Raw genomic sequence first — 116,655 nt, 5'->3', positions numbered from 1 at the left:
ACCTGTAGTATATAGTTCGGGGGTCCTGGATACCTGTAGTATATAGTTGGTGGAGGTCCGGTATACCTGTAGTGTAAAGTTTGGGGGTCCTGTATACCTGTAGTATAGAGTTGGTGAAGGTGCTGTATACTTGTAGTATAGAGTTAATGGATTTCCTGTATATATGTAGTGTATAGTTTTGTGGTCCTGTATACCCGTAGTATAGAATTGGTGGGGGTGCTGTTAACCTGTAGTATAGAGTTGGCGGAGGTCCTGTATACCTGTAGTGTATAGTTTTAGGTTCTTGTATACCTGTAGTATATAGTTTGGGGTCCTGTATACCTGTAGTATATACCTGTAGTTGGTGGAGATCCTGTATACCTGTAGTGTATAGTTTTGGGGTCCTGTATACCTGTAGTGTAAAGTTTGGGGTCCTGTATACCTGTAGTATATAGTTGGTGGAGGTCCCGTGCACCTGTAGTGTATAGTTTTGGGGTCCTGTATACCTGTAGTGTCCTGTATACCTGCAGGGTCGTATTTACCATTAGGCACCCATGGTCTGGTGCCTAGGGTAGCACCTTGCAGAGGGGCAGTACCCTCCCGTTCAGATTTGCCAGAAAATCTGGTGTCTTTTTGAGGGGGGGTATTGTGGTATCAGTCAGGTCTGTTATGGCAGTGTTATCCAGTCACCGTATGGGGGTATTGGCCAGGTCTGGTATGGCGGTGTTTTCCAGTCACAGTATGGCGGTATTGGTCAGGTCTGGTATAGTGGTGTTATCGAGTCACAAAATGGCGGTATTGGTCAGGTCTGGCAGTGTTATCCAGTCACAGTATGGTGGTATTGGTCAGGTCTGGTATGGTGGTGTTATCCAGTCACAGTATGGTGGTATTGGTCAGGTCTGGTATGGTGGTGTTATCCAGTCACAGTATGGCAGCATTGGTCAGGTCTGGTATGGCGGTGTTATCCAGTCACAGTATGGTAGTATTGGTCAGGTCCGGTGTGTCGGTGTTATCCAGTCTCAGTATGGCGGTATTGGTCAGGTCTGGTATGGCGGTGTTATCCAGTCACAGTATGGTGGTATTGGTCAGGTCTGGTAAGGCGGTGTTATCCAATCACAGTAAGGCGGTATTGTTCAGGTCTGGTGTGGCGGTGTTAAATGTGACGCCTGGAGCTATTACCTACCAATTCTAATGCTAATTGGTGAGTGAGGATGGGGCGTCCTCAAGTTTAGTGCTTAGGGCAGCAGCAGTTGGTAATACTGTCCTGTATACATGTACTGTATAGATGGAGTAGGGGGCCCTGTATACATGTACTGTATAAATGGAGTAGGGGGTCCTGTATACATGTACTGTATAGATGGAGTAGGGGGCCCTGTATACATGTACTGTATAGATGGTGTAGGGGGCCCTGTATACATGTACTGTATAGATGGAGTAGGGGCTCCTGTATACATGTACTGTATAGATGGAGTAGGGGGCCCTTTATACATGTACTGTATAGATGGAGTAGGGGGCCCTGCATACATGTACTGTATAGATGGAGTAGGGAGTCTACCAGTTATTTCTGTGGATGTTGTGAGGCAGCTTCCCTAGCAACCATTCAGATTCCAGCTCCCTATGAAAATGAAAGTAGTAATCCTATTGGTTGCTAAGGCTCCCAACTGCCATTTCCTCTGGGCACCTGTGTGTGCAGTGTGAAGATTTTACCATTCATTTCTATGGGGTGCTCTTCCCCCTCCCCCTCCCCTCCTGTACATCTGGCGGGGACGGGACCTTAGATAAAACCTTCCCGGGCACCCGAAGTATCTGTGTGCCAAATTTGGGGTCAAACGGTTCAGGCGTTTAGAAGTCTATACGGGACAGACGGACAGACAGACAGACAGACTTTCATTTTTATTATACAGATATCAGTGATGTCATGCAGGGGGTGGGGCTGTGACTACCTTTCTATACACATGATATGCAGGGGGCGGGGCTGTGACTACCTCTCTATACACATGATATACAGGGGGCGGGCTGTGACTACCTCTCTATACACATGATATACAGGGGGTGGGGCTGTGACTACCTCTCTATACACAGGATATACAGGGGGTGGGGCTGTGACTACCTCTATACACATGATATACAGGGGGCAGGGATGTGACTACCTCTCTATATACATGATATACAGGGGGTGGGGCTGTGACTACCTCTCTATACACAGGATATACAGGCTGGGTGTCAGCAGTAATAGATGAATAGCTGTTCCTGTAGTATAAGGTGTGTAGATCTCATGTCTGATCACTTCATTATATTACATTCTGTCACAAAAGAATATATGCACCCTGACGAAATCGAGCCACAATCACGAAACTCGTCAGGAATGGAATCTGGTAAGAGATATGCAAATTTTGATGCCGATGAGACAAGCGTAAGAGGACTATGTGCATATGAGATGGGAGAGTTTAAAAGCATGAGCACTGGCAATGGACGGCTACTTAAACTACTCTGTCACCATGGATGGACGGTTTTGTGACCAGAGATTCCCGTGAGACGTAACCGGCGGCAGTATGAAGAGTTGCCAGGCTGAGAGGGGCCGTATAGTAGTCCTCAGAAAAGCAGTTTGGTTGAACAGGCCTATCAGCCGCCACCTCAGTCTGAGCGAGATGGTGGTTGCTTCGTGTCGGCAACAATGGATCATGGACGTGAGAGTCTACCGTCACGGAAGGTCAGGACGTCCCAGGAACACAAATGAGCGTGAGGAGCGCACAATCATAAGAGCGTCCGCACCAACAGGGTCGCTAGCATTGATTCATCGCCATTTACCCCCTTCCAGGCATCCGGTGGTAACCAGGGAAACCATTCAGAGACGGCTGGCCGACGCTGTTATGAGGAGATCTGGAGTGTGATTTCCTGGAGGTGTGTGATCTTCAACGATGAATCCTGATTTAGTCTCCATGATGCTGATGACCACCGCACATGCGTGTGGAGGTGGCCAGGCCAGCGGTCCGATCCAGCATTTGTTGTCAAGCGGCATACATCGATTACAGAAGGTGTGACAGTGTGGGGAGCGCTTGGTTGGGACACATGACCACCTCTAGTCGTCCTGTGGTGCCCACTCACGGGAGTATGGAGGTAGGAGGTCACTTGCCAGATGGTAGAGCGTGAGGCCACTACGGTGGGGGTTGGCTGAGATATAGCCGGGCCCAGAGATATTATGCCATGATGCCAGTGCCGGTTCGGCACACAGGTATGGTGGCACACCTGCTTTTAGTTTAAAGGGCTGGTTGTACCTTGCTCCCCTTTGGTCAGTGACCTGCCGAGCTGCTGCGGGGTCCCTTGGGTTGTTGTTACGGTGGTCCAGAGTAGAATAGCGATGCACCCAGACTATTGGCACTGCCACCAACAGAAAGGGGAGATGACCCAAGGAATATACATGTACTGTGTTGGTGCTTAACAAGGAATCACAGAGTCTCTTTATCATAAATAAAGTCTGCTTTACTCTGAAAATACTTGAATGCAGCAGATCATACAGCTTTGCATTGAAACAAGACTTTACACTTAATAAGACACTTAATAGTTTAGAATCCGGATCTGTAGTGAGAATATAGAAGGTAGTACAGTCATGCCGACTGAGTTGCATGCTGAGAGTAGAAAATGAGAAGAGAAGAGAAGAGGAGGATGTTGTAAGAGTCCCAAGAGTCCCAGGTACTGTGCTCTGCCGGTAGGTCAGAGGTAGAAATAGAAAAATACTTGATGAGAGAGAGAGAGTATTTTGACTCTCTTGTTCGTCGCACCACCTATTGCCCTACCAGTGTCGGGGCACCCGTGCTAGTGGGTGACACAAGCCTCAGACCTTGTTACCTGGGGCGAGCGGAATGCTAAGGGTTCCCTGTCCATAGTTTATAGGCTTCTAGCAACTTTGCTCTATCCGGTTCAGTTCCTTTACTTTTCTTTATGGATACTGTCCTGCAATGTGACTCTCCTTATCCACGGCGTGGATTGGGATGATCTCTGACTTCTCTAGTGAACGGTTTAGCACAGCATAGTGTTAAGTGAAGTTACTGGAGAAGAGAATGTAAGCTGCATGTGCAGACTAGGGACCTGCCAGAGCGCCAGGGCCCAACTGGACCGGCATAGAGAGTGTTCTGGCTTGTGTGCTTCCTCTACAAAGTCCAATGACCAAAGACCACTACACTTCCTCTACTCATGTGACTTCCTATCTACAGCTATAACTAACTTCACATACTTACAATAGCAACATCTTCTGGCGAAACTTTAACATTACTACATCACCACTTACATATAAAAAGTACAGGCTTTTGTGAAGGGTGTAACTGGTAGCAACACCTGTGGTGGGACACCACAGTCCTACAAGGTACCATGATAGCTCGCAGTTACCTGGACAATATTTTAAAGCCGACTGTACTGTCTATAAACTTCAAAAAGAGAAGACGCAAAGCTTAATAAATAACTAAAGAGCCGGTACTTCAATGCCAACATACACAAAACGACACCAACCAACTGGAAACAAGGCATGTACTGTATGTCAATGAGGAAGTGGTACACCAAAATATACCGGCAAAATAAAGTCTTTAGTCACCAATCAATCAATACAAGGAAGAAAGCTTAAAAGATTTTAAAAACATTTAAAAACTGCTAAACCAAGAACCTATCGATGAACTTATCCCAACAATGTCTTCAAGGATGTGATGTACTCCCATGGCCTGCCAGGTCACCTGACCTCCCGCTAATAGATCACGTCTGGGACCTGCTGGGTAAGGCGACAACAGCTGTCCCGGAATATGGTGAATTAACTGCCCAGGTGAAATATCTTCTGCAGGGGTGATAGGTGACCTAATTGATTCCACGCCGTGTTTCGTCTTGTATAGCTGCCAGAGGTAGCCTTACTACTTACTGTCTTGTAACCTTTTTCTTTTTATTTGTAATCATTTGCTCAACTCCTCATACACTACATACATGGGAAGTTTCGGGATAGTAGCTCCATTCCTTCTGGGTGCATATATATTTTGTGACTGTGTATATCAGTGATGCAAGGATATAAAGTTAGGTTGCCCGCAGCAGTAGAAGAATGACACAAGGCATATAACTTATTCTTTGGCTTTATTGGTGGTGCCCACCTCTGTGAATGGTTATGGGCACAGAGGCAGGGGCTGGGGGCTGTCTTCTCTTGTCACCTCATCAACACAGAACTTGTGCCTAAAAAATATAGAAAATGCATATAATACATATCAGTTTCGGTCCGAACTTTACTAAAAAGTAAGATTAACACAAATCTCAGGCAAACCAGCTTCCATTAACATAATGCTGGCTTGCTGTCAGCTGCCACATGGAAGATCTGTGGTAATACGGTGGAGAGTAAAGGGAAGTATGTTTTTTTTTCTTCTAGCTAATTTTTTCTACTAACTTTTCAGTTTTTTTAAGGAGAAAAAAAATTACAATATGGGACAGACAGTAACAGGCTGGTATTACTTGGCTCCCAGCAGTCTAGCAACCTGCTAATACCAGGATACTGCTGTCTTATTATTAAAAACAGGAAGATCTAGTAAAGATTTTTTTTTTTTTTAAATATTACATTATTTTCTATACCCAACAGATACAAAACCAAGTAGCATCAGCCTGGCATTACTGCAATAGCAAGGCCATGTATTTTTACTATTACCAACCTAACAAACCAGCCCCTACAATCCAGATCCAGACCACCATTTCTTCACAATCCAGACATATTGCACTTGGCTGTTCTGTTGCCGGGGTTATAGGGTTACAATTTGGGGTCAGCACTGGCCATTTTAAAGTTAAGCCCTGACTTAGCAATGGATGTCATCTATCAGTAGGCTTCCACTACTGCATGAGCTGTCTCTATGATCAGCATGGGTTGTCTCTATGATCAGCATGGGTTGTCTCTATGATCAGCATGGATTGTCTCTATGATCAGCATGGATTGTCTCTATGATAAGCATGGGCTTTCTCTATGATAAGCATGGGCTTTCTCTATGATAAGCACGGGCTGTCTCTATGATAAGCATGGGCTGTCTCTATGATAAGCACGGGCTGTCTCTATGATAAGCATGGGCTGTCTCTATGATAAGCACGGGCTGTCTCTATGATCAGCATAGGCTTTCTCTATGATAAGCATGGGCTGTCTCTACGGTATGCATGGGCTGTCTCTATGATCAGCATGGGCTGTCTCTATGATCAGCATGGGCTGTCTCTATGATCAACATGGGCTTTCTCTATGATCAGCATGGGCTGTCTCTATAATAAGCACGGGCTTTCTCTATGATAAGCACGGTCTGTCTCTATGATAAGCATGGGTTTTCTCTATGATAAGCATGGGCTGTCTCTATGGTATGCATGGGCTGTCTCTATGATAAGCACGGGCTGTCTCTATGATCAACATGGGCTTTCTCTATGATAAGCACGGGCTGTCTCTATGATAAGCATGGGCTTTCTCTATGATAAGCATGGGCTGTCTCTATGATAAGCACGGGCTGTCTCTATGATAGGCACGGGCTGTCTCTATGATAGGCATGCCAATGATCATTGTGTTTCAAACCATGTGAATGAACCAGTGAGGATTCTATCAAGATGTAAGAAACTCCAGAACCTCTGGGCACACCCAGTAATCAGGATACGTACTCAGATCCATCATTCCCATAGGTCAGGCTCACAGACTCCGCCCACAAGGTTCTACTAAATAAGAGAAGAAAATTTGTCCAGGTAAAAGTGACCCGAGTAATAGGAGGAGGGAAGAGGCCATCGATGAGTGTGGAGTACGTCCTGCCGCCAACTATAGAGCCGCTGTGAGTGCAAGAGACAGAGAATTACACCAAACACATAGGAGGGAAGTTATACTGTGCACTGTCCATATACACTAAGGATTACACCCAGCATACAGGAGAAGAGAAGTGGTACTGTGCACTGTATATATATACTGAGGATTACACCCAGCATACAGGACAGGAGAAGTGGTACTGTGCACTGTATATATATACTGAGGATTACACCCAGCATACAGGACAGGAGAAGTGGTACTGTGCACTGTCCATATACACTAAGGATTACACCCAGCATACAGGAGAAGAGAAGTGGTACTGTGCACTGTATATATATATATATATATATATATATATATATACTGAGGATTACACCCAGCATACAGGACAGGAGAAGTGGTACTGTGCACTGTATGTATATATAAATATATATATATATATATATATATATATATATATATATACTGAGGATTACACCCAGCATACAGGACAGGAGAAGTGGTACTGTGCACTGAGGATTACACCCAGCATACAGGACAGGAGAAGTGGTACTGTGCACTGTATATATATATATATATATATATATATATATACACTGAGGATTACACCCAGCATACAGGACAGGCAAAGTGGTACTGTGCACTGTATATATATACTGAGGATTACACCCAGCATACAGGACAGGAGAAGTGGTACTGTGCACTGTATATATATATACTGAGGATTACACCCAGCATACAGGACAGGAGAAGTGGTACTGTGCACTGTGTATATATATATATATATATATATATATATATATATATATATATATATATATACACTGAGGATTACACCCAGCATACAGGATAGGAAACATGGTACTGTGCACTGTATATATATACTGAGGATTACACCCAGCATACAGGACAGGGGAAGTGGTACTGTGCACTGTATATATATATATATATATATATATATATATATACACTGAGGATTACACCCAGCATACAGGATAGGAAACATGGTACTGTGCACTGTATATATATACTGAGGATTACACCCAGCATACAGGACAGGGGAAGTGGTACTGTGCACTGTGTATATATATATATATATACAGTATACTGTATGTTTTGTGCAATAGTGTTTTAATTACCTGTATATTTTGTGGCTGCCGTAGAAATCAGACGAGTTATATAAAGTAACACTGATAGATCCATAGGTGTTTGTGGTACCGTTAGTCTTCACAGTCACATTGTATCTCCATCCTGCAGACATGGAGCGGACATGTAAGAGCTATACATTTACCCTCAGTGTGTGTGTGTGGGGGGGGAAGGCTTGGAGTACAAGGCCTAGGATCTAGATGCTTCATCCAGTAGAGATGTGGGGAACCTGGCCGACCACCACCCCGGTCTCTCTGAGCTCATTGTTGTATGCTTTTTTTTTTATTAAACTGCTTGCTGTTTGCTACTAACATTCAACATCCATCATGTACTACTTATCATCATCATCATCATCATTATCATCATCATACATCATCTACTACTCCTACTGATAAACATCATCATCTTACTAGTATAAATATAATAGCTAATAATACCCATCACCATCACCACCATAGAAATACAGATACAGACGTACGCTCGTAGTTGAATCGCGGTCCAGTGTTCAGGTAATACAGCTGACAGGATGACGCATCTCCGGGTTCTGTGTAATAGCCCATAAGAGAACAGCTGCCATTAGAACAGGGGAATCCAGCGCCCTGGTGAGGGGGAGGTATGAGTTATATCATTACTATGATCTGATGATCGCTGCCCCCGGTGGTGGTGGGAGGTATGAGTTATGTCATTACTATGATCTGATGATCAGTTTCCTTGGTGGTGGAAGGACGTATGAGTTATATCATTTCTATGATCTAATGATCGCTGCCCCCGGTGGTGGGGGGAGGTATGAGTTATATCATTACTATGATCTGATGATCGCTGCCCCCGGTGGTGGTGGGAGGTATGAGTTATGTCATTACTATGATCTGATGATCAGTTTCCTTGGTGGTGGAAGGACGTATGAGTTATATCATTTCTATGATCTAATGATCGCTGCCCCCGGTGGTGGGGGGAGGTATGAGTTATATCATTACTATGATCTGATGATTGCTGCCCCCGGTGGTGGGAGGTATGAGTTATATTATTACTATGATCTGATGATCGCTGCCCCTGGTGGGGGGAGGTATGAGTTATATCATTACTATGATCTGATGATCACTGCCCCTGGTGGTGGGGGGAGGTATGAGTTATATCATTACTATGATCTGATGACCACTGCCCCTGGTGGTGGGGGGAGGTATGAGTTATATCATTACTATGATCTGATGATCAGTTTCCCTGGTGGGTCAGGACTTACCTCCTGGAATGAGTCGTAGCTGGGGGCGCAGTAACCCATAAAGCCTCCAGGATTATGGATCGATTCTGTGTAAACATAGTAACTGGCAACGTGGCTACAAAAGGCAAGATCTCGAGCCGCTGAGAGGATACAGGAAGATAAAGACTTATTATCAGTTATGGTTATTCTGGGGTGGTGGAAGGAATAGTAGTAGGAGTAATAGTAGTAATAGTATTAGGACTAATAGTAGTAATAGTAATAGTAGGTGTAATATTAATAATAGTATTAGGAGTAATTGAAATAGTAGTAGTAGGAGTAATAGTAATAGTAGTAGTAGTAACAGTAGTAATAGTAGTAATAGCAGTATTAGTAGTAGGAGTAATAGCAGTGATTGTAGTAGTAGGAGTAATAGTAGTAGGAGTAATAGCAGTAATAGTAGTGAGAGTAATAGTGGTAATAGTAGTAGGAGTAATAGTAATAATAGCAGTAATAGTAGTAGGAGTAATAGTGGTAATAGTAGTAGGAGTAATAGTAGTAGGAGTAATAGCAGTAATAGTAGTGGGAGTAATAGTGGTAATAGTAGTAGGAGTAATAGTAGTAGTAGGAGTAATAGCAGTAACAGTAGTAGGAGTAATAGTAGTAATAGTAGTAATAGTAATAGCAGTAGTAATAGTAGTAGTAGTAATAATAGTAGTAGGAGTAATCGTAGTAGTAGTAGTAGTAGTAATAATAGTAGTAGGAGTAATCGTAGGAGTAATATCAGTAATAGTAGTAGGAGTAATAGCAGTATTAGTAGTAGAAGTAATAGTAGTAGGAGTAATAGCAGTAATAGTAGTAGGAGTAATAGTAGTAATAGTAGTAATAGTAATAGCAGTAGTAATAGTAGTAGTAGTAATAATAGTAGTAGGAGTAATCGTAGTAGTAGTAGTAGTAATAATAGTAGTAGGAGTAATCGTAGGAGTAATATCAGTAATAGTAGTAGGAGTAATAGCAGTATTAGTAGTAGAAGTAATAGTAGTAGGAGTAATAGCAGTAATAGTAGTGGGAGTAATAGTGGTAATAGTAGTAGGAGTAATAGTAGTAGTAGTAGTAGTAGTAATAATAGTAGTAGGAGTAATCGTAGGAGTAATATCAGTAATAGTAGTAGGAGTAATAGCAGTATAAGTAGTAGAAGTAATAGTAGTAGGAGTAATAGTTGTAATAGTAGTAGGAGTAATAGTTGTAATAGTAGTAGGAGTAATAGTGGTAATAGTAGTAGGAGTAATAGTGGTAATAGTAGTAGGAGTAATAGTGGTAATAGTAGTAGGAGTAATAGTAGTAGGAGTAATAGTGGTAATAGTAGTAGGAGTAATAGTAGTAGGAGTAATAGTGGTAATAGTAGTAGGAGTAATAGTAGTAGGAGTAATAGTGGTAATAGTAGTAGGAGTAATAGTAGTAGGAGTAATAGTGGTAATAGTAGTAGGAGTAATAGTAGTAGTAGGAGGAGTAATAGCAGTAACAGTAGAAGGAGTAATAACAGTAGTAGTAGTAATAGTAGTTGGAGTAATAGTAGTAGGAGTAATAGCAGTAGTAGTAGTAGGGGTAATAGTAGTAGGAGTAATAAAAGGAGTAATAGTAGTAGTAGGAGTAATAGCAGTAATAGTAGTAGGAGTAGGAGTAATAGTAGGAGTAGGAGTAGTAATAGCAGTGGTAGGAGTAATAGTAGTAGGAGTAATAGCAGTAAAAGTAGTATCAGTAGTAGGAGTAATAGTAGTAATAGAAGTAGGAGTAATAGTAGTAGGAGTAATAGTAGTAGTAGGAGTTTTAGTAGTAATAGTAGGAGTAATAGCAGTAATAGTAGTATAAGTTATAGTAGCAGTAATAGTAATAGTATGAGTATTAATAGCAGTAGTAGGAGTAATAGTAGTAGGAGTTATAGCAGTAGTAGTAGGAGTAGTAGTAGGAGTAGGAGTAATAGTAATAGAATAGGAGTAATAGTAGTAGTAGGAGTAATAGTAGTAATAGGAGTAATAGTAGTAGGAGTAATAGTAGTAGGAGTAATAGCAGTAATAGTAGTAATAGTAGTAGGAGTAATAGTAGTAGTAGGAGTAATAGCAGTAATAGTAGTAATAGTAGTAGGAGTAATAGTAGTAGTAGGAGTAATAGTAGTAGTAATAGTAGTAGAGTAGGAGTAATAGTAGTAATAGTAGTAGGAGTAATAGTAGTAATATGAGTAATAGTAGTAGGAGTAATAGCAGTAATAGTAGTATGAGTAATAGTAGTAGTAAAAGTAATAGTAGTAAGAGTAGTAGTAGGAGTAGTAATAGTAATAGTAGTAGGAGTAATAGTAGGAGTAATAGTAATAGTAGGAGTAATAGTAGTAAGAGTAGTAGTAGGAGTAGTAATAGTAATAGTAGGAGTAATAGTAGTAGGAGTAATGGTAGGAGTAATAGTAGGAGTAGTAATAGTAATAGTAGTAGGAGTAATAGTAGGAGTAATAGTAATAGTAGGAGTAATAGTAGTAGTAAAAGTAATAGTAGTAAGAGTAGTAGTTGGAGTAGTAATAGTAATAGTAGTGGGAGTAATAGTGGGAGTAAGAGTCCATTTACACAGAAAGATCATCTGACAGATTATCTGCCAAAGATTTGAAGCCAAAGCCAGGAATGCATTTGAAAAGATGACAAATCTCAGGCTTTCCTTTATGACCTGATCTCTGTTTATAGTCTGTTTATTGGCTTTGGCTTCAAAACTTTGGCAGATAATCTGACAGATAATCTTTCTGTGTAAATGGACCCTTATAGTAGTCATAGTAATAGTAGTAGGAATAATTTTAGTAATGATAGTAGCAGTAGGAGTATGAATAACCTGCAGTATTTTTTTAATTACTTTTTCGGGTTTTATTTGAAGTTTTCTACATATAATGAAATCTTCTACAAGTATATAATGTATGCATCTCTGTACTATATATCTCAGTCCCACCACTGCTATTTGAGCAGAGCGGTGGTCGGTAACCTAGACAACGAGCTGTCCACAATTGGAGGGAAGGAGAGAAGTTGGCTAAATGGATTTTGTAAGAATATAGTATACTTGAGGAGTCGTACAAGTACTACGATGCTAGAGGAGACTGAAGTGGCCCTTGAAGGGGTGATGCCTGTAGTCCCTATTCAGGACCAGCGATGTGTTATCTGGTTTTGACCTTCATACACAGCTGATAGCTCATATCATTGGCGTATGGTGCAGTTACCTCCAACAAGGGTGGCAGCCTTCCCCAAGTCCAGGATCTGACTCCCAGAACATCCCGGCATTTTTTTCCCTCCATTTAGATAGAAATCCTTGTGACCAATCGCCTTCCTCATCCCCAACCCGATGGGACCTGGAGTAACCGAGACACAAGAGATTAAGCTGGACCTTTAGGGCAGAGAACCGGTAACTTCTGCTGGAGAATCTCCTCAGATTTCTCATGACTCCATTGTGGCCGTCTACACTTTGGAGTCCAATGGCTTGGATTAAATGATGATTCCCCCATAATGAGAATGATTTAAGATTCGGCAACATTCTCCGAACCCGAACGCTCTGCTCTTGACTCCTGGCATCTGGAGAAGTTAGATGCCTCCTGAGGGAGTCCTGGAAAACATGGATACAACTTATGGCCTATGGAAATATTCATGTTTTCCAGGACTACCTAGGGCGGCATCCAACTTCTCCAGATACCAGAAGCCAAAAGCCGAGTGTTTGGGGTCGGAGAACTTTCCAGAACCCTGAACGGTTCCGCAACTCTGCTCAACACTATGCAAGATACCTGGGGGTCATTCTCACACTTCTCAGCCCTGTAATTTTGAGGTCATCTACACACATTACTAGATGGTCCTACTGAATAATAATGACTCTACCTGCACTAGTGTGAACGGCTACAACAAAATTGGCATCAGTAGCATCCACTGAGACTTCATCAGATTCTCCCTCGAAACCCGGATAAGCCGCATCAAGACCTGTACAGAGAACATCCGGAAAATACTGCATTATAGTAGTTATATTCCTGTATATAGGAGCAGTATTATAGTAGTTATATTCCTGTATATAGGAGCAGTATTATAGTAGTTATGGTGAGTGCAGTAGTTTTTTTCCCATTCTGTTTGCTGCAGCTATGGTGAGTGCAACACCTCATCCAGACTTGTGCTGCTTGGGGGCGACCTTCTCCGCCGGCGGTGCTGGCTGGGTCTTGGTGTGGTGTTTTTGGGTCTGGTCCTGTGACATGGGGGTCGCAGCACCGTCCCATGGCCCCCGTTCCCTGGCTGTGCACGCCTGCGGGGTTGGTGGCCACTGACTGGCACGGTGTGGACTTAGTGTAGGGACCCATGTGTATCAGATACCGGCACGAGGTACATGGGGCAGTATGGCTTGATCAATTCATACACAAAATTCTGATGTGTTTTTTATTTAGCCTAGCGGCACTAGTATCAGCCATAGGTGTGAGGTGCAGCACTCTGTTTCTTCCCTGAACCGCATTATAGTAGTTATATTCCTGTATATAGGAGCAGTATTATAGTAGTTCTATTCCTGTATATAGGAGCAGTATTATAGTAGTTATATCCCTGTATATAGGAGCAGTATTATAGTAGTTATATCCCTGTATATAGGAGGCAGTATTATAGTAGTTATATTCCTGTATATAGGAGCAGTATTATAGTAGTTATGGTTCAGGGAAGAAAAAGAGTGCTGCACCTCACACCTATGGCTGATACTAGTGCCCCTAGGCTAAATAAAAAACACATCAGAATTTTGTGTATGAATTGATCAAGCCATACTGCCCCATGTACCATCGTGCAGGTATCTGATACACATGGGTCCCTACACTAAGTCCACACCGTGCCAGTCAGTGGCCACCAACCCCGCAGGCGTGCACAGTCAGGGAACGGGGGCCATGGGACGGCCCTGCGACCCCCATGCCATATAGTACTTATATCCCTGTATATAGGGGGCAGTATTATATTAGTTATATCCCTGTATATAGGAGCAGTATTATAGTAGTTATATTCTTGTATATAGGGGCAGTATTATAGTAGGTATATTCTTGTATATAGGAGCAATATTATAGTAGTTATATTCTTGTATATATTATATATTAATATATATATAATGAATCTGGATCAGAACTTACAAGTTATCTTTGCAATTCCCAGTCTCCTTTTTCCAGCTTCACCTGCCACGTGAGCCCCGAGACTATGACCGATTATGTGTATTCCAGACAGCGAACAATTAAATTTTTCCTAAAGTCAACAGTACGTGATATTGATGATTTCAGGCTATTTGGTCACATACAAGATAAGTCACGAGAGTCCATAAAGATGATTCTTAATGATACGAACCTGGTAGGTTAGATACTCTCAGCAGTTGCATGTAGTCTCTAATGGAGATTGATATACCTGGTATTATGTCAGTGAGTACTCACCACAATGGTGTTAATAAAATAAGCTACTTCAGCTCCAACAACCTGGACATTGTTCATTGCCTGGAAATAGATGGCGCTGGATCCTCCGCTCCAGTCCACGCACACACAGTTGACGTCTTCTACTTTTAAAATTGCCTGAAAGAAATTTTTGCAATTCATTCAATTCATTTTTGCAATTCATCTGAAAGCAGCTTCGTCTTCTTAGAATCAATCAATTAAATGGTTTTCTTCTTATTTGTGGGGAATATTTACTGAGCTTAGATGGGGTTCCCAGAGTCGACCCTGGCAGAGGAAGAATAAACTTCTATATTCCTACAGAACCCCTAGTAGGATTCGTCTTTCAGCCGTAGTGAAGTGAGACTATAATTCTCCTCGCTTAGCACAAAGGGGGGGGGGGGGGGGATATTTTTAAAAAAATTTGCTCAGGTTGCTTTTTGCTCAGAAGATGGTAACGTTATCAGTGAGACCAAGATTTGGTAGAATTTTTTATGTCTTTTAAAATTTCACCCATATTGTCTTGTTTCCCATGTATTTGATATTTCTATTCTTTTTCATCTGGAGGAATAATTGATATCGATTTATGTATAAAAAACAGTCTTACCATAAGAAGCCGCTATAAGAGCATCCTTTGGGGAGCAGTATTTTTTATTTTTTAAGTACGGTCAAGCATAGTCTCAGTCTCAGTCTTGGTCTTCCAACCAATGTTGGACATTTGTAGCTGTTTGACATGTCACATTGTCAGGCTAGAAGATCCAATAAAGCCCGTAGTTGGGGCCCAGTAAAGATCGCAAGGAGACTCTCCCTCATGAGGTCAGATGTAGAGGCCTAGATGTAGAGTGTGAACATTGTTTCTACTCCATTTTCACAATCAAGGGGATTTAGGAGTATGCACCCACCTGGCACATGTTCACCAGCCACTGGTCACCACCGCCCTCTGTGTATCCATGGATAATGAACACAGACTTCTTACTGCAGTCAAAATGTGATTGTTGGATGGAGGAAAGATTTCTGGCACTGACAACCTACAAGGAAGGAATAGAGACTTCTCTATGGTAATACATCCAGTAATATAGGAAGTTGTCACAGACAATGATCTTAATAAGAGAGCCGGCAAAATTAGAATATCAGAGTACAGAAGAAGTGGATGCTGCCAAGCTGTATTTTTCTACAAGTCCCTGCAAACCAAGCCATGGCCTGCTAAACTAATGAAGACGTAACTACCCCAGACGAGGAGGTCCCATACCTGTTCATGTTGCAAGGATTGTCATTTTCAAGATTCTCAGGGTTCTGACATTTTAAACAGGACTATTCAGAAGTGGTTGGAGAAGTGCGAGTGGCCAAGGTACCCTGCTGACTTTTGCTCTTTTTTTTCAGCTTAAAGAAACTCTGTCAGTAGGTGTATACTGTCCTATCTCAGGGTAGTATAAAGAGAAGCTGAACAGGACTATGTATCTGTCAGGAACGGCTAGGGAGGAATCAGACAGTGCGGTCCCTGATGCTGAACCCCCACCAACTGTCCCTACCTACTTTCCGCACTCTGCCCTAGGTGGCAGTGGGCAACTGGGCGGCGTTTCCTGTACTACAGAAAGTGGTAACGAGACAAGACAATACAAAGCACAAAAAGGGGTGGTCAGCGGTCCAAGTCGGCAACGTACGGGAAGCACAGGTACCAAATCGGTATCCGGAAGAGTAGTCGAGGTCACAAAAGCCAAAGGTCAAAATTCACAGGATAGTCAGGTCCCAAACGATAGATCAGGGAGGCACTAGGGAACTAGGCTCTATAATAGGCAAGGAGCATGATAAAAATACAGCTACTTATGGAGCCTGGAGTTCCAGCCCAAGGCTTGATTGGGGCTGCAGCTCTAGGTCCTGCCCAGATACTGACAGCTAACTGGTGAGTCAGCTGTCAGTCAACAATCAGTGAACACACCACACCTAATGCTGATCAGCCAGGGAGAGAATACTTGCCCTGCTACAACAAGGAGCAGCAGAGCAAAAACCTAAGAAGCATTCTGGCTGCTATGGACGCCGAGCCGAACGCACGTCCCGAGTTTTAACACGACCTAAGTTCTAAGACAACCCCTGACTTTTAATGAGATTGTCAGGGATTCACTTTATACGCCAGAAAATGTTAACCCCTGCCTGACCGCAACCCTGCTGCGGTCAGACAGGGGTTAACTGCAGCTAAACTAATGAAAAAAACAAACAGTTAACTCACCCGGGCCCGTTCCCGGCCTCCGCGCATCTTCTCCTCCGCTCTTATTGCCGGTGCAGCCAGTGTGACGTACACTGACTGCGCCGGGGATGCCCGAAGCTCACCAATTAAAGGCTCGGTTGCTCGGGAGAGCTTCGGAAGAATGACAGAGGCTTCAGGTACTTCCGGAGCATCCCGAAGCTTCTTCCATTCTTCCGAAGCTCTCCCGAGCAGCCGAGAGTCTCCGATTGGAGCTTTGGGCGTCCCTGGCGCAGTCAGTGTACATTACACTGGCTGCGCCGGCAGCGGGAGCGGAGGAGAAGACGCGCAGAGGCCGGGAACGGGCCCGGGTGAGTTAACTGCTTGTTTTTTTTAAATGGTTGCCCCATACGGTGGGGATGCGGGCCATATTTGAGTCCCCCCACTGTATGGGGCAACCATACCCGGCGTTTAAGACGACCCCCAACTTCTGACAAGATTTTTTGGGGTTAAAAAGTCGTCTTATACGCCGGAAAATACGGTAGTCCTCTCCATTATGTGCATGAGCCCAGTAGTTCTGGATATTCATGAGAAGCAAAAAACTCTGCCCACCAGCTGCTGATTGGCAGTTATCTATCCAGGCTGTGTATAGGCAGTTAACTGTCAATCACCAGCTGAAGGGCGGGGGGAGGGGTGTGTGCAACTGGAGCGAAGGTTATCAGGATCCACCAACAGCCACCACCAACCTGCCCCAGTATCACCTCAAGAACAAATTGTCACTGAACTATCAGAAAATTTGCCACCCCCTCTTAGGCTATGTTCACACAACGTCCATTTTATAAAAAGAACGGCCGTTGTTTTAATAGTAAAATGTATTGCATTAAAGTCAATGCAAGCAGCAATTTCGATGTAACAAAGGCAGTTGTTTTTGAGTATCAAATAACGGCCGTTGTCCTACCTTGTGTGAACATAGCCTTAAAAAAAATATGGCAAAGCTACTTCTCAGACGCAAAATGCACCTGCTAACCTGAGCCTTAAAAAATGCACTGACCCGAGTCTTTAAGAAAACTGCCTTGTAAATTAAAGGAGAAGTCACACCAACTATGAAATCTGCAGGCGGGGGTGGGTGGTAAAATAACAAACAAGTTAACTCACCTCTCTTGCGGCGCTCTTCAGTCCTGTTTGCCGCAGCCGGGGTCCTGCAGCTCTGCTAGCTGCAACATCCCGACCCTGGCTGCCTGCTCAGCCAATCAGTGACTGGGGCGGGGCTGGGCAATCACTCAGTCGTGCCGTGATGTTTGTTGCTGCAGGAGATGGGCACGTGATGTACCTGGTTTTATGCAGAAGATGATGTCTGACAGTGGTGAACGAGACCTCGGCAATGGCGCTGAGAGGCACAGGGACGGGTGAGTTAACTTACGTGTTATTTTTACCCCCACCCGCCTGCAGGTTTCATAGATGGTGGTGACGTCTCCTTTAAGGTGTCCTGGACTCTTTCCTAACCATCACCACAGAGAGGGAACACCGGCGACAACCTTTTAACAAGTGTGTGTTAGGACTAAGGGAGAGCTACTACCACCCCGAGCCCCGTGACAAGTGCCGCTACATCAGCTCTTACATGTACCATCTAGCACCCCTGGGTCACCCCCTCAGCCACTGCTCCTCTGTCTCTGTGTACAAGCTCAGCTTCTCTCTTTCTCGCATCACAACACCCTACTATGTGAGAAATCCACCTATGGGAGTCGCTCACAGACAGTCACATCATGTGGCATCACTGCAGCACAGAGTATTTCAGGAATAGAATGTGCTGATCTAGAGACAAATACTAAGGATCTGGATCACCTTACCTGATATTGGTCTGTGTTATTCACCGTGAACAGGAAGAACCGAGTGTTAATTTCTTCTGGAGATTGTGGAAATATAGAGATCAACCGGGTTGGCGATTGGAAGGGGGGATCATTGCTGACACATCCCATGTCATCGTAGCATCGCATTTCACCTTCACGGGAGAGGATAAGAGATGTGTTATATATACTGTGAGGTACGCTGTTATATACACGGGTCACAGCCTCAATCTAATGCCCCGACCCTTGTACTGATCCTCCAATCACATCCAGAGCTGTAATCATAGTTCTGCTGAATTATCTACACTCTAGAAGACTTATCAGGCCAGCTATCTGGGGAGGTTGGTGAATGGTCTCAAATTCTAAATTCAGGAATTCATACAGTCCGACAGTGGGGGTTTACCAGGTGTCGCTAAAATGTTAATGCCAGGATACTCTGATTTCTCTGGACATGCTGGGAGTTGTAGTATCTGGATGATCACAGGATGGAGACCACTGCAGCAGAGTAATGAGAATCCCCCAGAATCCAGCAGCTCTCTTACCTTGTACACATACCGCCATAGCGAGGAAGATCAGCACCGCCACCAACATCTGTAAGAGGAAACACTGATGGTTACGTCCCTGGTGTCCTGGAGGCTTTATCGGCTTCTCTGAGCTGTTAGGAGGTTGTGCTGGATCCTTCTTGCCTCCTGCCTGGTCATATATGTCAGATACCTATCGGCTGAAAGCTCCCCCCCCCCCCTCCGTATGAGTATTATAGGGTTATAGGGTCTATATGCATTATGAATAGGGATCAAATAGAAAGCTACTGCCAGACTCCTCTCTTATCTCCAGACTCCTCTCTTATCTCCAGACTCCTCTCTTATCTCCAGACTCCTCTTATCTCCAGACTCCTCTTCTATCTCCAGACTCCTCTCTTATCTCCAGACTCCTCTTATCTCCAGACTCCTCTTCTTATCTCCAGACTCCTCTTCTTATCTCCAGACTCCTCTTATCTCCAGACTCCTCTTATCTCCAGACTCCTCTCTTATCTCCAGACTCCTCTCCTATCTCCAGACTCCTCTCTTATCCCCAGACTCCTCTCTTATCCCCAGACTCCTCTCATATCTCCAGACTCCTCTCCTATCTCCAGACTCCTCTCTTATCTCCAGACTCCTCTCTTATCTCCAGACTCCTCTCTTATCTCCAGACTCCTCTCCTATCTCCAGACTCCTCTCCTATCTCCAGACTCCTCTCTTATCTCCAGACTCCTCTCTTATCTCCAGACTCCTCTCCTATCTCCAGACTCCTCTCTTATCTCCAGACTCCTCTCTTATCTCCAGACTCCTCTCGTGTCTCCAGACTCGTCTCTTATCTCCAGATTCCTCTCTTATCTCCAGACTCCTCTCTTATCTCCAGACTCCTCTCCTATCTCCAGACTCCTCTCCTATCTCCAGACTCCTCTCTTATCTCCAGACTCCTCTCTTATCTCCAGACTCCTCTCGTGTCTCCAGACTCGTCTCTTATCTCCAGATTCCTCTCTTATCTGCAGACTCCTCTCATATCTCCAGACTCCTCTCCTATCTCCAGACTCCTCTCTTATCTCCAGACTCCTCTCGTGTCTCCAGACTCGTCTCTTATCTCCAGATTCCTCTCTTATCTGCAGACTCCTTTCTTATCTCCAGACTCCTCTTATCTCCAGACTCCTCTCTTATCTCCAGACTCCTCTCTTATCTCCAGACTCCTCTCCTATCTCCAGACTCCTCTCCTATCTCCAGACTCCTCTCTTATCTCCAGACTCCTCTCTTATCTCCAGACTCCTCTCCTATCTCCAGACTCCTCTCCTATCTCCAGACTCCTCTCTTATCTCCAGACTCCTCTCTTATCTCCAGACTCCTCTCGTGTCTCCAGACTCGTCTCTTATCTCCAGATTCCTCTCTTATCTGCAGACTCCTTTCTTATCTCCAGACTCCTCTCCTATCTCCAGACTCCTCTCCTATCTCCAGACTCCTCTTATCTCCAGACTCCTCTTATCTCCAGACTCCTCTTATCTCCAGACTCCTCTCTTATCTGCAGACTCCCCTCTTATCTCCAGACTCCTCTCTTATCTCCAGACTTCTTTCCTATATCCACACTCCTCTCGATCTTTCTAGAAGGTCCCATAAGCCCTGACCTATCAGGTACTGAGTTACTGCAGGCTGCTCTCCTGCAATAGGCGGTAGATCCTAGCCCTGGTTTATACATAGGTAATATAGGTTTATATATAGGTAAGGGTCAGCCATGTGGGGTGATTATTTGGAATTGTTTCCTAGCTAAGTTCCTGAGAAGACCTACATGTATCCAGGGTTCTTGAGGGAGTCCTTTCCAGGGCCTGGCCCAGTGGCCAGGTCCCTGCATCATAAAATACTGTGTCCAGATTTATGGTCTACAAGCACCTACGCTATGGGCTGCTAAACTACCGGGGGCACAACTACCACTTTAGGACCAGGACAATCCCCAACAACATAGATGGGTTAGATCCCCTTTAGGCTGGGTTCACACTGCGTTTTTGCAATCTGTTCTTTTCATCCTTTTTTGCAACAAATGGATGAAAAAAAAATGGATGCATTTCTGTGCATGCGTTTTGATCCGTTTTTCCATTGACTTCCATTGTAAAAAAAAAACGGATCCATTTTTTTTAACGGACACAAAAATAGTGTCAAACAGCAGTGTGAACCCAGCCTAAAGGGGATCTAACCCATCTATGTTGTTGGGGATTGTCCTGGTCCTAAAGTCTACATGTCTGAGCTGAGACCTATCTTATACCTATCCTGCTGACTACTGCTCGGTCCACTCAGGTAATCTCCAGGGATTAGCTCCATCCGGACGTGAAACACCAGGGCCTGTACTACTGCATCTATAACTGGGATACAATAAAGTCGGTCTTTTAACGTGTCTCAGTAAGTGCTGCACTGCATTGTTTTCTATCTGCTGAGAATTGCAGAATCTGTGAGAGGATGTAGACGAGGATCTCACAGCTCATGATTAGGCCTCAAACCTGGCCTAGCATCCCTGCAGCCCACATGCTGCATATATTGTGATGAGTTGCTCCCCACAGCTGGGAATTACAGCACCAGGTTTGTGCACCTCACAGCTGGGAATTGCAGCACCAGGTTTGTGCACCTCACAGCTGGGAATTGCAGCACCAGGTTTGTGCGCCTCACAGCTGGGAATTGCAGCACCAGGTTTGTGCGCCTCACAGCTGGGAATTGCAGCACCTCGGTTTGTGCGCCTCACAGCTGGGAATTGCAGCACCTCGGTTTGTGCACCTTACAGCTGGGAATTGCAGCACCAGGTTTGGGCACCTCACAGCTGGGAATTGCAGCACCAGGTTTGTGCACCTCACAGCTGGGAATTGCAGCACCAGGTTTGTGCACCTCACAGCTGGGAATTGCAGCACCAGGTTTGTGCACCTCACAGCTGGGAATTGCAGCACCAGGTTTGTGCACCTCACAGCTGGGAATTACAGCACCAGGTTTGTACACCTCACAGCTGGGAATTGCAGCACCTCGGTTTGGGCACCTCACAGCTGGGAACTGCAGCACCTCGGTTTGTACACCTCACAGCTGGGAATTGCAGCACCTCGGTTTGGGCACCTCACAGCTGGGAATTGCAGCACCAGGTTTGTGCACCTCACAGCTGGGAATTGCAGCACCTCGGTTTGGGCACCTCACAGCTGGGAATTGCAGCACCAGGTTTGTGCGCCTCACAGCTGGGAATTGCAGCACCAGGTTTGTGTGCCTCACAGCTGGGAATTGCAGCACCAGGTTTGTGCACCTCATGGCTGGCTTGATATTCAGAGAGATTGAAGAGACATATGATCCCAGCCATCGTCCACCTGAATCTAAGCCCTGTGATTGCTGATGGCTGAAGGATAGCTGCAGTCTCAGCAAAGTTGCCTTGAAACCTGAGGACTACCACTCCCAATGTCCAGCCACCACACCACACTATTTCGAGGGGTTTTGCATTGGTGTGGTTATTTTATAGATGTATTATACCTTTATCCACAACCTCCTGGATCTTCCTCAGAGAGTGTGCTGCGGCCTATAAGAAGAAAAGAGAGAACATAACATTCATCTATGTGTATCTATTGATGAAGTCTTACATTTCCATACATTAAAGGGGCGGTGTCACACAGAAAACGAGGCCTATACTGATGTCTAATGGTATATGATACCTATTACCAATGTACAGGCATTTCTTACAATGTATCATTTAGGAGATATAGACTCTCTAATGCCCTCCCCCCCCCCATGTGCTGATTAGTTTCCTAACCTGTTGCCATTGGTTACGGCCGGCCAGGAATGCACTTTATTGTGTCGCACATGCTCAGTTCAATCGCAGTCACATGATCTCACCCATTAGTACTGGCAGTTGCTTTTCACTTTACATGCAAGCAAGGGGGATTGTGGGAAAGTGTCTGCACTGTTGCCTGGCAACCGCAGGGTCACAGATCAGAGAAGAAACCAGGAAGAAATCAGATGCATAGGGAAAGGAAATGGTGCTGTATCTTTACTAAATACAGAACGTGTTCTCTATTATATGTATATATATATATATATATATATATATATATATATATATATATATATATACACATACATATATATGTATTACACATCTGATTTTACCCCTTTAAGGTTTAAGTTATTAAAGCCCTTTGTCTCTCTTCCTCAGATGTTATAGTTCTAGCACCTTGTTCTGGCATCTGATAGGCTGACTGACGTCATGTGACATCCTAAACCAGGATGTCAGGGTCTACTTGCCTCCTCACCTCCTCGCTTGCCCCCTGCCTCCACCAGTCTGCCAGGATAGTCTCCAGCTTTGAGGGGGACTATTAATAATAATAATAATAATAATAATATTTATTTGTATAGCGCCAACAGATTCCACAGCGCTTGTTTAAATATATACATTACAGGTTATATATTAAATTATGCAATGAATTAAAATGACGAATTAGAGACCTGCTCTCAAGAGCTTACAGGCTACGATGACTGGGAGTAACACGAGAGGCAACAAGTGCTTGGTCAATGTTCCAGTCATTGTACATAGAATCTCTAAGTGCCTGTAGGTGATTGGGCGAGCCAGTTACCAGCCATTTTCTGAGCTCAGATAACAAGGACAGTGTAACTAGCAACGAAGAAGTTATAGAGAGGATGGAGAAGGGATAGCAGAGGGAGATGAGATAACGAAATGTTATAAGCCTGAAGAGATGGGTCTTTAGGGCACGCTTAAAACTGGGGATGTTGGAAATAAGTCTGAGGTCTTTGGGTAGGGAGTTCCAGAGAACTGGTGCAGCACGAGAGAAGTCTTGGAGGCGGGAATGAGAAGTTCTGATTAAAGAAGAAGTTAGTGTGAGGTCATTAGCAGAACGCAGAGCACGGGAAGGATGGTAGGTGGAGATGAGGGAGGAGATGTATGGAGGGGCAGAGTTGTGGAGATGAGGGAGGAGATGTATGGAGGGCAGAGTTGTGGAGATGAGGAGATGTATGGAGGGCAGAGTTGTGGAGATGAGGGAGGAGATGTATGGAGGGCAGAGTTGTGGAGATGAGGGGGGAGATGTATGGGGGGCAGAGTTGTGGAGATGAGGGAGGAGATGTATGGAGGGCAGAGTTGTGGAGATGAGGGAGGAGATGTATGGAGGGCAGAGTTGTGGAGATGAGGGAGGAGATGTACAGAGGGGCAGAGTTGTGGAGATGAGGGAGGAGATGTATGGAGGGCAGAGTTGTGGAGATGAGGGAGGAGATGTATGGAGGGCAGAGTTGTGGAGATGAGGGAGGAGATGTATGGAGGGCAGAGTTGTGGAGATGAGGGAGGAGATGTATGGAGGGCAGAGTTGTGGAGATGAGGAGATGTATGGAGGGGCAGAGTTGTGGAGATGAGGAGATGTATGGAGGGGCAGAGTTGTGGAGATGAGGGAGGAGATGTATGGAGGGCAGAGTTGTGGAGATGAGGGAGGAGATGTATGGAGGGGCAGAGTTGTGGAGATGAGGGAGGAGATGTATGGAGGGCAGAGTTGTGGAGATGAGGGAGGAGATGTTTGGAGGGGCAGAGTTGTGGAGATGAGGGAGGAGATGTATGGAGGGGCAGAGATGTGGAGATGAGGGAGGAGATGTATGGAGGGCGAAGTTGTGGAGATGAGGGAGGAGATGTATGGAGGGGCAGAGTTGTGGAGATGAGGGAGGAGATGTTTGGAGGGGCAGAGTTGTGGAGATGAGGGAGGAGATGTATGGAGGGCAGAGTTGTGGAGATGAGGGAGGAGATGTATGGAGGGGCAGAGTAGTGGAGATGAGGGAGGAGATGTATGGGGGGCAGAGTTGTGGAGATGAGGGAGGAGATGTATGGAGGGCAGAGTTGTGGAGATGAGGAGATGTATGGAGGGGCAGAGTTGTGGAGATGAGGGAGGAGATGTATGGAGGGGCAGAGTTGTGGAGATGAGGGAGGAGATGTATGGAGGGGCAGAGTTGTGGAGATGAGGGAGGAGATGTATGGAGGGCAGAGTTGTGGAGATGAGGGAGGAGATGTATGGAGGGGCAGAGTTGTGGAGATGAGGGAGGAGATGTATGGAGGGGCAGAGTTGTGGAGATGAGTGAGGAGATGTATGGAGGGCAGAGTTGTGGAGATGAGTGAGGAGATGTATGGAGGGCAGAGTTGTGGAGATGAGGGAGGAGATGTATGGAGGGCAGAGTTGTGGAGATGAGGGAGGAGATGTATGGAGGGGCAGAGTTGTGGAGATGAGGGAGGAGATGTATGGAGGGGCAGAGTTGTGGAGATGAGGGAGGAGATGTATGGAGGGCAGAGTTGTGGAGATGAGGGAGGAGATGTATGGAGGGGCAGAGTTGTGGAGATGAGGAGATGTATGGAGTGGCAGAGTTGTGGAGATGAGGGAGGAGATGTATAGAGGGGCAGAGTTGTGGAGATGAGGGAGGAGATGTATGGAGGGGCAGAGTTGTGGAGATGAGGAGATGTATGGAGGGGCAGAGTTGTGGAGATGAGGGAGGAGATGTATGGAGGGGCAGAGTTGTGGAGATGAGGGAGGAGATGTATGGAGGGCAGAGTTGTGGAGATGAGGGAGGAGATGTATGGAGGGCAGAGTTGTGGAGATGAGGGAGGAGATGTATGGAGGGCAGAGTTGTGGAGATGAGGGAGGAGATGTATGGAGGGGCAGAGTTGTGGAGATGAGGGAGGAGATGTATGGAGGGGCAGAGTTGTGGAGATGAGGGAGGAGATGTATGGAGGGCAGAGTTGTGGAGATGAGGGAGGAGATGTATGGAGGGGCAGAGTTCTGGAGATGAGATGTATGGAGGGGCAGAGTTGTGGAGATGAGGGAGGAGATGTATGGAGGGGCAGAGTTGTGGAGATGAGGGAGGAGATGTATGGAGGGGCAGAGTTGTGGAGATGAGGAGATGTATGGAGGGGCAGAGTTGTGGAGATGAGGGAGGAGATGTATGGAGGGGCAGAGTTGTGGAGATGAGGAGATGTATGGAGGGGCAGAGTTGTGGAGATGAGGGAGGAGATGTATGGAGGGGCAGAGTTGTGGAGATGAGGAGATGTATGGAGGGGCAGAGTTGTGGAGATGAGGAGATGTATGGAGGGCAGAGTTGTGGAGATGAGGGAGGAGATGTATGGAGGGCAGAGTTGTGGAGATGAGGGAGGAGATGTATGGAGGGGCAGAGTTGTGGAGATGAGGAGATGTATGGAGGGCAGAGTTGTGGAGATGAGGGAGGAGATGTATGGAGGGCAGAGTTGTGGAGATGAGGGAGGAGATGTATGGAGGGGCAGAGTTGTGGAGATGAGGAGATGTATGGAGGGGCAGAGTTGTGGAGATGAGGGAGGAGATGTATGGAGGGGCAGAGTTGTGGAGATGAGGAGATGTATGGAGGGGCAGAGTTGTGGAGATGAGGGAGGAGATGTATGGAGGGGCAGAGTAGTGGAGATGAGGGAGGAGATGTATGGGGGGCAGAGTTGTGGAGATGAGGGAGGAGATGTATGGAGGGGCAGAGTTGTGGAGATGAGGGAGGAGATGTATGGAGGGGCAGAGTTGTGGAGATGAGGGAGGAGATGTATGGAGGGGCAGAGTTGTGGAGATGAGGGAGGAGATGTATGGAGGGCAGAGTTGTGGAGATGAGGGAGGAGATGTATGGAGGGGCAGAGTTGTGGAGATGAGGGAGGAGATGTATGGAGGGGCAGAGTTGTGGAGATGAGTGAGGAGATGTATGGAGGGCAGAGTTGTGGAGATGAGTGAGGAGATGTATGGAGGGCAGAGTTGTGGAGATGAGGGAGGAGATGTATGGAGGGCAGAGTTGTGGAGATGAGGGAGGAGATGTATGGAGGGGCAGAGTTGTGGAGATGAGGGAGGAGATGTATGGAGGGGCAGAGTTGTGGAGATGAGGGAGGAGATGTATGGAGGGCAGAGTTGTGGAGATGAGGGAGGAGATGTATGGAGGGGCAGAGTTGTGGAGATGAGGGAGGAGATGTATGGAGGGCAGAGTTGTGGAGATGAGGGAGGAGATGTATGGAGGGGCAGAGTTGTGGAGATGAGGGAGGAGATGTATGGAGGGGCAGAGTTGTGGAGATGAGGAGATGTATGGAGGGGCAGAGTTGTGGAGATGAGGGAGGAGATGTATGGAGGGGCAGAGTTGTGGAGATGAGGGAGGAGATGTATGGAGGGCAGAGTTGTGGAGATGAGGGAGGAGATGTATGGAGGGCAGAGTTGTGGAGATGAGGGAGGAGATGTATGGAGGGCAGAGTTGTGGAGATGAGGGAGGAGATGTATGGAGGGGCAGAGTTGTGGAGATGAGAAAGGAGATGTATGGAGGGGCAGAGTTGTGGAGATGAGGGAGGAGATGTATGGAGGGCAGAGTTGTGGAGATGAGGGAGGAGATGTATGGAGGGGCAGAGTTCTGGAGATGAGATGTATGGAGGGGCAGAGTTGTGGAGATGAGGGAGGAGATGTATGGAGGGGCAGAGTTGTGGAGATGAGGGAGGAGATGTATGGAGGGGCAGAGTTGTGGAGATGAGGGAGGAGATGTATGGAGGGGCAGAGTTGTGGAGATGAGGAGATGTATGGAGGGGCAGAGTTGTGGAGATGAGGGAGGAGATGTATGGAGGGCAGAGTTGTGGAGATGAGGGAGGAGATGTATGGAGGGCAGAGTTGTGGAGATGAGGGAGGAGATGTATGGAGGGCAGAGTTGTGGAGATGAGGAGATGTATGGAGGGCAGAGTTGTGGAGATGAGGAGATGTATGGAGGGCAGAGTTGTGGAGATGAGGAGATGTATGGAGGGCAGAGTTGTGGAGATGAGGAGATGTATGGAGGGCAGAGTTGTGGAGATGAGGGAGGAGATGTATGGAGGGGCAGAGTTGTGGAGATGAGGAGATGTATGGAGGGGCAGAGTTGTGGAGATGAGGAGATGTATGGAGGGGCAGAGTTGTGGAGATGAGGAGATGTATGGAGGGGCAGAGTTGTGGAGATGAGGAGATGTATGGAGGGGCAGAGTTGTGGAGATGAGGAGATGTATGGAGGGCAGAGTTGTGGAGATGAGGGAGGAGATGTATGGAGGGCAGAGTTGTGGAGATGAGGAAGGAGATGTATGGGGGGCAGAGTTGTGGAGATGAGGGAGGAGATGTATGGAGGGCAGAGTTGTGGAGATGAGGGAGGAGATGTATGGAGGGCAGAGTTGTGGAGATGAGGGAGGAGATGTATGGAGGGGCAGAGTTGTGGAGATGAGGAGATGTATGGAGGGGCAGAGTTGTGGAGATGAGGGAGGAGATGTATGGAGGGGCAGAGTTGTGGAGATGAGGAGATGTATGGAGGGGCAGAGTTGTGGAGATGAGGGAGGAGATGTATGGAGGGGCAGAGTAGTGGAGATGAGGGAGGAGATGTATGGGGGGCAGAGTTGTGGAGATGAGGGAGGAGATGTATGGAGGGGCAGAGTTGTGGAGATGAGGGAGGAGATGTATGGAGGGGCAGAGTTGTGGAGATGAGGGAGGAGATGTATGGAGGGCAGAGTTGTGGAGATGAGGAGATGTATGGAGGGCAGAGTTGTGGAGATGAGGGAGGAGATGTATGGAGGGGCAGAGTTGTGGAGATGAGGAGATGTATGGAGGGGCAGAGTTGTGGAGATGAGGAGATGTATGGAGGGGCAGAGTTGTGGAGATGAGGGAGGAGATGTATGGAGGGGCAGAGTTGTGGAGATGAGGAGATGTATGGAGGGGCAGAGTTGTGGAGATGAGGAGATGTATGGAGGGCAGAGTTGTGGAGATGAGGGAGGAGATGTATGGAGGGCAGAGTTGTGGAGATGAGGGAGGAGATGTATGGAGGGGCAGAGTTGTGGAGATGAGGAGATGTATGGAGGGGCAGAGTTGTGGAGATGAGGGAGGAGATGTATGGAGGGGCAGAGTTGTGGAGATGAGGGAGGAGATGTATGGAGGGCAGAGTTGTGGAGATGAGGGAGGAGATGTATGGAGGGCAGAGTTGTGGAGATGAGGGAGGAGATGTATGGAGGGGCAGAGTTGTGGAGAGCTTTATGGGTGAGGAGTTTGAACTGTGTTCTATATTTAATGGGTAACCAGTGCAGTGACTGGCACAGAAGGGAGACGTCGGTATAGCGGCTGGAGAGGAAGATGAGCCTGGCTGCTGCGTTCAGGATAGACTGGAGAGGGGAGAGCTTAGAGAGAGGAAGACCGATTAGTAGAGAGTTACAGTAGTCAAGACGGGAGTGGATCAGGGTGACAGTCAGAGTCTGAGCGGTGTCAGTGGTGAGAAATGGACGGATTCTGGAGATGTTTTTGAGATGTAGATGACAGGAGCTGTAAGAGCTTGGATATAGGGAGTGAAGGATAGATCGGAGTCTAGCATGACCCCCAGACATCGAGCTTGATGCACAGGAGTGATGCTAGTACCACAGACTGAGAGGGAGATGTCGGGTTTAGGTTTGTTAGAGGGCGGGAATACAAGAAGTTCAGTTTTAGGCCGGTTTCACACGTAGTAACAGTGCGGGCGTTAAAATTTCTGTCCCGTACATCTCCGGGTGGTCTGGCGGCTGTATTTGAAAACCACTTACGGTCTTATCGTAAGAGTCCGGCCGTAGTGTCATGATGTGTCTTGGCTTGTTTGGCCCCGCTCAAAAGCATGTATTTGATTCATGAATCTGCCCCCGGGCCAAATAAGCACACCCACATCCCTATAAAATCTCCGCCCACTCGCGAAGTACGCCCATATGCTTGTAGTGTTTTGAATGCCAAAAAAATAAAAAAAAAGATGTCTGATGGCGCTAATAATGCGCCCTATGGGCCAGCCCGGCGTATGAGGCTGCGCCGCAAGCACCAGCTCGTGGTGCTTTCGATCCTGTGGAAGATGCGTAATTATTACCAGCGTTTGTGTGTAAGTCTCTATATATTTTTTTTTTTTTTTTTTTTTTTTTTTTTTTTTAAAGCTTTATGTAACTTATTTCAAACTAGCCTTACAAACTGTTTAGGCTTATAATCCGTAAAACATTGATTTAAATGTATTGTTTATGCAAGCTCCCTTAAGTACTGTTGACCAAAGGTCCTTAAATGCAACTGTGTAATAATTTTGTGACTAATTGAGATGTCTTAAAAATAATAAATTTAATTTTTTAAAAATTCTTCTCAGAGGCAAAAAGACGCAGAGCAGCGCCGTCTGCAGGAGGTGGGACGGCGATATTGGGTCCACCCCATCAATGTTCGGAGGGAGACCCGGGGCCACATTGGTTGCCTGTATGATGATTTGCGACGGTATGTCGATTTGAATACATCAAAGTCGTCAAATCTTTGAATGTAATATTGCAAATGTAAAGGTTACTGTCCACAAATGTTTACCCCAAAGTCCATAATTTTATTATGTTTTTTGTTTATCCTTACAACGTTTGATGTTAATTTCAACATTTGTAAACCGTATGACATCTTCCTATGATGTGTGTTTGTGTGTAATATTAGTGATCAATATTTTTCTTAATTTGTTGCAGACATCCTGACAAGTTCCAGGACTTCGTGCGCCTGCCTATGGAGGCCTTTGATAATTTACTTTCCATTTTGACCCCACATCTCCAGAGACAGGACACCTACATGCGGAAATCCATCCCTCCTGTGGGACGTCTGCTCATAACGTTAAGGTGAAGATGCTTTATTTTAATGCGAACTATTTGTTCATGTAATTGTAGTGAAATCTAATATAGTGTTAAAATATGTAATAATTTAATATGTAGCTGAATGTGAAATAGAATCATAAAATACTATTTTTCATTTTTTCACAGATTCTTGGCGACAGGGGAGAGTTATGTCTCGTTGCACCTCCAATTCAGGGTTGGTACGTCCACCATCTCTGGAATTGTGAGGTGCACGTGCGGCGTGATCTGGGAGCATTTGCAGCCCATCGTGATGCCCAGTCCGACCCGGGAGATTTGGTTGCAGTCAGCAGCAGGCTTTCAGTCTGTGGCCAATTTCCCCAACTGTATAGGGGCGGTTGATGGTAAGCACATACGTGTGAAGCAACCACCGCGATCAGGATCACAGTATTTCAATTATAAGAAATTTTTTTCTGTGGTCCTGATCGCGGTTGTTGATTCCACGTATCGTTTCCTTGCCATCGACGTCGGCTCCTATGGCAGTACTGGGGACTCCCGGGCGCTACTGAGATCAGAGTTTGGGCGGCGCATACTCTTAGATCACGTGACTCTACCTCCTCCCACTCCTCTTCCGGGTACCACGCATCCCGCTCCATTCGTCATGGTAGGGGATCAAGCCTTCCCTTTACTCAACAACCTGCTGCGCCCTTACCCACGGAGAGGGCTGGATGAACGGGGGAGACTATTTAACCGGAGGCTGAGCCGGGCACGTAACTTCGTGGAGTGCGCCTTCGGGATCATGACTAGTCAGTGGAGAGTGTTTACCACTGCCCTGCAGTTGAAATTGGCCACAGTTGACATGGTCATTAAAGCTGCCTGTGTTCTCCACAACTACCTTCGGGACTATGCTCCCACCCCGGAGGTGAACGTGGAGACACTGCCAGCTTTTAGTGCCCCTATCAACTATGGCCAAGGGAGACAACTCAACCGCGGGATAGTGGTCAGGAACCTCTTTGCTGACTACTTCATGACTCCTGAAGGCGCCGTGCCCGGGCCCCTTTCACAGCCTCCCTTATGAGCCACGGCCACAGGACTGATGTTTTCCCGCATGTATGTCACCTGTCTCTGGGATGTGTGTTTTTTTATTTTCTTTTGTTGTTTGAACCCGATGTATTGGTTGATATTTAATTTTCATTCTCTTTTTACTAAAACAAAAAATATATTTTCTTATTCGACTAAACAATGTGTCTGCCTTTTCAATGTATGTAAAACATGTTGTGTGTTCCCACATAGTAGTGTTCGAAAATACACATTACCTCACTCGATATACTACTGGCCAGTAATTATCGAGCATGGTCACATCATGCTAATGTTAATTGTATAGTCCTTTGAACCTAGTGTGCTGAAAGATTGATGTGATCAAAACATGTGCATTTCCTATGGAGTGACCAGCAGGGTGCGCACTATATGTCTAACTTTCTAGTGTGGGATATGTAACAGGATCTGATATCTTCTAGTGCCACAGTCCATCTCACTTCTTAACAATCACTATTAACACACCACATATATCCCTCCACACATCACCCAGGTGCGCCAGCTGGATGTGGTCTACTTAGGTTGCGGTTCAAAAATATTATTTTATCATCCATTTTTTTTTCTGTAAAACACAGAAGAGTGTATTCAAAGATTAGAAATCTCGCTCTTTACTTGATCACCTGTTCCTTGTCTACAGTCATCTCCTGGATTTCTTATCCAAAATCCATCACATCAATCTGCCAGTGTAAACGCTACATTATGTAGTTTATTGTGTGTACGTTTATATATCCTCCACTTTGTACATAATGACCACATGCTGGATGTCCTGCAGGAGGAGATTTCTACTACCATCGGACATAGAGCTCTATGTGGAAATGATAGTGTCATGATAATAACATTAATGTCCCAAAATATGTTAGTGCTCATCACAAGCCTCTCCTGCTCTGCCCACTTCCTGCCTTGGCTACAGATGTCAGCATAGAGCAGGCTCAGACCTCAAAAAGAAGGAATCGCAGCATTCACTACATCTTCGCTAGTGGCTTCACAATACGTGTATTTCACTCAGTATAGCTAACAAAAACAGCAGTGGATTCTAAACACCCAAAGGATCTCGACACAATGTTGTAATGTTGTGGATGTGCGCCATTAAAACACTAAATAAGGACATTTCCAAATAACATCCATTCTTAGAAAAAAAATTAGCAATATTTCACTTTAAATGGCGCACAGCCACTCTATTTCTACATTGTGTGAACACAGCCTTTGTGTTTTTAAGCCACTACTGGTTTTGTTAACAATACTGACCAAAATATACTGACTCAAATACACGTATTGTGAACCTACTACGAACATGTAGTGAATGTTGCGATTCCTTGTTTGTCATGTATGACAGTGCTCTCTGCTGCCATCTGTGGCCAAGGCAGGAAGTGGCCACAGCAGGAGAGTGTTGGCCTGATAAATGAAATACTTAACTACATTATAATATTTCCTATCATGACACATTCATTTTAACACATACAGCAATGTCTCACATATGATTAGAAATATTCTCCTGAAGGACATCCAGCATGTGTTCATTTTCTACTAACGTAAAGCATACAACAAAATTTTAGAAGACACAATAGCAACATTCAATACAGCTTTCTATGCAAACAAAGTCCACTAAGTATTTTGAAGCGTATTTCGTAGTTCCTTAGTGGCAGTCAATAATCATTTGTTTTTTTAACCCTTAAACACTAAAACATAAACAAGTAAAAAATAAGATTTCGGGAAACAACAAGATATGTCGCAATGGATTTATTACATGTCAAAAAATAAAACATTCACATGATAGTGTGTGTGGGTGGATGTGGGCGAGGGTGTGTGGAGACTACTTTGGACCATGTTGACAGAAGTTAGAATAGTGTGCAGAGGCAATAGTGTGGGCAATATGTGAAGGACACAGCCAGCCTGACTGTATTCTGGCACCACAAAAATAAAAGGGACATCCCAATCCCCCCAAGCTGTTATTGTCATCCCTAGCTAATGTGATGCCAGACCTTCTAAACAGTGTGTTATTGATGTGGTCCTGGTGCACACAAATGTTAGGAAATTATTAATGCTAGTAAGGCGCGGTTGGCACTAAGGCCCTACAGTGTAGCAGACAAGGGGTGGTGTTGGTGTAGCTGAGGAGAGGGAGTGCGGAACAAACACAAATGTTGTTGGACGGTCAAGGCACATGTCACTCTCTCTCGCCAGGCTCCACAGGACCCTCTTGACATCTTGGTGGTGGAGTCCTGGCCAACCCCTCTGCCAGATTAGGTTCTTCATTCTCTTCATCCGATGAGGCCTCTGCTGGTTGCTGAACTACTTGTGGTCTGAGGAGAAAACAACACTGGTCACTATCTAAGATGGCACTTTTGTTTAAGGACATATTTAGCCAGATAACTAAAATGGAGGCATCCAATGCAGGATTACACTCTGCCTGCTTTCACACTATTTTCTATGTACGAGGTGCCACACTAGAACTTTTTACAATATATTCACACACTGTTGACCCAAAATGTGGGTCTTCACAAGGCCACCCGAGTGGAACATTAGTTTACTCTATGGACACATTGCGTACATTGTTTAAACATTATGAAGACAGTCCACGCTATTGGCATAACTGCCATTTCATGTTCTGGATTAGATCCTGGAGGGATCAAAAGCTGTTCCCAAAGCGGTTAGGCCAGGCTGCATTTGTTAGTTATCTGGTGTCCAGCAGGGGGCGCATCATCTTCCCGAAATCGAGATTACTCTAAAGTGTTCACTAAATATACTGCTCCCCCTGCTGGAGCCTCGATGTATACAATCTATATAAATCTAACACATGTCTATGTCTGCACACATAAGACACTGAGCTACTTCCATCATCATCTGCTACTACCATGGACACATGCAATTAACACACACACTTACCTGCGGCGTCTGGGGGAATTCAAAATGAAACGCAGCATTGGGGCAAAACGCAAAGCGGCCAGTTCTTCTTGGGCGGCCCCACGCCTGATCAGCTGCCGTCGCTGCCTGATGAATCGGTCCCTCACACTGGACCACCTGGTCTCCACATAGTTAGCTTCAAGCAAAAGCATCCACACATTAGGAATATATCAGCGTCAGGTGACCATAACACTCGAGTTAATGGTTTGCCACAGTGGCTAAACAACTTACCAATTATCCATTGCTGTAATCTAGTATGCTGGTCCCAATCTGGGTATACAATCCGGGCAACCTCCCTCCATGCGGCACTCCGTGTTAGCCGGCTTCTGTACCCAGGCGCAGGGCCGTCCCATAGCACTGGCCGAGCATGGACCTGAAAATCCAAAATAATTACAGTAACGTCTTAGAAATTATTAGTCAATAAGGTCATAGCTACTACACCCATGTCACATGCTACACGCCATGTTTGATTGTAAATAGTACGTCACTTATGTGGGTGGGGTCTCCAGCTTCACCTGCAGCCAACTCCCTCCCTCCATGATGTTTGCTGGCGCCACATATCATATACACAGTACACTACTAATCACATCATGTCCTCATAGTATTTGCCCTAAATATATGTGCTTACTACTAGGGAATGGAAGGCCACAATCCGGCGCGGGGGTCTGGGATCGGATAGCGACACGGGGGGACACGCCTCCTCTCTGTAGTCTCGCCACCTCAGCACTGGGCGTAGCGGGGGTGGGGGGGGGTTAACTATTGCGTGTCGTGTGCTCGGCGAATTGCTATGTGACACCATGTAACGATGCTCAGCTTACCCATTTCTGTCCGGCATTGTCACGTCGTAAGCCGCTGCACTACAAGTGCCATAATGGTCGGCCACGCCTCTTTGAACGTGGCTGCTGCGGATTGTGTGTGCTTCCGACGTTACAACGCCTGACAAAGTACAAAGCAGAGCAGCGCTAAAAGCCAAAATACTCATTAGCCGAGCAGTGAACAGAATTAGCACAGCACACCAAACACTCCGGCTAAACAACAACCCCGCTACGCACACTGATGACGTGCATGTACTACAGAGAGGGGGCGTGTCCACGCTGTGTCGCTAGCCTATAGCATCATCAGCCTGCGCCGGATCTTGTGCGTGATTTGCGTACTATTTAAGCGACCTCCTTATGATGACACTATCAGCACATTATATGGTAGGATTTCTACTATGTATGTGCCGCCAACAACCATCATGGAGGGAGGAGGGAGGAGGGAGGAGGGAGGAGGGAGGAGGGAGGAGGGAGGAGGGAGGAGGGAGGAGGGAGGAGGGAGAAGGGAGAGAGTTCGCTGCACGGCCATCTCGCTAAGAGCAATCCTAAGTCACGCCCTGTTTGCCCAACAACATGTGCTATTACAAGGACAATTCCTCGACCAGCCATTACTTACAAATCTCGCCTAAAATACGATGTGCGTTACATGGTCCGAAAGAGCTAACACATTCACAGATTTGGAGGAGACACACACATCTGAAAAGACTCATGCAGTCATTGCTGGATTTCAAGCGCCCCCTGATGGCAAACACATAGGAATTACACACAATCGTACTTACATAAACTACTCGGAGCGATGTATCGTGCCACTAAATGACTATAGACAATCGTACACATAAAATAAATATTATCTAGCATCTATTGATCATTACATAATCGATTTGTTTTCACTAAATTATTTACCACTTAAACAGGATGCAATTACAGATGTGACTTTTGGACATCACAAAAAGCGATATAAAAGACAAGACTTGTAAATTACATGTATGTAAATGTGACTCACACAACAAATGACAGTCATACATTAAGTCACGGCCACACAACTATCTTCTCCGAGTCCAAAGGACGATCGAAATCTTTCTATCGATGATCTTATCTTTGTATAAAGCACTCCCAACAGCTCCAGAAAATACTTACTTCACTGATCAGCTGGCCGACGGCTATAACAGACCGATCAGGATACATCTCGGGCTCCATGAATCACTCCGGCTTTGTTGTCCAAATCACTTCTTCTTCCAGCGACGGTTTTCAAAGTGCAGATTCTTACAATGCAGACACATCCTAAATAACCTTGGCTTCTACCCATAGGAACTCAAAATGATACATTTGTTATCTCCATCCAGTCACGGACACGGCCTAGGTGAAGCCTGGACACAAACAGTTGTTACATTCATCCCTGTATTTTGAGTTATATTTAAAAATATACAAGGACAATTACAAAATAAGACCGTGAGAAATGTGTGGCAAACAATATTTCTCTCATGGCTAAGCTTCAAATAAATAATTCCTTTCTTCTATCATCCTATGTCAAGGCCAAATGGCAATCCTGCTCTCATCACACAGGTGCAACTAGCCACAGTGCAGGGTGGCACTCAGATACATGCACTAACAATGCTATATAACATTTGGCCACTTCTCCAAGAAATGGACCACAAACACAACATTCCTTTCCCTTCCGGCCCAAAAGGCACCTGCAAAGGTCCAGGACACATGTCCACTCTCTGACAAGGCCGAGAGCACACCTGTACCAACGATACCTCATACCCAGCCCTCAGGCCAGGCACTCACTGGTCGTCAGTTAACTGCAAACTAAGGTGTAATCTCCAGAAGGAGAAAACTGGTGCTCAGCCATGAAATGACCACAGAACAACACGTTTGTTATTCCTAGATTCATTCCTTACACCCCTTTGTTTGCACCATGTCGTACCTGCTTGCCGCTTGGGCCCCACGATTTCTGTGATCCATTCTATATTGGAGCTACCGAACCGGTGGATCAGCCCAGCCACTATCTCCATATGTGAGCGAACACACTCATTTACATATGCAAATAACCAGCCCTTGGCGGCAAAGGCCACTGTTGACTAGAAATCAACGTTAGTTTTCACTTTGGTTACTGACAGGGTTACGAAATTTTGAATTACCATATGAAATAGAGGCTTTGTATTCAGACTGATAAAGTGTTGCCATCTGTATACATGGCTAAAATAGGCATGTCGCATTAATGCAAATCATTACGCGAAACAAAGTGCACAACCAGCTAAGCTTTTTCTGGGAGAGGTGAAAAAATGAGAGATTATATAAATACACAAGGAATTTTATTCAAAAACATTCTCAGACTTGCCAAGCAATATGATGTCACAATAGTAAAGTCAAAGTTAGATTAGGACAGAGGGGGAAGGGCGCATGAAGCTGCAGCTTACTGCAGACAGATCATTGCATTCTGCTGCAGGCTCCCAAAGGCCGATCTCGTGGGCCAGTCTAGGAGCAGACTATCAGATATTCATCCAGCACACACTGAGTCAATGATTAGCGTAGTGACACAACATGTTAATAAAAGCCTGAGACTTGTGGGAAATGTTACATATATATCGTCAACACATCCATTAACTGCACTATGTGCAAAGGCCAAACCAATACAAACATAATAATGGTTAATTTTTAGCTTTTTAAACTGAAAACATGTGAATAGATCCTTGATGTATCCTTGGCAAGGCTTTAGGCCTCTCCATGTGTGAAAATGTGGATTATATTCTAGGATACAGTACATTGTGTAAGCGCGCGGTACTTTAGTAACCTTGAGCCAAATCACTACATTACACCTCCCAATCGAGAGAGAACAACGCAGATGTGTGTGGAAGAATGTCAACTATTCGACTTACACACACACACAATGTAGCATTGTTTTCTCCAGGCCAAATGTAGTTTGGATTTTATTGTTGATCATTAAAATACTTATAATGTTGAATTAAATATTATATCTAAAATAATTTTACACCAAACTCTGCATGTTCTGTATGAAATATCACATTAAACCCATTATTGTGTATAAAGGTTAACAAAAAGGATACATTTCACAAATCAACCTTCTGTGCAAGATGCTGAGTCAAACATAGGCAACAAAAGTCAGTAATGGATGTAAAAACCGGACACATCAGACACTTGCATTTAGGAACTCATCTATTTGTATGACAGTCCTTTTTTTTCCTTATTGACGTTTAAATGTAGTGACATATTGGTTCTGCTAACAAGGGCCCCTACACACAAGAACCATTCGCCCTGGAGATAGCTAAAGGAAAGACATTATGATTTTACTTTTTTCTATAGATTCTTTTAAATGAGGATCTTAGCAAACTGTTTTTTCAAACAGAGTGTACCATGTCACCCCGGTAAGGTGTCCTCAGGGACATGGACCCTACTCTACCCTAACACAAAATGACCTCTCTGGGCCTGAAAAAGGAGACCACTTGCCATAAACCAAAAAAAAAAAAAAAAATATAAAAAAAAAAAAAAAAAAAATAGAAAAATTAAACCAAAAAAATATAATAATATTATGATGTATTGCCTCATACATCACATAGTAGAAATCATAAACGTCGTGGGTAACGAGATGTCCGAGAGCGCCGTCCACGCCGTGGCTGGCGCCTAGGAACGGCCCTAGTACCCTCAGATGGAGGGGGCATGGCACCAGGTGGCTCTCGGGACAATGCTGGGGGGACAAGGGGGGAGAGAGGTGGGGGCACAGGTGGGGGCGCAGTGGTCTCGGGGAAAAGAAAGCCCTCCGGCGGGATATGTGGCCTCCGTGAGTGTAACCCATACACAGATTGTAGGAGGACGCCCACATAGCAAGGGTCGGGGAAAGTATCGGGGTCAATCTGCTCGTGACACGACAGCAGCACTTCTGTAACCATCCGCGCACTACGTGCCAGATTAGTAGGGAGATTCCGTAAACGGACTCCCAGATAGTAGCAGAAGAAATCATTCTGATCATCTCCTCCATCAAACCGCCTGACAAAGTTGACGACAGATTGATCCAACTCACTCAGTGCTGAATGAGCTTCTTCTTGCTCCCGACGCCTCCTGGTGGTGGTAGTAGTGGGCCTCGTGAGTGGCTGACGTGGCCGAGCTGCCAGGGGCACACCACTAGGACCTGCACCAGATGTTGATGGTGCTGCAGCCTCCTCCTCTTCGTGCATGGAAGTCGAGCCAGAAGGTCCTGGCATCGGCTCCGTGCCCTCAGAAAGAGTAGGACTGCCAGGCTCCTGTGATGGCGGTGGCGTGGCACTATCCCCCTCCTGCTGGGATGCTGCAACATCAGAACCAGCAGCATCCTGTCCTCCCGGTGGGTCTGAGAAATTGCCACTGGTTCTGTGGAGAGACAGAAAGGTTAGCTAATATGGACACATTCATAAAGGTACTTCATATATCGAATGTTTAAGTTTTGATAACATACAGTATGTCGAAATGTGTGTTTTGGTAACACGAAGACATTATGTAGTACTATGCGCATCCTATGTTAGGACATACAACTATTTCTATTAACTCATTCACATTAGTGTTTTCTAATAAACTTAAACAAAAAAACATTAGCCAAAAATGTTCCCCGTTCTGAGTGTGGAAACAATGCTCTCATCTTCAGGGCATGTTGTGGGCATGGAACCATTCTGGTGACAACACAACAACAAGTGTTTTTTAATGTGGCCCAGCAGGGAGAGGAGCCTGAGTTAGTCATGTGACCAGATACACAAGCGGCCAGTAAGAGGCCTGTGTACCTGTCATAGATCCCCGCAGGCCACACTGAGACAGTGACAGAGCAGCAGGCCGCCCAGCATTGAGTATAAAGGAAGTGAATAGTGTGGGCCGGAGAACAGCTCTCGGACTGCTTAGTACTGTAGGCCACTAAATATAAAACATTATCCGCTGCATAGAAACAGCCATTTCATTCACCATGCTTACTGGCTCTGCCACCTACAGCACACGCTAAACAACTGAGGGAGTGACCGTGATCTGCAAAAATCACGAGATGTTGTTCTAGCGCCATGACAGAAACTAACATATTTTAGAGAAATGACAGGATGTTGAAGCACGAGTCAGAGTGGTGTGTAAGCATTTGTTTGAGTGTGAGCAAAGGGGACTATTGTGATTGGTCAGGATACATTAACCCTCTCTGGACAGTCACATACACCAGCATGAAGGCTAACAAACATGACACAACTAGGGCCTTATAAAGAATGGCAATAGTGTATGTAGTCAAATTATCGGGATACATTAAAGATAATTGTCTGCACATTCCTATAAAACATATACATAAAGAGGCAGATTGGTGAAATCGGATGAGATTATCTGCTAGTGAGTATGGACCAGGTTCTGCTGAACAACCAAAGGCAGAATTAAAATTCATTACTCCCATATAACATTTTATCTCATGTATTACATATTGTACACTATATGATACTATATACATTATGGAATAAGAAAAATATACTTACTGCCGTTGACTGCGGCTCGGGATAAAATCCAACAAAGGCGCATAGCGCATGGAGATCGGCTCCCCACCCCTCTCCTCCGTGCGTATCGCCCGTTGGTACTGGTCCCTGACACTAGACCAGCGTGTCTCCACTGCTCGGACTGACAAAAGCAAAGATTTATTAGAAATAGATAGATTGTAATAATTGATATATATTTCGAGGTCTTGGTAGAAATATCGGACATTGTTCTCACAATTTTATGTCATACATTATTTGACTACACGACATACCCATCCGCAGCTGCTCGCTGTCCGTCACATCGCCCCACTGTGGGACTACCAGAGCCGCTATACTCTCCCACGTCTCGCGACGCAGGACGCGGTCGTGGTAGCCACGCACAGTCAAGTCCCACAAATGGGGACGGGACCGCACCTGAAAAATTATATAGAAAGACAGAAATCACTAGACATCTCCATCTGACTTCACCTCTCTGTGTGTCTACATCGATTAGAATAAGAACATGTTTTCCATTATGACATTACATAGAGTGGTGTTGGGATTCCAACAGACCACCTGTGTAATCTAAGGAACACAACCTAATAACCACTGAGCCAAGACTCACTAAACCAAGGAATGCCAGAACTCTTTGAACACACTTCTGAAAACATACCAAGATTGGTGTCTAATGATTGAATTTAGGAAAGGCTTTGGATCTTAACTAGCACTAATTAGTAGGCCACAAGACCAGATCAATGCCAGCTTTGCATTCACACCTGATGAAAGAGCAAATCCACATTGTTTAGAAAATACATGAACACATGTGCAAACGAGTGAAGCTAACTATTTCACTGCTGCGGTGTTTGTTCTGGTGTGTGTGTGGTGTTTGGTTATCTTAGTGTGTGGATAAAACATGTCCCAACGACTATGGTTAGAGATCTCGACATTTTGTAATAACTATGGTCAACATTTATGTATTAAACAGTCGCTGATATAGAGTGACAAATATATTTTAATAATTAAATACATGTAAGGTTAGGTATAGCATTAGGTCGAACATTCTGGGAGGAGCACACAATAACATGAAACTACGTGCAAAAACGAGCTACATGAAAAACGCATCAAAAACACAACCTTGCTCGACTCGATTTGCTCAATATTCCACAAACATTACTTGACTATACTGTGTACTGTGTAGTGCGCACGCTTACTCAGATTCACATGCACTATATCACACAAAAAACGCATCAAAAACGCAACCTTGCTAGACTCGATTTGCAAAAGATTCCACAAACATTACTTGACTATCCTGTGTACGGTGTAGTGCGCACGCTTACTCAGATTCACATGCACTATATCACACAAAAAACGCATCAAAAACGCAACCTTGCTAGACTCGATTTGCAAAAGATTCCACAAACATTACTTGACTATACTGTGTACGGTGTAGTGCGCACGCTTACTCAGATTCACATGCACTATATCACACAAAAAACGCATCAAAAACGCAACCTTGCTAGACTCGATTTGCAAAAGATTCCACAAACATTACTTGACTATACTGTGTACGGTGTAGTGCGCACGCTTACTCAGATTCACATGCACTATATCACACAAAAAACGCATCAAAAACGCAACCTTGCTAGACTCGATTTGCAAAAGATTCCACAAACATTACTTGACTATACTGTGTACGGTGTAGTGCGCACGCTTACTCAGATTCACATGCACTATATCACACAAAAAACGCATCAAAAACGCAACCTTGCTAGACTCGATTTGCAAAAGATTCCACAAACATTACTTGACTATACTGTGTACGGTGTAGTGCGCACGCTTACTCAGATTCACATGCACTATATCACACAAAAAACGCATCAAAAACGCACTATACTGATTTGTGCAGAAAAATTGTCTACATTTGTACACATGTCACTGTTATTAAATACAATTGATACATGTAAGAAATCAAACAACCCTACACTCAATAGGGATACTAAATTCGACATATGTAAGTAGTGGTTTTATATGGGAACTGCACTAGAAATTAATACTATAGCAGATAAGGAAACACATGACGATACTTTGTGGTTTTTTGCAGGCCACATTCCCACGCCCGTGTCGCATGACTAAAACGATTATATTTAAGACCACTAACAGTGTTGACATTCATATGTGTGTTACATGTGGCTTAGGTGCGTTTTGGTTGGCCGAGACGACCATGTGCATTTCTAAGTCCAAGTAAAACATTTTAACACATCACATAAATATATTAACAGAGATATGTATTTGGGTTCGCATACATTACATATTATTAGACATATATTTACATAGATATATAGATAGAGAGAGGGATAAATAGATACACAGAAAGAGACTACACATCCTATTTTCCAAGTAAAACCATTCTAGAAAGATGAGTGTAATTCTTCGATCAAACTTACCTCTGCGATCAGGCGTGGAACATCAATGTCCCGCTGCCAGGAACCACGTCGCCCACGACCAGCACCACCATGCTCCGCTCGCCGTGCCATCGCTCCAGATCGGGACACCTAAAAGGATGGTCACCTATTGAAGCCCATTCACTTGGGCCTTTTAAACTGAAGGGGCGTTACGCATTGATGAATTATTCTAATGAGAATCCAGATTGATCCGGCAGTAATCAGAGGTTCCGCCAGGCCCGAATGTTACTTCCTACGGTCGACTTGGACCATTTCGGCCCGGAAATAATGGTCTTGCTCATTTTTTACGGACCCGGATACAATCAGGCCAGAAACTCATACGGAGTGTGCACTGTGCAGCCGCATATCCTATACTTCCCAGCATACACACGAAACATCAAATATACGGCCTCACTATTACATCCGTACATACGGACGCACTATTACTACGTGTGAATCGAGCCTTAGAGAGATTAAGTTTGAGGAACAGAGAGGTCATAGTGTTAGAGAGAGCAGATAGGCAGTCACTAGTATTTTGCAGGAAGGCAGAGGAGATGTCACGGGAGGAGGTGTATAACTGGGTGTCATCAGCATAGAGGTGGTATTGCAGGCCAAACCTGCTGAGGGTCTGTCCGATGGGGGCTGTATAGAGGGAGAAGAGGAGGGGACCCAGGACTGATCCCTGGGGAACCCCAACAGAGAGAGGTAAGGGAGAAGAAGTAGAGCCCGAGAAGGATACACTGAAGGAGCAGTCAGAGAGGTAGGAAGAGAACCAAGAGAGAACAGAGTCCTTAAGACCAAGAGAGCTGAGCATGGAGAGGAGGAGCTGGTGGTCCACAGTGTCAGATATTACAGATAGAGCTGAGCATGGAGAGGAGGAGCTGGTGGTCCACAGTGTACAACGCTGCTGAGAGATCCAGGAGAATCAGCAAGGAGAAGTTTCCTTGTGACTTGGCCTTCTGCAGATCGTTTGACACCTTGGTGAGAGCAGTTTCGGTGGAGTGAAGGGGTCGGAAACCAGACTGTAGAGGGTCAAGAAGAGAGTTATCAGAGAGATAGCGGGTTAGGCGAGAATAGACAAGACGTTCCAGGAGCTTAGAGATGAAGGGGAGATTGGAGACAGGCCGATAGTTGGCTGCACAGGATGGGTCTAGAGAAGGTTTTTTCAGCAGTGGGGTTATAACAGAGTGCTTGAATGAGGAGGGAAAGATACCAGAGGAGAGGGAGAGGGGGAATATTTTGGTGAGGTGAGTAGTGACAGCAGGAGAGAGGGACTGGAGGAGGTGTGAGGGAATAGGGTCACTGGGGCAGGTAGTAGGACGAGAGGAGGAGAGGAGCTTGGAGACTTCTTCCTCTGTCACTGGATCAAAAGCAGAGAGTGAAGAGAAGGTGGGAGAGGGGATGGGATCTATGGGAGAGGGGATGGGATCTATGGGAGAGGGGATGGGATCTATGGGAGAGGGAATGGGATCTATGGGAGAGGGAATGGGATCTAGGGGAGAGGGGATGGGATCTATGGGAGAGGGGATGGGATCTATGGGAGAGGGACTGGGATCTATGGGAGAGGGGATGGGATCTATGGGAGAGGGGATGGGATCTATGGGAGAGGGACTGGGATCTATGGGAGAGGGGATGGGATCTATGGGAGAGGCACTGGGATCTATGGGAGAGGGGATGGGATCTATGGGAGAGGGAGTGGGATCTGTGGGAGAGGGGATGGGATCTATGGGAGAGGGGATGGGATCTATGGGAGAGGGACTGGGATCTATGGGAGAGGGGGTGGGATCTATGGGAGAGGGAGTGGGATCTATGGGAGAGGGGATGGGATCTATGGGAGAGGGAATGGGATCTATGGGAGAGGGGATGGGATCTATGGGAGAGGGGATGGGATCTATGGGAGAGGGGATGGGATCTAGGGGAGAGGGGATGGGATCTATGGGAGAGGGGATGGGATATATGGGAGAGGGACTGGGATCTATGGGAGAGGGGATGGGATCTATGGGAGAGGGGATGAGATCTATGGGAGAGGGACTGGGATCTATGGGAGAGGGGATGGGATCTATGGGAGAGGCACTGGGATCTATGGGAGAGGCACTGGGATCTATGGGAGAGGGAGTGGGATCTATGGGAGAGGGGATGGGATCTATGGGAGAGGGGATGGGATCTATGGGAGAGGGACTGGGATCTATGGGAGAGGGGGTGGGATCTATGGGAGAGGGAGTGGGATCTATGGGAGAGGGGATGGGATCTATGGGAGAGGGACTGGAATCTATGGGAGAGGGACTGGGAGCTATGGGAGAGGGGATGGGATCTAGGGGAGAGGGGATGGGATCTATGGGAGAGGGACTGGGATCTATGGGAGAGGGACTGGGAGCTATGGGAGAGGGACTGGGATCTATGGGAGAGGGAGTGGGATCTATGGGAGAGGGGATGGGATCTATGGGAGAGGGAATGGGATCTATGGGAGAGGGAATGGGATCTATGGGAGAGGGGATGGGATCTATGGGAGAGGGGATGGGATCTATGGGAGAGGGGATGGGATCTAGGGGAGAGGGGATGGGATCTAGGGGAGAGGGGATGGGATCTATGGGAGAGGGGAAGGGATCTAGGGGAGAGGGGATGGGATCTATGGGAGAGGGGATGGGATCTATGGGAGAGGGGATGGGATCTATGGGAGAGGGGATGGGATCTATGGGAGAGGGGATGGGATCTAGGGGAGAGGGGATGGGATCTATGGGAGAGGGGTTGGGATCTATGGGAGAGGGGATGGGATCTATGGGAGAGGGGATGGGATCTAGGGGCTTTGGGGCTGGGATCTATGGGGCTTTGGGGCTGGGAGGTAATGTCAGAACAGATGGTGTCAATTTTGGATTTGAAGTAGGAGGCCAAATCTTCAGCGCAGAGGTCAGTGATGGGTGACTGAGCTTTGGGCTTGAGAAGAGAATTAAAGGTGTCGAAAAGGCGTTTTAGATTGTTTGACAGTGAAGAGATGAGGGAGGTGAAATAATATTTTGTTTGGCGAGGTGAAGGGCAGAGTAGTAAGATTTGAGGGTGAATTTGTAATGAATGAAATCTGCGGAGGTTCTCGATTTCCTCCACAGACGTTCAGCCGTCCTAGAGCACCGCCGAAGAAAGCGAGTTTCCGGGGTGTGCCAGGGCTGCCGGCATCTGTGGCGGGGTGTGCGGAGAGTACACTGTGAGCCCCATTTACTAAGATGCCGCCATTTTCTTCCTGTGTTGTATTACCGGTATTTCCGGTCTAATTTAATAATGTGTCTCATTGTCCTTAGTGAATCTGGTGGATTTTGCACATGGCAGATAATTCACAAAACTAAAACCTTCCGGGTACACTAGCAGTGGCTGATATTTAGGATGGAAAACATATCTCAAAAATGATGTTTTTTTTAAAGGGGTAGTTTACAAAAAAAAAAATCTTTCAAATCAACTGGTCCCAGCAAGTGCCAGAGATTTGTAATTTACTTCTATGAAAAAAAAAATCTCTCTCGTCTTCCAGTACTTATCAGCTGCTGTACGTCCTGCAGGAAGTGGTGTATTCTCTCCAGTCTGACACAGTGCTCTCTGCTGCCCCCTCTGTCCATGTCAGGAACTGTCCAGAGCAGCAGCAAATCCCCATAGAAAACCTTTCCTTTTCTCTAGACTGAAGGAATACCACTTCCTGCAGGACATACAGCAGCTGATAAGTACTGAAAGACTAAAGAAGTAAATTACAAATTACTGGAACTTGCTAGGACCAGTTGATATGAAACACCACCACACCATCATCTCTCCACACGCCACCATCTATCCACACACCACCACCATTTCTCCTCACGCCACCATCTATCCACACACCACCACCACCATTTCTCCTCACACCACCATCATCTCTCCTCACACCATCATCTCTCCACACACCACCACCATCTCTCCACACACCACCATCTCACCTCACACCACCACCATCTCTCCACACACCACCATCTCTCCACACACCACCATCTCACCTCACACCATCATCTCTCCTCACACCATCTCTCCACACACCACCATCTCTCCACACACCACCACCATCTCTCCTCACACACCACCATCTCTCCTCACACCATCATCTCTCCACACACCACCACCATCTCTCCACACACCACCATCTCTCCACACACCACCACCATCTCTCCACACACCACCATCTCTCCACACACCACCATCTCTCCTCACACCATCATCTCTCCACACACCACCACCATCTCTCATCACACCACCATCTCTCCACACACCATCATCTCTCCACACACCACCACCATCTCTCCACACACCACCATCTCACCTCACACCACCACCATCTCTCCACACACCACCATCTCTCCACACACCACCATCTCACCTCACACCATCATCTCTCCTCACACCATCATCTCTCCACACACCACCACCATCTCTCCACACACCACCATCTCTCCACACACCACCACCATCTCTCCACACACCACCATCTCTCCTCACACCATCATCTCTCCACACACCACCACCATCTCTCCACACACCACCATCTCTCCACACACCACCACCATCTCTCCACACACCACCATCTCTCCACACACCACCATCTCTCCTCACACCATCATCTCTCCTTACACCACCACCATCTCTCATCACACCACCATCTCTCCACACACCACCATCTCTCCACACACCACCACCATCTCTCCACACACCACCATCTCTCCTCACACCACCACCATCTCTTATCACACCACCATCTCTCCTTACACCACCACCATCTCTCATCACACCACCATCTCTCCACACACCACCATCTCTCCACACACCACCACCATCTCTCCACACACCACCATCTCTCCTCACACCACCACCATCTCTTATCACACCATCATCTCTCCTTACACCACCACCATCTGTCATCACACCACCATCTCTCCACACACCACCATCTCTCCACACACCACCACCATCTCTCCACACACCACCATCTCTCCACACACCACCATCTCTCCTCACACCATCATCTCTCCTTACACCACCACCATCTCTCATCACACCACCATCTCTCCACACACCACCATCTCTCCACACACCACCACCATCTCTCCACACACCACCATCTCTCCACACACCACCATCTCTCCTCACACCATCATCTCTCCTTACACCACCATCTCTCCACACACCACCATCTCCCCACACACCACCATCTCTCCTCACGCCACCATCTCTCCTCACACACCACCATCTCTCATCACACCACCATCTCTCCTCACACCACCATTTCTCCTCACACCACCATCATCTCTCCTCACACCACCATCATCTCTCCTCACACCACCATCATCTCTCCTCACACCACCATCATCTCTCCTCACACCACCATCATCTCTCCACACACCACCACCATCTCTTATCACACCACCATCTCTCCACACACCACCACCTCTCCTTACACCACCACCACCACCACCTCTCCTCACACACCACCATCTCTCCTTACACCACCACCTCTCCTTACACCACCATCTCTCCACACACCATCATCTCTCATCACACCACCATCTCTCCACACACCATCATCTCTCCTCACACACCACCATCTCTCCTTACACCACCATCTCTCCACACACCATCATCTCTCATCACACCACCATCTCTCATCACACCACCATCTCTCCACACACCACCATCTCTCCTCACACACCACCATCTCACCTCACACCACCATCTCTCCACACACACCACCATCTCTCATCACACCACCACCATCTCTCCACACACCACCATCTCTCCTCACACACCACCATCTCACCTCACACCACCATCTCTCCACACACCACCACCATCTCTCCACACACCACCACCATCTCTCCACACACCACCACCATTTCTCCTCACACCACCATCATCTCTCCTCACACCATCATCTCTCCACACACCACCACCATCTCTTATCACACCACCATCTCTCCACACACCACCATCTCTCCTTACACCACCACCTCTCCTTACACCACCACCACCACCACCTCTCCTCACACACCACCATCTCTCCTTACACCACCACCTCTCCTTACACCACCACCACCACCACCTCTCCTCACACACCATCTCTCCTTACACCACCACCTCTCCTTACACCACCACCACCACCACCTCTCCTCACACACCACCATCTCTCCTTACACCACCACCTCTCCTTACACCACCACCTCTCCTCACACACCACCATCTCTCCTTACACCACCATCTCTCCTCACACACCACCATCTCTCCTTACACCACCATCTCTCCTCACACACCACCATCTCTCCTTACACCACCATCTCTCCACACACCATCATCTCTCATCACACCACCATCTCTCCACACACCACCATCTCTCCACACACCACCATCTCTCCTCACACACCACCATCTCACCTCACACCACCATCTCTCCACACACACCACCATCTCTCATCACACCACCACCATCTCTCCACACACCACCATCTCTCCTCACACACCACCATCTCACCTCACACCACCATCTCTCCACACACCACCACCATCTCTCCACACACCACCACCATCTCTCCACACACCACCACCATTTCTCCTCACACCACCATCATCTCTCCTCACACCATCATCTCTCCACACACCACCACCATCTCTTATCACACCACCATCTCTCCACACACCACCATCTCTCCTTACACCACCACCTCTCCTTACACCACCACCACCACCACCTCTCCTCACACACCACCATCTCTCCTTACACCACCACCTCTCCTTACACCACCACCACCACCACCTCTCCTCACACACCACCATCTCTCCTTACACCACCACCTCTCCTTACACCACCACCACCACCACCTCTCCTCACACACCACCATCTCTCCTTACACCACCACCTCTCCTTACACCACCACCTCTCCTCACACACCACCATCTCTCCTTACACCACCATCTCTCCTCACACACCACCATCTCTCCTTACACCACCATCTCTCCTCACACACCACCATCTCTCCTTACACCACCATCTCTCCACACACCACCACCATCTCTCCACACACCACCATCTCTCCACACACCACCATCTCTCCTCACGCCACCATCTCTCCACACACCACCATCTCTCCTTACACCACCACCACCACCTCTCCTTACACCACCCACCACCACCTCTCCTTACACCACCACCATTTCTCCTCACACCATCATCTCTCCACACACCACCACCATCTCTCCACACACCACCATCATCTCTCCACACACCACCATCTCTCCTCACACACCACCATCTCTCCTTACACCACCATCTCTCCTCACACACCACCATCTCTCCTTACACCACCATCTCTCCTCACACACCACCATCTCACCTCACACCACCATCTCTCCTCACACACCACCATCTCACCTCACACCACCATCTCTCCACACACCACCACCATCTCTCCACACACCACCATCATCTCTCCACACACCACCATCATCTCTCCACACACCACCATCATCTCTCCACACACCACCATCTCTCCACACACCACCATCTCTCCTCAAGCCACCATCTCTCCTCACACACCACCATCTCTCCTTACACCACCATCTCTCCTCACACACCACCATCTCTCCTCACGCCACCAATTCTCCTCACACACCACCATCTCTCCACACACCACCATCTCTCCACACACCACCATCTCTCCTCACACACCACCATCTCACCTCACACCACCATCTCTCCACACACCACCATCTCTCCTCACACCACCATCTCTCCTTACACCACCATCTCTCCTCACACACCACCATCTCTCCTTACACCACCATCTCTCCTCACACACCACCATCTCACCTCACACCACCATCTCTGCCCACACCACCATCTCTCCTCACACCACCATCTCTCCTCACGCCACCATCTCTCCTCACACACCACCATCTCTCCTCACGCCACCATCTCTCCTCACACACCACCATCTCTCCTTACACCACCATCTCTCCTCACACACCACCATCTCTCCTCACACCACCATCTCTGCCCACACCACCATCTCTCCTCACACCACCATCTCTCCTCACACACCACCATCTCACCTCACACCACCATCTCTCCTCACACACCACCATCTCACCTCACACCACCATCTCTGCCCACACCACCATCTCTCCTCACACACCACCATCTCTCCTCACACACCACCATCTCTGCCCACACCACCATCTCTCCTCACACCACCATCTCTCCACACACCACCATCTCTCCACACACCACTATCTCTCCTCACACACCACCATCTCTCCTCACACACCACCATCTCTCCTTACACACCACCATCTCTCCACACACCACCATCTCTCCTCACACACCACCATCTCTCCACACACCACCATCTCTCCACACACCACCATCTCTCCTCACACACCACCATCTCTCCACACACCACCATCTCTCCTCACACACCACCATCTCTCCACACACCACCATCTCTCCACACACCACCATCTCTCCTTACACCACCATCTCTCCACACACCACCATCTCTCCTTACACCACCATCTCTCCTCACACACCACCATCTCTCCACACACCACCATCTCTCCTTACACCACCATCTCTCCACACACCACCATCTCTCCTCACACCACCATCTCTCCTTACACCACCATCTCTCCTTACACCACCATCTCTCCTCACACCACCATCTCTCCTCACACCACCATCTCTCCACACACCACCATCTCTCCTCACACACCTGACTGCACTATTTCTATCAGGATACATTGAGCAAAATTCCCTAAACATCTCCCAAGTCAATCAAAGTAAAAGGTAATGTTACCAAATTCTCCCCACATGTATGTAAACTGCTGAGAGTCCACCAATCTGTCCATCCTCTCACCTGTTACACACCCGGTGGCGGCTGAGCTGTGGCAGTGACAGGAGGACATGGGGGTGACGCACAATATATATGAGCATTGCCCAGATATGAAGCAATCGTATGTACACATCCGCATAGTAGAGCAGGTCAGAATGTTCTACAGAAAAAAAGGAAGATACTGAGCCTGCACCTACCGACAGACACAAACAACCGTGCTGCCAACTTCCTCCTGTAAAAGTGCCAAAATGCATGGAAAAAAGAGTCTTCTCTTACCATGATAAAGCTGATAAGTGATGGGTGTCTATAGGTCAGATACTGATAGGATGAAGCTGATAAGTGATGTGTAGAGGTCAGATACTGATAGGATGAAGCTGATAAGTGATGGGTGTCTATAGGTCAGATACTGATAGGATGAAGCTGATAAGTGATGTGTAGAGGTCAGATACTGATAGGATGAAGCTGATAAGTGATGGGTGTCTATAGGTCAGATACTGATAGGATGAAGCTGATAAGTGATGGGTGTCTATAGGTCAGATACTGATAGGATGAAGCTGATAAGTGATGGGTGTCTATAGGTCAGATACTGATAGGATGAAGCTGATAAGTGATGGGTGTCTATAGGTCAGATACTGATAGGATGAAGCTGATAAGTGATGGGTGTCTATAGGTCAGATACTGATAGGATGAAGCTGAAAAGTGATTAGTGTCTATAGGTCAGATACTGATAGGATGAAGCTGATAAATGATGGGTGTCTATAGATCAGATACTGATAGGATGAAGCTGATAAGTGATGGGTGTCTATAGGTCAGATACTGATAGGATGAAGCTGATAAGTGATGGGTGTCTATAGGTCAGATACTGATAGGATGAAGCTGATAAGTGAGGGGTGTCTATAGGTCAGATACTGATAGGATGAAGCTGATAAATGATGGGTGTCTATAGGTCAGATACTGATAGGATGAAGCTGATAAGTGATGGGTGTCTATAGGTCAGATACTGATATAATGTAGCTGATAAATGATGGGTGTCTATAGGTCAGATACTGATAGGATGAAGCTGATAAGTGATCAGTGTCTATAGGTCAGATACTGATAGGGTGAAGCTGATAAGTGATCAGTGTCTATAGGTCAGATACTGATAGGATGAAGCTGATAAGTGATAGGTGTCTATAGGTCAGATACTGATAGGATAAAGCTAATAAGTGATGGGTGACTATAGGTCAGATACTGATAGGATGAAGCTGATAAGTGATCAGTGTCTATAGGTCAGATACTGATAGGATGAAGCTGATAAGTGATGGGTGTCTATAGGTCAGATACTGATAGGATGAGGCTGATAAGTGATGGGTGTCTATAGGTCAGATACTGATAGGATGAAGCTGATAAATGATGGGTGTCTATAGGTCAGATACTGATAGGATGAAGTTGATAAATGATGGGTGTCTATAGGTCAGATACTGATAGGATGAAGTTGATAAGTGATGGGTGTCTATAGGTCAGATACTGATAGGATGAACCTGGGGGGGGGGGGGGGGTTAGTTCTAGCCATTTTATAAGTTATTTCTAATCTCTGGCTTAGTAATGGACATCATCATCTATCAGGTGGTTTCCGTTACTAAACTTAAACGAAGTATTAGCGCACAGCAAAAATAAATAAATAAAACAAAATCTATTGCAATGGAAAGACCTGAGACCCCCTGTTTACTTACATTTGTTGATTTGACAAAGTCCATTGTTACTTTCCATCATCAGGACCCACCGATCAGCATTTTTGCTTGTGTTTTGTTCAGTTGATCATTGGTTGGACTCTCATAAGCAGGGCTGCGGACCATCCGTTCATTGTAATAATTATTTTATGGTTTGTTGTAAATGCTTTTAATGTATTGATACTGTATTTATATTCTCAACTAGCATGTGACAGCCTGGTAATATTTTGGCAGTAACAGGCTGGTAATATTTCGGCAGTAACAGCCTGGTAATATTTCGGCAGTAACAGCCTGGTAATACTTCAGCAGTAACAGCCTGGTAATATTAGGCTGGGAAGTTCAAAAATAAATTTCCTTTCCAATTCTTGGTAGGACACCAGCGCATCTCCCTCTACCTGTAGTTGGCAGATTTCCTAGATGAGTCCTCAGATATTACTATGAGGAGCGAATCCATCATACTGGGCATGCCTCTGCCTAGACTAGCAGCACATGCTCAGTATAGGACTATGAAGAATAGGCATTTCTTCCCACCTCCCATGTGATGTATATGTACATTGTCCCTCAAAGCATGCTGGGTGCAGTGTGTGTGACACAAGTGGAAGAAGGCAAAACTGGAAGAGTAGAGCCATGTGACCACAGGGAATACAGCACTTTGTGAAATCATTTACTTTAATTATTCTGTCTAATGAAATGGGCTTTTCACAGTCAGGTACCCCCCATTAAAGGAGAAGTCCGGCCAAAATTAATTTTTGATATGTTGTTACTTATGAAAAGTTATACAAATTTCTAATGTACATTAATTATGGGAAATGCACATATAGAGCTATTTCCCTTAATTTAGTAGATCAGGAAGTGTTAGAAATATCTCTGAAGAAGTGACGTCACGACCCAGGGTGTAATTCCTATGGAGTGTCCAGCAGGGGGCGCTCTCTATATAGAAGTCTATGGGACTTTATTGTTTCTATGGGTTTCTATGTAATGTAATGTAATGTAATGTAGTGTACAGTGCTTTATTGAATGAATACATCTATGGAATACTTTGGGGAGCAAGTGTCCTTGCTCCCCAAAGTATTGCATAAATGTATTCATTCAATACATTCAATACACAGTAAGCCCGCCGATCCGCCGCATTTCCGCCGCATTCCCGCCGATCCGCCACACGCTGATCCGCCGCATTCCCGCCGATCCGGACCATATACATTGAACTACAGCTCCCATCATCTGCTTATAGTATGAACAGGTGATGGGAGCAGTAGCTGGGTAATGGATATGACATGCCGCTGGGCGCAGGGGGGAGCCGCTCAGTACACAGGAGCGCTCCCCCCTCCTCCTCCTCCTCCTTCCGTGATAACTTCCGCCTATAGCAATGCTGAGTCCCTGCCTGGCCGCCGCTCTCCGCTCTCCCCCCCCATACATACCGGCTCCCGATGCATCCTGGTGTCCGCGCTGATGCCGGGAGCCGGTATATGAGAGCGGAGAGCGGCGGCCAGGCAGGGAGTCAGCATTGGTATAGGCGGAAGTTATCACGGAAGGAGGAGGAGGAGGGGGGAGAGCTGCTGTGTACTGAGCGGCTCCCCCCTGCGCCCGGCGGCATGTCATATCCCTTACCCAACTACAGCTCCCATCACCTGTTCATACTAGAAGCAGATGATGGGAGCTGTAGTTCAATGTATATGGTCCGGATCGGCGGGAATGCGGCGGATCAGCGTGTGGCGGATCGGCGGGAATGCGGCGGAAATGCGGCGGATCGGCGGGCTTACTGTGTATTGAATGTATTGAATGAATACATTTATGCAATACTTTGGGGAGCAAGGACACTTGCTCCCCAAAGTATTCCATAGATGTATTCATTCAATAAAGCACTGTACACTACATTACATTACATTACATTACATAGAAACCCATAGAAACAATAAAGTCCCATAGACTTCTATATAGAGAGCGCCCCCTGCTGGACACTCCATAGGAATTACACCCTGGGTCGTGACGTCACTTCTTCAGAGATATTTCTAACACTTCCTGATCTACTAAATTAAGGGAAATAGCTCTATATGTGCATTTCCCATAATTAATGTACATTAGAAATTTGTATAACTTTTCATAAGTAACAACATATCAAAAATTAATTTTGGCCGGACTTCTCCTTTAATGGGGGGTACCTGACTGTGAAAAGCCCATTTCATTAGACAGAATAATTAAAGTAAATGATTTCACAAAGTGCTGTATTCCCTGTGGTCACATGGCTCTACTCTTCCAGTTTTGCCTTCTTCCACTTGTGTCACACACACTGCACCCAGCATGCTTTGAGGGACAATGTACATATACATCACATGGGAGGTGGGAAGAAATGCCTATTCTTCATAGTCCTATACTGAGCATGTGCTGCTAGTCTAGGCAGAGGCATGCCCAGTATGATGGATTCGCTCCTCATAGTAATATCTGAGGACTCATCTAGGAAATCTGCCAACTACAGGTAGAGGGAGATGCGCTGGTGTCCTACCAAGAATTGGAAAGGAAATTTATTTTTGAACTTCCCAGCCTAATATTACCAGGCTGTTACTGCTGAAGTATTACCAGGCTGTTACTGCCGAAATATTACCAGGCTGTTACTGCCGAAATATTACCAGCCTGTTACTGCCAAAATATTACCAGGCTGTCACATGCTAGTTGAGAATATAAATACAGTATCAATACATTAAAAGCATTTACAACAAACCATAAAATAATTATTACAATGAACGGATGGTCCGCAGCCCTGCTTATGAGAGTCCAACCAATGATCAACTGAACAAAACACAAGCAAAAATGCTGATCGGTGGGTCCTGATGATGGAAAGTAACAATGGACTTTGTCAAATCAACAAATGTAAGTAAACAGGGGGTCTCAGGTCTTTCCATTGCAATAGATTTTGTTTTATTTATTTATTTTTGCTGTGCGCTAATACTTCGTTTAAGTTTAGTAACGGAAACCACCTGATAGATGATGATGTCCATTACTAAGCCAGAGATTAGAAATAACTTATAAAATGGCTAGAACTAACCCCCCCCCCCCCCCCAGGTTCATCCTATCAGTATCTGACCTATAGACACCCATCACTTATCAACTTCATCCTATCAGTATCTGACCTATAGACACCCATCATTTATCAACTTCATCCTATCAGTATCTGACCTATAGACACCCATCATTTATCAGCTTCATCCTATCAGTATCTGACCTATAGACACCCATCACTTATCAGCCTCATCCTATCAGTATCTGACCTATAGACACCCATCACTTATCAGCTTCATCCTATCAGTATCTGACCTATAGACACTGATCACTTATCAGCTTCATCCTATCAGTATCTGACCTATAGTCACCCATCACTTATTAGCTTTATCCTATCAGTATCTGACCTATAGACACCCATCATTTATCAGCTTCATCCTATCAGTATCTGACCTATAGACACCCATCACTTATCAGCTTCACCCTATCAGTATCTGACCTATAGACACTGATCACTTATCAGCTTCATCCTATCAGTATCTGACCTATAGACACCCATCATTTATCAGCTACATTATATCAGTATCTGACCTATAGACACCCATCACTTATCAGCTTCATCCTATCAGTATCTGACCTATAGACACCCATCATTTATCAGCTTCATCCTATCAGTATCTGACCTATAGACACCCCTCACTTATCAGCTTCATCCTATCAGTATCTGACCTATAGACACCCATCACTTATCAGCTTCATCCTATCAGTATCTGACCTATAGACACCCATCACTTATCAGCTTCATCCTATCAGTATCTGATCTATAGACACCCATCATTTATCAGCTTCATCCTATCAGTATCTGACCTATAGACACTAATCACTTTTCAGCTTCATCCTATCAGTATCTGACCTATAGACACCCATCACTTATCAGCTTCATCCTATCAGTATCTGACCTATAGACACCCATCACTTATCAGCTTCATCCTATCAGTATCTGACCTATAGACACCCATCACTTATCAGCTTCATCCTATCAGTATCTGACCTATAGACACCCATCACTTATCAGCTTCATCCTATCAGTATCTGACCTATAGACACCCATCACTTATCAGCTTCATCCTATCAGTATCTGACCTATAGACACCCATCACTTATCAGCTTCATCCTATCAGTATCTGACCTCTACACATCACTTATCAGCTTCATCCTATCAGTATCTGACCTATAGACACCCATCACTTATCAGCTTCATCCTATCAGTATCTGACCTATAGACACCCATCACTTATCTCTATACACAGGATATACAGGGGCCGGGGCTGTGACTACCTCTCATTGTTATGACCTGGAGATCTCCCACCTTGTGTGTATTTAAGTCCTGCTGCCTCACACATGTACCTTGTATGTTTTGCAGAATTTCTGACTCTGGGGAAAAAAGGAGGAGAAAGTCCAGACATAATGGCTGTTCAAAGTGTCAGCAGCCATTACCTGACTCATGGGAACATTCCACCTGTTCTATATGCATGTCTGCAAGCTCTACTGAACAGATGCGTCCCAATGATTTTCTGAAATGGTTTAAGGACCAATTAACAGATACCTTTCAGGAGGTGAAAGCTGCAATGACCTCTCAACCTCCTAACAAAAAGGTCTGCCCCTAAGCCTTCAACCTCCTCTGCCTCTGATGTGTATCCACCCTCTGAGATCAGCTGTTCTGAGGACTCTGATTTAGATGTGGATGAGAATATGTTCCTATTTCAGAAGGAATCTATCTCCAAACTTCTCTCTGCAGTAAAGGAGACACTGGTAACCCTCAGAGATGCGTCTTAGAAGCCTAAAAAGGACCAACTGTTCTATTTTCCTCCCAATAAAAATAAAGTCTTTCCCTCACATCCGCTGATAAAAGACTGGTTTAAGAAGTCCTGGCCTAAGCCAGAGAAGTCCACATATAGGCTTGACAATGACACTACTAATGCCTGGTCTGTTCCTCCTATAGTTGATTTGCCTGCTGCTCAGTTATCTAAAAAATCTTTCTTTCCTTCTGAGGAGTCCTCCCTCCTTTCTGATCCTAAGGAAAGGAGGGCGGATTCCCTGTGTGAAAAAGTGTATACCGCTGCAGCCTCCTCCTCCAAGATCAGTATGTCCACTATCCCTGTGGCCAGAGCTCTGCGTCTGTGGCTTCGCCAAATGCATCATGAAATTGAGGATGGTGTCAGAAGAGAAGAGCTGCTTGACAACATGGAAATCATGAAGTCTGCCGCAGATTTTCTGTGTGATAGCCCTCTAGACAACCTCAGGTTTACCTCTAAGGCTATGGCTCTATCCAATGCTGCCCGTCGCACGCTATGGATGAAGCAATGGAGCGGTGATGTTCCTTCCAAAAACCATTTTGTGTGTCTGCCTTTTGATCCATCTTCATTATTTGGTCCAATAAGTTAAATAGGAACAAGTCACCAAAGCAGCTGGAATCATCCATGCCAATATGTCATCAGCTTAAGATAGACCTAAAGTGGTGGCTTACTCCATCTCGTCTTCGGATGGGAAGGAGTCTAATCTCTCCTCAGATGAATATCCTCACCACGGATGCTTCAAACTCCGGTTGGGGTGCTCATGTTCAAGAGCACTATGTCCAGAAAAAATGGTCTTCAACAGATCGCCATCTTTCTTCCAATATGAAGGAGTTGAAAGCAGTCCGGTTGGCCCTATTACACTTTGCCCACCTCCTCCGATCAACGGCAGTCCAAGTTCAGTCAGACAATCTAACATCGGTATTTTATATAAACAAACAGGGCGGAACTCGGAGTCCAGTCCTAGAGAAAGAATCCGGTCGTCTCATGAGATGGGCAGAAGACAACCTACTCTCCTTAACAGCAGTACACATCAAAGGTACCTTGAACACCAAGGCCAATTGGCTGAGCAGGAAGTCAGTTCACCCAGGGAAATTGGAACTGAAACAATCCATCTTCAATTAGCTAGTGAACAGAGCTGGATGTGATGGCTACTCGCCGCAACACCAAACTCAAGAATTTCTGTTCACTCACCAAATCAGATCATCCGACAGCAGTAGACGGCCTCTCAATCTCTTGGAAAGGGACTTTTGTGTACGCCTTCCCTCTAATCCCTCTAATCCCGAGGGTTCTGAAGGAAATCCGGGACGAGAAGGTGAGAGCAATTGTGGTGCTCCCGTACTGGCCCCGCAGGGCCTGGTTTCCGCTCGTGTCCAGCTTATCGAACAGGGACTTCTGGAAACTTCCCCTAGACCCAGATCTCCTACAGCAAGGAGAAATATATCATCCCAATCTGCTGAATTTATATCTAACAGCATGGAATTTGAACAACAGTTTCTAGAAGGACAAGGTTTGTCTCCAGAGGTCATTCAGACTCTATTAGCTTCCAGAAAACCCTCTACTCTAAAAGTCTATTCTAGAGTATGGAACATATATATCTCCTGGTGCGAACGAAATAATATGGATATGAAACAAGTTCCAACTGTCCTTCAGTTCCTCCAGGAGGGCTTCCAAAAGGGGTTGAAGCTTAATACGCTTAAAGTTCATCTGACTGCCATCAACGCCCATCTAAATGGCATCTTTAACAGAGTTCCATTGATATCTAGATTCTTCAGGGCAGTTTCCAAGCTAAGACCTACCTTCCATAGTCCTGTGCCTTCATGGGATCTGTCGATCATCCTAAAATGCCTATCTGAAAGCCCTTTCGAGCCAATCTCATCTGATCTGAAATGGTTATTGTGGAAAACCTTGTTTCTGACAATGTCCTTCTAGACTGAGGTCACCGCCGGAAAACTCCAGCGCCTGAGAGATTATCGATGCGGTCTCTCAGGCGCACAGGTAACCTTCAAAAATAAGCTATTGTTGCCTATTTTGCTGTCTGTGGGAGGTAAAAGTATCAATGGGTACGCCCAGATTGATTCTGAATCTTCCGCAAATTTTATTAATCCTGTGTTCTTTTTTGGTTTGGAAGTATGTCCCCTGCTGCTCCAGCGTTCTGTTAATGTCACTGGAGCAGACTCTGCTCCCTTTGCCCAGGGGGACGTGCGATATCTGACCCCCCGCCTGGAGGTTAAGGTGGGGTCAGTCCATGTTGAAAGTCTTGATTTTCTTCTTATGCATAATTTGTCATCTGACGTAATTCTGGGGTTATCATGGTTGGAAACACATAACCCAGTTTTTGATTGGCCCAGCAGAGAACTGGTGCGGTGGGGGTCTGGGTGTGATTCTCATTGTATTGCTGTGTCTCTCGCGGAATGCTCCCCGGGGGAAGGAGAGATTCCGGAATTTTTGTCGGACTATGCCGATGTGTTTGACGAGAAGGCGGTAGAGGGGTTGCCACCCCACAGGCCGTATGACTGTGCCATAGATTTAGTTCCCGATGTCAAATACCCGCGAGGTCGCATTTTTAACTTGTCCTGCCCTGAGAGGGAAGCTATGCGGGAATACTTTAAAGAGAGTCTACGCAAGGGTCACATCCGTCCCTCCTCTTCCCCCATGTGGGCAGGGTTCTTTTATGTGGGCAAAAAAGACGGGGGTCTCCGGCCTTGTATTGACTATCGGGAACTGAATAAAATCACGGTTAAGAATCAACACCCTCTGCCCCTAATCCCCGATTTGTTCAACCAAATTGTGGGCGCTAAATGGTTTTCGAAGATTGATCTGCGGGGGGCATACAATTTAACCCGCATCAGGGAAGGTGATGAATGAAAGACCGCATTCAACACCCCAGAGGGTCACTTCGAGTATCTTGTCATGCCCTTTGGGTTGTGCAATGCCCCGGCGGTCTTCCAACACTTTGTTAACAACATTTTTTGAGCATTTGTGAGCACCTTGGACGTTTCCTTGTGGTATATCTTGATGATATTCTAGTTTTTTCCTCAGACTGGTTGACCCATTTGCAGCATGTTCGTATGGTAATGGAGCTTCTGAGACAACATAAACTGTGTGCCAAGTTGTCGAAGTGTCAATTCGGGATTCAAAAAGTCTCGTTTCTGGGTTATAATATTACCCCCGATTCATTTAGTATGGACCCCATCAAAGTAGCAGCCATTGAGAATTGGGAGCGACCTAGCAACCTGAAGGCCCTACAAAGGTTTTTAGGTTTTGCAAATTATTATAGAAAATTCATTAAAGGTTTTTCTATCATAGCCAAACCTCTTACAGATTTGACCAAAAAGGGGGCGGATCTGGTACACTGGTCCACAGAGGCTATCAAGGCCTTCGACACACTTCGGCACTGCTTCTCAGAGGCTCCAGTGTTGATTCAGCCAGATTTCGAGCGCCCATTTATTGTTGAAGTGGACGCATCCGAGGTAGGGGTGGGCGCAGTCTTGTCCCACGGATCAGACACCCTTACTTACCTCCGGCCAGTTGCGTACTTCTCGAGGAAATTCTCTCAAGCAGAGTGCAATTATGATATTGGTAATCGGGAATTACTAGCCATTAAGATGGCCTTCGATGAGTGGAGGCATTTCTTAGAAGGTGCCAAGCATAAGGTGACTGTACTGACTGATCACAAAAATCTAGTGTATCTCGATACTGCTAAGCGTCTTTCTCCACGTCAGGCACGGTTTGCCTTATTCTTTGCTAGATTCCCCTTTGAGATTACCTATCGACCTGGTTCTCGCAATATCAAGGCTGACGCCCTCTCCCGCAGTTTTGATCTCGAAAACAGCTCCGAAAATCAGGTCGATACGATTTTAAGACCCGGGGTTGTGGTGTCCGTCCTACAACCAGACCTGGTGACTCTAATCGTGCAGTCACAAGACCTAGCCCCCCATAACACACCTGAATCTCTCCTGTTTGTACCGCTGAACCTTCCTCTCCGAGTGTTGGAGGAGATTCATAGTTCCGTGTTGGCAGGGCATCCTGGTGTTGCAGGTGCCAAGTACTTGCTCTCGCGTCACCTTTGGTGGCCAACCTGGACTCGAGACGTTAAATCATTTGTTGAAGCCTGCGAAGTCTTTGCTAGATCTAAGGTTCCCCGTAGACCACCAGAGGGCCTGTTACACCCCCTGCCGGTCCCTACGAGACCTTGGACGCACTTGTCTATGGATTTTATTACGGACTTGCCCGTGTCTAGGGGTAAAACGGTCATTTGGGTGGTGGTGGATCGTTTTTCTAAAATGTGTCACCTCATCCGACTACGTAAACTCCCCAGTGCTCGCTTATTAGCCACGCTGTTTGTTAACCATGTTCTGCGCTTGCATGGGGTACTGAAGAACATTGTTTCCGATAGAGGTGTCCAGTTTGTTGCTAGGTTTTGGAGGGAATTTTGTGGTACCGGGTTGTCCTTCTCTTCTGCCTTTCACCCCCAGACTAATGGGCAAACTGAGAGGGTCAACCAGTCACTGGAACAATTCCTAAGGTGTTTTGTGTCGGATACCCAGGACAAATGGCGTGAATTTATTTCCCTCGCCGAATTTGCAATCAATAACCATGAGCAACGTGCTACTAAGATGTGGCAATTTTTTTGTAATTATGGGTTTAATCCCAGATACTCATCCGTTCACTCCGCCGAGTCTGTAAACCCCTCTGCAGAGGCTATTTTCTCGAAACTGTGCACAGTTTGGGCCCAAGCTCATCAGAGCTTGGTTAAAGCCCAAGAATCCTACCAAAAGTATGCTAACAAAAGACGCATATCTGGCCACCAATATGCAGTAGGTGATAAGGTCTGGCTCTCTACCAAGAATCTTAAAATAAGGGTACAATCTGGGAAACTAGCACCCAAATACATCGGGCCATATACCGTTCTGGAAATCATCGATCCAGTTACTTTCAGACTCAAACTGCCTACATCTTTAAGAATTCATTCTGTGTTTCACAAAGCACTGTTAAAAAAATATGTGCCGCTAGTGTTCCCATTGCCTCCTCCTGCCCCACTTGTCATCCAGGGTGAGTTGGAATATGAGGTGGAGAGAATTCTGGACTCCCGTTGGGTTCAGGGCTCGTTACAGTATCTGGTCCACTGGAAGGGCTTTGGACCAGAAGAACGTACTTGGGTGGCGGTTAGGGACATACATGCTCCTCATTTGGTCCGACGATACCATGCTCAGAACCCGTCTAAGCCTGGTCCAGTGCATAAGGGTCCTGAGGCCCCTCATAAGAAGGGGGGTAATGTCAGGAACTTACCTCACCGGGTTCCTGTGGCGTTATCTTCTTGCTTGGTTCCGGCGGCCGGCTCGGGAGCGCTTTGTCGCTCCGCCCGCCGGAGCCGAGTGACATCACGGAGACCCGACGGCGTCCCTGACAACCAGCGACGCCGCGGTCATGTGACTGTCAGCCGGCCGCCACATCAGCTGAGCGGCGTTCTTGCAGGCTGAGTGACGGATCGCTCGGCCACTCGGCCTGCAGTACCGCAGCTGTGGCATGGCTGGATTCAGGAGGACGGACCAATCAGTCTTTGGTCCGGGCTCCTGATCCAGTATAAGTGAAAGTCAGAGCCAGCTGGTAATTGCTGGCTATTAGGTTCACTCCTGGTCCCAGCTCCCCTTGTCCTACTCCCGCGAACCCCGTCCTATTCCTTTTCTGCCTGACGTACCCGTGTTCTGACCTCCGCCTGACTTTTGACTATCCCGTTGTGTTGCTGATTTTGTACTTCGTTGCCCGTGTGGTTTGACCTGGCTTGTTCCATTACTCTTTATTGTGTTTGTATGTCTGTACTGTTCAGTGTGTTCACTTACATAGCGTAGGGAACGTCTCCGTGGTTTTCCGCGACCGCCTAAGGTGACAGTGGGTGGGTTCAGTTCAGGGCCCACTGTCTGGTTGTGTTTGTCCCTTCTGACATCATCCTTCCTGTGGTGGATGAATCGCAAGATCCAGCTCTACACATTCTGGATATTAAAAGGGCAATTTCTGCTTACCTCGATACAACAGCTGGAATTAGAAAATCTGAAGCCCTATTTCTACAGTTCCAGGGTCCCAATAAGGGAAATAAGGCCAGCAAGTCAACATTGGCCAGATGGATTAAAGATCCAATATTACTATTCTGCGGAAGGTCTGCAGTCACCAATCTCTGTGAGAGCCCACTCTACAAGATCAACGGCTACCTCATGGGCCGAGAGATACCATGTGCCCCTGGATCAAATCTGCAAAGCTGCAACCTTTGTCTTCTGCATCCACATCTGTGAAGCATTATCGCCTGGATCTTTCAGCATCCGAGGGGTCAGCCTTTGGTCTGAGCGTACTTCAAGGAGCTATTACCTAACTGTCCCTCCCTTTGTTTTTTGTCATTGCTTTAAATGTCCCATTTGTGTGCTGCCGAGGACGATCAGGAAGTACTAAATTTACCTTGAAATTTGTATTTCCTTGAGTCCGAGGCAGCACAACTTACCCCCCCAATACATTTATTGCTGCATACAATACAAGGGTCTGTGTCTTCCTTAGGCCTCTTATAGGGGATCACCAGGTGCAATGCATTATTCTTTATGTTTCTATTGCTAGATTAACCCTTCTGCTCCATTAACCCCATTTGTGTGCTGCCTCGGACTCAAGGAAATAAAAATGTCAAGGTAAATTTAGTACATAGTTTCTTCCCTGTATATTGAGTAATTATTATTAGAGGTTTATCCTGAATTGCCTAAGGGCCCTATTCCACCGGACGATTATCGTTTGTATAATCGTTAACGATTAACGATCTCAAACGACCACTATTGCGAAAGACCTGAAAACGTTCACTCATTTCCATGGAACGATAATCGTTACTTATGATCGTAATTGCGATCGTTTCTTCTTCGCTATTTATTCGCTATTGCGTTCGTATCTATTGCGAACGACCGAACGATGTCTTATTCAATGTGAACGATTTGCGAACGAGCAACGATAAAAATAGGTCCAGGTCTTATAAAGCGATCAACGATTTCTCGTTCGGTCGTTAATCGTTAACTGCATTTCAACCGAACGATTATCGTTTGGATTCGAACGATTTAACGATAATCTGAACGATAATCGTCCAGTGGAATAGGGCCCTTATAGCTAGGCAGACTTGTTAGAGAAGGTTGTCTGGTTCCATATTGCCGCGGGGCCTGTAGTTATCCTGCTGGACATAAGTTATGGCCGCCAGCCAGGACAATGATTATATCCCCTGAACTGATCCTGAAAAACAGGTAAAACCATTGCCCCCCCACTACTGGGAGAAAGCAGATACTCTGGTCCTGAGCCTCTCATCAGGGTACAGTAGAAGCTTTATGGGGATCAGACTGTAAGATCAAAACTGACTGCAACTCAAGCTCAGCTTATCTATGGGAAGTAACAACAACACATAACACATATAATGATACAATGATAGACACATAACATGTATAACACAGTGATAGACAACACATAACACGTATAACACAATGATAGACAACACATATAACACAATGATAGACAACACATAACATGTATAACACAGTGATAGACAACACAACATGTATAACACAGTGATAGACAACACATAACACATAACACTGTGATAGACAACACATAACATGTATAACACAATGATAGACACATAACATGTATAACACAATGATAGACACATAACAAGTGTAACACAATGATAGACACATAACATGTATAACACAGTGATAGACAACACATAACATGTATAACACAGTGATAGACACATAACACGTGTAACACAATGATAGACAACGTATACAATGTATGACACAACAATGATACTGAGTTATATCTGTACATTTCCCCAGGGAGGCAAGCTTACGCAGCAAATATCATTTACCAGAACGTTGACATTTTCTCACCTGTAATTTTCATTTCCTGGAGTCCATAGGCAGCACATCATCGGTTAACTGGAACTCATCCACCCAGAGAGAAGAGGAATTATTCCTAGCAATACATAATAGAATAAACCTATAAACCTCTGCTGGCACCAGAGAGACAGGTACAGTATATAGCAATGGACACCATGGGCAGTCTCATTGTGCTGCCTACAGACTCCAGGAAATGAAAATTACAGGTGAGAAATGTTGAGTTTTCTGATGGTCCTACTGCAGCACACCATGGGAATACAAAGCAATGAAGAGGGGGTGGGGTAACATGAAGTAACCCCTTGGATCACCCCTTTGCCAAAGTCTGATCCCTTAGAGGCAAAAATGCTTGTAATGCTTAATGAAAGTGTTAACCGTAGCGGCTTTACATCTCTCCCCCAATGGAATATTGTCCCTTACCGCCCAAGAGGTAGCTGATTACCTCATACAATGTGCTCTAGCAAAACACAACAATCCCTGAGCTCCAATCCAATGGAGTACTCTTCCAATAGTACTCGACCAATGGAGACTCTTGAACAACTATTCCATTGGGTATTTTTTTTGCTTATTCCCTCTGTGATTGTTGTGTTTTGTTGGTCTACTATTCATTGCCCCGATAGCTAGAATCCTTCTACTCACTGACGAGGGGCAATACCCCGAAACAGCTGTGGATGGATGCCTGGCTTTAATATTTTCTTTGTCACAATACTCTCAACTGAGTTATGGGCCACCATGGTATTTCCCTATTTGTGTCCCTATACTCGCAACCGGATACGTATCAGGGTGGTTTGGTGATCTCCCCCCTTGGCCGCAGCCTCCTTCCTTGGAGGGAACCCCGCTATTCCCGTGTTTTGAGACTCATAACCGAGGCACCACTGACCCTTTTTTTGTGTAGAATGTGCTTTGATGGAGCGGGGACCTTTGGTTGTGTAGCATAATCTAGTAAGGTCCTAGATCCATCTGGATAGAGAACTTACTTGTCCGTACACCTTGGTTGGGTCCTGAAAAAGAACAAAAATGCTTCTGTCTTCTGGAATTCTGCTGTTTTGTCTAGATAGATAGATAGATAGATAGATAGATAGATAGATAGAGAGGGAGAGCTTCACGCCCAGATATAGTTGCTTGTCAGGGTCCTATTATATGGGCAGACTATGGCCCGAACATTTTAGTAAACAAGTGCCGATTTGCTAGATCGGCACTCGTTTACTGGACCTATTAGGCGGTCTGATAATCCGCTTGTGATTGGCTAAGTGGCCGGTCAGCTGACAAGTCACTCGGACGCTGCAGCCGTGGGGACCGTGAATCTGCGGAGCACAGGAGAGAAGACCGGGAGCGGGGAGAGGTAAAGTATTAGGTGCTTGGGCAATTGTCAGCCATCAGCGACGCATCACTATTACACGTAGCAATGCGTGGTCGGCGCCCAAAGATTTTAGGTCCAAACCTAAAAACCCAAAGCTGATCGTTGTCCCTATTACACGGAGCGGCACTTCTGGACATAAGCAGTTACAAAATTTACTTTTATTCGTGCATCTAGAAACTTTTAAAGTGCATGATAGGACCTACGCATTTCAGGCGGCTGTGCTTAATCATGGTGACACCATAGAAGTTGTCTGACTGGACCTGGATGACCTGATGCTTCAGATGATTGAAGTGCATCAAGCCAGCCTTATTGCCATGAGCTCCTTGGAGGAAAAGGGGCTTCTCTTCTTGGGACCATTTGTGTTGTACCCACTCTGTCCCTACATGGGCACTACATTGGACGCATCCATCACTAACCAAAGCTGTTGAACCAGGGACTTCCCCCGATGCAGCTGAGGAGTAGATAGCCACCAGAGAAGACTTTCTTTGACTGCTGGGATAAAAGGCTTCAGGTGATCTAGTCCTTTTCTTGACTTGTCCCAGAAGTGGAGAAAGTCTCTGAAGGACACGAAAGTGAGAGGTACTCTTCTGTGCTGCAGGTTAAGAAGTCTAGAATCTTGATAGCTGCTCATACTGCAAGATTTGCATCTATGATGTAACCTAGAAATTGTATTCTCGATGATGGAATGAGAGACAACTTCCTGACGTTTATAATGAACCTGTGGGAGCGTAATGTCCTGGTGATGAGACAGGACTTCTTCCAAGGATGATCTCAGCAACCGTTCATCCAAATATGACGGTATGAAGATCCCTTCCATCCTGATGTCTGCTGATGCTAGGACCACTGCGACTTCTGCGAACACATGAGAGGCTGAGCTGATGCCTTCCTTGGCTGTCTGCGAGGTGAACCACTGGCCCTGCCGAAGGGCTTTTTTATTTGACGTCTGCAGAAAGTTGACTCCTTTATCCTCATTCAAAGATTTCAAGATGTCCTTCAACTGAGGCCCGAACAAGGAGGATGGATGGAAGGGGAGGGCACAGAAATTATGTTCGGGTGTGGTATCCCCCGATCACTGCCTCAGCCACATTAGAGGTAGCCATAGACCTGCGGCATCCCCGGACCACTGCCTCAGCCACATTAGAGGTAGCCATAGACCTGCGGCATCCCCAGACCACTGCCTCAGCCACATTAGGGGTAGCCATAGACCTGCGGCATCCCCGGACCACTGCCTCAGCCACATTAGAGGTAGCCATAGACCTGTGGCATCCCCAGACCACTGCCTCAGCCACATTAGAGGTAGCCATAGACCTGCGGCATCCCCAGACCACTGCCTCAGCCACATTAGAGGTAGCCATGGACCTGCGGCATCCCCAGACCACTGCCTCAGCCACATTAGAGGTAGCCATGGACCTGCGGCATCCCCAGACCACTGCCTCAGCCACATTAGAGGTAGCCATGGACCTGCGGCATCCCCAGACCACTGCCTCAGCCACATTAGAGGTAGCCATGGACCTGCGGCATCCCCAGACCACTGCCTCAGCCACATTAGAGGTAGCCATAGACCTGGCGGCAGACTCCTCGTATTGTAGCTTTGTAGGTCTTGCTGTGCTCTGACTGGTTATAACTAATTATTCTATTACGTATTGCTATTCTATCCGGGTAGATGAGTTCTCTGTAACCCATGGTGTGCTGCCATAGGACCATCAGGAAATACTGTACCATATACCAGCACATCCCATATACTATATATCAGCACATCCCATATACTATATATCAGCACATCCGATATACCATGTACTGTAAACCAGCACATACATTATACTATATATGTCAGGATGGTATCTCTGCAGAGCATTATGCGCCCCTCTGCTCGTGCTGTTCGGCCGAGAAGGCACTGATTTTCTTGTATCCTGTTTCTGTGTTTTGTTTTGCTGTGTGTGAACTCTGGTTTATTGCTCACCTGGGTTGGGAGACACACCCGACTTCACCTGCTGAGTTCTGTCTGGCCATGTCAGGGTTAATCTGTGTTCTGGTTCTGCTGTGACTGACAGGTCTTCCTGCCAGTGATCTGGTTTGTTCTCAGCTGTCTGTGCTTGGAGTTCAGGGGGATGGTCCAATTATGTTCTGGATCAGAACCCTGGCCTCCTACATAACTACCTCAGTCTTGGATATCATTGCTGGTTATTGAGTCTCTGCCTGCTTGTGGATTCTGTTTCTTTGCATCTCCTGACTACTGCTTTGTGTTCTGACTATCCTTGCTAGCCGCCTGCCCCTGACCATATCGCTTGTTTGTTGACTCTGATTATAGGATTGTGATTTTGTACTGTGCTGCCCGATTGTTGTGACCCGGACTGTCGACTATTCTTTATTGTGTTTTGTCTGTCTGTCTTGTCTTTGTGTCCCACCTAGCCAGTGCAGGGACTGCCGCCCAGTTGCTCGCCGCCATCTTAGGGCGGATTGTGGCAAATAGGTAGAGGACAGTGGGCGGGGCTGAGCTTGGGGCTCACTGACTTGTCTTGTCCTGCTGTCCGGTTCCTAACAATATACCAGCACATTCTATATACCATATACTGTATACCAGCACATCCCATATACCATATACTGTATACCAGCACATCCCATATACCATATACTGTATACCAGCACATCCCATATACCATATACTGTATACCAGCACATCCCATATACCATATACTGTATACCAGCACATTCTATATACCATATACTGTATACCAGCACATACCATATACTGTATGCCAGCACATCCCATATACCATATACTGTATACCAGCACATCCCATATACTGTATACCAGCACATCCCATATACTGTATACCAGCACATCCCATATACTGTATACCAGCACATCCCATATACCATATACTGTATACCAGCACATCCCATATACCATATACTATATACTAGCACATCCCATATACCAGTGATTTTCAACGTTTTTTGAGCCGCGGCACACTTTTTATACCAAAATGGCACAAATGGACACTACAACAGTATATATTATACATATAGTTAATAATATAGATTCTAAATGTATTTATACTCACTCAGTGTGAAACCTGGGCCTGTTTTCTTCTTCCCCCTGTGCTTCTCTCCACCATACTTCTCCCCCCTGCTTCTCTCCACCATACTTCTCCCCCCTGCTTCTCTCCTGTGCTTCTCCCCCCTGCTTCTCTCCTGTGCTTCTCTCCACCATACTTCTCTCTCCACCATACTTCTCCCCCCTGCTTCTCTCCACCATACTTCTCCCCCCTGCTTCTCTCCTGTGCTTCTCCCCCCTGCTTCTCTCCTGTGCTTCTCTCCACCATACTTCTCTCTCCACCATACTTCTCCCCCCTGCTTCTCTCCACCATACTTCTCCCCCTGCTTCTCTCCTGTGCTTCTCTCCCCCATGCTTCTCTCCACCATACTTCTCTCCTGTGCTTCTCTCCACCATACTTCTCCCCCCTGCTTCTCTCCACCATACTTCTCCCCCATGCTTCTGTCCTGTGCTTCTCTCCTGTGCTTCTCTCCCCCATGCTTCTCTCCTGTGCTTCTCTCCACCATACTTCTCTCCCCCATGCTTCTCTCCTGTGCTTCTCTCCACCATACTTCTCCCCCTGCTTCTCTCCTGTGCTCCTCTCCCCCATGCTTCTCTTCCCCCTGCTTCTCTCCGCTGTTTCTCTCCCCCGTCCCCAGGTTTCTCTCCCCCCCCCCCCTTCCTTCTCACCTCCTCCGAGATGGTTGCCACTGCTGTCCGCCTCACCTACTTAGCCGCCCGTAGGGCCCAGACGTGCTCCTCCAATAAACGGAGACTGGGAGCGTGGTGCGCGGGCCGTAGCGCACACGTTGATTGGATGCGTGCATTGCGGCCCGCTGCAGCGCACCACGCAACTGCCCACAATATAATCCGCCACTGATCGCTGCGCATTGCCGGGGAACAAAACACAGGGGCACCATAGTTTGGGGAACTTTCCCTGCGGCACACCCAACCATGTGTCGCGGTACACTATACTGTATACCAGCACATCCCATATACCATATTGCAGCACATCCCAGATCTCACATATAGTGTGCAGCTTATAAGTGTAAGTGTCCAAAGGTCATAAAGTCCTATAACTCAGGTAAGGAATAGTGATGAGCGAATACTGTTCAATCGAATATTCAATAAATATTCGATAAGCGTTCAACTCCCCCAGCTTCTGGTTTTTACCTCCAAGTGGTCGAATAGATGTTTTTCAATAATCGAATACTTGTTCCCATTGACTTTAATGGGATCGAATATTCGATTGAATATTTGAATATTCGGGAGATATTCGTACGAATATCGAATATTCAAATATTTCACTATTCGCTCATCACTAGTAAGGAAGAAAGATTCAGTACAGGTATATACAGTCTAGGTAGAGAGCAGGTATATAGAGTGCAGGTATATACAGTCCAGGTAGAGAGCAGGTATAAAGAGTTCAGGTATATACAGTCCAGGTAGAGTGCAGGTATATAGAGTGCAGGTATATACAGTCCAGGTAGAGAGCAGGTATATAGAGTACAGGTATATACAGTCCAGGTAGAGTGCAGGTATATAGAGTGCAGGTATATACAGTCCAGGTAGAGTGCAGGTATATAGAGTGCAGGTATATAGAGTGCAGGTATATACAGTCCAGGTATATAGAGTGCAGGTATATACAGTCCAGGTAGAGAGCAGGTATATAGAGTACAGGTATATACAGTCCAGGTAGAGAGCAGGTATATAGAGTACAGGTATATACAGTCCAGGTAGAGAGCAGGTATATAGAGTGCAGGTATATACAGTCCAGGTAGAGTGCAGGTATATAGAGTACAGGTATATACAGTCCAGGTAGAGAGCAGGTATATAGAAAACAGGTATATACAGTCCAGGTAGAGCAGGTATATAGAGTGCAGGTATATAGAAAACGGGTATATACAGTCCAGGTAGAGAGCAAGTATATAGAGTGCAGGTATATACAGTCCAGGTAGAGTGCAGGTATATAGAGTACAGGTATATACAGTCCAGGTAGAGAGCAGGTATATAGAGTACAGGTATATACAGTCCAGGTAGAGAGCAGGTATATACAGTCCAGGTAGAGAGCAGGTATATAGAGTGCAGGTATATACAGTCCAGGTAGAGTACAGATATATAGAGTGCAGGTATATACAGTCCAGGTAGAGAGCAGGTATATAGAGTACAGGTATATACAGTCCAGGTAGAGAACAGGTAGATAGAGTACAGGTATATACAGTCCAGGTAGAAAGCAGGTATATAGAGTACAGGTATATACAGTCCAGGTAGAGTACAGGTTTATAGAGTGCAGGTATATACAGTCCAGGTAGAGTGCAGGTATATAGAGTGCAGGTATATAGAAAACAGGTATATACAGTCCAGGTAGAGCAGGTATATAGAGTGCAGTTATATAGAAGACAGGTATATACAGTCCAGGTAGAGAGCAGGTATATAGAGTGCAGGTATATACAGTCCAGGTATATAGAGTGCAGGTATATACAGTCCAGGTAGAGTACAGGTTTATAGAGTGCAGGTATATACAGTCCAGGTAGAGAGCAGGTATATAGAGTACAGGTATATACAGTCCAGGTAGAGAGCAGGTATATAGAGTGCAGGTATATACAGTCCAGGTATATAGAGTGCAGGTATATAGAGTACAGGTTTATACAGTCCAGGTAGAGTACAGGTTTATAGAGTGCAGGTATATAGAAAACAGGTATATACAGTCCAGGTAGAGCAGGTATATAGAGTGCAGGTATATAGAAAACAGGTATATACAGTCCAGGTAGAGCAGGTATATAGAGTGCAGGTATATAGAAAACAGGTATATACAGTCCAGTTAGAGAGCAGGTATATAGAGTGCAGGTATATACAGTCCAGGTATATAGAGTGCAGGTATATACAGTCCAGGTACAAAGCAGGTATATAGAGTACAGGTATATACAGTCCAGGTAGAAAGCAGGTATAAAGAGTGCAGGTATATACAGTGCAGGTAGAGTACAGGTATATAGAATGCAGGTATATACAGTCCAGGTAGAGAGCAGGTATATAGAGTAGAGGTATATACAGTCCAGGTAGAGAACATGTACATAGAGTACAGGTATATACAGTCCAGGTAGAGAACAGGTAGATAGAGTACAGGTATATACAGTCCAGGTAGAGAGCAGGTATATAGAGTACAGGTATATACAGTCCAGGTAGAAAGCAGGTATATAGAGTGCAGGTATATACAGTCCAGGTAGAGTACAGGTATATAGAGTGCAGGTATATACAGTCCAGGTAGAGAGCAGGTATATAGAGTACAGGTATATACAGTCCAGGTAGAGTGCAGGTATATAGAGTGCAGGTATATAGAAAACAGGTATATACAGTCCAGGTAGAGCAGGTGTATAGAGTGCAGTTATATAGAAGACAGGTATATACAGTCCAGGTAGAGAGCAGGTATATAGAGTGCAGGTATATACAGTTAAGGTATATAGAGTGCAGGTATATACAGTCCAGGTAGAGTACAGGTATATAGATTGCAGGTATATACAGTCCAGGTAGAGTACAGGTATATAGAGTACAGGTATATACAGTCCAGGTAGAAAGCAGGTATATAGAGTACAGGTATATACAGTCCAGGTAGAGTACAGGTTTATAGAGTGCAGGTATATACAGTCCAGGTAGAGTACAGGTATATAGAGTACAGGTATATACAGTCCAGGTATATGCTGTCCAGACTCTATATAGACTCTTAGGTATCTCAGGTGACTTGTCCTTCTATACACAATGACTATGTTTGGCACTTGATACCCAGAATGCAGTTCTGCTGCCCTGACCCCTGACCCGCCAACCTGTCACATAGATTGTTACATTGTGTCCAGTGGGATGACAAGAAGAAATAAAGTGCAAATAATTGATCGCTGACAGCTGTCCATCTCCGGGCCGGAATTACTGGTTTGTGAAGAATTATCTGTTCTATAATATTTGACCCCTGACCCCGTTATTATTAGGATCCTCTCCAGACATGACGCCCCTCCCCATGTGAGGACTATATGAGGGCGACTACCCCGGCTCCCTGCACCTCACCGGCACTCAGGTGGCGTCCACTACAAGGTGAGTCCTGATAAGGAGCGATATTGGCCGCACATTGGCCGCACATTGGCCGCACATTAGTAGCACATTGGCCGCACATTGGCCGCACATTGGCCGCACATTGGCCGCACATTAGTAGCACATTGGCCGCACATTGGCTGCACATTGGCCGCACATTGGACGCACATTAGCCACACATTGGTCGCACAATGGCTGCACATTGGCCGCACATTGGTCGCACAATGGCTGCACATTGGCCGCACATTAGTCGCACATTGGCCGCACATTAGTCGCACATTAGTCGCACATTGGCCGTCCATTGGCCGCACATTGGCCGCACATCAGCCATACATTGGCCGCACAATGACCGAAAAATTAGCCGCACATTAGTCGCACATTGGCCGCTCATTGGTCGCACATTGGTCGCACATTGGACACACATTGGACGCACATCAGCCATACATTGGCCGCACATTGACCGAAAAATTAGCCGCACATTGGCCGCACATTAGCCGCTCATTGGCCGCACTTTAGTCGCACATTAGCCACTCATTGGCTGCTCATTGGCCGCACATTGGTCACACATTAGCCGCACATTAGCCACACGTTGGCCGCACATTAGCCACACATTGGTCACACATTAGCCACACATTGGCCACACATTAGCCGCACATTAGCCGCACGTTGGCCGCACATTAGCCGCTCATTAGTCGCACATTAGCCATACATTGGCCGCACATTAGCCGCACGTTATCCGCACATTATCCGCACATCGGCCGCACATTGGCCGCTCATTGGCCGCGTGGCTCTCCAGACACCTAATGCTTCTGCTTCCTTCCATCTGATGGTGGTCGTCCTCATGTCTGATATCCGGCTCCTGTTTTGCAGATCATGGCCGCCCTCCCTGTTCTCGCTTTGCTCTCTGTTCTCTCTGGTGAGTGATGATTTACTTATATTACCGATGTATAATGCACAGGCCTGTATGTGCCACTAGGGGGCAGCATCTACATGATAAATAATAATAATGTAACCAGAATTATTTTTGAGAATGGAGAAAAAAATTCTTTCTCCTTTGGTTGAATCTACATGGGTCAATGCCGATGAGATATTTAAAGGAAGCGATGGGTGAAGCTGTCTCCTCTGTGTGGTGAAGTTAAAGGGGTAGTTCACAAGAAAAACTGGTGCCAAATACTTGTAATTTACTTCTATTGAAAAATCTCCAGTCGTCTGGTACTAATCAGCTGCTTTATGTCCTGCAGGAAGTGGTGTATTCTCTCCAGTCTGACACAGTGCTCTCTGCTGCCACCTCTGTCCATGTCAGGAACTGTCCAGAGCCGGAGAGGTTTTCTATGGGGATTTGCTGCTGCTCTTGACAGTTCCTGACATGGACAGAGGTGGCAGCAGAGAGCACTGTGTCAGACTGGAAAGAATACACCACTTCCTGCAGGACAAACAGCAGCTGATAAGTACTGGACGACTGGAGATTTTTTAATAGAAGTAGTTTATATATCTCTGGCACCAGTTGATTTGAAAGAAACATTTCTTTTGTAAACAATCCCTTCAACTGGGCTGTGAGTGACCCTGGTCACAAATAGACTAAAACTCACCAGGACGAATGGCCAATCATCTTAGCGTTTGTCTGTGTGTGATATGGAATGATTAAAGGGAACCCGTCACCATGAAAATGCTACCCCAGCTACCCCATCATGTTATAGAGCAGGAGGCGCTGAGCGGATCGATATATAGCTTCATGGGGAAAGAGTCAGTAGAACTTGTCATTTATTGATTGAAGTCTCTGATGTTTCCTTGGTAAAGAGTCCAGTCCATTGAGTGACTCCGCCCACTGGACTCCTTATGACAGAATGAGACGGCTTTCAGTTATACTGACTGTTTCCCCATAAAGTTATATATCAATCTCTTCCTGCTCTATAACCTGATGCTGATAGATTAGATAGCGATGTCTTGGTGAAGGTTCCCTTTCATCTTTTGGAATAGTTACAGTCATACATCTGAATAGTTACAGTCATACATCTGAATAGTTACAGTCATACTTCTGACTAGTTACAGTCATACATCTGAATAGTTACAGTCATACATCGGAATAGTTACAGTCATACATCTGAATAGTTACAGTCATACATCTGAATAGTTACAGTCATACTTCTGACTAGTTACAGTCATACATCGGAATAGTTACAGTCATACATCTGAATAGTTACAGTCATACATCGGAATAGTTACAGTCATACATCTGAATAGTTACAGTCATACATCGGAATAGTTACAGTCATACATCTGAATAGTTACAGTCATACATCGGAGTAGTTACAGTCATACATCTGAATAGTTACAGTCATACATCTGAATAGTTAGTCATACATCTGAAGTTACAGTCATACATCGGAGTAGTTACAGTCATACATCGGAGTGGTTACAGTCATACATCGGAATAGTTACAGTCATACATCGGAGTAGTTACAGTCATACATCTGAATAGTTACAGTCATACTTCTGACTAGTTACAGTCATACATCGGAATAGTTACAGTCATACATCTGGATAGTTACAGTCGGCAGCTTGTTTGGTCTTGTACAGCCCCCTATAAGCCAGGCCCTGATTTCAGCTGATGGCAGATCCCCTGCAGATTGGGTTGTGCATTTATTGCTCCACATATCGGCCACAATCTGTATCTGTACTGAGTGCTGCCCATCTCCCATCTCCTTTACACAGAGAGATTTATCTGACAGATGTTTGAAGCCAAAGCCAGGAACAGACTATAAACTGAGAACAGTTAATAAAGGAAAAACTGAGATTCCTCCTCTTTTCAACTCCATTCCTGGCTTTGGCTTCAAAAATCTGTCAGCTAAATCTGTCTGTGTGAATGCACCAGGGTTAAGGTACCATGCTGTGTACCTGGTGACCCTGTTATCTGTGCTGTAATCATTTACATTGCCCTCCTGGTTCTCTTATCATGTTACAACCATCAGCCCTGAATCTCTACAGCACCAGCTGTTATCAGAGGAGGTACTACAACTCCCAGCATATCCTGAGGGCTGCAGACTGTCAGTAAATGCTGGAAGTTGTAGTGTTTGCAGCTGTTGTACTTGGAGGATTCTTGGTGTATTGTATACTGGAGGCTTTGTGGGAGATCAGTATACATAGTTCTGTGGGGGCTCAGTATGTGGATGAGACCCCAGAACAGAACTGATACCGTTATATACCGTTACTGACCAAATCCAATACACCAGTATATAAGAAACATATATTGTCACTGTGACCACAACCATTACCACCCCATACTAACTAATACCACCAAACCATAACTGAGATCCAGTATAACAAGACCAATAATACCAGTATAAAGGAAACAAATATCACAACCCCTTCACCACCACCGCCATTACTAACTAACATCCACCGTACAAATACCAGGATCCTCCCCATAGAAGGTTCTCATTATTATAATGTGTCAGATGGTCGTGATCTCATGTGTAATCGAAGCTGCATAATGAGCTGCTAGATAGCCACTTCCTACTGGATATCTATCTATCTATCTATCTATCTCCTATCTATCTATCTATCTATCTCCTATCTATCTATCTATCTATCTATCTATCTCCTATCTATCTATCTCCTATCTATCTATCTATCTATCTATCTATCTATCTATCTATCTATCTATCTCCTATCTATCTATCTATCTATCTCCTATCTATCTATCTATCTATCTATCTATCTATCTCCTATCTATCTATCTATCTATCTATCTATCTATCTATCTATCGATCTATCTATCTATCTATCTCCTATCTATCTATCTATCTATCTATCTATCTCCTATCTATCTATCTATCTATCTATCTCCTATCTATCTATCTATCTATCTATCTATCTATCTATCTATCTATCTCCTATCTATCTATCTATCTATCTATCTATCTATCTATCTATCTATCTATCTATCTATCTCCTATCTATCTATCTATCTCCTATCTATCTATCTCCTATCTATCTATCTCCTATCTATCTATCTCCTATCTATCTATCTATCTATCTCCTATCTATCTATCTATCTATCTATCTATCTGTCTGTCTATCTATCTATCTATCTATCTATCTATCTATCTATCTCCTATCTATCTATCTATCTATCTATCTATCTATCTCCTATCTATCTATCTATCTATCTATCTATCTATCTATCTATCTATCTCCTATCTATCTATCTATCTATCTATCTATCTATCTATCTATCTATCTATCTCCTATCTATCTATCTATCTCCTATCTATCTATCTATCTATCTATCTATCTATCTATCTATCTATCTATCTATCTCCTATCTATCTATCTCCTATCTATCTATCTTCTATCTATCTATCTATCTATCTATCTATCTCCTATCTATCTATCTCCTATCTATCTATCTATCTATCTATGTATGTATCTATCTATCTATCTCCTATCTATCTATCTATCTATCTATCTAAAAAATAAGAAAGTCCTGCAGCACTCCTCAATGTATAAGAGGGTGGGTGCCAAGCGGTCAGCACACGGGACCAATGGTGCGTAGTATATAGACAGGTAGAAAACCGCAGCACTCAAAATACGATCAAAAAAGCGTGACGTTTATTCCACCCAAAACTTGCGACGTTTCGCTCCCACACAGTGTCACTGCTTGAAAAAGCTCCCAGTGTGGGAGCGAAACGTCGCAAGTTTTGGGTGGAATAAACTTCACGCTTTTTTGATCGTATTTTGAGTGCTGCGGTTTTCTACCTGTCTATCTATCTATCTATCTATCTATCTCCTATCTATCTATCTATCTATCTATTTATCTATTTATCTATCTATCTATCTATCTATCTCCTATCTATCTATCTCCTATCTATCTATCTATCTATCTATCTATCTATCTATTTATCTATCTATCTATCTCCTATCTATCTCCTATCTATCTATCTATCTATCTATCTATCTCCTATCTATCTATCTCCTATCTATCTATCTATCTATCTATCTATCTATCTATCTATCTATCTATCTATTTATCTATCTATCTATCTCCTATCTATCTTCTATCTATCTATCTATCTATCTATCTATCTATCTCCTATCTATCTATCTCCTATCTATCTATCTATCTATCTATCTATCTATCTATCTATCTATCTATTTATCTATCTATCTATCTATCTATCCATCCATCTATTATCCATCTCCTATCTATCTATCTATCTATCTATCTATCTATCTATCTCCTATCTATCTATCTATCTATCTATCTATCTATCTATCTATCTATCTCCTATCTATCTATCTATCTTCTATCTATCTATCTATCTATCTATCTCCTATCTATCTATCTATCTATCTATCTATCTATCTCCTATCTATCTATCTATCCATCTCCTATCTATCTATCTATCTCCTATCTATCTATCTATCTATCTATCTATCTATCTATCTATCTCCTATCTATCTCCTATCTATCTATCTATCTATCTATCTATCTATCTCCTATCTATCTATCTCCTATCTATCTATCTATCTATCTATCTATCTATCTATCTCCTATCTATCTATCTATCTATCTATCTATCTATCTATCTCCTATCTATTTATCTATCTATCTCCTATCTATCTATCTATCTATCTATCTATCTATCTATCTATCTCCTATCTATCTATCTATCTATCTATCTATCTATCTATCTATCTATCTCCTATCTATCTATCTATCTCCTATCTATCTATCTATCTATCTATCTATCTCCTATCTATCTATCTCCTATCTATCTATCTTCTATCTATCTATCTATCTATCTATCTATCTATCTATCTATCTATCTATCTATCTCCTATCTATCTATCTCCTATCTATCTATCTATCTATCTATGTATGTATCTATCTATCTATCTCCTATCTATCTATCTAAAAAATAAGAAAGTCCTGCAGCACTCCTCAATGTATAAGAGGGTGGGTGCCAAGCGGTCAGCACACGGGACCAATGGTGCGTAGTATATAGACAGGTAGAAAACCGCAGCACTCAAAATACGATCAAAAAAGCGTGACGTTTATTCCACCCAAAACTTGCGACGTTTCGCTCCCACACAGTGTCACTGCTTGAAAAAGCTCCCAGTGTGGGAGCGAAACGTCGCAAGTTTTGGGTGGAATAAACTTCACGCTTTTTTGATCGTATTTTGAGTGCTGCGGTTTTCTACCTGTCTATCTATCTATCTATCTATCTATCTATCTATCTCCTATCTATCTATCTATCTATCTATCTATTTATCTATTTATCTATCTATCTATCTATCTATCTATCTCCTATCTATCTATCTCCTATCTATCTATCTATCTATCTATCTATCTATTTATCTATCTATCTATCTCCTATCTATCTCCTATCTATCTATCTATCTATCTATCTATCTATCTATCTATCTATCTCCTATCTATCTATCTCCTATCTATCTATCTATCTATCTATCTATTTATCTATCTATCTATCTCCTATCTATCTTCTATCTATCTATCTATCTATCTATCTATCTCCTATCTATCTATCTCCTATCTATCTATCTATCTATCTATCTATCTATCTATCTATTTATCTATCTATCTATCTATCTATCTATCTATCTATCTATCTATCTATCCATCCATCTATTATCCATCTCCTATCTATCTATCTATCTATCTATCTATCTATCTATCTATCTCCTATCTATCTATCTATCTATCTATCTATCTATCTATCTATCTATCTCCTATCTATCTATCTATCTTCTATCTATCTATCTATCTATCTCCTATCTATCTATCTATCTATCTATCTATCTATCTATCTATCTATCCATCTCCTATCTATCTATCTATCTCCTATCTATCTATCTATCTATCTATCTATCTATCTATCTATCTATCTCCTATCTATCTCCTATCTATCTATCTATCTATCTATCTATCTATCTATCTATCTATCTCCTATCTATCTATCTCCTATCTATCTATCTATCTATCTATCTATCTATCTATCTCCTATCTATCTATCTATCTATCTATCTATCTATCTATCTATCTATCTATCTATCTCCTATCTATCTCCTATCTATCCATCTCCTATCTATCTATCTCCTATCTATCCATCTCCTATCTATCTATCTATCTCCTATCTATCTATCTATCTATCTATCTATCTATCTATCTATCTATCTATCTATCTCCTATCTATCTCCTATCTATCTATCTATCTATCTATCTATCTATCTATCTATCTCCTATCTATCTATCTATCTATCTATCTATCTATCTATCTATCTATCTCCTATCTATCTATCTATCTATCTATCTATCTATCTATCTATCTATCTATCTCCTATCTATCTCCTATCTATCCATCTCCTATCTATCTATCTCCTATCTATCTATCTCCTATCTATCTATCTATTTATCTATCTATCTCCTATCTATCTATCTATCTATCTATCTATCTATCTATCTATCTATCTATCTCCTATCTATCTATCTATCTATCTATCTATCTATCTATCTATCTGTCTGTCTGTCTGTCTGTCTGTCTATCTATCTATCTCTCTCTCTATCTCTCTATCAGGTATAAGAACACAGACAATAGAGCACACTTGTCAAACTCCGTCCCTCCAGTTGTTACAAAACTACAAATCCCATCATGACGAGACAGATAAAGCATGACGGGAATTGTAGTTTTGCAACACCTGGAGGGACGGAGTTTGACACCCCTGATAAGTTATAAGACCGTCTGCATGAAGAGACGTCCACTTTTCCTTTTCTTCTCCATCTATCTCCGGCCATCATGAAGGCTTCTCTGGCCATGACTCCTCCTCTCCACGGGATCTGTCAGACAGACATTTTAGGCTTCTTGCTCCAGCAACATCCTCATTTATACATACCTCCCCCATATAGAATAGCTCCCCGCTGCACATCTCTCCATATAGAAAAGCCCCCCTTCTGCACATCTCTCTATATAGAAAAGCCCCTCTGTGCATCCCCCATATAGAATAGCCCCCCTGTGCATCCTCCCCTTATAGAATAGCCCCCCTGTGCATCCCCCCTTATAAAATAGCCCCCCTGTGCATCCCCCCTTATAAAATAGCCCCCCTGTGCATCCCCCCTTATAGAATAGCCCCCCCGTGCATCCCCCTTATAGAATAGCCCCCCCTGTGCATCCCCCTAATAGAATAGCCCCCCCTGTGCATCCCCCTAATAGAATAGCCCCCCTGTGCATTTTCCCTTATAAAATAGCCCCCCTGTGCATCCCCCCTCATAGAATAGCCCCCCCCTGTGCATCCCCCTTATAGAATAGCCCCCCTGTGCATCCCCCCCATATAGAATAGCCCCCCCATGCATCCCCCCATATAGAATAGCCCCCCCTGTGCATCCCCCTTATAGAATAGCCCCCCTGTGCATCCCCCCATATAGAATAGCCCCCCCTGTGCATCCCCCTTATAGAATAGCCCCCCTGTGCATCCCCCCATATAGAATAGCCCCCCTGTGCATCCCCCTTATAGAATAGCCCCCCTGTGCATCCCCCTTATAGAATAGCCCCCCTGTGCACCCCCCCCTTATAGAATAGCCCCCCTGTGCATCCCCCTTATAGAATAGCCCCCTGTGCACCCCCCATATAGAATAGCCCCCCCTGCATCCCCCCATATAGAATAGCCCCCCTGTACATCCCCCTTATAGAATAGCCCCCCTGTGCATCCCCCTTATAGAATAGCCCCCCTGTGCATCCCCCTTATAGAATAGCCCCCCTGTGCATCCCCCTTATAGAATAGCCCCCCTGTGCACCCCCCCCCCTTATAGAATAGCCCCCCTGTGCACCCCCCATATAGAATAGCCCCCTGTGCACCCCCCATATAGAATAGCCCCCCTGTGCAATCCCTTATATAGAATAGCCCCCCTGTGCATCCCCCTTATAGAATAGCCCCCCTGTGCACCCCCCCATATAGAATAGCCCCCCTGTGCACCCCCCCATATAGAATAGCCCCCCTGTGCAATCCCTTATATAGAATAGCCCCCCCCCTGCATCCCCCCATATAGAATAGCCCCCCTGCTGTACATCCCCCCATATAGAATAGCCCCCCCTAAGCATCCCCCCTCATAGAATACCCCCCCCCCCCCCCCTGTGCATTCTCCTTTATAGAATACCTTCCCCCCCCCCCCGGGTGGCCACATGTGAAGGGGTTTAAAAAAAAAAAAATAAGAAAAACAACTCACCTCTCCTCGGGGAGGGTCTTCAGTCTGCAGCAGCTTCTCCCTGCTGCTGCAGCACGGCGGCTCCTCTCTCCGCTCTCAGGTCCTCAGCGGCGCGTCAGGGAAGTGACGTCACCGCTGGGGACCTGATGTAGGTGCCTGCAGACGTGCCTGCGCGCGGCTCCTGGGGGGATCAGGCGGCCCAGAAGAGACTGAGGCCGCCGGCCACGCTATTCTTTCAGTCTCAATTATAGCAGAGGGTCGGCCACGGGTCGCGGCCCACTTATTGGTGGGGAAGACCGGCCCGGGGGGCACGTGCCCCCTTGCCCCCCGGCCCAGCCCGCCCCTGTCTTACACAGATCTCTCCACCAACTAAACTAATAGAGAAGGAAGAAGCTGAGCCCCTCCGGCCCCCGGGCTGCCCCCTCCATTGATTATCATTAGAGAGTGCAGACCAGCCGGGGAGTCAATAGAGTAACATGAGATTTCCTACCCACACTCATACCCACTATACCCACACTCATACCCACACTCATACCCACTATACCCACACTCATACCCACACTCATACCCACTATACCCACACTCATACCCAGTATATCTACACTTATACCCACACTCATACCCAGTATATCTACATTCATACCCACACTCATACCCAGTATATCTACACTCATAGCCACACTCGTACCCAGTATATCTACACTCATACCCACACTCATACCCAGTATATCTACACTCATACCCACACTCATACCCAGTATATCTACATTCATACCCACACTCATACCCAGTATATCTACACTCATAGCCACACTCGTACCCAGTATATCTACACTCATACCCACACTCATACCCACACTCATACCCACACTCATACCCAGTATATCTACATTCATACCCACACTCATACCCAGTATATCTACACTCATACCCACTATACCCACACTCATACCCAGTATATCTACACTCATACCCACTATACCCACACTCATACCCACACTCATACCCAGTATATCTACACTCATACCCACTATACCCACACTCATACCCAGTATATCTACACTCATACCCACACTCATACCCAGTAAATCTACACTCATACCCACACTCGTACCCAGTATATCTACACTCATACCCACACTCGTACCCAGTATATCTACACTCATACCCACACTCATACCCACTATACCCACACTCATACCCAGTATATCTACATTCATACCCACACTCATACCCAGTATATCTACACTCATACCCACTATACCCACACTCATACCCACACTCATACCCAGTATATCTACACTCATACCCACACTCATACCCAGTATATCTACACTCATACCCACACTCATACCCAGTATATCTACACTCATACCCACACTCGTACCCAGTATATCTACACTCATACCCACACTCATACCCAGTATATCTACACTCATACCCACACTCGTACCCAGTATATCTACACTCATACCCACACTCATACCCACTATACCCACACTCATACCCAGTATATCTACATTCATACCCACTATACCCACACTCATACCCACTATACCCACACTCATACCCAGTATATCTACATTCATACCCACTATACCCACACTCATACCCAGTATATCTACATTCATACCCACTATACCCACACTCATACCCAGTATATCAACATTCATACCCATTATACCCACACTCATACCCAGTATATCTACATTCATACCCACTATACTCATACCCACTATACCCACCCTCATACCCACTATATCCACATTCATACCCACTATACTCATACCCACTATACCCACACTCATACCCACTATATCCACATTCATACCCACTATACCCACACTAATACCCAGTATATCTACATTCATACCCAGTATATCTACATTCATACCCACTATACCCACACTCATACCCAGTATATGTACATTCATACCCACTATATCTACACTCATACCCACTATACCCACACTCATACCCAGTATATCTACATTCATACCCAGTATATCTACATTCATACCCACTATACCCACACTCATACCCAGTATACTCATATCCACTATACTCACGCTCATACCCACGATACTCACGCTCATACCCACTATACTCACACTCATACCCACATACTCACATTCATACCCATTGTACTCACATTCATACCCACATACTCACATTCATACCCACTATATTCACATTTATACCCACTATATAAAGGACTTTATAAAGTGCATGGTTCAGGTGAATGGTTCAGGTCAGTCTCCCCTCTATATATATATTATTTTACGTTACCACCCAGGACACTGTACAAATATATAATAATAGTAATCATTGCTGATGTATATAATGAATGAGCCGTCCATAGATTGTAATGTTAGAGTATATAAGCCGGAGCAGAGGTCTCCACCTGTGGGGCTCAGGTTATGCAGTAGCGGCCACAGATTGGAGACCACTTAAAATACATATTGTACAAATAGAATAACATATATAGATAATGTACTGTTTGTTTCCTATATTAGCGGAGGAGTGCTACGACCGGCTGGGGTGCTTCACAAACAAAGTGCCATGGGCTGGGACCCTACAGAGGCCGGTAAGCCGCTTACCCTGGGCTCCGGAGAAGATGAACATCCGATTCCTGCTCTACACCAGGGACAATCTGAACTCCTATCAGGTAAGTTTTTTCTACCTTATAACTAAATTAAAGGGGAACTCCAGAGATTTTTTTTTTTGCTGAGAGTTATACTTTAAAAGGAATCTGTCAGCACCTGGATCCTACCAAAGAGTCAAAGAGGAGTTGTGGCTCAGCTTTTGTGCTGGCACACCTCACCACTCCTTCCTCCTCCCTCTTCTTCATGAATAATCTCTGCTGCTCGGCCTCCTGCTCGCTACCACTGAGTGTTTATTCCAGGCATAAACTGCCTACAGAGGACCAATCTGCAATCAGATATGGTTGAATCTCCTAACCTAACTGTGTTGGCGCTGTGGTCTAGGAGTAATTTACCTGTCTAGAGACCAACAACATGTTTTTCCTGGGTTCATTTTTCCTATTGAAATTAAAATATATATATTTTTTTCCTTCTCATCATTGTATAAAAAAAAAACCTGAATGAATGTATTACTATTTATGTTTATATAAGCCTTACTCCTGCACAACTTAAATGTGTTGAGTGCCTTTTTTCTTATATATACCCCTAGACCCCAGCGCCAACACAGTGAGACTAGGCGATTCAGCTATATCTGATTTCATATCAGTTTGTGTCTGAAATAAACACTCAGAGACACTGGCTGGCAGCTGGGCGAGCAGGAGGCCGGGCAGCAGAGATCATTCATGAAGATGAGGGAGGAGGAAGGAGTGGTGAGGCGGCCATAGTGTGGCACAAATGCTGAGCCACAACTCCTCTTTGACTCTTCATTACAGTAGCAGACCTGAGATTGCGCTTAGTCCGCTGCACAAATTACCAAAAGGCACCGCGCTCACCGGGGGACTGTAAGCTACAGCACACTGTCCGCACCTCAGGGACCTGACAGATTCCCTTAAACACATTGAATTTTATTGATTTTCATCAAAATACACCATAGTGTAAAAATGGAGACTTCTGGAAGGGAGGGCAGCAGGGTTCATCCATCCTACATATAAAATGAACTAAATCCCTGAAAATAAATATAACATTTGCATCTAATAAAGGGGTTATCCAGCACTGCAATTTTTTTTAACATGTTGCTGCCACATTAGTTAATAGTTATGCTTACCTCTCCATGCTCCTCCAGTGTCCCGATGTGGTCACCCATGGTCCCCCGTATGTAGCTGTCATTACTTCCGAGGCGAGTTTGTCTTAGGAGTGACAGCCAATCACTGGCCATGGCGCTGACACTCCTGAGACAAGCTCTTCTTGGAAGTAACAGTGGGAAGGGAACTGCATCGGGACACTGGGGGAGCACAGAGAGGTAAGCATATAATGTTTGTTATGTTTACTAATATTGCAGCAACATGTTAAAAATATTTGTAGTGCTGGATGACCCCTTTAAACAATATACGTGAGCCTCAAACTAAAATATTCTTGAAGCTTAAAGGAGAAGTCCGGTGTCGGACCTTTATTTCAAAAGTGCAGTGGAGGACATAGCTGAACAGAACAGCATGCATCTACCTTCCCCGCTCCAGAGTCGGGGTCCTCTGTCCCCGGCTCCGGTTCCCCGGCCACTTTCTGGTCTGAGCGGGGACCTGGGTTGCGATGTGACAGCCCAACTAAACCAGTCAGTGGTCGTAGTGGAATCCCGCCTTGGCCGCTGACTGGCTGAGCAGCCTAACACGTCACAACCCGGGTCTCCTCTCTAACAAGGAAGCAACCGGGGACCTGGGGGTCCAGATCAGCGGCACACGGCATTAGTGCTGGAGCCGGGGAGGTGAGAGCATGTTATTTCTTTCAGCCTCCCCAGCACTTTTACAAAAAATCACCCTGCCCGGAGTTGTCCTTTATTAGTCCATCTTACCCAAACCCACCAAGAACAGTAGGCTTGGCTATAGGCAGAGGTGGGGGTGACCTCCGTGTGCGCTGTATTTATCACAATTTAGACAGACTGCAGAGAGACAAAAAGAGTTCACAGAACCCACCAAAGGGCTTGATTCACAGTTCCCACTGCTCGGTACTGCCCTATAATGTCTTCTGTGGTGAAAATGTGTGAGGCCATGTTCACACATCAGGATGGGGACCATTATTTGCAACCGCCATTAACAAACGGCAGCTGTGTTCACACTACGTATATTTCAGTCAGTATATTTATATTTCAGTCAGTATTGTGCTCCTCATATTGCAACCAAAACCAGGAGTGGATTAAAAACACAGAAAGGATCTGTTCACACAATGGTGAAATTGAGTGGATGGCCGTCATATAACGGTAAATAACTGCCATTATTTCAATACAACGGCCGTTGTTTTAAAATAACAGCAAATATTTGACATTAAATGACGGCCATCCACTCAATTTCAACATTGTGTGAACAGAGACTTTCTGTGTTTTTAATCCACTCCTGGTTTTGGTTGCAATATGAGGACCAAAATACTGACTGAAATATAAATATACTGACTGAAATATACGTAGTGTGAACACAGCCTTATAAAGGTGTAAATTGTTGCTGGAATCTACACCAACTATGAGCTGGTGTAGATTTCAGAGAGAGTGAAGCGGTAGTGCCAAAGGTACAGGAAATACATCATATGGAGATGTGTGCCAGGATGTTCGGAGAGATGTGTGCCGGGATGTACGGAGAGATGTGTGCTGGGATGTATGGAGAGATGTGTGCTGGGATGTATGGAGAGATGTGTGCCGGGATGTATGGAGATATGTGCCGGGATGTATGTATGATGTGTGGTAGGATGTATGGAGAAATGTGTGCCGTGATGTATGGAGAAATGTGTGCCGTGATGTATGGAGAGATGTGTTCCGGGATGTGTGCTGGAATGTAAGTGGAGATGTGTGTGTATGTATGTATGATGTGTGCCGGGATGTATGGAGAGATGTGTGCCGGGATGTATGGAGAGATGTGTGCCGGGATGTATGGAGAGATGTGTGCCGGGAAGTATGGAGAGATGTGTGCTGGAATGTAAGTGGAGATGTTTGCCGGGATGTATGTATGATGTGTGCCGGGATGTATGAAGAGATGTGTGCTGGAATGTAAGTGGAGATGTTTGCCGGGATGTATGATGTGTGCCGGGATGTATGATGTGTGCCGGGATGTATGGAGAGATGTGTGCCGGGATGTATGGAGAGATGTGTGCCGGGATGTATGTATGATGTGTGCCGGGATGTATGTATGATGTGCCGGGATGTATGTATGATGTGTGGTAGGATGTATGGAGAAATGTGTGTCGGGATGTATGGAGAAATGTGTGCCGGGATGTATGGAGAGATATGTGCCGGGATGTATGGAGATATGTGCCGGGATGTATGGAGATATGTGCCGGGATGTATGGAGAGATGTGTGCCGGGATGTATGGAGAGATGTGTGCCGGGATGTATGGAGAGATGTGTGTCGGGATGTGTGCTGGAATGTAAGTGGAGATGTGTGTGTATGTATGTATGATGTGTGCCGGGATGTATGTATGTGTGTTGGGATGTATGTATGATGTGTGCCGGGATGTATGGAGAGATGTGTGCTGGGATGTATGTATGATGTGTGCCGGGATGTATGTATGATGTGTGCCGGGATGTATGTATGTGTGTCGGGATGTATGTATGATGTGTGCCGGGATGTATGGAGAGATGTGTGCTGGGATGTATGTATGATGTGTGCCGGGATGTATGTATGATGTGTGCCGGGATGTATGTATGATGTGTGCCGGGATGTATGGAGAGATGTGTGCTGGAATGTAAGTGGAGATGTTTGCCGGGATGTATGTATGATGTGTGCCGGGATGTATGATGTGTGCCGGGATGTATGGAGAGATGTGTGCCGGGATGCATGTATGATGTGTGCCGGGATGTATGTATGATGTGCCGGGATGTATGTATGATGTGTGGTAGGATGTATGGAGAAATGTGTGCCGTGATGTATGGAGAGATGTGTGCTGGAATGTAAGTGGAGATGTGTGTGTATGTATGTATGATGTGTGCCGGGATGTATGTATGATGTGTGCCGGGATGTATGGAGAGATGTGTGCCGGGATGTATGTATGATGTGTGCCGGGATGTTCGGAGAGATGTGTGCTGGGATGTACGGAGAGATGTGTGCCGGGATGTATGGAGAGATATGTGCTGGGATGTAGGGAGAGATGTGTGCTGGGATGTACGGAGAGATGTGTGCTGGGATGTACGGAGAGATGTGTGCCGGGATGTATGGAGAGATATGTGCCGAGATGTATGGAGAGATGTGTGCCGGGATGTAAGTGGAGATGTTTGCCGGGATGTATGTATGATGTTTGCCGGGATGTATGTATGATGTGTGTCGGGATGTATGTATGATGTGTGCCGGGATGTATGGAGAGATGTGTGCCGGGATGTATGGAGAGATGTGTGCCGGGATGTATGGAGAGATGTGTGCCGGGATGTATGGAGAGATGTGTGCCGGGATGCATGTATGATGTGTGCCGGGATGTATGTATGATGTGCCGGGATGTATGTATGATGTGTGCCGGGATGTATGGAGAGATGTGTGCCGGGATGTGTGCTGGAATGTAAGTGGAGATGTGTGTGTATGTATGATGTGTGCCGGGATGTATGTATGATGTGTGCCGGGATGTATGTATGATGTGTGCCGGGATGTAAGTGGAGATGTTTGCCGGGATGTATGTATGATGTGTTCCGGGATGTATGTATGATGTGTGCCGGGAATCGGGATGTATGTATGATGTGTGCCGGGATGTATGGAGAGATGTGTGCCGGGATGTATGTATGATGTTTGCCGGGATGTACGGAGAGATGTGTGCCGGGATGTATGTATGATGTGTGCTGGGATGTAGGGAGAGATGTGTGCCGGGATGTATGGAGAGATGTGTGCCGGGATGTATGTATGATGTGTGCCGGGATGTATGGAGAGATGTGTGCCGGGATGTAAGTGGAGATGTTTGCCGGGATGTATGTATGATGTGTGCCGGGATGTATGTATGATGTGTGCCGGGATGTATGGAGAGATGTGTGCCGGGATGTAAGTGGAGATGTTTGCCGGGATGTAAGTGGAGATGTTTGCCGGGATGTATGTATGATGTGTGCCGGGATGTATGTATGATGTGTGCCGGGATATATGTATGTATGATGTGTACCCCTACAGCTTCTCTGTGCATTATGGGGGGACTTATAAAGGCCAGCGTATGACATTTCCATCGTGATAATTCCCCCATATATAATATTAGCATTAGGATAATGTAATTGTGTTTCTTTTACGGTTGATGTTGACCTCATGTTTCCATTGTCTCCCGGCAGCAACTCAGCGCCATCAATAACACTACAATCTCTAAATCCAATTTTCAACCAAATCGGAAGACTCACATCATCATCCATGGATTTTTAGATAATGGACAGAAAAGCTGGATGGTGGACATGTGCCAGGTGGGTGCAAGAACTGATGAGTAGTAATGATAGTTGTGTTCATAGGGTCTCCTCCTCTGATCAAATACATGGCCCATATACTCTATAGCTGATCTCTGTTGCTATGCTTCATCTCCCAAGCTGATGGTGGTCGGGTGGTCGGTGCTATAGTCTCATCTGCTTTGGGTGAAGGTAGCAACTAGAACGGGAGTTTGTGCTTAGGGAACATACAAGTCTTTGGTTACATGTTTGAATCAGATGTTAACTGGTAACTGGAACCAACTGGGCTTAAGGCTTTTCCCAGGACCTAGCAGAGAGTTCCTACCCCTTCCCTGATGTTGCGAGGGCTGACCAACCTGAAGTGTGTGCAATGGAACGGATTACCGGGGCCACAGGGGACCCCAGAGCCACATTTCTCCCATGTCTCACCATGTTCTCTGCTATTTCCAGGCCATCTTACAGGTGGAAAACATCAATTGTATCTGCGTTGATTGGAAGGGCGGCTCACAGACTCTCTACACCCAGGCGGCCAATAACATCCGTGTGGTGGGGGCAGAAGTCGCCTATTTCGTGAACACTCTCGAGGTAAGACCCTGGGCTGATGCCACATATAATCTGACAGATCTACAGGATTCTCTTTCTGATAGATTTTTTCTATTATAGAAAATCTATAACTACCCCCCGTCTAATGTTCACCTCATCGGGCACAGCCTGGGGGCGCACACTGCTGGTGAAGCTGGGAAACGACAGCCGGGAATCGGAAGGATAACTGGTGGGTGTGAAGAAGAGTCGCTTCCTGATGGACGGGATATCTATAATGCGGATAACATAGCCATTCCTTTACATTTCCTTGATATGTTTCTATTTATCTGTGATTTGATTTTTCACATATTTTGGGGGGTTACCAAGGTGGCAAGTTTTTATTCGGACACAAAAACGTAGCAAACCACGCTCATACTCATGCAGGAAATGAGGTGAATCTGGGGCACTAAAGAGCGGCCAACAACTTGGTAGGATCCATCCTTAAGACTTTGTCGGTAATGTTATAGCCTAGGAACGGTAGACTGGACCTCTAAATACATTGTACCAGCTTGGCGTAGAGACGATTGTTCCCCAGATGACTGAGCACCAGGTGCACATATTTCTGATACGACTCCTGCGAGAAGATTAAAATATTTTCTAAGTAACTGACCACATAGGAGTATAGGAGGAAGATCTCATTAAGAACTCTTGGGGCGTTGCATAGACTGAAAGGCATAACTAAATACTCGAAATGCTTGTCCCGGGTGTTATAAGCTGTCTTCCATTCGTTGCCTTCATGGATCTGTACTCAAGTCCAGTCTCCGATCCACCTATTTTTTGTACAAAGAAGAAGCCAGTGCCTACTGGAGATGCCCTCTTGCGGATTCTCCTTGATGTGAACTGACATGGCCAGAGATTTAGGCACCAAAAGGCTCGGCAGGGGGTTGGTGCCAGACAGGAGATCCATTGGGCAATCCAATGGCCGATAAGAAGGAAGGATCTCAGCCCGGAGAAGAGATAAGGTGGTGCTTGATACCTCCAGACACCAATGATGACCGTCTGGACCCAACGCAAGACTTCGCCCATCTTCTAGTCGAGCGTAGGAGTGTGGCTTTGTAGCCACGGGTGGCCTAGGAGAAGGGTGGACGAAGGACAGGAAAGAATGTAGCAGGTTTATAGGTCCGATAGAATATAGGAATGCTTGAAAGTTCCCCGGTGACAGCTGATACGTCCAGCGGTTTGTCCAGAGTGACTACTGGAATCTGATACCTGGATACCAGAGTAGCGGCCATAAAGTTCCTGGCCGAACCAGAAACTAGGAAAGCAGAACTGGATTCCAGATGGTCCGGAGATCTGGGCTGGCATGGTAGAGAGCAACGTGTTTCCACGACGATCTAGCATCTTCCTTGGGGAGCCCGAGGAAGAAACCAGGTTGGTGTGGAAGACATTGCTCTCCGTTGTTTATGCATTATCGAAAATAAAAAAAAATATTGCATATAGCTGAAGCTCTCTTCCTCTCTTACTGCGTTGTGGCTAAAGAGGTGATCATCACATGTGGGTTGCAAGTTATTTCGCTTTCCAGCTGAAAAGCTGTGATGAGTGTTGGAGGTATAGGATCATGAGCGGGGCTGCGGAATCTATACTATGACTACAATAGCCAGCAGGTTAGTGCCCAGTCTACAGTGTGTTGGATGCCGACTCCACTGACTTGGCATACTACATTGTATAGCGCTCCTTTTTTTTTCGTGTTTGTCTATACGATTGGTTACCATGAGATCCAACCAAACCACAGCGCAGGTAAGGAAGTGTTGTCATGAGACCCATATTAACCTGCCTATGTCTATCCTACTGGTCCTCTATACAGGACTGGATCCTGCTGGGCCGTACTTTTCGGACACCCCCCCTGAGGTGCGACTGGATCCATCTGATGCTCTTCTTGTTGATGCCATTCATACTGACGCAACACCAACTATTCTTCACCTAGGTAACGGAACAACAAAATGACTCCACCAGCAGAATAGTGAGTGCAGCTCTGGAGTATAATACAGGATATAACTCAGGATCAGTACAGGATCAGTAATGTAATTTATGTACACAGTGACCCCACCAGCAGAATAGTGATTACAGCTCTGGAGTATAATATAGGATATAACTCAGGATCAGTAATTTAATGTATTTAAAACGTGACCCTACCAGCAGAATAGTGAGCGCAGCTCTGGAGTATACTGTAACACTGTTAGTAGTGACATACCACAGGAGTCAGTATTGGTGGCAGATGATACTAAACTGTGTAGTTGTGAGTATGGCAGAGGACAGCGTATAGGTACACATGGGCCTAAGATAAGGAAAGCTGGCTTTAGGGTTATGAACTATATAATGTAAAGTACAAATAGACTGTGGGGACCTCAGGAGACATCTACTCTGCTGTTGATTGACATATAACGTCTCTTATGGTCACATGGTACTATGTAACCGATCATAGAGCCAGCCCACAGAGAGCCAACTGGTGGGTGTGGCCTGACACTATTTGCTTGTATCTCCATGGGCTCAGTGAGCTGTGATTGGTAGAGGTTTTTTTTTTAATCATCATGTTTGTTTCTTTGTCATTAAAGGAACATCCCACAGGTAAGATTTTTTTATGACCCCACCACCACCACACTACCACCACCACCACACCCACACTACCACCACCACCACCACACCCACACACCACCACCACCACACCACACCCACACACACCACCACCACACCCACACTACCACCACACCCACACACACACCACCACCACACACACCACCACCACACCCACACTACCACCACACACACACCACCACACCCACACTACCACCACACCCACCCACACACACCACCACACACACCCACACTACCACCACACCCACACTACCACCACCACTCACACACACCACCACCACACCCACACACACCACCACCCCACCCACACACACCACCACCACACACACCAACACCACACACACACACTACCACCACACCCACACACACCACCACCACACCCACACTACCACCACCACCACACCCACACTACCACCACCACCACACCCACACACACCACCACACACACCACCACCACACACACCACCACCACACCCACACTACCACCACCACCACACTCACCACCACCACACCCACACACACACACCACCACCCCACCCACACACACCAACACCACACAAACACACTAGCAGACGACCGGTGTAGAGAGTGAGCCGAGCTCTTCACATATAGTAATTACAATGTTCATTGTACTCAGGTCTCGGAGGATACGGGATGAGTCAGACGGTCGGTCATCTGGATTTCTTTCCAAATGGAGGGAAAAAAATGCCGGGATGTAAGAAGAGTCAACTCATCAGTCATGTGAAACCTGATGACATCATACCAAGTAATTATAGAAATCAATATATTGTCTGTAGATGATGTACAACGACATGGAGGATGGGGGGGGCAACATGGAAGGCCATCAGATGGGATGCCGTGGAGGACATGGGATTATATGAAGGATGTTTGGTGATATGAAGGACGTGGGATGACATTGAGGACACGGCATTGTAGAAAAAATAATAATTCATATGGAGGATGTGGGATGACATGGAGGGTGACGTGAGGTAAAGTTGTATATGGGATGACAAAAGATACTGTTCAAAATCAGGGGTGACATGGAGAATGGGGAATGACATGATATCAGATGACAAGAAGGTCATGGTTGACAAGAAGGACTTAGAAGGACAAGGTAGACCTAGGATGATATGGTGGACATGGGATGATATGAAAGACCTAGGATGATATGGTGGACATGGGATGATATGGGAGACCTAGGATGATATGGTGGACATGGGATGATATGGGAGACCTAGGATGATATGGTGGACATGGGATGATATGGGAGACCTAGGATGATATGGTGGACATGGGATGATATGGGAGACCTAGGATGATATGGTGGACATGGGATGATATGAAAGACCTGGGATGATATGAAAGACCTAGGATGATATGGTGTACATGGGATGATATGGGAGACCTAGGATGATATGGTGGACATGGGATGATATGGGAGACCTAGGATGATATGGTGGACATGGGATGATATGGGAGACCTGGTATTATATGGGATGACATGGGATGATATGGGAGATCTAGGATGACGCGGAGGACATAAGATGATATGGAGGATGTGAGATGAAAAAGAACATGGGAGGTGGAAGAAGTCTAATGACCCAGAGGAGTTTGCGGGATGATAGGATGGATATAGGACACAGAGTATGTGAGATGACTTGGAGTTTCCTACATGGATAACATTTGATGTATGAATACTTTTGTTTTTTCAACTTTTATATCATATTACTGTTAGATTGAGATAATGGGATGACGTTGATTGGATAATATGGGACAAGTAGGATGATATGGAGGCCATGGGATGATATGGGAGACCTAGAATGATATGGAGGACATGGGATCATATGGGAAAACTTGGATGATATGTAGGATATGGGACAACTAGTATGATATGGAGGACATGGAATTATAAGGAGGACATAAGATGATATGGAGGACATGGAATAATATGGAGGACATGGAATAATATGGAGGACATAGGATGATATGGAGGACATGGTATGATGTGGAGGACATGAGATTTTGTGGAGGACATAGGATGATATGGAGGACATGGTATGATGTGGAGGACATGGAATAATATGGAGGACATAGGATGATATGGAGGACATGGGATCATATGGAACAACTAGGATGATATGGAGCATGTGATATGAGAAAGAATGTGGGAAGTAGAAGAAATCTCAGGATGCTAAGGAGGATGTGGGATGACAGGAAAGTAATGGGGCATGGAGGATGTGGAGTCTCCTACATGGATAATATATGTGATAGATGTATAATTCCTTTAATTTTTCCTACCTTTATGTATTATTACAGTTTGTATTTTTTTTTTTTTTAAGCAATCGATGACTTAGCCGCCTGCAATCACTTGAGGAGCTACAAGTATTACACCGAGAGTATCCTCACCCCCGATGGCTTCATTGGATTCCCGAGCTCTTCCTATGACGCCTTTAAAGCAGTAAGTTACAGAAATGTTCAGCCCATATCATCCCCCAGCGGATATAACACAGAGCGCCTACTGGGGTGGAGGAGCCGGATTACTACAGATGATATAATGATGGTGGGTTACCTCTTGTATACAGTAAATGTCTCATTTTCCTCAGGGCAAAGGATTCCCGTGTCCCAATGGCGGCTGCCCAAGCATGGGACACTACGCTGATCAATACCGAGGAATCACCCCCAACACCCAGACATTTTACCTCAACACAGGAGACGCCAAGACATTTTCTCGTGAGATATTTTGTCATTCTTCCTCAAAATCTGTACTTTTTACTGTTAAAGGGCATTCCCATATCTTCTTATATAGTTATACTTGTAGGGATCGTCAAGGTAAATATGTCTTAGCAAACTTGCCTCCTTCTCCAATGAGTCACCTTTCCTATCAGTGAGCACTTTTTTTAGTGTTCAGTTCTTTATTGGTTATTGGTCACCACTAACGTTGAGGTTCGGGTTTGGCAATGTTCTCTGAACCTGAACATTCGGGCTTTGACTCCTAGTGGCTGAAGAAGTTGTGCGCCGCCCTAGAGCTGCCAGAATAACATAGATCCATCCTATGGCCTATGGCTGTATCCATGTTTTCCCGGACTACCTTGGTTGGCATCCAACTTCTTGAACGTTTGACCGTACGGGTTCAGAGGATGTTGCTTAACCTGAAGAGTAGAGCAAGGTTACTCCACATTATTCACCATACTATATAATTTATGATGAAGGAGAAGTTACAGTCTTGCTGGGGGTTTTGGGTCTATCTACATGGGATGGGCTTTTTTGGATTTTCTTCAGATTTGCCTTGTCAAAACAAAGTACTGAACTCTCAGCAGTAAACAAGGATTTCACCCGGATAAATCCCTAAATTTATCTACTGACAAAGTTTGCAAAGACCGATAACTCTACGATTCCTGCTTGTCTCTTAGGCTGGAGATACAAGGTGACCGTCCTCACCGCTGGGAACGCCAATCTTATGGGAAATGTTGCTGTGTCTATACATGGGTCTCATGGAACTATCCCAGACTACATCATATACAAGTACGTAATCACTACACTGCACGACCATTCTGAGGTTGAGGGGTCTCCTGTGATGGGCAGAGTGTGGTGGTCATGCTCTGTTAGTACCTGGACTGACCCACCAGGGCCCCCGTCCTATGATAACGTCTTGTATTTATAGGTATGTAACATATATATCTGATATGTGAAGGGGGATCAGCTCACCGTATAGACTTGTGCAGGGTAGGCAAATTATCCCAGTGGAAGCAGGTGGGTGTGAAGCGGGCCGCGCCCGGCAAATAGGCAATAGTAAACGTAGAAGGTCCACAGCTTCCAAAAAAGTAGATTCTTTATTTCGGCATATAAAAAGTACAAAAGAAGGAATAAAAATGTAGGCCTACATGTTTCGGGGAGAAAACCCCTTGATCACGGCAACGACATTCAAGATGGTTTAGTGAGTATATATGCTCATATCTAAACACGTCACTTGGGGAACGCCCCACAAAGGGGAGGGATTACAAGAGCAGAAACACCTAAGAATACATTAAACAAAATGCATAAACATATATATAGAACAGTACAATGGACTGAATTAGTATAAGTATGATAGATCAGTTTTGAAATTCAGACCTTTGGGTGTTCTGGTCTCAAGACGGAGTATCCAGAAAGCCTCACGCTTGCGGAGGAGGCGGACCCAATCTCCCCCCCATACTCTCTCAATGGGGATAACACATAAGGAGCGGCACTCCCCCTGGTGAGAGTCAAAAGACCAGAACACCCAAAGGTCTGAATTTCATAACTGATCTATCATACTTATACTAATTCAGTCCATTGTACTGTTCTATATATATGTTTATGCATTTTGTTTTATGTATTCTGAGGTGTTTCTGCTCTTGTAATCCCTCCCCTTTGTGGGGCGTTCCCCAAGTGACGTGTTTAGATATGAGCATATATACTCACTAAACCATCTTGAATGTCGTTGCCGTGATCAAGGGGTTTTCTCCCCGAAACATGTAGGCCTACATTTTTATTCCTTCTTTTGTACTTTTTATATGCCGAAATAAAGAATCTACTTTTTTGAAAGCTGTGGACCTTCTACATTTACTATAACATATATATCTCCAGTGATATATTGACAACTTAGCTTTTATTTGCCTTCACAGGGGTCTCATTAAACCGGGTGCAACCTACACAGCTTTCATAGATGCAGCAGTCAACCTTGGATCCATCTCTAAGGTGACATTCGTCTGGCACAGTAAATCACCCAATGTCTTGCACCGCAAACTGGGCACCTCCAATGTGACTGTACAGTTCGGCAAGGACGGAGCAGCGTAAGTGTTGGGGGGGTGGGGGTATACACATTGTGGGGATGTCCGTGGAGAGACCCCTGGGAGTAAACTGACCGCACTTCTAGGGATGGTATGGGGCAGGTGATGGGCAGTGCCCGGTCTCCTCCTCACTGTAGGGATGGTATAGGGCAGGTGATGGGCAGTGCCCGGTCTCCTCCTCACTGTAGGGGTGGTATGGGGGCAGGTGATGGACAGTGCCCGGTCTCCTCCTCACTGTAGGGGTGGTATGGGGGCAGGTGATGGGCAGTGGTCTCCTCCTCACTGTAGGGATGGTATGGGGGCAGGTGATGGGCAGTGCCCGTTCTCCTCCTCACTGTAGGGATGGTATGGGGCAGGTGATGGGCAGTGGTCTCCTCCTCACTGTAGGGATGGTATGGGGGCAGGTGATGGCAGTGCCTGGTCTCCTCCTCACTGTAGGGATGGTATGGGGGCAGGTGATGGCAGTGCCCAGTCTCCTCCTTACTGTAGGGATGGTATGGGGCAGGTGATGGGCAGTGCCCGGTCTCCTCCTCACTGTAGGGATGGTATGGGGGCAGGTGATGGGCAGTGTCTGGTCTCCTCCTCACTAGGGATGGTATGGGGGCAGGTGATGGGCAGTGCCCAGTCTCCTCCTTACTGTAGGGATGGTATGGGGCAGGTGATGGGCAGTGCCCAGTCTCCTCCTCACTGTAGGGATGGTATGGGGCAGGTCATGGGCAGTGCCTGGTCTCCTCCTCACTGTAGGGATGGTATGGGGGCAGGTGATGAGCATTGCCCAGTCTCCTCCTCACTGTAGGGATGGTATGGGGCAGGTCATGGGCAGTGCCTGGTCTCCTCCTCACTGTAGGGATGGTATGGGGCAGGTCATGGGCAGTGCCTGGTCTCCTCCTCACTGTAGGGATGGTATGGGGGCAGGTGATGGGCCCGGTCTCCTCCTCTCTGTAGGGATGGTATGGGGGCAGGTGATGGGCCCGGTCTCCTCCACACTGTAGGGATGGTACGGGGCAGGTGATGGGCAGTGCCCGGTCTCCTCCTCACTGTAGGGATGGTATGGGGGCAGGGGATGGGCAGTGCCCGGTCTCCTCCTCACTGTAGGGATGGTATGGGGCAGGTGATGAGCAGTGCCGGGTCCCCTCCTCCTCACTGTAGGGATGGTATGGGGCAGGTGATGAGCAGTGCCCGTTCTCCTCCTCACTGTAGGGATGGTATGGGGGCAGATGATGGGCAGTTCCCAGTCTCCTCCTCACTGTAGGGATGGTATGGGGCAGCTTTTTCCTCCTCCACACAGTCATATTTCTGAGCTCTACAGGCAGCTCTTTCCTCCTCCACACAGTTCTGTCTCTGAGCTCTACAGGCAGCTCTTTCCTCCTCCGCACAGTTCTGTCTCTGAGCTCTACAGGCAGCTCTTTCCTCCTCCGCACAGTTCTGTCTCTGAGCTCTACAGGCAGCTCTTTCCTCCTCCGCACAGTTCTGTCTCTGAGCTCTACAGGCAGCTCTTTCCTCCTCCGCACAGTTCTGTCTCTGAGCTCTATATGCAGCTCTTTCCTCCTCCACACAGTCCTGTCTCTGAGCTCTACAGGCAGCTCTTTCCTCCTCCACACAGTCCTTTCTCTGAGCTCTACAGGCAGCTCTTTCCTCCTCCGCACAGTTCTGTCTCTGAGCTCTATATGCAGCTCTTTCCTCCTCCACACAGTCCTATTTCTGAGCTCTACAGGCAGCTCTTTCCTACTCCACACAGTTCTGTCTCTGAGCTCTACAGGCAGCTCTTTCCTACTCCACACAGTTCTGTCTCTGAGCTCTACAGGCAGCTCTTTCCTCCTACACACAGTCCTATTTCTGAGCTCTACAGGCAGCTCTTTCCTCCTCCACACAGTCCTGTCTCTGAGCTCTACAGGCAGCTCTTTCCTCCTCCGCACAGTTCTGTCTCTGAGCTCTACAGGCAGCTCTTTCCTCCTCCGCACAGTTCTGTCTCTGAGCTCTATATGCAGCTCTTTCCTCCTCCGCACAGTTCTGTCTCTGAGCTCTACAGGCAGCTCTTTCCTCCTCCACACAGTTCTGTCTCTGAGCTCTACAGGCAGCTCTCTTCTCCCCCTTGGCCTGATGTTTGTCCTGATACATTGTCAGCTGTGAGACCTTACATAGACAGGAGCGGAGTCTCTCCAGATCCCGTCCATTCAGCTGAATTGACCTCCAGTGACTCCAAACAAAATGCAAAAATATCTCAGAAATGATCAGGAGGAGCTGAATGTGTGGTATCCCACAATTAAAGGACAACTCCGGCGGGACCTAAAAAAAAAATAAAACACAGACACACACAGAGATCATACTCACCATCCCTCTGGGGATGATCGGCACTTGAATCCCCCGCCGCTTGCGACTCTGTCGCCTCCGGCCGGTGTCTTTGGGACTCCCTCGCTTCCGGGTCCGTGTGAAGTGAATGAGAGAGAAAAGGCTGCCTTTTCATTGGCTGGAGCGCATCACATGGCTTCCAGCAAGCTCAGCCAATCAGGGCTGAGCAAGCTGGAAGCCATGTGATGTGGTCCAGCCAATGAATAGGCTGCTGGTGATGAAGGTAGCATTTTATGGTTTCACCACTAGGTGTCGGTATTACTTTTATGCACAGTTTCATGCACAGCTGTAGTCACTAAAGGGTTACTGTTGTTTCTGTAACACATGGTCTGTGCTGACCAATAGGAGATACTCTCTCTTTCTCTACCTATCCCTGTTCTCCACACATACACACAGCCCCTGTGGAAGTAGTTAGTTAGCCCAGTTTGAACAGGAAGTGAGTTGAGCAAAGTGTGTTATTAAGTTGGTAAGAGACACGTGTATAAAAAGTTCAGAGACTTTCACTTCTAAGCTTATAACTACAGACACTATGAAGTGCTAGACCTCAACAGGAGGACAAGTCAGAGATCACCCCAGCCCACGTCATGAACCTCTCTGAAAAGTGCAAGACAGTATCCTAGGACAGAGCAACTGAACAGGATAGAGCAAAGCTACTTTACGAAGGTCTATGTACTCTATCTCACAGCGCAGGTAAAACCAGGTCACCCTCGGACACTTGGGTACCCACAGGTAACCAAGACTGGGACTTGTGTCACCCTGATAGGACGGGTACCCTGACACTGCAGGGCAGAAGGTGGTTTAGATAAAACAAAGGCACAAGTATTCTTCTCTTCTCTCAAGTATCCTTCTCTCAAGTTACGGCAGAGCACACTACTACCGTGAGTTGGGGCTCTCAAGACAATCTCCTCTTCTCTGCTCAACACTAAGCTCCACAAGCACCGCTATTCTACCTCAGCACTTAAAGTATCTCCCAGCACAAATCCAGTGAACACAAGTCTGTACATAAGAAGTTATCTATTACCAGCGTATCCTGTATCACAAGAGACTATTAGTAAAACCACTTTATTTATTCTACTGGGACTCAGTGATCATTGCACCAGCACCTACACATCCCGGCTACATATTCCTTGGGATACTCTCCCCTTTTTGAGGGTGGTGGTACCGACAGTCCGGGTGGGTCATCTCCTCACTCTGGACCACTGAGACAAGAGCCCAAGGGACCCATCACAGCCCGGCTCATCACCAACCATTGGGGAACAGTATAGCCAGCCACATAAACTAAAAACAGGTATACCATCACACCTGTGTGCTGAACCAGCACTGGCGTCACCACAGAACCATCACCGGCTAGGCTGTACTGCACTACCAGCCACCATAGAAGTTGCATCACTGCTACCACCTTAGTGTGTGACCGGTAGCATCCTCACCAGTGGTGTACCACAAATGTCACAAATGTATTATGTGGGATGTATGTGGTAGTGATATATTGGTATTATGCAGGATGTATGTGGCAGTGATATATTGGTATTATGCAGGATGTATGTGGCAGTGATATATTGGTATTACGTGGGATGTATGTGGCAGTGATATATTGGTATTAAGTGGGATGTATGTGGCAGTGATATATTGGTATTACGTGGGATGTATGTGGCAGTGATATATTGGTATTATGTGGGCTGTATGTGGTAGTGATATATTGGTATTATGTGGGCTGTATGTGGCAGTGATATATTGGTATTATGTGGGATGTATGTGGCAGTGATATATTGGTATTACGTGGGATGTATGTGGCAGTGATATATTGGTATTATGTGGGATGTATGTGGCAGTGATATATTGGTATTACGTGGGATGTATGTGGCAGTGATATATTGGTATTATGCAGGATGTATGTGGCAGTGATATATTGGTATTACGTGGGATGTATGTGGCAGTGATATATTGGTATTACGTGGGATGTATGTGGCAGTGATATATTGGTATTATGCAGGATGTATGTGGCAGTGATATATTGGTATGTGGGATGTATGTGGTAGTGATATATTGGTATTACGTGGGATGTATGTGGCAGTGATATATTGGTATTATGCAGGATGTATGTGGCAGTGATATATTGGTATTACGTGGGATGTATGTGGCAGTGATATATTGGTATTACGTGGGATGTATGTGGCAGTGATATATTGGTATTATGTGGCTGTATGTGGCAGTGATATATTGGTATTATATTGGATGTATGTGGCAGTGATATATTGGTATTATGTGGTTTTATCTCTGTTCTCTCTACAGGAGATCATTCTGTGACAGTGCGACTGTTCCGGACAAAATTCGCCTGATCCTCAGCCCCTGCTCCTCTACATCACATGGAAAATAATGATAAGATGTAGCAGAGCTGGGTTAGTTACTCATCTCATCTGATATCTGATGTGATCTGTACTTAGAGATATCACTGTGTTATCTGTGCTGTTACATAGGACTGCAGGTGACATCTGCTACATTATCTGTACTCAGAGATATCACTGTGTTATCTGTGGTGTTACATAGGACTGCAGGTGACTACTTCATTATCTGTACTCAGAGATATCACTGTGTTATCTGTGGTGTTACATAGGACTGCAGGTGACAGCTACTACATTATCTGTACTTAGAGATATCACTGTGTTATCTGTGCTGTTACATAGGACTGCAGGTGACATCTGCTACATTATCTGTACTCAGAGATATCACTGTGTTATCTGTGGTGTTACATAGGACTGCTGGTGACAGCTACTACATTATCTGTGCTCAGAGATATCACTGTGTTACCTGTGCTGTTACATAGGACTGCAGGTGACATCTACATTATCTGTACTCAGAGATATCACTGTGTTATCTGTGCTGTTACATAGGACTGCAGGTGACTACTACATTATCTGTACTCAGAGATATCACTGTGTTATCTGTGCTGTTACATAGGACTGCAGGTGACTACTACATTATCTGTACTCAGAGATATCACTGTGTTATCTGTGCTGTTACATAGGACTGCAGGTGACCGCTACATTATCTGTACTCAGAGATATCACTGTGTTATCTGTGCTGTTACATAGGACTGCAGGTGACATCTACATTATCTGTACTCAGAGATATCACTGTGTTATCTGTGGTGTTACATAGGACTGCAGGTGACATCTACTACATTATCTGTACTCAGAGATATCACTGTGTTATCTGTGCTGTTACATAGGACTGCAGGTGACAGCTACATTATCTGTACTCAGAGATATCACTGTGTTATCTGTGGTGTTACATAGGACTGCAGGTGACATCTACTACATTATCTGTACTCAGAGATATCACTGTGTTATATGCGTGTTACATAGGACTGCAGGTGACTACTACATTATCTGTACTTAGAGATATCACTGCGTTATCTGTGTATTACATAGGACTGCAGATGACATCTACTACATTATCTGTACTTAGAGATATCACTGTGTTATCTGTGGTGTTACATAGGACTGCAGGGGACATCTACATTATCTGTACTCAGAGATATCACTGTGTTATCTGTGGTGTTACATAGGACTGCAGTAATTTTTGTCTCATCCAGTATGTTCTGTATGTTCACACGTGGTAAGAGACCGGCTGTTCCGTGACCCGGCGGGGTCAAGGAACGGCCGGTCTCTGAAAAGATCATTGCGGCGAGTACTACAGTACCGGCCAGATGATCTTTATGGCCTCAGAGTTCTGGTGTTGCTGCATCCGTGCGCACCCGCATCAATACTCCCCACATCACACTATGGAGTGAGCTTCCGGATCCGCTCGCTCCATAGTGTGCACAGACATGGTCTTATGCAGGTGTTATTCACTGAATATCGGCCGCAGAAGGCTGACCTTTCAGTTGTGTGAGGCACCGCTAGGGATCTAGGCCGGAGCGTATACCATGTGTATGTATATATGTACTATGCGTATACGCCGTATACGGCCAGGATTCCATAAGCAGCAATGCAATGTATATTCTCGTAATAATCACGGCCGTTTTACAACGGCTGTGATTTTACGAAAATATACGTTGTGTGAACATAGCCTAAATCTGCGTGCATTGTACAGAATATATATACAGTATATAACCCTCTTCCTCTGTGTGTTATTAGGTGTCGGTAGTATACGGTGTACAATGACTATTCTGCTACTTACTGGGAATCCATCATCGGCAGAAACGAAACATCGGCCGTCACTTCTCCACCTCTGTTTCCCTGTGCATTAGGTCTCCGTTCTGTCTTTGTTCTCTTGCTATGACTGCGGTTATATCAGATATACTGAGGGTATTCTATTTGTGTCGGTACAAGCGCCATAACACTCCCCCGGATATGTCAGATATAGTTGGGTCAGGTGTAGTTCATATTGCGCTGTATCTGAGGTATATAACACGTCTTCTATTTTCGGGGGGGGGGGGGGGGGGGGGGGGATGGTTTTTTGCATTTAACAAAATAAAAAATAAAAAAAATGTTGTTTTTATTTTTTATTTCTCATTTTTAAATTTATATATATATATATTATGACAATACCAAAGCAGCATTCTTCCATGTTTACCCTCTGGCCCTCTCCTGAAGGCTGCTATATAACAGTTATACTTACTGTATCCAGGTCCAGTCTCCTGAAGGCTGCTATATAACAGTTATACTTACTGTATCCAGGTCCAGTCTCCTGAAGGCTGCTATATAACAGCTATACTTACTGTATCCAGGTCCAGTCTCCTGAAGGCTGCTATATAACAGTTATACTTACTGTATCCAGGTCCAGTCTCCTGAAGGCTGCTATATAACAGCTATACTTACTGTATCCAGGTCCAGTCTCCTGAAGGCAGCTATTTAACAGCTATACTTACTGTATCCAGGTCCAGTCTCCTGCTATATAACAGCTATACTTACTGTATCCAGGTCCAGTCTCCTGAAGGCTGCTATTTAACAGCTATACTTACTGTATCCAGGTTCAGTCTCCTGAAGGCAGCTATATAACAGCTATACTTACTGTATCCAGGTCCAGTGTCCTGAAGGCAGCTATATAACAGCTATACTTACTGTATCCAGGTCCAGTCTCCTGAAGGCTGCTATATAACAGCTATACTTACTGTATCCAGGTCCAGTCTCCTGAAGGCAGCTATATAACAGCTATACTTACTGTATCCAGGTCCAGTCTCCTAAAGGCAGCAATATAACAGCTATACTTACTGTATCCAGGTCCAGTCTCCTGAAGGCAGCTATTTAACAGCTATACTTACTGTATCCAGGTCCAGTCTTCTGAAGGCAGCTATATAACAGCTATACTTATTGTATCCAGGTCCAGTCTCCTGAAGGCTGCTAAATAACAGCTATACTTACTGTATCCAGGTCCAGTCTCCTGAAGGCTGCTATATAACAGCTATACTTATTGTATCCAGGTCCAGTCTCCTGAAGGCAGCTATATAACAGCTATACTAACTGTATCCAGGTCCAGTCTCCTGAAGGCAGCTATATAACAGCTATACTTACTGTATCCAGGCCTAGTCTCCTGAAGGCAGCTATATAACAGCTATACTTATTGTATCCAGGTCCAGTCTCCTGAAGGCAGCTATATAACAGCTATACTTACTGTATCCAGGTCCAGTCTCCTGAAGGCTGCTATATAACAGCTATACTTACTGTATCCAGGTCCAGTCTCCTGAAGGCTGCTATATAACAGCTATACTTACTGTATCCAGGTCCAGTCTCCTGAAGGCAGCTATATAACAGCTATACTTACTGTATCCAGGTCCAGTCTCCTGAAGGCAGCGATATAACAGCTATACTTACTGTATCCAGGTCCAGTCTCCTGAAGACAGTAATACAACAGCTATACTTACTGTATCCAGGTCCAGTCTCCTAAAGGCAGCTATATAACAGCTATACTAAGGGTACTATTACATGGAACAATAATCGGCCGAATCGGTTAATGCCCCGTGTAATAAATACAACGACTAGCTGATGATATAGGTTTGAACCTATATATAATTGTCGGATGACAACCGTGCATCGCTGCGCGGCCGGCGGCTGACGATATACATTACCTATCCAGGCTGCAGGGCTCCTCTTTCGGTGGTCTTCTCCCCGAGTCCCGCAGGCTCCAGCTTCAGAGCAGCCTGTCTCAGCTGACAGGCCGCTCAGCCAATCACTGGCTGGGACCATGGCGGCCAGTGATTGGCTGAGCGGCCTGTCAGTCCAGACAGGCCGCTCTGAAGCTGGAGCGCGTGGGTCTCGAGGAGAAGCAGAGCGCAGGAGGAGCCCTGCAGGCTGCATAGGTAATGTATAAAGTTAAGCAAGGGCTGGACATCGGTAACAGGATTTGGTCAGTATGCTGGTAATATATATGGTGGTAATATCCCTCCTTGTATATTGATATATTGGTCTCAGGATACAGGGATTTGGTCAGTATGGTGGTAATATATATATATATATATATATATATATATATATATATATATATATATATATATATATATATGCAGTGTCCCAGAACAGCCCTTCTTATGCTCACACTTTCATTATAAACAGTTCTGTTGTGGAAAGCTATGGTCCACTGCAAACTGCGTGTATTGTGTCCCCCTTCTCAGTATTTAGGTCTGCCATTTCAGTCATTTATAGCATGTGTATTCAGGTATCAGTGTCTAAAGGTATTATGTCGCCTCCTAGTGTTCAAGGATGGTACTCCTCATGTATATTCCTCTGTATATGCCTAATGGTGTGATGATGCAATGGCTGGATGTCACGTGACTGTGCCCTGCTTCCATGGTAACACCAATGGTCATCAAGCTTTTGGCTGGAGTTACCATGTGACTTCCTGTGCTACCTCAGTCTATTCCCTACCATCAAGGGGATAGGTTGTCTGTTAGTCCTCTCTCTCCCTGCCAAAGAGATAGGCCTGCGTTGTGCTCTGCTGCTCCAGTCCACTGGCTGTGTTCCTGTCTCAAGTCTCAAGATCCTCATCTGGGTGTCGATTCTTCAGTCATTCTTCAGTTCCTCTCATCATCATCTTCTCAAATCATCAACAGCAAGTATTCAATTCAAGTCTCATTCCACCCAGCATCTCAGCTTCAGTTTCACTACTACTCCCATCATTCAGCACGCTAATCTCACAGCCTATTGCAGCATCACCCATCATTCTGCTTTATCCAAGATTGCCTTATTCCCGGTTGCATCCGGAGAGACTGTTACTACTAGTTACCACCGTTACAATAAATATACAACTACCGTTGTTTCTGAACCTTGGCATTGGTGTGATCATTGGTGCCCTGACTAAGGACAACGAAGAATCGCATGCCCAGTATTCCCGCATGGTCAGGAGCCCGGCTTCCAGCTGTAGCACCCTCGTGCCTAAACCGTGACCACTACTTCCTACAGCTGCCCCGATTCCTGCACCCATCCAACATCTGTATAGCGGAGTGGCCCCTAGGGGCCAGGGCGTCGCATTTGGCGTCACGAACAGGATTACATTTACCTTGTGTGCCCCCAAGACTGTGCCGAAACCCCCCCCCCAAAGAGACTTTGTACCTGTCCCGGCGGCCCAGGAAGGGGTTAAGGCCGCATTTTCCAGGTTCCCGCGCGCGCCGCTCAAGCTCCGCCCCCGGCCCTTCCGCCATTGTCTCTGTTGTCGGGGGTAGAAGATCCCTGCTGCGCCTACCGGAAGTCGCCGGGCCCAGCTTCCGCCCGCTCCACCGCTGTCTCCTGCAAGCCGCTGCTCCTGCCGCGGTCATCTCAGCTCACCGCCAGTCGTCCGGACCGCTTGTGCAGCTCATCCAGGGATCCCGTCTGCTGCGCTGGGACAGCCAGATAAGTGAGAGTTCCCCAGCATGTCCAGCTCCGAGGATGACGCCGTCGGCGGGTCAAGCAGTCCACCCCCCTCACCCGCTGCCGCACCCGTTCCTCCAGCTGCCCCCCCTTCATCTGCCAGTGCCGCCGGAGTGCCGTTTTTCATTGGGCCCAATCACCTGCCCAGCTATAAGGGAGAGCCCCACACCTTGGCTGCTTTTAAAGAAAAAATTTCCCGTACTGTAGAACTGGTTTCTCTCTCCCCTACTCAGCAGGTCCAGCTCCTACTCGGACAACTAGAAGGTCCTGCTGCAGAGGAGGTTCGGTCATGGCCTGCTACAGAAAAAGCCGGGGTGCAGCAGATTCTTGATCGCCTCCGGAGGGAATTTGAGGTGCAGTCCCCCACAGAAGTTCGCCTCCAGTTCTATGATCAGCGCCAGAAACCAGGTGAAACCCTGAGAGACTATGCCCTTGCCCTCCAGTCTGCCTATCGGGCCCTACAACAGGTGGATGTCATTGACCCCTCTGCGGCAGAAAACATAATCACCGACCGCTTCATAGAGGGCATAGACTCTAGGCTCATTCAAAGCCAGCTGCGCATGTTGGCTGCACAGAACCCTAGTATGTCCTTCCTGGATTTCAAAACTCTGGCTCTGAGGGTAATCGGAACTGACTCCCCCTGCCATAACTCTCCCCCGACCTCGAGTCAGCCAGTACTGACAGGTGTGACCCCTGGGCCTGTCCCCACGCCTGCTATTTCACCTGTTCCAGCCGTTCAGGCCATGCAAGCTTCTCTCACCAGCCCCCTGGTTACTCCTGACCTCCTTACTCACGTAGTTAGCTCTCTATGTCAAGCCATTCAAGAGCTAAAGGGGACCGCGTCCATCTCCTCCTCCCGCTCTACCTCCAGTCAGGACCTGTCCCTAGAGTCACCTCCCAGGCACCCACACTCTGCCCCCTCCATGCCTCACAGGGCCACACCACGAGAGCGGCCCTACTGTGACTATTGTCGACGACATGGACACTACCAATCTCAGTGCTTTCAGTTAAACGGGCCACCCCCGGGTCCGAGGGCCAACACCCGGGAGGTAGAATCTCAGGCCCGCAGGAGTCACAATGGCTCTCAAAATTCCTATCGCAATGCCCGCATGTGACTCTATGGATAGAAGGTGTGCCTCTCGAGGCCTTGGTGGACACTGGGTCCCAGGTTACTACCATCCCTAAACATGTTTTTGACGCACATTGGAACCGCAGGGTGTTGTGTCCAGTGGAGAAGGCCAGGTTAAAACTGATTGCTAGTAATGGTCGGCCAATCTCACAACTAGGGTACTGGGAACCCACTATATGTATTGGTAACCGGAGGTTAGCCCAGCAGGGTGTTATAGTCACTGAGGCTCAAGGGGACAGTGGTGTTACAGTCTTGGGCATGAATGTCATTCGCCATGTATTCTCTGAATTAGTTGCTGCCCTGCATAACTCTCTGTCTCAAGCTTCTTCCCCCTACAGACAGGCCATCCAGAAGACTATCAAAGCGCTCACCGCTCAGCAGAGGTTTGTCAATCACCGTGGGGAGATTTGCCGTGTCCGTACTAAAGATGCTCGCCCCATCACTATCCCAGCTAACAGCGAGACCCTTATCTGGTGCAGGGCTCGACCGGGCCTAGACAACGCCGACTACGAGGCTCTACTGGATTCCATCGAGATTGAGGGACAACCCCTTGTCATGGCTGCCCGAAGTCTAGTGACCGTCTCCAATGGTCAGGTTCCGGTACGGCTGGTCAACCTCAGTACATCTTCAGTCGACTTACCTAAGTTTACTACGGTTGCCATGCTCCACCAACTCGACCCTGAGGACCTCATATGTGAAGAGACTATTGCCCACCAGAGGTCGATTAGGACATCATCAGGAGAATCCCAACAGTCCCGCGCTCCTTGGTGGGATGCCCTCAACATCGGGGATGCCAACACCCCAATCGAGTATGTTCAGGGGGTACTCAAAGTTGCCAAGCGCCATCACGAGGCCTTCAGCAAGCATTCACTTGACTTTGGTAAAACTGGTCTGGTCCAGCATCGAATCAACACCAAAGATCATCCTCCTATCAAGGAGAAGCACCGGCCTATTCCGCCTGCCAGCTATCAGCAGGTGAAGAGACTGCTCCAGGAAATGAAGGACACCAACGTCATCCAGGAGAGCCAAAGTCCGTGGGCTGCCCCTATTGTCCTCGTTAAAAAGAAGGACGGCAACATCAGGTTCTGTGTTGACTACCGGAAGCTGAACACCATTACTCACAAGGATGCCTATCCGCTGCCTCGTATAGAGGAATCTATTGCTGCTCTGGGTTCAGCTGCCTACTTCTCCACGTTGGATCTCACCAGTGGGTATTGGCAGGTGCCCATGGCTCCGGAAGACCGGGAGAAGACGGCATTCACTACCCCCATGGGACTCTATGAGTTCACCAGTATGCCGTTTGGGCTCTGCAATGCCCCTGCCACATTCCAGCGGTTAATGGAGAGGTGCCTCGGTCACGTCAACTTCCAAAGTGTATTGCTCTACCTGGACGACGTCATTGTCTACTCTCGCACTTATGAGGACCATATTCATCACTTAGCCGAAGTGTTTCAAGTTCTTATTGACCATGGCCTCAAGATTAAACTGTCAAAGTGCCATCTCCTCAAACCGCAGGTGAACTATTTGGGCCATGTCGTCAGTGCCGCGGGGATACAACCTGACCCCGAGAAGATTTCGGCTGTGGAAAGCTGGGGCATTCCCAAAACGGTGAAAGAGGTGAGAAGCTTCCTTGGATTTGCGGGCTATTACCGCCGCTTCATACCCCACTTCGCCCAGGTGGCTGAACCACTCAATGAACTACTCCGTGGCTGTCCCCGAGAGAACTATAATCGACGGCTACCCATAGAGTGGTCTGAACGCCAGGAGACGGCGTTTCAAACCCTGAAGACCCTGTTGATCTCGCCTCCCATCCTGGCTTACCCTGACTATAGTCAGCCTTTCCATCTCTACACAGATGCCAGCTTCCAAGGCCTAGGGGCTGTCCTGTCTCAAGTCCAAGGTAACCAAGAAAGAGTTATTGCCTATGCCAGCCGAAGTTTAAGAGGTGCTGAGAAGAATGACAGTAACTACAGCTCGTTCAAATTGGAGTTGCTTGCGCTGGTGTGGGCCGTTACAGAAAAGTTCAAAGATTACCCTGCGGCTACACCATTCACTGTCTATACGGATAACAACCCGCTAGCTCACCTCAATACCGCGCGACTGGGCGCTCTGGAACAACGTTGGGCCTCTAGGTTGGCCAACTTCAACTTCGAGATCAAGTATCGAAGCGGCAAGGCCAATGTGAATGCTGACCTGCTGTCTGGATTGCCTAGAGGGGAGGAAGCCCCGGAGGATGACGACTGGGAAGATGTGGAGATGCCTCCTTTCTATCAGAGATTCGCTACCCAGAGTACTACCACGGCGGTCAAAGCGGGCGAGGCGACCCCTGACCCGGGGCCTTATCAAGATTTGTCCCGATGGCAAACCATCCAGAATGAGTCCAGAGTCTTGGGAGAAATCTACGACTACTTGTCCACTGGGAGAGCCCCCATGAGAATCAAGAGGCCCTATCCAGACGTTGAACTGAGGCGTCTCTGGAGACAGAGGAATCGGCTCTTCCTCCATAAGGGCCTACTTCTGAGGAATTCATTGGACCCCGTCTCTGGAGAGCGATGCCATCAGATCTTGATTCCCCGGCGAGATGCCAAATTGGTGTTGGATGCCTACCACGATCGTTCCGGCCATTTCGGGGTCCATAAGACTGAGGCGACCATCCGTCAACGGTTCTATTGGATCGGGATGCGGGCTGACATTGAGAACTGGTGTGCTGAATGCCCCGCCTGTAACATCTCCAAGGCGGGAGGAAGAGAGGCTAGAGCCCCCTTGCATTCCATTGTGTCCCACCGGCCAAATCAGCTCGTTGCCTTAGACCATGTGAAGTTGTCCCCGACGACATGTGGATACACATATGCCCTGACCATGGTCGATCACTATTCCAAGTGGGTAGTCGTGGTGCCCGTCCGAGACTTGACTGCAAGGACCACAGCCATCACTTTCCACAAGGAGTATGTGAAACACTACGGCTGTCCTGAGTCCCTGCTCACAGACCGAGGCCCGGCTTTTCGAATCTCAACTCTTCCATGAGTTGTGCACTTATCACGAATGCAAAAAGCTTCGTACCACAGCCTATCACCCGCAAGGCAATGGTCTCTGCGAGAAAATCAACCAGGTTTTCATCAATATGCTCCGAACAGCTTCAGTGGCCAAGCGGGTGGAATGGCCTCACCTGTTGGATGAGCTGGTGGAGATCTACAACACCACCCATTGCTCTACAGGCTACTCCCCTTTCTATCTGATGTTTGGGCGCCAAGGTCAGCTTCCTCAAGACCGTGCACTGGGAGATCAAGTAACTGACACTGTCAACCCTCTGCCTGATACCGACTGGGTCCAAGAGCATCAGAGGAGGATTCAAGACGCCCGAGAGATTGTCGACCAGAAGATGGGAGAGGCCCACCAGCGTCAGGAAGATGCTTATAATCAGGGGGCGCATGCCACACCACTAAGAGTGGGGGACAGAGTCTGGCTAAAAAAATATCACCGCACTCACAAGTTGGAGAGTTTATGGGAACCTGAACCCTATGTCATTTCTGCTATTCCCTATCCAGAGACTGATGTGTATGAGGTCAAGAAGCCAGGTCTGGCCCCTCAAACTGTACACCGGAATAGGATAAAGCGCTGTGTAAGAGAGGATCTGCAAGGCCTCACAGCATTCTGTCCAGCACCTGTACAGGCACTTCCGCCAGTTCCAGAGGCTCCATCTAAACCGGTCTCTCTTGAAGATATGCTCCAAACCGAACCATTCCTCATGGCTGTTGGCTATCAGGGGATTCCGATGAGCACTCCAGTTGTCCTGCCTCCTGCGGCCCTGCCTCCTGCGGCTCCGCCTCCTGCGGTCCCTTCTCCTCAACCAGCTGCTGTCAATGACTCCCAATCTGTTCCAGAGCAAGCTACTCATGAAGCCAACCTCATGCTGAGACGGTCTGAGCGCTCAACTCGGGGAACACTACCAATCCGCTACAGAGACCAAAGTCCTTAACTGTTCCTGTTCTGTTGTTGTTTGCTGTGTGAAGTTCCTGCAACGTTCAAGGTTTGTGCCTGGTCCTCCTGACCAAGTCCCTGTACTAACCAGCTATGTGCTGATGGACACTCCTTGACCAAACTGTTCTTCAGTGCCTGTCCCAGAGCCTTTACATGGACGATGTTCTATGTTGCCTAAAGAGACTCTACCACACAGAGACACTTATCCATTCCTTCCTAAAGCATTTTCCAGAGTATGTGATTGTCAGAAGTTTATTATTGTACTTCAGTATTGCACTTCAGTAGTCAAAAGTCTATTTTCATGTCAGAGTCTTATATATACATTTTCCTACCTCTGAGTAAGCAGACAAGTCATTTATATAGTCTCAGAGTAAAGTATTTCTTCTCACAGTGTATATTCTCATGTCAGAGTCAGTTTCCTCCTCCTCTGAGTAAAGAAGTCAGTCTACATATTTATATCTATAGCCTCAGAGAAAGTGTATTTTCTAAAAAGTGTATTTTTCAGAAGAATCTTCTATTTTCTCCATGCATAATCTTATTGTGTATTATTATTATTATATCTATAGCTGGAAAGATTTAGTTGAGCCAGTTTGTATGCAGATTTTCCTCAGCTTTTCATTCGGATTTCTCTCAGGTTTCCTTCAGAGTCATGTGAGCCAGTTCTCCTCAGGACCTCGCAGTATTTGTTGTCTTTTGTATTTCCCTTCCTTTTGTCTCCAGTGTTTGTTCACCTCTGTCTTGTCCCAACGCAGTAGTTATCACACATAGTCATACCTAACATTCACACTGGTCCATACATATTGCACCTTGGATACCCTTTCGTGTGTTTGGCCTATTGAGTAATTGTGTTGTATGATTGACCCGTATGCATGGGCGCCCAGATGTATGCTTGCTTTTATTATTTTGTTCTATTCTCTTCCAGGTATCCAAGA

General features: G+C 46.0%; 2 protein-coding genes across 8 annotated transcripts; one reads left to right on the top strand and one right to left on the bottom strand.

Moving 5' to 3' along the window:
* Positions 1–5,068: 5,068 nt before the first annotated feature.
* On the bottom strand, positions 5,069–52,314 carry LOC138799013 (pancreatic triacylglycerol lipase-like). 7 transcript variants are annotated; one of them, XM_069979704.1, is made up of 14 exons: positions 52,287–52,314; positions 22,581–22,626; positions 19,107–19,155; positions 18,568–18,719; positions 15,444–15,569; positions 14,548–14,682; positions 14,257–14,365; positions 12,989–13,087; positions 12,343–12,471; positions 9,141–9,259; positions 8,382–8,502; positions 7,897–8,008; positions 6,622–6,783; positions 5,069–5,181 (listed from the first exon to the last, which is right to left on the bottom strand). In XM_069979704.1, the coding sequence occupies exons 3-14, from the start codon at positions 19,153–19,155 to the stop codon at positions 5,115–5,117; spliced, it is 1,380 nt and encodes a 459-aa protein (XP_069835805.1). In that variant the 5' UTR covers positions 22,581–22,626; positions 52,287–52,314; the 3' UTR covers positions 5,069–5,114. The 7 variants fall into 7 exon arrangements, with proteins under 7 accessions (XP_069835805.1, XP_069835803.1, XP_069835804.1 ...); XM_069979702.1 differs by lacking the exon at positions 52,287–52,314 and adding an exon at positions 22,858–22,962; XM_069979703.1 differs by lacking the exon at positions 52,287–52,314 and adding an exon at positions 22,788–22,858.
* LOC138799015 (pancreatic lipase-related protein 2-like) lies at positions 46,493–107,199 on the top strand. The gene is made up of 15 exons (XM_069979709.1): positions 46,493–46,579; positions 75,106–75,208; positions 76,076–76,121; positions 86,942–87,093; positions 92,337–92,462; positions 92,892–93,026; positions 93,105–93,213; positions 94,828–94,947; positions 96,262–96,381; positions 97,955–98,073; positions 98,219–98,345; positions 99,026–99,137; positions 100,259–100,426; positions 105,062–105,168; positions 106,909–107,199. The coding sequence occupies exons 3-14, from the start codon at positions 76,079–76,081 to the stop codon at positions 105,144–105,146; spliced, it is 1,416 nt and encodes a 471-aa protein (XP_069835810.1). The 5' UTR covers positions 46,493–46,579; positions 75,106–75,208; positions 76,076–76,078; the 3' UTR covers positions 105,147–105,168; positions 106,909–107,199.
* Positions 107,200–116,655: the final 9,456 nt, after the last annotated feature.

Source organism: Dendropsophus ebraccatus, chromosome 8 (assembly GCF_027789765.1).
Source record: "Dendropsophus ebraccatus isolate aDenEbr1 chromosome 8, aDenEbr1.pat, whole genome shotgun sequence".
NCBI lineage: Eukaryota > Metazoa > Chordata > Amphibia > Anura > Hylidae > Dendropsophus > Dendropsophus ebraccatus.
This window is presented reverse-complemented; position numbering and strand designations above follow the sequence as displayed.

Excerpts from the sequence above, each read along its gene's own strand:
- LOC138799015 (XM_069979709.1), top strand. The coding sequence starts at position 76,079 with ATGGCCGCCCTCCCTGTTCTCGCTTTGCTCTCTGTTCTCTCTG. Across the intron at positions 87,094-92,336 it reads ACAATCTGAACTCCTATCAG|CAACTCAGCGCCATCAATAA; the intron begins GTAAGTTTTTTC and ends GTCTCCCGGCAG. Across the intron at positions 92,463-92,891 it reads GGATGGTGGACATGTGCCAG|GCCATCTTACAGGTGGAAAA; the intron begins GTGGGTGCAAGA and ends TGCTATTTCCAG.
- LOC138799013 (XM_069979704.1), bottom strand. The coding sequence starts at position 19,155 with ATGTTGGTGGCGGTGCTGATCTTCCTCGCTATGGCGGTATGTGTACAA. Across the intron at positions 8,503-9,140 it reads GCTACGACTCATTCCAGGAG|GGCGCTGGATTCCCCTGTTC; the intron begins GTAAGTCCTGAC and ends CCCCCTCACCAG. Across the intron at positions 6,784-7,896 it reads GGCAGCCACAAAATATACAG|CGGCTCTATAGTTGGCGGCA; the intron begins GTAATTAAAACA and ends TTGCACTCACAG.